Here is a 144,179-nt window from a genome sequence, read left to right as displayed (position 1 = left end):
AGAGGGGGACGAGTGGTTGACTGGGTTCAATACACCTATGGGACATTTCGAGTACCAGGTGATGCCGTTTGGACTTTCCAACACTCCAGCAGTGTTCCAAAGTTTGGTGAATGACGTGCTGAGGGATATGATCGGTCTGTTTGTGTTCGTTTACTTGGATGACATCCTGATTTTCTCCAAGGAGCTTTCCAGCCACATCCAGCATGTTAAGCAGGTCCTGCAGCGGTTATTGGAGAACCGTCTGTTTGTGAAGGCAGAGAAGTGTGATTTTCACGCCCACACTACATCCTTCCTCGGGTACATCATCTCCAGGGGTGAGATCAAGATGGACCAAGAGAAGGTTCGGGCGGTTCGGGATTGGGCCCGGCCCGGTACGAGACTGCAGCTCCAGAGATTCCTGGGATTTGCGAACTTCTACCGGAGGTTTATCCGTGATTACAGCCGGGTGGCCGCCCCTTTAACTGCTCTGACGTCTTGCACCAGAATTTTCTGTTGGACTCCTGAGGCAGACCGAGCATTTCTGAACTTGAAGAGCCGATTCACCAACGCCCCGATTCTCTCTCAACCTGACACTTCCCGTCAGTTTGTTGTTGAGGTGGACGCATCTGATGTGGGGGTGGGCGCCATCCTGTCCCAGCGTAGCTCCACTGACGGTAAACTCCATCCCTGCGCCTTCTACTCTTGTCGTCTTTCACCAGCTGAGAGAAACTACGATGTGGGTAACCGGGAGCTTCTCGCTTTGAAGCTTGCCTTGGAGGAGTGGCGTCACTGGTTGGAGGGAGCGGAGCAACCGTTTGTGGTCTGGACTGACCACAAGAATCTGGCTTACGTGCAATCGGCTAAACGTCTCAACTCCCGTCAGGCCAGGTGGGCTTTGTTTTTTGGACGCTTCAATTTTTCCCTGACGTTCCGACCTGGGTCGAAGAACGGCAAGGCGGACGCCTTGTCCCGGATGTTCTCCAAGATGGAGGAGAGTGGGGCCAAGACTGAGACGATTATTCCCCAGAACCTTGTCGTGGGAGCCGTTACATGGAGGATTGAGGATGATGTGATGGCGGCCATTCGGACGCAGCCCGGCCCCGGTAACGGTCCACCCGGTCGGTTGTTCGTGCCTGAGTCGGTCCGTTCTGATGTCCTTCAGTGGTCCCACGCCAGCAAGATAGCTTGTCACCCTGGCGTTGCCCGGACTATGGCGCTACTGCGCAGACGATTTTGGTGGCCTGCCATGGGAGAAGATACCCGGAGGTTTGTTACCGCTTGTCCTGTTTGTGCGCAGAATAAAAGTACCAATCGGTCCAGCTCTGGGCTTCTTCACCCCCTACCTATTCCCCGGCGACCTTGGTCGCATCTGGCCCTGGACTTTGTCACGGGGTTGCCCTCTTCTGTTGGGAACACGGTCATTCTGACCATTGTGGACAGATTCAGTAAGTTCGCTCACTTTGTCCCCATCTCCAAGCTTCCATCTGCCACTGAGACGTCCAAGATCCTTGTTAGGGAGGTTTTCAGGGTCCAAGATTGCCCAGTGACATTGTTTCTGACCGTGGTCCTCAGTTTACCTCTGCTGTCTGGAGATCTTTCTGTTTGGCCATTGGAGCTACAGTCAGTCTCACATCTGTTTTTCACCCCCAATCTAATGGTCAGGCGGAGAGAGCCAACCAGAAGATGGAGTCCACGCTGCGCTGTCTTGTCTCCTCTGATCCCACCTCTTGGTCCTCTCAGTTACCCTGGGTCGAGTATGCCCATAATACTCTCCCTTCATCTGCAACTGGGATGTCTCCCTTCCAGTGCCTGTATGGTTACCAACCTCCCTTGTTTCCTTCTCAGGAGAGGGATCTCTCGGTTCCCTCTGTCCAGGCCCATATTCGTCGTTGCCACCGGACCTGGCATCGGGCCAGGAAGGCCCTCCTTAGAGTTTCGGACCGGTATCAGATCCAGGCGAATCGTCGCCGTATTCCTGCCCCCGCTTATACCGTCGGAGATAAGGTTTGATTGGCTACACGGGATCTTCCTCTACGGACTGAGTCGAAGAAACTGTCACAGAAGTTCATTGGTCCGTTTGTGGTAGAGAGAATCATTAATCCTGTTGTGGTTCGACTCAAGTTGCCTGCAACGCTTAGAGTACACCCCACCTTTCATGTCTCCTGCCTCAAGCCGGTTCTCCTCAGTTCTCTGTTGCCCCCTCCTCCTCGTCCTCCTCCCCCTCGGATGATCGGAGGTGGTCCTGCCTACACGGTGCGCCGCATCATGGACTCCAGACGGCGGGGTCAAGGGTTCCAGTATCTTGTGGATTGGGAAGGATATGGTCCAGAGGAGAGGAGTTGGATTCCTCGGCGTCAGATCCTTGATGATGACCTGCTTCGTGACTTCTACCGCCTTCACCCTGGCGCTCCGGGTGGTACGCCCGGTGGCGTTCGTCGGAGGGGGGGGTACTGTCACGAATCCCGCTTCCTGAGTCTGTTTTTGCCTGTGTTCTGTCCTGGAGTGTTTTTTCCGGTGTCCTGGAACGCACCCTGTCTGGTTGCCGGGCGACGTAGCTAGTTGGAGGATCTCTGAGTACCCGCACCTGTATCCCATCAGCTATCTGCACACCTGGTCCTGATCATCACCCCTCCACTTCATAAGCGCTGACCTGACATCCATTCCCTGACGGATCGTTAGCCATGAACAGTATGTTGTGCCAGCGTATCAGCCTCCAGTTTGATAGAGTTTGTTTTGTTGTTTTATACGTCTTGCTTGCCTTGAACTTACCTTCGTTTTTTCTGTCTACAGTCATTCACCCGGAACACTCATCCCATCCCTACCTGGTCGTCGGTGACTTCAGTTACTTCCTTGGATCTGCTTACTCAATTCCATCAACTCACCTCCGCTGCCCGCTCCGCTACTTGGATTTTTCTATCACTACATTTAAACTTGTAAATAAATACTCACCTTCGTCTTACTCTCCTTGTCCTGGTCTGCTTCTGGGTTCTACTTTAGAGAACCGTGACAGTCGTTGATGGTAATCAAGCCTACCACTGTAGTGTTGTCTGCAAACTTGATGATTGAGTTGGAGGCGTGCATGGCCACGCAGTCGTGGGTGAACAGGGAGTACAGGAGAGGGCTCAAAACGCACCCTTGTGGGGCCCCAGTGTTGAGGATCAGCGCGGTGGAGATGTTGTTACCTACCCTCACCACCTGGGGGCGGCCCGTCAGGAAGTCCAGTACCCAGTTGCACAGGGCGGGGTTGAGACCCAGGGTCTCGAGCTTGATGACGAGTTTGGAGGGTACTATGGTGTTAAATGCTGAGCTGTAGTCGATGAACAGCATTCTCACATAGGTATTCCTCTTGTCCAGATGGGTTAGGGCAGTGTGCAGTGTGGTTGCGATTGCGTCGTCTGTGGACCTATTGGGTCGGTAAGCAAATTGGAGTGGGTCTAGGGTGTCAGGTAGGGTGGAGGTGATATGGTCCTTGACTAGTTTCTTAAAGCACTTCATGATGACGGAAGTGAGTGCTACGGTGCAGTAGTCGTTAGGCTCAGTTACCTTAGCTTTCTTGGGAATAGGAACAATGGTGGCCCTCTTGAAACATGTGGGAACAGCAGACTGGGATAAGGATTGATTGAATATGTCCGTAAACACACCAGCCAGCTGGTCTGCGCATGCTCTGAGGACGCGGCTGGGGATGCCGCCTGGGCCTGCAGCCTTGCGAGGGTTAACACGTTTAAATGTTTTACTCACGTCGGCTGCAGTGAAGGACAGTCCACAGGTTTTGGGAGCGGGCCGTGTCAGTGGCACTGTATTGTCCTCAAAGCGAACAAAGAAGTTGTTTAGTGTTTCTGGGAGCAAGACATCCTGGTCCGTGACGGGGCTGGTTTTCTTTTTGTAATCCGTAATTGACTGTAGACCCTGCCACATACCTCTCGTGTCTGAGCCGTTGAATTGTCTCGATACTGACGCTTAGCTTGTTTGATTGCCTTGCGGAGGGAATAGCTACACTGTTTGTATTCGGTCATGTTTCCGGTCACCTTGCCCTGATTAAAAGCAGTGGTTCGCGCTTTCAGTTTCGCGCGAATGCTGCCATCAATCCACGGTTTCTGGTGGGGGAATGTTTTAATAAACGCTGTGGGTACAACATCACCGATGCACTTGCTAATAAACTCGCTCACCGGCTCAGCGTATTCGTCAATGTTGTTGTTTGACGCAATGCGGAACATATCCCAGTCCACGTGATCGAAGCAATCTTGAAGCGTGGAATCAGATTGGTTGGACCAGCATTGAACAGACCTGAGCACGGGAGCTTCCTGTTTTAGTTTCTGTCTATAGGCTGGAAGCAACAAAATGGAGTCGTGGTCAGCTTTTCCAAAAGGAGGACGGGGGAGGGCCTTATATGCGTCGCGGAAGTTAGAATAACAATGATCCAGGGTTTTACCAGCCCTGGTTGCACAATTGATATGTTGATAGAATTTAGGGAGTCCTGTTATTTTTCACTGTCTTTTTACTGTTGTTTTTAGTTCTTTACTTACCTATTGTTCACCTAATACCTTTTTTGCACTGTTGGTGCAAAAGGTCTACTACACCTGTTGTATTCGGCGCACGTGACAAATAAACTTTGATAAACTTTGATTTGATCCCAACTATTTTGCAATCTGTATGGCACAATTGTCAACATCCTGGTCCTCAAATGAAACTGGTATACTTTGACTACATATTTTGACTACACCTGAGTTCAGCCATATTATTTGTTGTTATATTTGTTCTATCTTTTCAGGGGGATGAAATTGAAATTGTAGCCAGTTCTGCAATGCTTGTTTGAAAAAGAGAGGTACTTTGAAAAAATTTAATTAATCGAATATGAGACATGGCAATCTGCACAAAGGTAAAAAGGCAATTTTTAAACAATGGATGAGCTTTTCTTAGTAATCTACTTGAGAACCATTTACGGTTCAAGTAAAACGTTTGAATAAGTGAAGATTTTAGAGAGAGGTTTAGGGCTTTCATATTTAATCATCTCAACCCACCCAATTCATATTCATTATATAGATAGGCACGCTTTATTTTGTCTGGTTTAATAATTTTTGCTCATATGATTTGAAAAATGTATCATCAGAAGTAGGCGGCTCACTAAGTAAGTGAATAAACTGAGATATGTCTAAGGAGTTAATCAAGGCAATTTTTTTCCATAAATAGACAAGTATTTACCTCTCCATGTTTGCAGGATCTTGTCTATTTTTACAAGTTTTCTATTGAAATTCATTGTGGGGAGCTTATTTATAGCTTTTGTGATATGAATACCAAATATGTCTACTTCACCATCAGCCCATTTTATAGGAAAACTGCAGGGTAATGTGAAAAATGTATTTTTTAAAGATCCAATACGTAATATTGTACACTTATCATTATTAGGTTTTAGTCCAGAGAGTACAGAAAAGTTATCTAGATCTTCAAGAGACATTGCAGGGATCTAGCTTGTGGACTTAATATAAAACTTGAGTCATCGGCATACATGGACACCTTTGTTTTTAAGCCTTGGATTTCTAATCATCTAATGTTGTTATTGGATCTGATTTCAATAGCTAGTATTTCGATGGCTATAACGAATAGATATGGTGACAGCGGAAACCCTTGGTTAACTCCTCTTGACAATTCAAAACTCTCTGAGAAGTAGTCGTTATTTACTATTTTACACATGGGGTTGCTATGCATACTTTTTACCAATTTTATAAGAGAATTACCTCAATTGAAAAAATCCAGGCATTTATAAATAAAATCCAGTCTTACTTTATCAATGCCATTTCAAAATCCGCTATAAATACCAGGCCTGGCTTCTTAGATGTTTCATGATGTTCTATTATTTCTAGTAGTTGTCATATATTATCTCCAATGTTGTCACGCCCTGACCTTAGAGAGCCGTTTTATTTCTCTATTTGGTTAGGTCAGGGTGTGATTTGGGGTGGGAATTCTATGTTGTGTATTTCTTTGTTGTTTTTGCCTAGTGTTGTTCCCAATCAGAGGCAGCTGTCTTTCGTTGTCTCTGATTGGGGATCATATAAAAGTTGTCATTTTCCGTTTGGGTTTTGTGGGGTGTTGTTTTCCGTTTAGTATCTGTGCCTGACGGAACTGTTCGCTTTTGTTTTTGTATTCGTTATTTTTGTTTGAGTGATAATTGACAATTAAGACCATGAACACTTTCCACGCTGGGCTTTGGTCCACTCTTCCTTACACGGCGAACGTTACTAATGTATTGTCCATGTAAAAAACCTGTCTGATCAGGATGAACAATACATGGTAAAACCCTTTAAATTCTGAGTGCTCTGCATTTGGCTAGTATTTTTGCATCACAACATGGTGGCCTCTAAGGGGCCTCTAGCTTTTTAGACTGGATCTTTATATATATATATATATTTTTTTATATATATATATATATATATTATTCTTGTTTTAATAATAGTGAAATCAGACCTTCCTGCTGAGTACCTGACAGACTACCATTTCTAAAGGAGTAGTTAAAACAAGCTAACAATGGAGCTTTTAGTATATCAAAAAAGCTTGATATTAAAGTACCTCTACCGGTATGCCATCAAGCCCTGGGGTTTTTCCAGACTGAAAGGATTTAATAGCCTCAAAAAGTTATTCCTCTGTAATTTGGCCTTCACACTGATTTTTGTGTACATTTGTTAATTTTCCATTTTTTATATTATTTGGAAAGAATTCCATACCGTAATCTTCTTTCAGTGGGAAAGGATGAGACGGAAAAGAGAAAATCTGCCTAAAATAATTATATATATATCACTCGTTTAATATATCACTCGTTTTAGTGTAGAAGGGTTGTTATAACGTTTTGAAAATGTGGGTGATGATTTATGCGCCCTATTCATGATGTTACAGGCAAAAGATGTCCGAACTCCGAAGGTTTGTGCAAGCTACTGTGTGTGTGTTTGTTTATCCCGGAAGGGATGGCTAGAAACTGAAAAACAGGGGTGGTCCTATGTAAAACAATAGATCATGATTCGTTCAATTTGAAATGGGTGATGTCCAAGCAGTTTAGGGTGCGCCCTTGAAGTCTCTTAGCGCTAGGGGTCAGATTATTATTATTTTTTTTAAATAACGTACCCAACGTAAACGGACATTTTCTCTGGCCCAGATCGTAGAATATGCATATAATTTACAGATTAGGATTGAAAACAAAATATTGTCTGTGAGAAAGAGAATACTAATTCTGCAAGCGAAATCCTGAGGAAAAGTAACCCGGAAGTGATATATATATATTTTTTAATCTTTGTTTCCTGGCCTGTCTAACCTCCATTTAAAGGGGTATCAACCAGATTCTTTTTCCAATGGCTTCCTCAGGCTGTGACCATGCTTTAGACATAGTTTCAGGCTTTTATTTTGAAAAATGAGCGAGATGTTTCAAAAGAGGTCAGGTGTCCTCTGAATATTTCCTGCGCGCACGGGAGGAGCTTCCTTTTCTCTCTTAATGAATAGGTTATGCTCCGGTTGAAATATTATCGATTATGTTTGTTAAAGACAACCTGAGGTTTGATTATAAAAAACATTTTAAATGTTTCTACGACCATTTCAGATACTTTTGGGGATTTGTCGAACGGAACACGGCTTTAGTTTTCTCAGCATAACACGCAACCCAAATGGCGTTTCTTTGTGATAAAAGTAATATTTATCGAACAAAAAGAACATTTGTTGTTTAACTGGGAGTCTCGTGAGTGGAAACGTCCAAAGATTATCTAAGGTAAGCGATTCATTTTATTGCTTTTCACACTTTCGTGACCATGCTAATTTGGGGCTAGCTGATGTAGCATTGAAAGCTACACTCACAAAAGCTTGGATTTCTTTCGCTGTAAAATATATTTTCAAAGTCTGACACCATAGGTGGATTAACAACAAGCTAAGCTGTGGTTTGGTATATTTCACTTGTGATTGCATGATTATAAATATTTTTAGGAATATTTTTGAATTTGGCGCCCTGCAATTCAGCGATTGTTTAGGAAAGTGAACCCGTATTCGGTATCCGTAGATCAGAGAAGTTAAAGGTGCTGCATGGTCAATCCGGCATCTGCATTGGCCATGCAGCATTTATGGTGATATGGCCTCTGCAGAAGTTAGGGCATTCATACATCTTGCGCTTCACAGAGCAGTGCAGAGCTGTTGTGAAGAAAATTGTCAAGGAACTGAGTTTGTGTTTATACAGGACCTACCACCCTCACCTACCACCAACCAATCATGTCAATGCAGAGTTATACAGAGCCCTCAACATTGTTACAACATTTTAGAGGCAAACAGCTATGGGGTACGGAGCTCAATTTGGCCTCTGCATGCCTCCAGAGGCTTCGCGCCTCAGACCACATTTTCGGATCAAGGCTGGGCCATACCGTACATAAAAAAAAAAAAGATGTCCAATTGGCTTCAGCATCGGTGTCACATATACTCCCTCTCCGGCCTCTAGGTCATCAGGCTGCTGATTATCCCGCACACCTGTCACAATCATCTCACGCACCTGCACCTCATGACACTCACCTGGACTCCATCACCTCCTTGATTATCTTCCCTATATCTGTCACTCCCCTTGGTTCTTTCCTCAGGTGTCATTGACTCTGTTTCATGTCGGTGTGTTTGTGTTTCGTATTTATTGTTTTGTTTATTTATTAAAACACTCACTCCCTGTACTTGCTTCCTGACTCTCAGCGCACTCGTTACAATCAGTCCATGCATACTGAAATATAGCCTACAGTGTCACCTGAAATACATTTTTTGGAATGCCGATCTATGTGGTAGGTTCTACCGTTTGTAAAAAAACAAAATAGATGGCCGGTCTGGACAGGACCAAAAAAAGACGTCTGAGGTGTAGCACACCATGTCAGCTCGCAATGGAATTTCATGAATGCCCATCCATGTGGTAGGCCACATGTAAAACAGGCTGTTGCATTGGCTTTATTAGTCCTGATTCCTGTGTCTAATCAATTTGGCTATTTAAGCTCTGAAAATCAGCTACCCAACTTTATCAGGAGGTGTTATCCTGAGCCTATTTGCAATTACTTTATACAGCGGGAGTATTTTATTTTTTCGCTAGGATCATCTCATAAAAAATGAAAATGTAGGGATACAAACTTGAAACCACCAATGGCGACCCGTCATTCAAGGCAGGTACCTGTTTTGATCCCCACCTGTTAAGCAAAAGAAGAAAAAAAATGCCTGTTTGGCACGTTATTTTGGCATTAACACGTATCATATATCAGCTTGAATTTTTTTGTTTCGTTAATAAAGCCACATATAAACCTGGTCTCTTTTTTTCTTTCTTGAGTAATGCAGCTCCAAAATGCAGGTGTTTCAGCTTAGCTCAGTGCTTTCTGTGGTGGTGGGGCAGCCAGCGGAAAATACAGAGTGTAGGGGTTGGTGATGTTCCCTTGTTGCGCCGTGATTTGCTCAGTGTTCTGTCTCTCATTGGGACACTACGTCACTGCAAAATCTACAGGGAGAGCACAAAAATTCAAGCCCCTTGGGTGCCACCATAGAGTTACATTAGAAGTGCCCACCCAAGAATGTTCAAGGTCATTGGCCACAGATAAAAGGATGTAAAATCACATGATATCTACCGTAGCTTTGATTGGACTGAAGATTTTGCTAATCTTAGCTAGCAGCCCGACTCTCAGCACACTCGTTACAATCGGTCCATGCTTACTGAAGTATAGCCTACAGTGTCACCTGAAATTAAATTTTTGCAATTATTACAATGGACCATTGTAAATGTCACAGTGCTAGTTCATGTTATCTCGAAATTATCCAGCAAATAGAGGTAGTGAGCCACTACAGCCATTACCTGACTGAGTTTAGTGAGCCACATCCAAAATGGTTAGTTCGTAATAAACAATGAGCAATGATATGTGCCTATTCACTCATTCATAGATGAAGGATGTCACAGTCAAGCAATAATATTGTCTTTTAAAGAGTTTATTTTCTCTGTAAAACATTAGCTTCAAGAAGCAAGCAGTTATCTAGTCCAAACCTGGTAACTAGATGAGAAAATCTATTCTCAAATTAAAATAGCAATTATTACATGTCAACATGTAGGCTTTGGTTAATGCCAGACAAGTAGCTAGCTATTACACCTTCTGATAACCTCGAGGCATCAGCTAAGCAACATATGACAGGCTATGGAACCATTATCGGCATTGGGTAAGGAAATATTTGTGTGCTGATGTAACTACCAATCCTGTTTTATTAATTGAAAACGAGGGTTGTCTTTGCTTTATAACCTTACATGACTGACACCTGCATTAATCTATGCATACGGTTGCAACCCAGCCTGGCAGGATAACCAATGCAATGGCTAAGGCAGGGATATCTTGCTAGCTAACTACCACCCACTGGCTCAACCAAACTGACTGGTCATTCGGTGTTCAAACAAGATAGCTGAAAGATAACAAGACAATAACTGGAACTCAGCTAGGTAGTTGGGGGCAACAGATGGGCTAGCTAATGTTAGACAGCTAGCTACAGGACGTCTGTTTTTGCATACATGCATGCTGCACAGTCAGTGGCGGTGGGTGTAGATTGGATAAGTTAAAATACTGTGAGATAATTGTCACTATTTTCGTAAATGGAACAGTTTAGCTATCTATCCAACATTGCAATTAGAGCTAGCTAGCTGTATGTACTTACAAAAAAATACATACAAATGCATGGCTCTGTACTATCTCAAATCAAATCAACATTTTATTTGTCACATGCGCCGAATACAACAGGTGTAGACCTTACGGTGAAATGCTTACTTACAAATCCTTAACCCTTGTGTGCTGTTCATGTTTTTGTTATTCGCCCAATGGTTGTGGGTCTGATGGACCCACAACAGTATTGGGTTTTTAAAACAACACAGCCATAAAAATGTACATAAAAATACCTAATACTTAGTAATTAGATGTTGAATTATATCAATTACAAGAAATATAGACAGCATATATAGTTAATATTTGCCATTTACCTCTGCTAAATCACAAATGTGATTTTTCTCAACAAAAATCAACTATAATCAAGACATGGGTGTAATAAATCATGTTTATCTTGAACAAATATAAATGAAACAAGGTTTTCATCACTATTGATGTTTATTGCTTTGAAGTGAACAAATTGGAAGGACAAATTTTACATACAGTATTTTATGGAAATGATAAAAGGCTCGTCTACACACCACATGAGGGACAGAGCTTTACTGTGTGTGTGTGGTGCAAATGTATTTCCTGCACTTGATGAATGTGTACTGTGTCTTCCTCTCCTTCTTGGGTCCACACACATTGCAGTGCTTCTTCTTGTTGCTACCGGCTGCATTTTGCTAACATCTCACTCACTCACATATATAGTTACAGTAGGCCAAGGTGGGAGAGTCAGACACACACACATGCAACAACATCACTCACACATACTTCTGGTATTGGAGTTGTCCATTATGATTTCCATTATGATTTCTGTTTTTTGATGTTCCTGGCCATAGATTCTTCCTTCTCTATGCAACGTACTCATGAGTAACACATTTCTGCCATTCTTTGGCAATAGGATACTAGGGACGTGTCGCCCGTGAACACAAACTGAGAGGAATTGATAGGCTTGTTCTGTGTATTCAACAGCTGAGGTGGGAGCTCTGTCCTGTTTTTTGGTACCGTTCCTACGATCGTCAGCTTCCTCTTGAGGAGCACCTGTTGTAACGATCGTCGTCTTCTTCGGACGAGGAATAGGAAGGATCGGACCAATGCAGCGTGGTACGTGTCCATGTTAAATTTATTTATTATAACTGAACACAGAATACAAAATAACAAAAGTGAAACAACGAAAATCGAAACAGTTCTGCAAGGTGACAAAACACAAAACAGGAAACAACTACTGACAAACACAGGTGGGAACAGGCTACCTAAGTATGGTTCTCAATCAGAGACAACGATTGACAGCTGCCTCTGATTGGGAACCATACCAGGCCAAACACATAGAAATACAACACACAGAACAAAACATAGAATGAAAACATAGAATGCCCACCCCAACTCACGCCCTGACCAAACTAAAATAGAGACATAAAAAAGTAACTAAGGTCAGGACGTGACACCTGTCTCAGCTTGTGTGAAGTAAAAAAGTTAATGCATGTGATGTTGTGGCCACGGAGTCCCTGTGTCACATCCAGAACAACCTGCATCCCTTGGTTCTTCTCAGGGGCTCCTCCATCTGTCTTCCCCGTATACACTTGCAAGTTCCACGCATATGATGTAGCAGCATCACAAGCAGCACAGATCTTGATTCCATATTTAGATGGTATGTTGTGCCTGAAGGGGCAGAGGCCCCAAAATCAAAATGGCATAAGCTGCTCATCAACAGTAACGTTGGGCCCAGGGTTGTAAAACAGGGAAAGGCAGTTCACCTACTTGTCCCACACTGACCTGATTGCAGCTAGCTTGTCTCTCTGCCGCCGTTCTGGTCTGGTGTCTCAGTTATCGAAGAGGGTAATCCTGGAAATAATGTGGAAGTTTTTCAGAGACATTATTGCACGGAAAAGTTATCCCCCAATTTCTGCATCCCACAAGGATTCTGTGTATTCCCCATTGGATCTGAAAATATCAGCAAGGATAAGAACGCTAAAGTATGCATGTACAGTTGAAGTCGGAAGTTTACATAAACTTAGGTTGGAGTCATTGAAACACATTTTTCAACCACTCTACAAATGTCTTGTTAACAAACTATAGGTTTGGCAAGTCGGTTAGGACATCTACTTTGTGATGACACAAGTAATTTTTCCAACATTTGTTTACAGTTTATTTCACGTATAATTCACTGTATCACAATTCCAGTGGGTCAGAAGTTTACATACACTAAGTTGACTGTGCCTTTAAACAGCTTGGGAAATTCCATAAAATGATGTCATGGTTTTAGAAGCTTCTGATAGGCTAATTTACATCATTTGAGTCAATTGGTGGTGTACCTGTGGATGTATTTCAAGGCCTACCTTCAAACTCATTGCCTCTTTGCTTGACATCATGGGAAAATCAAAATAAATCAGCCAAGACCTCAGAAAAAAAATTGTAGACCTCCACAAGTCTGGTTCATCCCTGGGAGCAATTTCCAAGTAACTGAAGGTACCACGTTCATCTGTACAAAAAAATAGTACGCAAGTATAAACACCATGGGACCACACATACCACAGTCATACTGTCACGAATACCACCGAAGGTGGCTCCCCTTCCTGTTCGGGTGGCGCTCTGCGGTCGTCGTCGCCGGTCTACTAGCTGCCACCAATCCCTTTTCGTTTGTTTTTGTCTAATTGTTTTCACCTGTTCCTTGTTGGGGTTTTGGGATGGGTGTTATTTAAGTTCGTTTAGCCCGCTGGTGTTTGTGCGGGCTTGTTGTTATTTTGACGTGGATGGTGGTTTGCGTCCGTGTATTGGTTATAGAGGTCTAAATTCCATCACTGTGGGTTTCAGTTACCCACTACCTCTCATCGCTATGGCGATGGAATCATTTCACGGGGCGCGATTCTTCACGAAACTGGACCTCAGGAGCGCGTATAATCTGGTGCGTATTCGGGAGGGAGATGAGTGGAAAACCGCGTTTAGTACAACATCTGGCCATTATGAGAACCTCGTCATGTCGTACGGGTTAAAGAATGCTCCAGCCATCTTTCAATCCTTTGTTGATGAGATTCTCAGAGACCTGCACGGACAGGGTGTAGTGGTGTATATTGACGACATCTTGATTTACTCCGCTACACGCGCCGCGCATGTGTCTCTGGTACGCAAGGTTCTTGGGCGATTGCTGGAGCATGACCTGTACGTGAAGGCGGAGAAATGTGAGTTTTCCAAACGAGCCGTTTCCTTCCTGGGTTATCACATTTCCACCTCGGGGGTGGTAATGGATTGTGACCGCGTCAAGGCCGTGCGTAATTGGCCGAATCCGATCACGGTAAAGGAGGTGCTGCGGTTTTTAGGGTTTGCCAATTACTACCGGAGGTGTATCCGGGGCTTTGGTCAAGTAGCGGCTCCTATTACCTCACTGCTGAAGGGGGGGCCGGTGCGTTTGCAGTGGTCAGCAGAGGCGGACGGTGCTTTCCGTCGTTTGAAGGCGCTGTTCACCGACGCGCCAGTGCTTGCACATCCGGACCCTTCTTTGGCATTCATCGTAGAGGTGGACGCATCCGAGGCTGGGGTTGGAGTGGTGCTCTCACAGCGCTCGGGTACGCCACCGAAGCTCCGCTCCTGTGCTTTTTTTCAAAGAAGCACGGGCCAGCGGAGCGGAATTATGATGTGGGTGATAGGGAGCTGTTGGCCATGGTTAAGGCCCTGAAGGTGTGAAGACACTTGCTTGATGGGGCTAAGCACCCTTTCCTCATCTGGACTGACCACCGTAACCTGGAGTATATCCGATCAGCTAGGAGACTGAATCCTCGTCAGGCAAGGTGGGCCATGTATTTCACCCGATTTCGTTTTACGATCTCGTATCGACCAGGTTCCCTCGATACTAAGGCCGATGCGCTGTCCCGCCTATATGACACTGATGACCGGTCCATCGATCCTACTCCCATCATTCCGGCTGCCAAGCTGGTAGCACCGGTAGTATGGGAGGTGGACGCGGACATCGAGCGGGCACTAAGGGAGGAACCTGTGCCTCCACAGTGCCCGGAGGGTCGTAGGTACGTGCCGCTCGCTGTTCGTGATCAATTGATTCGGTGGGCTCATAGTCTACCCTCGTCAGGTCACCCGGGTATTTCGAGGACTGTGCGAGGTCTTAGAGGGAAGTACTGGTGGCCTACCTTGTTGAGAGACGTGCACTTCTATGTCTCCTCCTGTTCGGTGTGCAACCAGAGTAAGGCTCCTAGGCACTTGCCACGGGGGAAATTACAACCCCTCCCCGTTCCACAACGGCCGTGGTCCCATCTATCGGTGGATTTTCTTACGGATCTTCCCCTGTCTCAGGGGAATACGACGATCCTGGTCGTTGTGGATCGGTTCTCGAAGTCCTGCCGTCTTAAGCTAAGGTAACTGAACTAAATGACTATTGCCCTGTAGCACTCACTTCTGTCATCATGAAGTGCTTTGAGAGACTAGTCGAGGATTATATCTACCTGTTACCCTTGTCAGGACGTTGGCCTGTTAGGGGAGGTTTACGACCCCCATAAATACTTTCTCCTTTTTCCTCTCTCTACTCTACCGATGTGACTATTGAAAATCCCTTTGTTAACATGGAGAGTCTGGTAACATCAAAAGGTGGGAAACTGAAGCATATTTCGGTAATCCAACCAGTTGAAAATATGTGTTGGTACTTAATGAATATGATGTCAGATCAGTTGGCGTCGGAGACATTATTACTGATGATAGGACAACATAAACTGTATCTTGGAAAGTCTATACATTCTAGTTATCAGATTCACATGGAATTGTTTTTAAAATGTTTGCAATTTAAATGTTTAACTCATCAACCTTATTTGAAAAGATCTCATCTGTAATTTTAGCTGGTAAATGAGAGTCTTGGTTATCTTCAGCGAACCCTGGCTCAACACAGTTGAATCAGCCCATATGAACAAACATTTGGTTGTAACTTATGTTATTTAGCTACTCTCAAAATCACTACAGAATTACATCTACACAGAATGGATCATACATTGATTACAAATTATGTCATAAAGGAAAACGTCCCTACGCTGACGGAACAGATATGACAGCTGGTTACACTAAAGAAAGGGGCGTTGGGTTTGATGTGAAGGAGACTGGCGACAGACTGGGGAGCAAAAAGGTTTTGTGTCTCTATCGGGCCGTAGGCAGCATGATGCTATCGTAAATACAGTATCTTGGTATGCACTTCTAATTATCCGCCCATTTGACAAAAGGAAAATGCTATACAATATTTACTCGCTGAGCGTGTGCTTCGGTAGATTGGTCGTAGATAGAAGGCGGTGTCGGTCCTAGCATGGATCTCTGGTTCACTACTGAAGACATGTCTCAGTGGTGAACTGAGAGCCGTGGTAGAATTGCACTACCTTCTGTCTACGTCCAATCTACCGTAGCCCACGTTTAGCGGGCGGAGAGGGTATAGCATCTTCCTTTAGTCGAATAAGCAGATAATCAAAGTTCATACCAAGGTGCCATATCTATGATAGCATCATGCTATATTCTGTCTGGTATAGTCGAAATTCATCCTTTCGGTGTGTCGATAGTCACCTTCACATTGAACGCGATGCTAATTTCGTTAGGTTATTATCTGAGCCTTTTTAACGTAGGGCCGTCGTCCTCACGTCCTCGGAACAGGAAGTTACATTTTCTTAAATGGGCTTAAATAGGGTTGGGAGAGAGGGGCTGTGTTTCATAGGTTACAAAAGTGTTTGTTCACATGGGCGGGTCACTGAGTTGAGCATAGTTCACTCATGAAAACCAATTCTCTCATTTAGAAGCTAAAATTACATTTAATCTTTTCACAAATAGTTTAATAGATTGAATATTGACTGCTATTGACGTAAAAGATGACTAGGTCTTTAAGAGTTTATTCAGAAGTATGTAAGAATGCTGTTCATTGACTACAGCTCAGCATTGAACTCCATAGTACCATTCAAACTCATCATTAAGCTTGAGACCCTGGGTCTCGACCACGCCCTGTGCAACTGGGTACTGGACTTCCTGACGGGCCGCCCCCTGGTGGTGAAGGTAGGAAACAACATCTCCACACCGCTGATCCTCAACACTGGGGCCCCACAAGGGTGCGTTCTCAGCCGTCTCCTGTACTCCCTGTTCACCCACGACTGCGTGGCCATGCACGCCTCCAACTCAATCATCAAGATTGCAGACGACACAGCAGTGGTAGGCTTGATTATCAACAACGACGAGACAGCCTACAGGGAGGAGGTGAGGGCCCTCGGATTGTGGCGTCAGGAAAATAACCTCTCACTCAATGTCAGCAAAACAAAAGAGATGATCTTGGACTTCAGGAAACAGCAAAGGGAGCAACCAGTCTCCACATCGACGGAACAGCAGTGGAGATGGTGGAAAGTTTTAATTTCCTCGGTGTACATATCACCGACAAACTGAAAGGGTCCACGCACACAGTGTGGTGAAGAAGGCGCAACAGCGCCTCTTCAACCTCAGGAGGCTGAAAAAATGTGGCTTTTCATCGAAAACCCTCACTAACTTTTACAGGTGTACAATTGATAGCATCCTGTCAGGCTGTATCACCGCCTGGTACGGCAACTGCACCACCCACAACTGCAGGGCTCTCCAGAGGGTGGTGCGGTCTGCACAACACATAATCGGGGGTAAACTACCTGCCCTCTAGGACACCTACAATATCCGATGTCACAGGAAGGCAAAAAATATCAAGGACAATAACCACCCGAGTCACTACCTGTTCACCCCGCTTCCATCCAGAAGGCGAGGTCAGTACAAGTGCAATAGAGTTGGGACAGAGAGATTGAAAAACAGCTTCTATCTCAAGGCCACCAGATTGTTAAACAGCACCACTACCACAGAGAGGCGGCTGCCTACCTACAGACTTGATATCATTGGCCACTTTAATAAATGGAACACGAGTCACTTTAATAATGCCACTTTAAGAATTTTTACATATCTCGCATTACTCATCTCATATGTACGTATATACTGTATACTGTATCCTTCACTATCTATTCTTTACTATCTGTTGCATCTTAGCCGCTCTTTCGCTGCTCATCCATATATTTTATACTTATATATTCTCACCCCATTCCTTTACTAGATTGTGTGTATTAGGTTTTATTGTGGAATTGTTAGATATGACCTATTAGATACTGCTGCACTGTTGGATCTAGAAGCATAAGCATTTTGCTAGACTTGCAAAAACATCTGCTAACCATGTGTATGTGACCAATAACATTTTATTTATTTGATACAGGGGGTACTGGTATAGAGTCAATGCGCAGGGCCACAGGTTAGTCAAGGTAATTTAGGTAATATGTACAGAACCAGTAAAAGTTTGGACACACCTACTCATTCCAGGGTTTTTCTCTATTTTCTACATGGTAGAATAATAGTTGTCATGCCCTGACCGTAGAGATCCTTTTTATGTCTATTTTGGGTTGTCAGGACCCGGTTATGAACTCGGGTCTCCGGTGAGAGAAACAGTCACTTAGCCACTAATAGTCGGCAGAACCCAGAAGATGAGGCAGACACAGCAGTACTTGAGACGGTGTTTGAATAAAGTAAAAAGGAAAGTACTTCAGGCAAAAATATAAATCCACAACGTCAAAAGTAATTCCAAGAGAAAAAAGGTATATCCTCCAAGTCACAAGGTAAATCCACAAAAGTGGTAAGTACAGCAGGGAAAAAAACTCAAAAGAAAAATCAAAAATAAATAAATGAGAACAAAAACATAGTACCTCAAGAGAATCCAACTGGAGTAACAAAAGTTCACAGCATGGCTGGGGCTGGGTGCTAACATTCAAACACAGAGCAAAGAACTGAGGAAAACTAAGGGTTTAAATAGATACAAGGGAAACGAGGCACAGGTGCAAATAATAACTGGAAATAAGGGAAAACAAAAGGGTCAAAAAAGCCCAATGGGGGCATCTAGTGACCAAAACCGGAACAATCCTGGCCAAATCCTGACAGAACCCCCCCCCTAGGAATGGCTCCTGACGTTCCTACCAGCCTTCTCAGGGTGGAGGGCCCTGAACTGACGAATGAGGCTACGGTCCCGAGGAGCGCTCCTGGGTTCCTGCCAAAGACATACTGGACCCTGACCTCATTCATCAGTTCAGGGCCCTCCACCCTGAGAAGGCTGGTAGGAACGTCAGGAGCCGTTCCTAGGGGGGGGATTCTGTCAGGATTTTTGCCTGAAGTACTTTCCTTTTTACTTTATTAAAACACCGTCTCAAGTACTGCTGTGTCTGCCTCATCTTCTGAGTTCTGCCGACTATTAGTGGCTCAGTTTGTTGACTATTAGTGGCTCAGTTTGTTGACTATTAGTGGCTCAGTTTGTTGACTATTAGTGGCTCAGTTTGTTGACTATTAGTGGCTCAGTTTGCTAAGTGACTGTTTCTCTCACCGGAGACCCGAGTTCATAACCGGGTCCTGACATGGTTGGTCAGGGTGTGAGTTTGGGTGGGCATTCTATGTCTGGTGTTCTATGTTGTCCTTGTTTTGTATTTCTGTGTGTTTGGCCTGGTATGGTTCTCAATCAGAGGCAGCTGTCTATCGTTGTTTCTGATTGAGAATCATACTTAGGTAGCCTGTTCCCACCTGTGTTTGTGGGTGGTTGTTTTCTGTTAAGTGTATGTCACCTTGCAGAACTGTTCGTTTATCGTTTTTGTTTTGTTCTAGTATTCATTAAGTAATTATGAGTACTTACCACGCTGCACCTTGGTCTTCTCCTTCTCCTCTATACAACGATCGTTACAATAGTGATAACCGTCAAAACTATGAAATAACACAGAATCATGTTGTAACCAAAAAAAAGTGTTAGTTTTGATGTCTTCAATAATATTCTACAATGTAGAAAATAGTAAAAATAAACACTTGAATGAGTAGGTGTGTCCAAACTTTTGACTGGTACTATATATATATATATATATATATATATATATATATATAAAAAAATTGATATTCATTTGAGGGCCTTGAAAAGGCCGCCAGTAGCCCATCCCTGAGCTAGATGTTGATTAACCGTGTTGAGCCACAACTCTGAGGTTATACCTGGGTATGTGTCTGAGCCATTTAGGGATTGCATCCAGTTACCCACCTAGCTCTGCCCTCTTCAAGCTTTCCATGCCCATAGTCACAATCGCTGTCACTACTCTGCTGTCATTCACAGAGACCTGGCACCCACTGCTAAAGATGAGGAACACCTCTTTAAGGGGAATAAAGGCAAATGTAGAAAAAAATGCTATGTTCCTAAACCCCTGTGACTCGTTGAACTGTCTTTGAAAGTGCGCCTCTCTCTCACTCTTGGTTCTTTCAAGTCAACTGGGACCTCAGGGGGAAAAATGAGGTCAAATCATGACATCAGTGATCTTCAGGTTGGAATGTTAGAGCATATACATTTTATGTGATAAATGTGTGTCACGGGTTCACAATTGAACTTTCTCTGAGATCTCTGCCAAACAGCGAAGAAAGGTTGCCGACCTAATCCCGCCTCCCACTTTTAACTTGCAACCCCATTGAAAATAATTTTATTTGCCATTCAACATTGTCAATCTTCCCTCTCTGACTGTGTAGGCTCATTGCATGGTTTGAGCAGATCATTATGGCAAAATATATGAGTGTACAACATAACTTCCATTTCATAGGATAACACATATGGGCTTTAAGGCAAATTTATGTAACACATTTTTTATTAGATTGTAACTTTTCTACAGTAGTCAGCTGACGGCAAGCATATCCTTGTAAATTAATTGCTGTTGTAGATATAATAGATATATCCATGTATCAGTACCTAGGCTATCAAAATGTATATAAAGGGTGGGTCTTATCCTGAATGCTGACTGGCCTCATTCCAGCCGGTGTCTATTTCACAAGTTACCACCGGCTGAATCTATGATGTTAAAATGCCTACTTACCTTGTTCCATCTGACTGGCAATCCACTGTCTCATCAGCCCAGCCAGGCAATTTATAAATTTGATTTCCACTATATAAAACATCTAGACATTATCTCACATTTCTTTTAGACTAACATTTAGTTTTCAACAGCGGAGATTTGTATAAACCTTGCTGTCTGTCTCTCCGACATTTCCAACATTGTTTCAATATTCAAATTCGATCTCCAGCTATAACGTATTGAGAGTCGGGATGAGACAGACAGGCAGGCAGCTTTTCTCAGCAAGTCAAAATCATGAATCAGCATAATTGTTATGGATATACAAAGAAATATCAATAGAAAACAGGTCAAATGAAACAAAGTGCAGCTAGTTTGCAGTCTTTCCAGCTTCAGTTTGAAGTGATTGTGTTAACTGTGTTGTTGGCTATAAAATGGGAAAGTATTCTTATAACCTGTGTTTGCATCAAATACCCTACTCATTGAAATTCGTGTATTGATTATATATAGCATACAGTACATGATGAATTCTGATCACTGCAATCAACAGCTGCAGTGTTGCTGATTGGATTACCCATACCATAGAATAGGCTATGTGAAAGGTTATAAAGACAGAAGGCAGACACATGGAATTATTTGATTTGGCTGGAACATGGATGATTGGCATGACAGAAAAGTAGGCAGATATTTTCTTATCTAAAATGTGGGTGAATCTTTGCTTCAGTATAGGCTACATTTCTCGAGCTCGTTATTGTGTTGTTTCACTAACGGGACTCGAGCCTGGATGGACTCATGCTTGGTAAAAACTTTAAAGCATATTGCACACTATATTCCAAAATTCTAACAAAATACACCAGCGACATAATTTAGGAGATAAAGGTTGTGAGCACAGTGTTTCTGATCAGATTGACAATTATCTTCTAATATATTTGTATGGCAATAAGATGCTATCTTTAGAGCACATCATTTTCCGCTTGGTTTCCAGAGCGGGCAAAAGAGAAATTAAATAGGCTACTATTGGTAACAACCAAAATAAGATGGTCATACCATGTAACCCAATTGGTTCGGACGCTACAGACAAAAATGTGCACATCAGCGTTACCAATTTCACATGCGTCCACCATCAAACGGAGAAGACCATTGTGTTCGTGAGAGTCCCCCCTTTCCATAGAGTAGTCATATCGTTTTTAGGCCACACCGTTCGGACTGTACAGACATTTTCATGAGAATGGGTTTCTTTCGAGATGCCTCCTGGTGCAGATGTGGAAGGCCGATGTAGGCGATTGCGGTGTATTGAGACTCAGCCCATGCAAAAAAAAAGATATCTGTAGTTTAAACTGATGGATTTTGATGGGGATTTTTTTATTATGTTACTTAGATTTACGCATGGGTGCGTCAATAGACTCTTTAAAGTGCTTAATCCTTATAAGTACTAAACACATACTATCATTAGCAAAGCTGATGCCACGCCCACCTGTGTATTTCTATCATACTCACACATACTCACACACACAAACAAACACATACACGCATACACACACACAAAATAGGAGTAACGTTATTACACAGTAATTAACATATGATATGACAAGATAATATTGTTTCAATAACAGCATTACTACACAAGTAGAAGAGCAACGTAATGTGAAGTGTTACCGACCGGTCTTGCCAGTATCATAAGGAATCAACAGATTCTCATGACTGTGTCAATCCAAAAGGTAATGTTTGATCTTGTGTGTTCTGTATCTGTGAAAAAAATTATAAGATCTTTAAAGATTAGCATGATTAGTAAGTATCAGAGTATCTGATGTAACACTAGTCTCAATTTCTGTACATCATCAAGACAAACTCATATGTTGATACAACATAACAGCTATCATGCTGTTAGACACCAGCCTTTTTCTACTTGACAAGATTTTCACATTGCCACTAGATGGGAGCAGTGAATATGGCTTAAAAACTTGTCTTGTAAGCTATTGTTTTGGTTGTTGATTTGTACCCTCAATTGATGCCTTCTGGAGATGTATTTTGTTACATATTCCTGAATGGTTTGTAAAAATGTAAAACTGTACAAAAACAGATAAACAGATAAAATCCATACAAACTGCTTTTTTAAGTATTGAGAATACATATTGCACACTTGACTTTATGTTGCTAACAATCTATCACTTGGTTTTACTTTGGTAGCATAAAAAGCGATGGGACTATTAAAGCCACACTCCTTAATTTGTGCAAACCCTCAAAGAGTATGCAACAAAAATGTAAACAATGGAGAAAATGCATCCCATGACCTTGATATATATGATACGTTTGCAGTTCTCAATGAATGTCTTTTCAGGATAGAGCCACATACATTATTTGTAGCTAATAATTCATTATTTGAAATTATACTGTGGCTTTATTCAGATATTTCCTCTAAGAATTACATGAAAACTATAGCATGCTTGGCACCCATCAGTTACCTAAAGACTAATCAATGAATTTGTCTTGCTTAAGTTTGTAGTAAAAATGCGGTGTTCCACATCACCTATGACATTGCATTTACATTGCACTAAAGAGGGTCACATAAATACAAATCAAATACAATTTTATTGGTCACATACACATGGTTAGCAGATGTTAATGCGAGTGTAGCGAAATGCTTGTGCTTCTAGTTCCGACAGTGCAGTAATATCTAACAAGTAATCTAACAATTCCACAACAACTACCTAATACACACAAATCTTGAGGGGTGAAAAATAATGTACATAAAAATATATGGATGAGTGATGACCGAGCGGCATAGGCAAGATGCAATAGATGGTATAAAATACAGTATATAGATATGAGATGAGTAATGTAAGATATGTAAACATTATTAAAGTGCCATTATTTAAAGTGACGAGTGATCCATTCATTAAAGTGGCCAATGATTTGAGTCTGTATGTAGGCAGCAGCCTCTCTGTGTTAGTGATGGCTGTTTAACAGTCTGATGGCCTTGATAGATGTTTTTCAGTCTCTCTGTCCCAGCTTTGACGCACCTGTACTGACCTCGCCTTCTGGATGGTGACGGGGTGAACAGGCAGTGGCTCGGGTGGTTGTTGTCCTTGATGATTTTTTTGGCCTTCCTGTGTAATCGGGTGCTGTAGGTGTCCTGGAGGGCAGGTAGTTTTCCCCCAGTTATGCGTTGTGCAGACCGCACCACCCTCTGGTGAGCCTTGCGGTTGCCGTACCAGGCGGTGATACAGCCTGACAGGATGCTCTCAATTGTGCATCTGTAAAAAGTTTGTGAGGGTTTCAGGTGACAAGCCAAAATTCCTCAGCCTCCTGAGGTTGAAGAGGTGTGTACATTCGTGATGTGTACGCAGAGGAACTTAAAACGTTCCACCTTCTCCACTACTGTCCCGTCGATGTGGATAGGGGGGTGCTCCCTCTGCTGTTTCCTGAAGTTCACAATCATCTCCTTTGTTTTGTTGACATTGAGTGAGAGGTTGTTTTCCTGACACCACACTCCGAGTGCCCTCACCTCCTCCCTGTCTTGTCGTTGTTGGTAATCAAGCCCACTACTGTTGTGTCACCTGCAAACTTGATGATTGAGTTGGAGGCATGCATTGCCACGCAGTCATGGGTGAACAGGGAGTGCAGGAGGGGGCTGAGCACACACCCTTATGGGGCCCCAGTATTGAGCATCAGCGAAGTGGAGATGTTGTTTCCTATCTTCACCACCTGGAGGCAGTCCGATCAGAAAGTCCAGGACCCAATTGCACAGGGTGGGGTTGAGACCCAGGGCCTCAAGCTTAATGATGAGCTTGGAGGGTAGTATGGTGTAGAATGCTGAGCTGTAGTCAATGAACAGCATTCTTACATAGGTATTCCTCTTGTCCAGATGGGATAGGGCAGTGTGCAGTGTGATGGTGATTGCATCGTCTGTGTACATGTTGGGGTGGTATGCAAACTGAAGTGGGTCTAGGGTAGCAGGTAAGGTGGAGGTGACATGATCCTTGACTAGTCTCTCAAAGCACTTTATGATGACAGAAGTGAGCGTTACGGGGTGATAGTCATTTAGTTCAGTTATCTTTGCCTTCTTGGGTACAGGAACAATGGTGGCCATCTTGAAGCACGTGGTGACAGCAGACTGGGATAGGTAGCGATTGAATATGCTCGTAAACACACCAGCCAGCGGGTCTGCGCATGCTCTGAGTACGAAGCTAGGGACGCCGTCTGGTCCAGCAGCCTTGCGAGGGTTAACACGTTTAAATGTCTTACTCAGGTCGGCCACGGAGAAGGAGAGGGGGGACCCGCAGTCCTTGGTAGCGGGCTGTGTCGGTGGCACTGTATTATCCTAAAATACTTTCCTTATGCAAGGTTTCCCATGTCTTCATTTCTCAACAACAATTTTTTTTTCATAACTGTCTGTCATCTTGTAGGCAAATTACAAGGGATGAACTATTAGGCTTATAGTTTGTACATTATAAAAATAGGCTACAGATTTGCTGTGAATCATAGGCTACTATTGCCAGATTATGCAATTATAAATGCCAGAATCTCTTCCGTGTTTGATAAACCTTCCAGATAAACCTAGATAAGTTTAGATAAACAGTCAAAATAAACGTAATAAATGGATAAAATCAAAGTAGGTATACAATCAAGGATTTGGGGGCCTACTGTTGACGCCCATCATCGAGACGCTATACCCTACGTCAGACGCAGGTGGCGTTAGAGGGGCGTGTCATGTAGCCATATCAGCTGTAGTGTTTAGTGTCATGCTCGCGCTCCATTGATACTGGCTGCCAGTACTAGAGCGTGGAGCGGACTAGGGAAAAACATAAAGGAAAAACGAAAACAATCAAGCGGCAACATTTAATACAATAATGATAGCGACACAACTGCATGCACTGGCATCCCTTCGGTGACAGGCAAGACATCACAAGGAAGAGGAGGAAGAGCTAGGAGAAGACCGCACATCTGGGAAGACATTTAAAAGTAACTAAAGCTTACTTGACCACAGGTAGTTATCGCGCGTCAAAGAATATCAAAGTGCAGGTCATGCGGATATCTCCGGGTGGAGATCGAGCTGTGTTTCATTGCTAGTAGAGTTCTTCTTGGGAAGAAGATCACTTCTTTTCAGCTGAACAAGAACAGGGGAAAGCCATGTCCAGAAGAAAGCAGAGCAAACCCCGGCAGATCAAACGTAAGAACAAATAAGTTCACATTTATCTTTAAAGCGGCAATCAGCTGTTGAAACAATAACAAAGCGAGATACCCGCTACTGTTTCGCTAAACAACTGAGGGATGGGGCTGGATAAATGGGGTGGGTATAATTTGCGGAACGTTCCAACAGGAATATGTTCCAAAAACTTCGTAAATAACAAGGTTGCCAACAAACAACGCATACAAAGTTGTATAGCGGCCGAATAAGATAGCGGGTAGGGAGTGGGCTATTTCATTAAGTTTTCACTCACCACGTTTATTTCCCGAAAAATGTCTCTGGTAGCATATGGACAAACATTAATAATAAGCTACGGGTTGAGTTGATGCCTATTCGGCAGCTAGTTAGCTAGGTGACTTGATCATGTTACTTTGTATGCATTGTTTGTTAGCAACCTTGTGCTTTACGAAGTTTTTGGAACAGATTCCTGTTGGAACGTTCTACAAATTATACCCACCCGGATAAATGTAACCATTCTCAAAGAGCTATGGATGCAAGGAGGGATCATTATAGTTGTAACCATGTTTTGAGGCTATACAGCATTTGTTTACAAGTACTTTGTTTACAAACATTGGAATATCTCAAAACAAGCTTATATTTTGTGTTCTGATGGGGTACAGGAGTTGAACTAATCTCATGAGGCATGTATAAATTATATTCTTCAAGAATCAAAGGGTAAATATTGATTTATAAGTTAACAAAATGTATGTAGCTACTGCAGATTTTCCCTTTAAGTGTCATTGTGCAGTTGTGAGTGTGAAATATATACATTGACAGGTGTTGACAGGTTTGTGAAATTCAGCAGTGACCAAAATAATATTTCTAGCATTTACCTGCAAACCTAATTTAAAAATGTTATTATGTAACAATATATTTTTAAAGAATTTTGTGGGAATGTGCATTGTTTTTTCATTTTGTGTAGGGTAGCCAACAGTTTTAATGATAGCCTAGGCTACTGACACAAACCAATTCAAAATATAGTCAGCTAGCATAATATTGAGCACGTAGGCTAGCCTACTATTATAAATGCTAAATAGGCCCTACTATAGCATATATGATCAAAATGGTTTCAAAATAATGTCATGTTTTATTTTAAATGTGATGTAAAGCACATCTCACTCAGTGGCAAGCAACATCTGCAGGCTCTCCAGCTCAACTCACCACGGTGAGAGTGTGCAATAAATTATTAAACAATGTGATACATCATAGAGTGAAAGCTATTATTCTTTTAGATCTAGGCTAGGTTACATTTGAAAAATGGTTAATGCGGTCTATCGCAGTAGGTTTAAACATTGTGTTACCTAATTAGTTAGGGCCATTTAGCCTAACTTGCAGTCTCTCTTTACTTTATTTACAGTTGCTGTAGGCTTAATAAAAAGTTGAATTTGCTCTTTTAAAAACATTTTGTCCATTGGCAACTGAACTGAAACAGTGGTTTCCTGTTTAATTCTGTTATGGAAACGTCACTGTTCTCTGAAAAAGGCGATGTGAACGCAGATATACAGCGATCCGATCTCAGCCGAGATAAAGATTAAAATGTGATATTTTTTTTATTTGTTTTCTGTCTGAGGCTGCTCTGAGGCTGACGTTGCATTTTCCCTCGGCTTTGCTGTTCTTTTTCCAGAGATGGGGCGTCAGATAGCGCGCCTAGCTGATCTTGCCTGCTGATAGTGGGTTACAATAGGATTTTTTTTCATCTATCCTTTTAACTCCATAATGCATAGGCTTCCATTTAAAATTGTTTTTATTTTGGTCTGGTGCTTGGTCTCCTTGCTTGACAAGTTCTTCCTGTTTACAAAATGTGTGAAGGTTTGCATGATTATGCAGTTAATGAAAATATTAATCATATTTACTCTCTCTCTCACACACACCCTCACTTACTGACTACTGCTGAGAAGTTGTTTTGCTCTGGTGCCAGGCGCTGTTTCAGCTCTTCATCCAGAAGAGATGCCTTGGTCTGATAAACACAGTAGCAATATCTTGGAGGTTGAGTTTGAAAGCGACTCTTGAAAAGGAAAGAGAAATCACATAAGGTAACATTAGTAAACGTTAAGCACTGTGTGTAAAGTGCGCATAAAAAGCTTCTAGTAAAAGGCACACCATTGGGCGTTCATGCCAATGGCCCAAATCTACTCCAAATAGGATCTGCAACATGCCATCATCAAAGCAGCCACTGGAAAAGGCTACATGATAGTGAGAGGTTTTAAAGTCTTTGACTATAAGTCAAATCCTCTTCATGTTATGTTGTTGATGTTCTGTAGGCTAGCTAGTTGTAATTTCAATAATACAAAAAAACAATATTTGTTATTTCCTTTTCATAGTGGTCTATCAATAGTGTTCTATCAACTGATCACACATCAGTCTCGCGTGGAATGTGGATATAGTCCAGACCCTGGAAAGGATGTATGCGTCTCAGGGTTGTCATAGCCTTTGTCTTTATCAGTTCTTACACCATCATGCTTCCCCGGCCTCTTGACGGTGCACAGAGAAACAAGTCCCATGATTCTCTTGTGCCTTGGCAGACATTTTAATGGAGGAGGAGTGGTGATAAAGACTTGGTTGGATTACGTCCACAATATTGTTCCATAAGCATCACAAGCTTGCTTCTTCGTACCAGCCTGTATTTTATGTTATGGTTATAGCACACTTGCTGGAATGATGGTAGCTGCATTTGGAATGATGGTCCAACAACAAATGTTGTGTCCAGCATTACGGAAGCTGAAGCCTAAATTCGGGGTAGATATTTGTCTGCTTCTTTTGTGCGTCATTTTCCCAACGGTGAAGATCTCTCAAACTGATTATCCATCCATCCTTGATGGAAAGATATGCATGCAGCCCACTGCATCCGGATCCCAGGGCTTTTATTTTGGCGGTTGAGATGGGAGACAGGATAAGCAGGGCGGCGATCGCTCTCCGATATTATGAGCATGAGACAGATGGAGGCGATTGGGATGGAGCTTGCATTATAATTACATTCGGCTGCTGCATTCTCATCTTTGTCGTGTTTGTGGTGTTGTTTGGGACTAGCTGGGTGTATCTCTAGATACTTTAAAAAGTGGGAGAAGAGGATAAGACCAGAAACAGGGATGGCAGGTCTGATAAGGCAACAACAAAAAGAGCCTGGAATACAGACATGGTAGATGGATGTGTTGTAGATTTAAAAGCAGGCAGCTTCCCCTCAGATGTGCAGGGCTGATAAGGCCGCCTGCTGATCACTGGTAGATAAGCTCAGGCAGATCCACAGATACAGCTGTAGCTCTCTCTGCAGCTCTGCCCCCATGACATCACGGATAAAGCTCAGAGGTCACCATGAATAATGCACGGCCTCCTATAGAAACCATGATGTCATGTCTATAGGTTCAGCCACCTCTGAATTACCCATTGACCTTATCTCTTCAGACCATGGAAGTTTATTTATGCATCAACTTTTTAATTGAGATTTTATATTTGTAACATTTGTATGGATGATTGTAACCCTTTTCTATATTATCTGACATACTTTTAACTTTCTGGGACACATGACAGTTTCATAGTTATACAATTGAAACATTTATCCAATCTTCCCAAGCCAGTACCAAAAACAAACACTGTGTCAGACAAACACACACACTCATAAACCCATATGCCCATATATACACACAGTGCCTTGGTGGCTTTCTCTTGTGTGTTTTTCCTTATTTGTTCTGCTTTTAGCTCGATGTGAACTTTTGATAAGCCCTGGGGGCCGATCTCCGGTGCAGATAGAGATTGCCAAGTATGATTAGAGTTGTTATCAGCACAGAACAGGCAGGAGCTAAGACTCCACTGCAATAGCAAAGCGACACGTAGGAGCAGCAAGGCCTGGACCCTGGCAATCAGTTCCACCGTTAATGTGATTAATGTTGTTGTATAATTAGATGATAGGTGTGAATGCATTTCTCTCCCTCCCTCTCTTTTTCAACCTCATCTTTTTCCCCGCCCCTTTTTTTCCCTAACAAGCATTGTAGTTGATTAATTTAATTAAAACTAATACCACATATTACTCAGTGTAGATTCCATGTAAGATACCATTGAGATGCAGGGAAATGTGTGTTCATTGATGATTATCTTGAATGTGTTTTTTTTGGGCGAAAAATGAAGAGCACTATACTGATACTGCTAAAAGGAGAGAAAAGTACAGCATCAGCATAATGCTAAAAGTGGTTGATTTTTCTACCTATTAGATGATGACAGATTAAGTTGGAATTGAGATGGTTTTAAATAGTCTGTTCAGTTTGAGAATATTCTTTTTAGGGATTTGCTCATTTTGTTGGTGTTGGGTTGTGTGTATCAGTTTCTTTTGCTCTTACGTTATGGTCTATAGAGCTGATGACTGTGAACAGTGTTATTGGAATGGGTGAGTGGCCTGTTAGTGGAGGGAAGTTGGCAGGGTTACAGAGGAAATGTTGCCTGTTTGGTGTGTGGATGAGTTATTACACCTTCCTGCTATTTACTCTGGGGATCGTGTAGCGTGAATTGTAATGCTCTGCTCTTTGGCCCCCCTGGAGCCATTGTAAACGGTTTCACCTCTGACCTCTGAGGCAAGAATCGCCTATAAAGAGAGAATACTTACTTAAAGGCCCAGTGCAGTCAACCAGATTTCTGTGTTTTTATATAATATATATATATATATATATATAAAAAAAACACAGAAAAATCTCTATATATATATATATATATATACACTGCTCAAAAAAATAAAGGGAACACTTAAACAACACAATGTAACTCCAAGTCAATCACACTTCTGTGAAATCAAACTGTCCACTTAGGAAGCAACACTGATTGACAATAAATGTCACATGCTGTTGTGCAAATGGAATAGACAAAAGGTGGAAATTATAGGCAATTAGCAAGACACCCCCAATAAAGGAGTGGTTCTGCAGGTGGTGACCACAGACCACTTCTCAGTTCCTATGCTTCCTGGCTGATGTTTTGGTCACTTTTGAATGCTGGCGGTGCTTTCACTCTAGTGGTAGCATGAGACGGAGTCTACAACCCACACAAGTGGCTCAGGTAGTGCAGCTCATCCAGGATGGCACATCAATGCGAGCTGTGGCAAGAAGGTTTGCTGTGTCTGTCAGCGTAGTGTCCAGAGCATGGAGGCGCTACCAGGAGACAGGAGACGTGGAGGAGGCCGTAGGAGGGCAACAACCCAGCAGCAGGACCGCTACCTCCGCCTTTGTGCAAGGAGGAGCACTGCCAGAGCCCTGCAAAATGACCTCCAGCAGGCCACAAATGTGCATGTGTCTGCTCAAACGGTCAGAAACAGACTCCATGAGGGTGGTATGAGGGCCCGACGTCCACAGGTGGGGGTTGTGCTTACAGCCCAACACCGTGCAGGACGTTTGGCATTTGCCAGAGAACACCAAGATTGGTGTTCTCTGGCAGAAATGAAACAACTGAAGAAATGAACAATGAAACAGCACAGCAAGTAAGTGAAATAAATAGTTTTTGATTATGTTTTACTGCTAATGGGGACATACGTAAATGCCAACCAAATTTTTGGGGGGTGTGTGTGTAAACTTTATTTAACTAGGCAAGTCAGTTAAGAACAAATTCTTATTTGATGGCCTACCCCGGCCAAACCCAGACAACGCTGAGCCAATTGTGCGCCAATCACTGCCAGATGTGATACAGCCTATATTTGAACCAGGGACTGTAGTGACTCCTCTTGCACTGAGATGCGGTGCCTTAGACTGCTGCGTCCATGTGTGTTAACTATTTAACTGTACTAGAATGCTTCAAAGGCCACAAAAATTTTAAACATTGGTTATCGGTATCAGTTTTTTTGGGTCAAGGAAAATATCAAATATCGGCCAAAAATGTCATATCGGTGCATCACTAGTTGTGATGTCGAGATGTTTCTGTTACATGAACTCTGTGATGCATTTATTTGGGCCGCAATTTCTGAGGCTGGTAACTAATGAACTTATCTTCTGCAGCAGAAGGTAACTCTTTGTCTTCCTTTCCTGTGGCGGTCCTCATGAGAGCCAGTTTCATCATAGCGCTTGATGGTTTTTGCAACTGCACTTGAAGAAACTTTGAAAGTTCTTGAAATGTTCCTGATTGACTGACCTTCATGTTTTAAAGTAATGATGGACTGTTTCGCTTTGCTTATTTGAGCTGTTCTTTCCATAATATGGACTTGGTCTTTTACCATTTATTTTTTGTTTACCACCCCTACCTTGTCACAACACAATCGATTGGCTCAAATGCATTAAGAAGGAAAGAAATTCCACAAATGAACTTTTTTTTATCTCATGAAGCTGGTTGAGAGAATGCCAAGTGTGTGCAAAGCTGTCGTCAAGGAAAAGGGCTACTTTGAAGAATTTGAAATCTAAAATATATTTTGATTTGTTTAACACTTTTTTGGTTACTACATGATTCCATATGTGTTAGTTTTGATGTCTTCAGTATTATCCTACAATGTAGTAAAAATAAAGGTGTGTCCAAACCTTTGACTGGTATTACAGAGTTAAAGTTTTGAACAATTACATTTCTTACAAATTTGAGTGAGACAACCTTAGAGAGGAATGCTATTTATGTTACACTGCAGCTCTTCCAAGTTAAAGTAAGCTTTCGGTTTTATTAAATTATTGCCACCGGTGCAACTGCTAAACTTGTTGCTGTACACTGTACTGTGTGATTATACACATGGATTGTCAGTTTACTTACGCCCTTTAATTCTAGTAGATATCTTGACTATGACATTGGCTAATATGGTGTCAGCGATGTAGGCTGTGTAGTGGTTAATGTTAGCAGTTATGGTATGAAGGTTTGGGTTGGAGAGGTTATCAGGGGTGTATTAATTCTGCCGACTCTGTTGCAAAACTTTTTTTTAAACGGAATGAAACCAGGATGGACCTACCTGAATTTGTCCTATAGAAACTGTAGTTTTTGTTCCATTTGCAACTGTTTGGGCTAATAACTACACCAGAGATCACCATGATGCAGCAAGAGTGTTTAAGCCAGCAGCATACCACCCTGCATCCCACTGCTGGCTTGCTTCTGAAGCTAAGCAGGGTTGGTCCTGGTCAGTCCCTGGATGGGAGACCAGATACTGTTGGCAGTGGTGTTGGAGAGCCAGTAAGAGGCACCCTTTCATCTGGTCTAAAAAAATATATCCCAATGCTTCAGGGCAGTGATTGGAGACGTTGCCCTGTGTAGGGTGCCGTCTTTCAGATGGGATGTTAATCGGGTGTCCTGACTCTCTGTGGTCACTAAAGAGCCCATGGCACTTATCGTAAGAGTTTTGGTGTTAACTCCGGTGTCCTGGCTAAATTCCCCATCTGGACTTCATACCATCATGGCCACCTAATCATCCCCAACTTACAATTGGCTCATTCACTCCCCCTCCTGTCTCCTGTAACTATTCCCCAGGTCGCTGCTGTAAATGAGAATGTGTTCTCAGTCAATTTACCTGCTAAAATAAGGGGAAAATATAACATAAAATGCATTATTGAATGTGTTGCTATCCATGTTTCCATCCAACCATTTCATGCGGATTAATTACTTCATGCATGAAAAAAGTCAAGACCGGGTTGATGGAAACATGAAATGCCAGCAGACAATTTGTTGGTTCGACATTGTGGGATCTTTTTATGTTGGTAAAATGAATTATGTGAGAAATGGTTAGGTGATTGAAGTACTATGTACATGAAGATGGGGGCTGAAAAGCAGAATGTCCAGGTAGCTGTTTAATTAACTGTTAAGAAGTCTTATGGCTTTGGGGTAGAAGTTGGTCTCAGACTTGGCGGTTCGCTACTGCTTGCCATATGGTAGCAGAGACAATAGACTGACTTGGGTGGTTGGAGTCTGACAATTTTTAGGGCCTCCTTCTGACATGGCCTGGTATAGAGGTCCTGGATGGCAGGGAGCTTGGCCCCAGTGATGTACTGAGCCGTATGCAATATGTTCTCAATGGTGCAACTGTATAACTTTTTGAAGATCTGAGGGCCCATGCCAAATTGTTGTTGAGCCCTCTTCACGACTGTGTTGGTGTGTTTGGACCATGATAGATCCTTAGTGATTGGACACTGAGGAACTTGAACCTCCCGACCATCTCCACTAAAGCCCCCTTGATATGAATGGGGGCTTGCGCCACAATCAGCTCCTTTGTCTTGCCTACTTTGAGGGAGCGGTTGTCCTGGCAATGCACTGCCAGGTCTCTGACCTCCTCGCTGTAGGCTGTCTCGTCGTCGTCGGTGATCAGGCCTTCCACCACTGTGTTGTGCGCTAACTTAATGATGTTGTTGGAGTCGTGTGCAGCAACGCAGTCGTGGAGGAACCGGCAGTACAGGAGGTGGCTAAGCACGCACCCCTGAGTGGGCCCCTGTGTTGAGGGTCAGCGTGGCGGATGTGTTGTTGTCTACCCTCACAACCTGGGGGCGTCCCATCAAAGTCCAGTATACAGTTGCAGAGGGAGGCGTTTAATCCCAGGGTCCTTAACTTGGTGATGAGCTTGGAGGGCAGTATGGTGTTGAATGCTGAGTTGTAGTCAACAGCATTCTCACGTAGGTGTTCCTTTTGTCCAGGTGGGAAAGGGCAATGTGGTGCGCAATAGAGATTGCGTGATCTGTTGGAGTTGGTCCAGGGTGTCGGAATGATGGTGTTGATGTGAGCCATTGCGAGCCTTTCAAAGCATTTCATGGCTACAGATGTGAGTGATAAAATAGTCATTTAGAAAGGTTAACTTGTCTTTCTTGGGCACAGGGTGGTCTGCTTGAAACTTGGGTATTACAGACTGGGTCAGGAAGAGGTTAAAAATGTCAGTGAAGACACTTGCTAACTGGTAAGCGCATGCTCCGTCCTGGTATTTTGTCTGGCCCTGCGGCCTTGTGAATGTTGACCTGTTTTAAAGTTCTTACTCGCATCAGCTACCGAGAGCGTGATCACACTGTCGTCCGGTACATCTGGTGCTCTCATGCAGTTCGGTGTTGCTAGCCTCGAAGCGAGCATAGAAGGTGTTATTTAGCTTGTCTGGTAGGCTTGCGCCACTGGACAGCTCGGCTGGGTTTTCCTTTGTAATCCGTGATAGTCTGCAAGTTCTGCAACATTTGACGAGAGTCAGTGCCGGTGTAGTAGGATTAAATTTTGGTCCTGTCTTGAAACTTTGCCTGTTTGATGGTTCGTCGGAAGGCGTAGCGGTATTTCTTAAAACGTCCGTATTTGTGTCACACACACACGCATACATTTACATTCCTTCACACTCTTCACATACGCTGCTGCTACTCTGTTTATCTATGCATAGTCACTTTACCTCTACCTGCATGTTAATAATACCTCAATTACCTCGACTAACCTGTACCCCGGCACCTTGACTCGGTACCGGTAACCCTTGTATATAGCATCTTTAGTTACATTTTATTGTGTTACTGTTTTTCCTTTAGTTTATTTAGCACATTTCTTACTTACATTTGAAAAACACTGTGTTGTCGGTTAACTTCTTTGGGGTCGATGTCCCATCCAGCATCTTCACAAGGTACTTTGCTGTTGTTCTGAGATTGATTTGCACTTTTCGCACCAAAGTAAGTTCATTTCTAGGAGACAGAACGTGTCTACTTCCTGAGCGGTATGACAGCTGCGTGGTCCCATGGTGTTTACACTTGCGTACTATTGTTTGTACAGATGAACGTGGTACCTTCAGGCGTTGGGAAATTGCTCCCAAGGATGAAACAGACTTGAGGAGGTCCACAATTTTTTTCTGAGGTCTTGGCTGATTTCTTTTGATTTTACCCATGATGTCAAGCAAAGAGGCACTGAGTTTGAAGGTTGACCTTGAAATGCATCCACAGGTACACCTCCAATTGACTCAAATTATGTCAATTAGCCTATCAGAAGCTTCTAAAGCCATGACATCCTTTTCTGGAATTTTCCAAGCTGTTTAAAGGCACAGGCAACTTAGTGTATGTAAACTTCTGACCCACTGGAATTGTGATACAGTGAATTGTAAGTGAAATAATCTGTCTGTAAACAATTGTTGGAAAAATTAACAAGAAATTTGTGGAGTGGTTGAAAAACGAGTTTTAATGACTCCAACCTAAGTGTATGTAAACTTCCGACTTCAACTGTATATCCACAGTAAAACGAGTTTTATATCGACATAACCTGAAAGGCCTCTCAGCAAGGAAGAAGCCACCGCTCCAAAACTGCCATAAAAAAGCCAGACTACAGTTTGCAACTGCACATGGGGACAAAGATCGTACTTTTTGGAGAAATGTCCTCTGTTCTGATGGAACAAAATAGAATCGTTATGTTTGGAGGAAAAAGGGGGAGGCTTGCAAGCCGAAGAACACCATCCCAACCGTGAAGCACGGGGGTGGCTGCATCATGTTGTGGGGGTGCTTTGCTGCAGGAGGGACTAGTGCACTTCACAAAATAGATGGCATTATGAGGGAGGAAAATTATGAGTAATTAAAATTACATCTCAAGACATCAGTCAGGAAGTTAAAGCTTGGTCGCAAATGGGTCTTCCAAATGGGTAATGACCCCAAGAATACTTCCAAAGTTGTGGAAAAATGGGTTAAGGACAACAAAGTCAAGGTATTGGAGTGGGCATCACAAAGCCCTGACCTCATCCTATAGAACATTTGTGGGCAGAACTGAAAAAGTGTGTGCGAGCAAGGAGGCCTACAAACCTGACTCAATTACACAAGCTCTGTCAGGAGGAATGGGCCAAAATTCACCCAACTTATTGTGGGTGAATTTACCCAAAATGTTTGACCCAAGTTAAACAATTTAAAGGCAATGCTACCAAATACTAATTGAGTGTATGTAAACTTCTGACCCACTGGGAATGTGATGAAAGAAATAAAAGCTGAAATAAATAATTCTCTCTACTATTATTCTGACATTTCACATTCTTAAAATAAAGTGGTGATCCTAACTGACCTAAGACAGGGAATTTTTACTAGGATTAAATGTCAGGAATTGTGAAAAATTTGATTTTAAAAATTTATTTGGCTAAGGTGTATGTACACTTCCGACTTCAACTGTATATGCTGACTCGGTGAGCGAGTTTGTAAGGAAGTGTATAGGAGATGTTGTACCCACTGTGACTATTAAAACCTTCCCTATCCAGAAACCGTGGATTGAAGGCAGCATTCGTGCAATCGCAATTGTGAAAAACGGACTTTAAATGTATTTTGTAATGTGTATGTAAACTTACGACTTCAACTGTACATACGTTCACTGTGGGGACTACGTCGTCAATGCTCTTATTAATGAAGCCATTGACTGAAGTGGTAAACTCCTCAATGCCATCGGATGAATGCCGTTACATACAGTGCATTCGGAAAGTATTCGGAGCCCTTGACTTTTTTCACATTTTGTTACAGCCTTATTCTGAAATTGATTAATGACAAAGCAAAAAGCAGGTTTTTAGGAATTTTTGCTAATTTATAAAAAATAAAAATATCACATTTACTTAAGTATTCAGACCCTGTACTCAGTACTTTGTTGAAGCACCATTGGCAGTGGTTACAGCCTCAAGTCTGCATGGGTATGACACTACAAGCTTGGCACACGTGTATTTGGGGAGTTTCTCCCATTCTTCTCTGCAGATCCTCTCAAGCTCTGTCAGGTTGGATGGGGAGCGTCGCTGCACAGCTATTTTCAGGCCTCCAGAGATGATCGATTGGGTTCAAGTCCGGGCTCTGGCTGGGCCACTCAAGGACATTCAGAGATTTTTTTCCGAAGACACCCCTGCGTTGTCTTGGCTGTGTGTTTAGGGTCAATTGTCCTGTTGGAAGGTGAACCTTCACCCCAGTCTGAGGTTCGCTTAGCATCCGCTTCATCGCACCACATCCGTATTGAGTGCATCACCCGTACGTCCTGTTGGAGTTTTTCTTGTAAGCAGGAATTAAGAGGATGGAGTTATGGTCAGATTTGCTAAATAGAGGGCGAGCGTTGTATGCGTCTCTGTGTGTAGAGGGGATCTAGAGTTTAATTTTTTGCACAGGAGACATGCTGGTCTCCTGTGCAAACCTAGAAATTAGGTTTCCCTGCATTAAAATCCTCAGCCATTAGGAGCGCCGCATCTAGGTGAGCATTTTCTTGTTTTCTTATGGCCTTTTACAGCTTGTTGAGTGTGGTCTTAGTGCGAGCATCGGTTTGTGGTGGTAAATAGATGGCTACAAAAATGTTGATGGAAAGTCTCTTGGTAGATAGTGTGGTCTACACCAGGCCATTCTAACTCCGGTGAGCAGATCCTTGAGGCTTCCTTAATATTAGAGACTGTGCACCAATTGTTGTCGACCAAGTGACACACCACCTCTCTCCTCAGCTTACCGGACGCAGCTGTTCTGTCCTGACGATTTATAGAAAAAACAGCTAGATTTATATTGTATATTCTATGTCATTGTTCAGCCACAACTCAGTGAAACATAGTATATTTCAGTTCTTCAGATCACGTTGATAGGATAGTCTTGAAAGGAGCTCATCCAGTTTATTTTCTAGTGCTTGCATGTTTCTCAATACAACGGAGGGTAATGGCAACTTATGCACTCGCCGTTGCAGTCTCGTTACATATCTTTCATGCCGACCCCTATAGCTCCGCCTCCTCCGAGTGACCGGGCTTTGGGCCTGGTCTGGGATGAGCATTATGTCATTAGCCTTCAATTTGTTGAAGTAGAAGTCCTCATCCAAATCAAGGTCAGTAATCGCTGTTTTGATGTCCAGAAGCTCTTTTCGGTCATATGAAACAATGGCCAAAACATTATGTACAGCATTGGTTTTGGATCAGAGCACAAAAAAAACACACAATATAGCACAATTGGTCAGGAGGCCGTAAAACGGCGGCCATCCCCTCCGGCGCCACTATTTCCAATTATATCCATAATAGTCTCATGTAGGTATCTGTGAGCTGTTGGTTAGATTGCCAATGCCTAGGCCAGAGTGGGCACATTTGATGTATACCGCAACAGTTTTTGTGACAAAACCATCAGTAGGGTTGAAAACGCAATGGAAACCCATTTAACCTGTATTTTTCATTCTGTACATGGGAATTCAATGGCAAAATATATTTTTATGTGCACTACGTCATCAGGCACAGCCTTTTTATCTGCAAAAAGTCAGTTTGATGTAAACACATCTCTGGTGGGGAAAATGTGCATAATGTTTTATGCAGATTTTAGAATATTCACATGAAAATCTGTTGCAAATTGGATGGAAACCTAGCTACTGTCTGTCACCTTGATTACACCAATTAGCAACCTCATGATGGGTATAGAGCAAATATGTGTATCAGGTAGTAGCCTAAACCTATTGATGTTACATTGAGCTGAGTGAATTGAATATGAATGACAGTCATCCAATATGCTGTAATGGAAATAAAGCCATGCCCTAAACCTAAACGGCACCGACCGCCACTGATTACTACACTATGAGGTTGGAGTAATACTGTGAAATTGTGAAAATGATGATAATGCGGTTTGAAAATACCAGCTGAAAATGTTATCCTTTTTCATTGGGATGTAGTTTTGGCCTGTCTGGTGACATCACTAAGTGGTAAATTAGTTAATAGACCAATAAGAAAGAGTTCCAAACTTCTCTGCTAAAACATAGTGTCTTAATAGGGTGTTAGGCCACCATGAGCCAGAACAGCTTCAATGCATCTTGGCATAGATTCTACAAGTGTCTGGAACTCTATTGGAGGGATGCAACACCATTCTTCTAAGAGAAATTCCATAATTTGGTGTTTTGTTGAAGGTGGTGGGAAACGCTGTCTCAGACACCGCTCCCATAAGTGTTCAATTGGGTTGAGATCTGGTGACTGAGATCTGCTATAGTATATGGTTTATCGTTTTCATGCTCATCAAAGCATTCAGTGACCACTCGTGCCCTGTGGACGGGGGCATTGCCATCCTAAGGAGGTGTAGCCAAAATAAAGGCCTGCGCAGCATTTTTATACATGACCCTAATCATAATGTAATGTTAATTGCTTAATTTACTCAGGAACCACGCGGAACCACACCTGTGTGGAAGCACCTGCTTTCAATATACTTTGTATCCCTCGTTTACTCAAGTGTTTCCTTTATTTTGGCAGTTACCTGTACTTGCAGTAGCCTAATCTTTGTCAAACTATTTACTTTTGCAGTAACTGCTGCTGTGTTTTGTCTTTGGTGTGGTCATATGCCTTCCTGTAGTACAGGTGGACTTTTACCTCCACAACATTAAAGCAAAGAGCCCTTTCCTCAAGTACATAACAGCTGTGTCCCACCTTCCATTCTGAACACAGCTGGTGCTGCTGTCTGTTGTAAGGACTTTTTAATAATGTGTACCTAAACTGTAATTACACTGTACCTGCCTATGTAACAACCAAATGAATACATAGGCGTTAGGGACACATTGCAAAATGAGACCAACAATTCTTTAGTTTTGTGTCCGTTATCCAGTTGATGAGTGATATTTATGTAGGGTATGGTTTGATACGATGACACTTTTTATTCAGGATATGATTGATGGAGTAAGGTTGTGTGGGTGTTGTATGTTAGATCTTTACATTGATATATTGTCTTGATGCAGAGGTTTGGATAGAGATGGTGTTTCTATGTGTGTCCTGGGTAGCCGTTGGCCACATGGCCATGCTCAGGCTGAGTCGGCAGGCAGGCCGCTGGCTGGGGGGTAGTGTGTGACGCTGTTATGACAAGTTCCCCCTAGCGAAGACGATAATAGAGGCTATTTACTCCTACTGTGTTCAGCGCTCTGTTCGGTTCCGGGGTATAAAAATGCCTGGGCAAACAATCCAGCCTGACCTGCTTTTTATAGCTGGCAGGCAGGTGGAGGGATCGGAGTACAACGGGAACACTGCGGTCCTGCCCCCAACCGTTACTGTGATACGGGATGTACACAGAAGTGTGTCTTCTTGACCTGTAGAATATGATATATGTACAGTATGTTGCATGGACTTATGACTCTACACCCCCACTCAGATCACCCATAACGATCTATATTACACACGTACGTGTACACACACACACACACACACACACACACACACACACACACACACACACACAGTGTGTGTATGAGGAGGAAAATAGACGATAAGAACTGCAGGGCATCAGGGACAAAGGCCCAGAAAGAGGAGATGCTAGACTGCCCCAGGGACCCACCTTAACAGAGGTGGTCTAGACCAGCGGCTCCTCTCACTGTCTGCTCTCATACACTACACTCAGATAGGATGTATCCCATATGGCACCCTTTCTCTGTATAGTGCTCTAGCGGTCAAAAGTAGTGCATTATGTAGGGAAATGGATGCTGTTTGGGATGCAGAGATACACTACACTCCCTGGCCAGTAACTCTCCCTGTCCAGTTGAACTGAGGCAGAAACCAGGGATCAGTAACCCCTCTCTCATGTGTACAGTATGACTCATTCAGGCCAGCCCTGTTATTTGTGAGTGGTCTTAGTCTGGTTTGCTTTGCTCTGTGTAAACCATGTGTGTTCTTGCTCTGTGGCTGATAAGTAACCTGTCAGTCAAAGACAGTTCTCTCGGCGGAGGGGAGGGATTTAGATAGTTGCGGGGCCACAGGTAGTATATCACACGTCATGACGGTGTACTTTTCGGTGTACAGCATGAAATGGGGATGGTTAAGTAAGCTAAGATATGCTCTTGAGTACTCAGTAAAACCATAGGGGAATAGGGATCCAATCAGACCCATATATGGGTTAGGTGGTGTCTTTGTCCACCCCACCCCACTTACTACTAGCCCTCTCCAAGTCCAGTGTCTCTTCACCCCTTCACATTTAGAAGTCTGTCTGATGTGAGGAGAGATGATGTAGTCCAGACATCATGTTACTAACCACTCCCTTTGTTTTCTTCCAATGCCATGCCAAACTATATTTTATATTTTCCCTTTCTTAGTATCTTATTGATACGTGCACGTAATGAAATACCTTATTGTCCTCAGACGAGATGACGGAATAACATGGCAGATTGAGTCAGACAGTATGACCACAGCTGAAACTAATTTCCTTTATATAATGTGTAAATGAAGAAGTTGCCTTCTTGACAATCAATGAACAACAAGAGAGTAAAAATGGGGAAGAGGAAGAGCGGGGAGGGCAATCGGGTAGTTTAACGACTTCCGTTGGCAATCAGATGTCGAACATAATTTTCATCCTTTTAGTACATGAACCCACCTACAGTGTCTGTTTGTAGCCAGTGCAACCTGTGTAGACTATATTGATAATATAGGGGATTAGGAATGTGCACTTTATCTCATGGTTATGTTTCTACTTGTTTTTCCTGGTATTTACAAGGACATTTTGTGATGCCAGTGGGTACTTTCTAAAATAATTTAAAACATTTGGAAAAGGTGCCTAGTGGTTCTTTGTTTTATTAATTATTAATAGATTATTGTTGTGGAATTACCATGTAAAATACTAAGTAAATACCTGATTGCTACTGTAAATTTATTATAATTCCTGTAGTTAGTGTGACCTTGGGCTCCCGAGTGGCGCAGCGGTCTAAGGCATTGCATCTCAGTGCTAGAGGTGTCACTACAGACCCTGGTTCGATTCCAGGCTGTATCACAACCTGCCGTGATTGGGAATCTCATAGGGCGGCACAAAATTAGCCAAGTGTTGTTAGGGTTTGGCCGGGGTAGGCCGTCATTGTAAATAAGAATGTGTTCTTAACTGACTTGCCTAGTTAAATAAAGGTTAAATAAAATTTCATTTTTATTTATCTGTTTTCCAAAACCCTTTATTCTCCTCATTGCTCTCTTTTTCTTCTCTATCTACCAGTCCTACTTTTTATTCACTCTATCTTTATCCTTCATTCTCTTGCAGCAGTCTCTCTCTCTCTCTAGTCAGACCTCTAGCCTCACTGAACCAGGTCTTGGCGGTATGATAATGTGGAAAGTTGAACTGGCCCCATTACAGCTTGGCTGATGGCAGTGCCGATAAGGCTGTTGATAATGGGTGCAGATAGGGCTGACACAGCGGTCCAATAGCCAGCCCTCTCTCCCCCATTATCATTCCTGCCCACCGATGGGCTCCCAGAGCGCTATCTGCTCTCCATTTCCACTCCTGCGACAGATAAGAATGGAAATACTGACTTCATAGCTGACTGATTAAAGTGTCTGCCTTTCTTGATAATACACAGATAAATTATGATTTTTTTTCTCTTTCTCTTCCTCCCTATCACTCTCTCTCTCTCTCTCTCTCTCTCTCTCTCTCTCTCTCTTTCTCCCTCTATCTAGAAAGGGTGGGGTGCGTCAGGGTGAAAAACCTCTCTTTTTAATTTCTCTTTCTTTGTAGGCCTTTTTGAGAGGGAGCAGGGTCGGAGGGGAGGGATAGGGATAGAGTGTATGATGGTAGTATAATTGGGAAAGTTTGAGGGTAGTGTGGAGGTCTATTATAAATCTAGGTTGCGTATGTATACATAATAGCGTCGTGCTGTTTTGGTTGTCTGAGCCATCTATTAGCAGCGAGGCCAGAGGAAACAGTACAGAGCGTGGGCAGCAGCCATATCTACAGCCCAATGAACTCCCATCGGAGTTACAGGCTTTTCCAGGTTGAGTTTTTATCACTGATTGCACCAGTGAGATACCAGGATGATCAGTGATGGATAGACTCCAGCATCCAAATCCTGTAACCCATTTGCTTTTTATCCACATTCCCTATCTTTCCTCTTATTTTTCTCTCTCCCCTTACTCTCTTTCCATCGTTACTCCTGTCGTCTCTCCTCCACTCACCCCTCTCTCCTCTCCTCTGCTCTCCTTCCCTCTCATTAATAGTGTTCCATTAGGAGTGAAATTCCTCCATGCCTCTTCCCATATTGTAATATGATGTCACTCTTCCTGTCTACTGTCTCTTTGTTGTATGTCATAGTTTTGAGTCAGATGAGCTGTTCATGTAGCCTGTAGCACACATAGACACGAGCTAGACAAGAGCTGATTGCACATGGCAACAACTCACTGGCCTATCCCAGTAGTAAAATGTCCCACCCCTCTCTCTGTCAGTGGAATCTGTCCCCACAAGCTTGGGCCCTGTTAGAGCCTCAAAACAGGAAGTGAGTGGTTGTCCCCTTTAGAGGTGCAGAGGAACACCTCCCCAAAAGGCCCCCTCCTGACAGAGAGACAGACCTGTAGCCATTGGGAGAACAACAGCCTGTAATAACGTGCTGTTTGTTAGGGGCACAGTAACTGACCTTGATAGACTACAGATGTTTTTTTTCTGTGAGTGAGATAAATGATAAGTCTGTCTGAAATATTTTTCTTCTTTGAAACATGACTTTAGGATAGGGTGAGTCTGTGTCTGCTTCCAAGTGTGTGCTACTCTCCCACTGGTTCAAATGAACTGTCTTTGACTTTTTCCCATACTCCCCTGTGACCATTTCACCATAGCTAACCCTGCTGCTGAATTATACATATTAACACGCCTGTTAAAATGTGTACATAAGGTTAATTTGATACCAAAATCTGACTTCATTTTTAAGGGTAATAGTCCTTTTTTTAGGCCATAAAGAATAGAGAGTGGAAGCGGGGGGAAAAAACTGTGATTAAAAAGCCTAGATAAGGGAATGACTGTGTTGTGTAGGAGTTGATATCAATGTTATCTATCTCTCTTTTTCACTCTCCTAGCCCTTCTGTTGTTTTTTTACCCCTTATCTCGCTCCACCAAAATGCCAGGAACAAAAAGGGAGAAATAAAGAAATTACTGCATGGATTATTCATGGGGAGGCTGATAAAATGTTGACGCAAAAATTAAGAATATATGTTTTCTTCGTCTCAGTGATTTTGGTTTTTAAAACGTTTTAAAATAAAGGGTTAGTGTTGTGTGATAGCTTAGTTGGTGTGGTCGTTTTTGTGTTAGGAGATTGGACCTTGTTTAACCCTTTTCCCCCGCTATGTCTTTCTGCTCAGACCAAAGCCCCCGTCCTCATGATCCACACAGACACATAGAGCGCTGCTTGGCTTAGATAAGGCAGACCTCAATCTGACACTAATAGAGAGGCAGGAACACAGTGGACAGGCCTGTGTTGTCGTAGATGACAGCAGGTCTGGTTATTGTTAGGTTTCTGCTGAGGAGCTCTCCCCTCACAACGAAGAGGGGCAGGCCGTCCCTCTGACCCTGCTTTACATCCTAATCATTAATTGCACCTGTTCTAATACAATAGCTTTAATTCTCAGTACTGATTCTCTGGTATTTAACTAGTCTACTCTGGTTTCCCATTCTGGTCTCAAAATGGCCACCATGTAATGCTCCTCTCTGGTACTGATGCAAACCTGAAAAATCGGGTAAGATGCATCCAGAAGGGGAATAAATAAATATACTGCACAAAGATATAAACACAACATGTAAAGTGTTGGTTCCATGTTTCATGAGCTGCATAAAAGATCCCAGAAATGTTCGATAGGCACGAAAAGCTTATTTCTCTCAAATGTTGTGCACAAATTTGTTTGCATCCCTGTTAATGAGCATTTCTCCTTTGCCAAGATAATCCATCCACCTGACAGGTGTGGCACATCAAGAAGCTGATTAAACAGCATGATCATTACACAGGTGCACCTTGTGCTGGGGACAATAAATGGCCTCTCTGAAATGTGCCGTTTTGTCACACAACACAATTTTGAGGGAGCGTGCAATTGACTTGCTGACTGCAGGAATGTCAACCAGAGCTGTTGCCAAAGAATTGAATGTTAATTTCTCTACCATAAGCCACCTCCAATGTCGTTTTGGAGAATTTGGCAGTATGTCCAACCGGCCTCACAACCGCAGACCACGTGTAATGACGGCAGCCCGTGACCTCCACATCCAGCTTCTTCACCTGCAGGCTCGTCTGAGACCAGCCTCCCGGACAGCTGATGAAACTGTGGGAGTGCACAACCGAAGAATTTCTGCGCAAACTGTCAAACTGTCGTCGTAGTTTGGCGTCGTAACTGATTTCAGTGGGCAAATGCTCACCTTCTATGGGCACTGGCACGCTGGGGAAGTTTGCTCTTCACGGATTCCCAGTTTCAACTGTACGAGGTGTATGGCAGACAGCATGTATGGTGTTGTGTGGGCAAGCGATTTGCAGAAGTCAATGTTGTGAACAGAATCCCCCATGGTGACAGTGAGATTATGGTATGGGCAGGCATAAGCTACGGACAACGAACACAATTGCATTTTATCGATGGCAATTTGAATGCACAGAGATACCATGACGAGATCCTGAGGCTCATTGTCTTACCATTCATCTGTCGTCATCACCTCATGTTTCAGCATGATAATGCACGGCCCTATGTCACAAGGATCTGTACACAATTCCTTTCCAGAAGCTGAAAATGTCCCAGTTCTTCCATGGCTTGCATACTGACTAGACATGCCATCAATTGAGCATGTTTGGGTTGCTCTGGATCAACGTGTATGACTGTGTGTTCCAGTTCCTGCCAATATCCAGCAACTTCGCACAGCCATTGAAGAGGAGTGGGACAACATTCCACAGGCCACAATCAGCAGCCTGATCAACTCTATGCGAAGCAGATGTGTCGCGCTGCATGAGGCAAATGGTGGTCACACCAGATACTGACTGGTTTTCTGATCCACGCCTGTACTTAAAAAAAAAAAAAAAAAAAAGTATCTGTGACCGACCAATGCATATCTGTCATGTGAAATCCATAGATTTGGGCCAAATGAATTTATTTCAATTGACTGATTTCCTTACATGAACTCTAACTCAGTATTATTGCATGTTGCATTTTAGATTTTTGTTCAGTGTAGATTAATTTAAAATGAATTTCAACAGATAACGAAACGGATGAGAGCTGTCTCTATCTTGGTTTATCTCTCTCTGTTCTCTCTGGTTTGTTATAGATTGCTACAGTAGCGAGAAACTAGTCTTTGTGTGGTGTCCTTGTGCATTACACTTGACCCTGTTTAAACCGTAGGTCACCTGGCGCGCCATCCCCTGCAGGGTCAGGTTTCCGCTGCTCTTTGTGCCTCTGGTCCGTGTGTGTCTGTGTGTGTGCGCATCTGTGTGTGTGTCTGTGCATCAGTGTGGGTCCTGGGGTAGACGGGCTCTGTTTCAGGCCTAGTCGGGGAGGCAGGAGGTGGGGTGGAGGTGCCTTCTGTCCCTGGCATGCTAGAGATTAGCTGCAATGGACCAGGAGAACAAGGTAACAGTGGATGGATGGTTGTCGCCATCCCAGCAACGAGATCTAGCTAATGTCCTCTAGTCAACCATCCGCTCTCTACTTTCCCCTCATCCTTTCTCATCTTTTACCTCTTGTACCTATTTGTTCATAGAATGAGATATTTCAGGGTAAGATACACTTCCTTATTCCTTGCCTTTTTCTTTCTTTCTCCATCATCAATACAAAGAACGTCACACAGACACAGACACGGACGGACGGACAGACACACTTTCCCTTTCTCCAACTCATTTAGTGTCTTTTCCCTTTCCTCTTTGTGCTCTTGCCCCTCCTCCCCTCACCAGTGAGTCTTGTCAAATTATTAGTATTAGCAGCAGCAGTGTCCCCTGAAGTAAAACAATCAGCTGTAATCTATCAGTGTGTTATCAGGCCTATCTGAGAGCTGAGAAAGCCGGGGCCGTGTCCGTGGCGCCGAGCTCCGGAGCTGATAAAGTTTCAGAGTTCAGCGATGATGAATGTTAAGAAACTACGCCCTCGTTAGAGAGGATGTGGACTTGGCAGAGGGAGTAAGGGGCCTGGGCTGAAAAACAAAAAGCCTCGGCACCAGCCACGGGTCGTGGGTCAAGCCCTTGTTTTTACAGACACACTCTCTGTCCTGACCCTCTACCTCATTTACTCTGTTTTTTTACACAGGGTTCACTTTCCTCTCCCTCCCTCCTTAAATCTCTCCTTTGACCTTTGGGCCTATTGCCTAGTTATCTTATTTGGTTGCATCTGTATCAAAGTTCTCATCTCATGTGTCTCAGACTTGTTTTTACCCTCTTATCCCCTGATCCCTTTGTCCTCTCTGTCCACCTGAGCTCCTCAGAAGCTTCTATCTATCACCTGAGCCATCGCGTCATGCATCAAAGTCCCCCGATTATGATGCAATTGATAAGGAGGCTGGAGACTCAAAAGTGCACAGTACAAATTTCCGATAAAGCATTAGTTCCTTTATAGATATTAGCTTCTGGGTATTCAAATGGTTCCTATTCTTTAACTTTGAATTCCAAGAGCTGTGATATTTGATAAGGATATGGAACCAGCACAATTGGTGTCCCCTCAGTCTTCTGACATATTGTTCTCTGATGGTTTGAAGACATCTTTTTACCTTCATCTGCCTATAACAAGTGGCACAAAAAGAGAAATGGTAGGAGTTGTTAAGAGCATAAAAGAGGGAACCATTATGATTTTGACAAAGTTCATGAGTGTATAATAGCAGTTAATGCAATGCAAGGCGCAGGCAGCTTTGTTCGCCAAAGTGTTGAGCGTTTAATAGAATCTGATAGACACGAGTCCTCGGGCCCAGAGGACGAAGGGGGGACTATGTGCTCATCAAGGAACTCTGCGCTCATCAAGGGAGCCGGGTGCGCTCTAAAGGAATCATTTGTCAATAATTGGCCGTGTCAGTCTCGTTAGACGTTTGATAATGCTGCGGTTCTTTGGGGCCGGCCCGTGAATATCTCAAATGAAACCGCCAGGCAGCATGTGGCAGCAGATCTGGGCTCTCGATAGCACCATTAAGTGCTTTAGAAGTATTTTTGCTGAATTCACACAAAGCAAAAATAGATAAATAAATAATGAAAAAGAAAGTGGAACATCAACTGTCAGGGAAGTGATACAGACTATAAGAAATCATTTGTGAGGGTCTCCTCAGCCATCACTGTGGTTAATTCGCTTACTCAAGCAATCGTGTGTGTGTGTGTGTGTGTGTGTGTGTGTGTGTGTGTGTGTGTGTGTGTGTGTGTGTGTGTGTGTGTGTGTGTGTGTGTGTGTGTGTGTGTGTGTGTGTGTGTGTGTGTGTGTGTGTGTGTGTGTGTGTGTGTGTGTGTGTGTGTGTGTGTGTGTGTGTGTGTGTGTGTGTGTGTGTGTGTGTGTGTGTGTGTGTCCAACAGCCCCTTGGCCTTGTAAGTGCTACTGTAAGTGCTTATCCCAGCACTGTGTTATCCGAAAAATGGTTTTCAAAATGGTGTGTGTAGACTGTTCAGTAGGTGTGTGTCTGATCCCCTCTGTGAGCACATCACTCAGCACTATGCGATTCATTATCTCTTCCACTGAAAGGCCTGGAATGTTTCTAGAGATATTGTGGAATGGTTTATCTCAGAAATATCTCAGAATGGCTGACGTTTATCTGATTGGCTAAATCCTTCATGGCACCACATTCCACTGACCCTCCTTCCCAATTTCCCAATAGCTGCAAAATGGAGACTACACGAAATGTGCATATTCTCAAACACTACTGTATATCAAAGTACACTGTGGTGTGGACCAAGGTTACAGCACCAAGCTTACTTCTCTTGAGTTGTGCCTTACCTACGTTCTGAGTAATAAGGGCACAATATAAAAGCCCAGTAGAGATGCATGGAGATCTCCCCTTAGTTTAGGGAAAGAGTCTCTCCTTGTATCAGCGCAGCGATCTAACCGATTAACACTGTCATGGCCCAGGCTTGTTTGTCCTCATGCTGTACAAAGCCACTGTGACCTTTCAGTCAACTGGTCAGACTTTGCATGTATTCCTGCTATTTCCTTTTTATGCAAATGCAGACTGATCGGTTCCAGGGAGTGGGATTTTGGGTCTCACTGATATTAATAAAGGGAGATTTTGGGGCCCAGGTGAAGATTATGGGAGTTTGGTCTGGTTAGTGATATTAGAGGATAGGACTGGTTAATAGTTCAAATGTACTGGGCTGGCTGTGGAGGGGTCATCATATTACATCTTTGGGTTACTTTTAACCTTCAGTCCCGTTTAGATTAAATTATTCTTGACTATATGGCACATGCAGGAAGGTTCATGTATGAGAAGACTCTCCATGACTATACTCTTGGGGCTGTATCCTGGTTAAAACAGTGTAATAGCATTATGAATGTATACATTTATAATCAAGCTTCACCATCTGAATTTCCAGCAGCTTCTCTGAGTAAGGTATTTTTCCGCACTCTAAAACCACACCGTTTAAGTGAGTGTAATACTGGAATCCAGCATTTATTATTAATCTAAAGATAACACTTCCAGTGCTGAACCTGGAGAGTGGTGGGCAATGGGCTAGGCTGAGAGGAGGAGGGGGAGGTAACGTTAATATTCCCTTTCCTCTGAGAGTGCCTCTCAAAAAGGAGACATCTATCGCTCTCATCCCCCTGCTTTTATTTCCCTTTCAGCTCATCTTAAATTTCCATTATTCACCACAAAAAGCCAAGCCGAGCCTATTCATATGGCTCTGTGACACTGACGGCCCTCCTACACACTCACACACACACTTCAACCAACACTGTTATTAATCATCCCTATCAGTTTCTCACATCTCCCTGCTATTTGCTGTTTAATCACTAAAATAATATAGGGGGTAGAGTGCCTGTTGCCATGGCGACCAAAATTGAAAAGGTCAGGGTGAGTTTATCTTATCAGTGATAGAGAATGGTTACTAATTACAGATAGGTACTACCAGCTTTCAGTCCACTGGGCCCTGCCTTAAAACACTATCAGCAATCCACACCGGCCTGATATTAAAATTATCTACAGTCATCCACACAGACACACCTCGCCCTGGCACTGCACACCACGGCAGACCAGACAGGACCAGACTTTATCAGAGCTAACTAATACTCCAAACTAATGAAACAACCCTGTTTTAATGAGAGCTGTGGTATGTACTCAGCTCAGCTAGTGACTGATGAATTGTGGCTTTTATCTAGGTTATTCCCTCAGCTAAGGGTGATGAATATCCTACTAAAATGTATAAGTATATTTATGACTAATTGCAACTATAGAGGAACCATAGTGCTCATAGTTAATAATGAGACCTAGCTTTCGTGAAAGATCACCAATCATATGGCTTTATTAGGAAGTGATTTATATAGACAACAGAACACTGTAATAATATTTTTGTTACAGCTATAAACTAATAATAACCTGTCGTATTATTTTAAAATATGTAGGGCAATTCCACGGTAACGGAAATCCGCTTTGACTCAGTTTTTTCATTTCAAAATGTATGCCAAACAAACCATTGATTTCAAAGTTGAACACACAATACAACTCTATGCACAGGAACTACTTTTAACAATTTCCGCTGAAAATTTAACCAAAACATTTTTTGTTGAAGAACTGTGCAGATGCAAACTGTGGTAACACAGTTTGCGACCATGTTTTCCAAAAACTCTGTAAAATATCTGTTCCGAATTAAGGTTGGAATATGTCTGCAGAAAGAATGGAGTCAGCTGTGGCACCTTGAGATTATAAAAATCTCTTGGTTATTGAACTACAGTAAATTAAGTGGATTTACACCCGCAAACTAAATTACGGTAACGGAATTACATCATGGGTCCCTGATCTGTACTACACAGAAATGCATAATTATGGATATGAATGTCATTCTCCTCATGTTTCACAGGTTTTGGACAGCGCAGCACAGTAGAGCACAGTGCATGAACATCCAGTGTCGGTCGGTGCTCAGTGGGTGAGGATTCTGGTTAAAGTAATTGGAAAGAGAGGGGGCTCATGGGTAGGTGTCAGTAAGAGATTGACATTAACTGGAGAGCGGGAGAGAAAGGCAGAGAGGGATAGAGCAAGGGAGGGGTTGTCCAGATTTACTTTTTTAATAGTCTGTGGTTTGACCACCAGACAGAAAGGGAAAGAGAACAGTTATGAGCTGAACGTAATAGTATGCCAGTGGAAGGGAGGACAGTACAGGTGACCCAACTGTGGTTTGTGATTATTTTGAGTTGTTATTGTAGCCCATTCATTTGCAGTTATTTATTACGAGTTTTAATCACTTAATAATTCATTAACAAAATTGATATCAGTGAAATCACTATAGCTAATTGGTAGGTCTACCATTACTTGTTACTTAGAGGGAGAGATTACAAAATATGTGAATTATTTGTAACGGAATTACAAGGCAATATTTCTTAAACTTACAGAAGGTAATCAATTTCACCAAAATGAAATGTACGTTAACATTTATTGTGTTCTGATGTATTTCTGATACCTTTTAAGACTTTTTCTGGTAGATGTTCTCTAAGACCCTTTTCCATCTGTTTATCCAGAAATCAAAGCCATTACTTATGCCTAATTTTTAAGATGGAATATGGTTGAAAAATGTATCTAGGCCTTAATTTCCCCAAAATATAGGCTCTTAGGTTTCATTTGACACCCAATTTGATATGCTCACATGTTGGTGCTCATTTCTTTTTTCAATGGGAATACCCAGCATTTAGCTTTATTGCATTTTGTACCCGTAATAACTATGTTTGTAATCAAGACGTTTTTGTTTTAATGAACGTGTGTGGGAACTACAAGGTGTGAGCCTATTATACAGCTACTTTTTATAACTAGTTATCCATTGTGGTTATTTTAGTAAATCATATACCATATATTCAAATGGTATGTGTTTATGTATGTATGTGCATTCAATTGTGGGTGTGTACTGTGTATGTTCACTTGTTTCTCTACACTCTTACAGTTATCATCTTTGACATTTGGCTGTACTCCCCCATATCTTCCCATCATCTGAGAAGAACACATTTTTCCCATCAGAAATCCCGTTGTGACTTTTTGCGTTCGAGGGGTGCTGATACTTCCTTTTGCAACCAGGGAAGATGCATAGATGTGAGTGCATCTTTTCTGAGCTGCGTTCCCTCTCCCCCTTCTGGATGTTATCAGAGCAGTGAGGGCTACAGTGATGCCCTGCCTCTTGAAAATACCCCCTTTCTTTGCTGCTGCCAGCCATGCAGTGGGTTATATTTAACAAGCTAACCCCATGCTATCTCCTCTACATCCCCTCTACATGCTCCACAGAGTTATCACACTCACACTCCCAGGATCTTTATTTGTATTTTTTAAGCCATGTGACAGGAGGGATAGATAACATTTCAACTGCCATCTTCTCCTCCGCCCCTTTTTTTTACTCTCCGTGTCCCTTTTTTCCCGCTCTCTGCCCTTCTTTTTTTGGGCCTTTCAATTTATTTTTGTTGATCTCTAAATCTAAAATTTGTTGTTAGACCGATATAAACTGACATGGTCCTATGGTCATATGATCATGCAATCCCTCAGTAAGTTACAGCTGGATGTAGTGATGTGGAAGACTAGTGTTATTGTATATGCTGGCTCTATGCAGCTCCTCTATTTCCAGGGTTTCTCTTCAGGGGGTAGTAGCAGTAACCACTGTGTTGAGTGTTTTTATATTCTTTTAGGATGTATAATTAAGTCATAACAATTACTGGAGAGCCATAAAAGCGTATTGTGGTTTAACAGGTTATGTGCAGATATTACACATCTTAGAAATACACAGTTGTGACTTGCACAGGGCAGCCGGTATACTGAGTGGGTTAAAGAGCAGGTGCGTACTCACTAAACAATACTAAGAGAACAGTAGGCTATGATACTGCCGTTCTTAGTAAGCAAATACATTGTGTAGTTAACTCCATTTTAAAGGTACTCAAACACTGTAGATACAAGCCAGAACAATTTGGATATCAAAGCATAGAGAGATCACAGTGATCCAATAGCTTGCGTAAAGCAGCGTTAAGTGGATAAAAGCAGCTAGGCCGTGAGTCGAGGCCTCTAATCGTCTCCTATCAGGGCTGTATCAGTCTAGTCTAAACCCTAACCCCCAACACGTTCACTGGGGGTCACTTTCGCTCCAGCTTCCCAGCAGCCTCTGCACTTTGAGCACTGTTTTGGTGATCCAAATCTGGGCAGTTTTTTTATTCTTCTCTGGCTCTGGGATGTGTTTAGTCTCTCGCGCTAGCAGAAACATCTGTGTAAGTGTTTGTCTGTTGGAGCAGTGGCAACGGTTGTAGGCCCCTCTGGTTGGAGAGTTAAGCTAAGGCCTCAGGGTCAACGCTCGGATAAGACGGCCAACCGAAGGCCACTTCAGACAAAAAGAGAGGAGGAGATAGAACGAGGCTCAGGAGGAGGAGGTGCTTAGATCTCCTGCTGGTTTCTGTCAGAGCTTTGAGAGCGTTAGTGGAGGAGAAATGGCAGTGGGTTGAGGCTTCTCTCCTCTTCTCCTCTCCTCTGCATACCATCATAATCATTCCCCCTCCCATCTTTATTCAGGGTTAAGATCAAGGAGGAGAGCGGTGGAGGGATTGCAATCATCCTCCTCTTATGAGATCTCTCACATATTCCCTCCCACATAAGTAATTACTAAGGGGATGATTCTAACTTGACTCACTCAGATGTCTTTCTTTGTTTGCACGTCCAGTTCCATTCTTGTAGTGGTGTTGCTCTGAAAATGGATGGCACAGAGAAAAACTGGCACCAAACTAAAAGTTAGGATATGAACTACTCAGACCTGTGTAGATTTACTTAAGCGTGCGTGTAATTGGCATAAAAGGCCATGTTAGGATCCAAGCCAAGTTATGAGTTTGGCCCTAAGATCTTATACACACTTGACACAAAATGACCTAATTTCTATGAGAATGTGTGTGGAAATTGTCATCGGTGCTCAAGGACACTTCCTATATAGCATGTGAGAGTCTGATAAAGAATATGCAACAATATCACTGATATTTAGCCTTCCAGACTAGAGTGTGGAGAGATTGTTCTACTGTGGTTTCTGTTTTGGAAAATAAGAGTCAAACTTAAGATCTACTGACCTTGTGTGTGTGTGAGTGAGGGAGGGTATAGCGACCCCTTTACGACCCCCCTAGTGATGCCTATAATAATGCGCATTTTGATTCGAAAAAGTGCATCTCTTTTCAATTGGCTCAGCAAGCTATTTACTTGGTTTCAACGTACAGATCCACAGCTGGACGCTATAGTCCCCAGAATCACTACCTATTTATGGCTCCTATACTAAGGAGAAGGATATATTTTCAAACCTCTTGTACCTTATTTGTGTATGTTGGAAGTCCAGAGCATTAGATTTATGTGAAATAGGGTATGTATTAGGATCATAAGATGGCGGAAGATGTTATTGCAAAAGGTCCCTCTATCCAGTTTCCACACACACACACACACTAGTCAAAAATTTGAATTGGAGGGGTGTGTGTCTGTGTGCGTCAGTATACCCACTCAGTGGCCTTGCTGGTTGTTCAGGATAGATAGGGAGCAGTGCAATAAGTAGTTGATTCAAACCCCCCCCCCCCCCGCCCCTCTCCCCATGGATCTTGGGAACGGTGGGAAAGTTAAAATCTGCTGCTATTTTCAATCTTTTATCAGGGCGCTTATCGCCTGGCTCTTGTCTGCATGCCTGGCTTCAATAGTCCAGGGTCTCGGCTCAAGCCGCCTGGCAACTCAACTCCCCCTGGTTCTCCCCTCGTGCTCTGCTCTGGCTGTACTCTCTGCCCAAGAGCAAATATGACCATGGAGAGGGGATCGAGTAGGACAGTGTCCTTTTTTCTTATTTAGGGAAAATTGTTGTCAATGTTTTTCATGGTGGTTGTTTTTGTGTCTGTCTTGTTTTTGGAGGTTGTGTCTGTGTGTGAGTGAGACATGTATTCATAATAACCCTCCTACGTACAGGCAGCGTGATGCAAAACCTTCTCTTAAAATGAAATGAAATTTTAAACACAAGAAAACAGGTGCACATACAGTACACAATTTTCCCTTTAGACAACACAACACACACATTCTTACATACAGTACATCCTGTAATGAGTGGATCGTAGGCCCTGCCCTCCTATATAACCTCTATGGGGTAGTATCATGGTCTTGATAATAATGACCATCTTTCACCGGGAGAGTGTTTGATGAGGTGCCAAGTAGGAACCGTTGTGATGTGTGTCTAGGGAGGGAGGGGACATCATTCCACATACTGTATCCTAGAGAGGGAACATATACTACACTGGTCATATAAGAACCTCATTATGATTATGAAGTGTCATATATATATATATAATATACATTTTAAACCTGTTGAACATTACTGTTAGATGTTACTATTTTGCTAACTGTTAATGCTTTAACAGTTACTGTAATTACAAGTAGATGAACAAGGACAGTGAGGTTTATAGTCAAATAACTAAAATGGTTGAGAGGTCACCAGGTCATAGCTAGGTCACACAGCTAGATGTTGCTGTGCTCTTGAATGTTCCATACCGGAAACCTGTTGAATTTTAAGCCGTGTGAAATGTATTGACAAATGCAAATTCTCTGATAATAATCTGTATTCTGCACCCAAACAAGGGTGATAATCTTGTTAAATGTCCTTGCAATTACAGATATTGTTTTATACCTCACCATTCACCATGTACCTTGGTGCACACAATGCTGTTTTGATGCCATTGATGTGGGGAATATACTGTATCTCAAGGTGTAAGGCGTGGTTGGTATAACAAGTGTCTTAAACAACCTGCTTTCCCACCCTGCTGCCCATGAAGTGTCACACAATCTGGACTCATCTGAAAATTCTGTGTTAGTAGGTACTAGGTACTAGTGTAGCTAGTGGAGCTAGATGAAAAAGTGAGAATGCCATTGTGAATGTAATGCTGTTAGTGTGTATGAGGCTCAAAGACGCTTGGACTCTATCAGGGCTAAAAACACCATGTTCCAACATGGAAAACAAGAGGAAGATTTATTTTAGCCCAGCAGAAATGTCCTCTTGAGAGGTGGTGCTATCTGATAGATTGGTGTGAAGAGGTTTGTTGATCTCCCCTTGCAGGGGTAGTTTTTCTCTCATGGGGGCATGAAGTATACCCCTGTACTGGACAATCCATCACTGGCGATGTTGGGCAGTGGGTAACCTTGGTGCTATCTACCATCACACCTGCCCACTCAGGGCCCACAGAGTGATATCCAGGCAGAAGGAAGCTGGTTTCCCTCCATGTTACTGACTCCTTCCTGTTTTCCTTCCCTAGTCCCGTTCTCTTTCTGTGGGTTCATTCACCCCGTCGTCTCCCCTGGACCATTATCAGGGAGAGAGCTCCTGCTCATTAAGGAGTTAATTTTCTCCCTCCTATCTCTGATTTGTATAGTGAACCTAAAGCACTGTGAATTCTTTAAATGTATTTTGTGTTATCAAAAGGAGAAAAAGGGGAAATGGGGGATATTTAATCGTTTAAGTAGTCTTCCTGGGGAACTATGCTTTTTTTTCTTCTCTCTTCCCAGTAATGTAAAGAAATCCTGCTGAAGCCGCCCAGCTCAGTAATTCAGTTTTTAAAGCAATGAAGAAAAAAAAAATAGAATGACTTGATGAAATTCCATTATCAGCTCCGAACCAATATGCAAAATATCTCGCTGGAAATCAAATAGCTATTATGTTTTCATTTCCACGTCGGCGTATTTGCTTAATGAAGAGGAGACAGATCAGACCAGCAGAGAGAGTCTGCAGGAGCCGATAACCGAGAACGGCTCCCAGCTATCCGCACAGAGTGACGCTCCCAGTCATAGCGTTTTTTTTCTGAGAGCGAGGGAGGGGTGGTGGGGGGGTAGAGAGAGGGAGAGGAAGAAAGTGGGAGAGCAAGAATATAAAAGAGAGATGGCAGGGTGGAAAGGGGAGAAATGGGGGGATGATTATATACTGTAGGATGGAGTGAGGGATGTAGTAAAGGGAAAAGAGAGATTTAATTTGGGGAGATGTAAAGGAAAAGGGGGGGGTGTGTTTGTCAAAGCTTCTGTACCTCAGTGCTCTGTCCGGGGATTTAACTGTTTGATGTTTGACGTCCTGCTGTCACGTGGTCCACGTTTGGGATCAGGCGGGCCCTGTTTGAAGTGCTCCAATGCCCTGTGCACATGAATATCATTGCCACACATTATCATCATATTATAATCACACTCATTATCATAAGTATTATAATCAGTCATTCGTATGATTTCACTGATGGCGTTGACAGACATTTTATGCAGATATATTTTTCTATTTAGTTGCAGGCTATAGCTCTCATCTTTTCTGACTGTGTTTAGTCTGGCTGTGGTTTGACAGAGAGTTCTGCTCACAGGAATGCTACTTATTTATAAAGTGATGGAATGACATGACATGCAGCCACTAAAATATGGAAGACTTATTTTCTCTTCCACAACCCCAATATTCTACATACAACCTGTGTTTTATGGGAAGAAAAGTATGTAGTGTACCAACCATACTAATTTCCCATTCATCCCCATATACAGTCATTATAGAGTGTGTGACTGCCCTCTGGGCTGTGGATCCTCTCTATAGCCTCTGTGGGCCTGGGTCTTCACTGAGGGCTGGTGAGGCAGCTAGGGAGTGGTATGGTAATTCTAAACCCAGGTAGAGTGGTGTGCCGGGCCCCAGCCTGTTTCAGAGCCTCCATCTCCCTGACTCTCTACACCTGTCTGTCTGCAGTCGGTCCAGAGTGAGTCCCTGCCACTCATCTGCTGTCAGGGCAGTGAGAGCGCAGAGCAGTGTAGCCCAGAGGCCCTCGGGCTTATCTGCGACGTCAGGGATTGTGGTCACCTGTGGCGCCCATCACCCTACTGCACTCTGGTCCTTCATCTGTCTGCAGAGTACTCAATCATCATCGCATGAGATTTGAATATCACCAGGATTTCATATCAAATCAAATGTTTTTAGTCACATGCGCCGAATACAACAGGTGAAGAAGACCTTGCAGTGAAATGCTTACTTACGAGCCCTTAAACAACAATGCAGTTTAAAAAATAAATAAGAAATAAAAAGTAACAAGTAAGTAAAGAGCTGCAGTAAAATAACAATAGCGAGACTATACAGGGGGTTACCGGTATAGAGTCAATGTGCGGGGGCACCGGTTAGTCGGTAATTGAGGTAATATGTACATGTACACTACCGTTCAAAAGTTTGGGGTCACTTAGACATTTCCTTGTTTTTGAAAGAGAAGCAAAACAAAATTGTCCATTAAAATAGCATCAAATGTATCAGAAATACAGTGTAGACATTGTTAATGTTGTAAATGACTATTGTAGCTAAAAACTTCCTTTTACATTTTTTTTTAAATGGAATATCTACATAGGCGTACAGAGGCCCATTATCGCAAAACACCAGTCTCAACGTCAACAGTGAAGAGGCGACTTCGGGATGCTGGCCTTCTAGGCAGAATGGCAAAGAAAAAGCCATATCTCAGACTGACCAATAAAAATAAAAGATTAAGATGGGCAATAGAACACAGTCACTGGACAGAGGAACTCTGCCTAGAAGGCCAGCATCCCGGAGTCGCCTCTTCACTGTTGACGTTGAGACTGGTGTTTTGCGAGTACTATTTAATGAAGCTGCCAGTTGAGGACTTGTGAGGCGTTTGTTTCTCAAACTTGACACTAATGTACTTGTCCTCTTGCTCAGTTGTGCACCGGGGCCTCCCACTCCTCTTTCTATTCTGGTTAGAGCCAGTTAGCTGATGCTTCAGATACTCAACTAGTCAAAAGAAGGCCAGTTTTATTGCTTCTTTAATCAGGACAACAGTTTTCAGCTGTGCTAACATCATTGCAAAAGGGTTTTCTAATGATCAATTAGCCTTTTAAAATGATCATCTTGGGTTAGCTAACACAAAGTGCCATTGGAACACAGGAGTGATGGTTGCTGATAATGGGCCTCTGTACGCCTATGTAGATATTCCATTAAAAGTCTGATATTTCCAGCTACAATAGTCATTTACAACATTAACAATGTCTACATTGTATTTCTGATCAATTTGATGTTATTTTAGTGGCCAGATAATGTGCGTTTCTTAAAAAAAACAAGGACATTTCTAAGTGACCCCCAAAAAATGGAACAGTAGTGTAGGTAGAGTTATTTAAGTGACTTTGCATAGATGATAACAACATAGAGTAGTAGTAGTAGCAGTGTAAAAGAAGGGTGGGGTGGGGCGGTGCGGGGTAATGCAAATAGTCTGGGTAGCCATTACATGTTCAGGAGTCTTATGGCTTGGGGGTAGAAGCTGTTTAGAAGCCTCTTGGACCTAGACTTGGCGCTCCGGTACTGCTTGCCGTGCGGTAGCAGAGAGAACAATCTATGACTAGGATGGCTGGAGTCTTTGACAATTTTTAGGGCCTTCCTCTGACACGGCCTGTTATAGAGGTCCTGGATGGCAGGAAGCTTGGCCCCATTGATGTCCTGGGCTGTACGCACACCCCTCTGTAGTGCCTTGCGGTCAGAGGCCGAGCAGTTGCCATACCAGGAAGTGATGCAACCAGTCAGGGTACTTTCGATGGTGCAGCTGTAGAAACTTTTGAGGATCTGAGGACCCATGGATATTCTTTTCAGTCTCCTGAGGGGGAATAGGTTTTGTCATGCCCTCTTCATGACTGTCTTGGTGTGCTTGGACCATGTTAGTTTGTTGGTGATGTGGACAGCAAGGAACTTGACACTCTCAACCTGCTCCACTACAGCCCTGTCAATGAGAATGGGGGTGTGCTCGGTCCTCTTTTTCCTGTAGTCCACAATCATCTCCTTAGTCTTGATCACGTTGTTGTCCTGGCAACACACGGCCAGGTCTCTGACCTCCTCCCTATAGGCTGTCTCGTCATTGTCGGTATTCAGGCCTACCACTGTTGTGTCATCGGCAAACTTAATGATTGTGTTGTAGTCGTGCCTGACCGTGCAGTCATGAGTGAACAGGGAGTACAGGAGGGGACTGAGCATGCATCCCTGAGGGGCCCCTGTGTTGAGGATCAGCGTGGCAGATGTGTTGTTACCTACCCTTACCACCTGGGGGCGGTCCATCAGGAAGTCCAGGATCCAGTTGCAGAGGGAGGTGTTTAGTCCCAGAGTCCTTAGCTTAGTGATGAGCTTTGAGGGAACTATGGTGTTGAATGCTGAGCTGTAGTCAATGAATAGCATTCTCACATAGGTGTTCCTTTTGTCCAGGTGGGAAAGGGCAGTGTGGACTGCAATAGAGATTGCATCGTCTTTGGATCTGTCAGGGTGGTATGCAAATTGGGGTTGATCTAGGGTTTCTGGGATAATGGTGTTGATGTGAGCCTTGACCAGCCTTTCAAAGTACTTCATGGTTACAGACATGAGTGCTACGGGTCGGTAGTCATTTAGGCAGGTTACCTTTGTGTTCTTCGGCACAGGCACTATGGTGGTCTGTTTAAAACATGTTGGTATTACAGACTCGGACAGGGAGAGGTTGACAATGTCAGTGAAGACACTTGCCAGTTGGTTAGTGCATGCCCGTAGTACACGTCCTGGTAATCCGTCTGGCCCTGCGGCCTTGTGAATTTTGACCTATTTAAAGGTCTTACTCACATGGGCTGCGGAAAGCATGATCACACAGTCTTCCGGAACAGATAGTGCTCTCATGCATGTTTCAGTGTTATTTGCCTCGAAGCGAGCATAGAAGTAGTTTAGCTCGTCTGGTAGGCTTGTGTCAGTGGGCAGCTTGCGGTTGTGCTTCCCTTTAGTCTGTAAACGTTTGCAAGCCTTGCCACATCTGACTAGCGTCAGAGCCGGTGTAGTGCGATTTGATCTTAGTCCTGTTGATGCTTTGCCTGTTTGATGGTTTGTCGGAGAGCATAGCAGGATTTCTTATAAGCTTCCAGGTTAGAGTCCTGCTCCCTGAAAGCTGCAGCTCTAGCATTTAGCTCAGTAAGGATGTTGTCTGTAATCCATGGCTTCTGGTTGGGGAATGTACGTTCGATCACTGTGGGGATGACATCATCGATGCACTTATTGATGAACCAATGACTGTAGTGTACTCCTCAATGCCATTGGAAGAATCCTGGAACATATTCCAGTCTGTGCTAGCAAAACAATCCTGTAGCTTAGCATCTGCTTCATCTGACCACTTTTTTTATTGACCGACTCACTGGTGCTTCCTGCTTTAATTTTTGCTTGTAAGCAGGAATCAGGAGGATAGAATTATGGTCAGATTTGCCAAATGGAGGGCGAGGGAGAGTTTTGTATGCGTCTCTGGACCACATTTACTCCAAACACAGAGTTTTATTTTTTTATTTTTTTGTCTCTGGTTGCACATTTAATATGCTGATAGAAATTTGGTTATATGGATTTAAATTTCCCTGTATTAAAGTCCTCCGCCACTAGGAGCGCTGCGTCTGGCTGAGCGTTTTCCTGTTTGCTTATGGCGGAATACAGCTTATTGAGTGCCAGCATTTGTCTGTGGTGGTATGTAGACTGCTACGAAAAATACAGATAAACTCTCTAGGTTTGTAGTGTGGTCTACAGCTTATCATGAGATACTCTAACTCAGGTGAGCAAAACCTTGAGACTTCCTTAGATATCGTGCACCAGCTGTTATTTACAAAAATACATAGTTCGCCACCCCTTGTCTTACCAGACACCGCTGTTCTATCCCACCGATACAGCGTATAACCAGCCAGCTGTCGTCGTTCAGCCACGACTCCGTGAAGCATAAGATATTACAGTTTTTAATGTCCCGTTTGTAGTTTAGTCTTTCGCGTAGGTCATCGATTTTATTTTCCAAAGATTGTACATTTGCAAGCAGTACGGAAGGTACTGGGGGTTTATTCGATCGCCTACGATTTCTCAGAAGGCAGCTTGCCCTCTGACCCTTTTTCTCCGCCTTCACGCAAATGACTGGGATCTTGACCTGTTCCCGGGAAAGCCGTATGTCATTCACGTCGCGCTCGTCAGACTCGTTAAAAGAAAAATAGTATTCTGCCAGTTCGTGGTGAGCAATCACTGTTCTGATGTCCACAATTTTCGGCCATAAGAGACGGTAGCAGCAATATTATGTACAAAATAAGTTAAAAAAAGAAGTTACAAATAATGCAAAGAAACAAACAAAAAAACACAATTGGTTAGGAACACGTAAAACGTCAGCGTTCTTCTCCGGCACCGTCTTTGGTCCTTTAAATACGGTACAGGTGCTGTTACTTGGTATCACCGTCAAATTCTATAAATTTAGCTAGTTTTTTGTAATTTACGGCGTAATCAATGAAGTCATTCCTCATTACTTGCCTCGGATCAAAGGAAATATATTTTTTATTTCACCTAGATATCAAGTTAGAGAAATCAATCCGATCGCATGGACTACATTTTTTGCAAAGTATAACAAAGCTGAATTCTGATAATTGAAGTGGGCTTTAAACCCTCTTGGGGGTTCAAGCTTGAAAGACCTGATAGAACTGAAGTTAAAATAATATTTACTCAATCCTTCGTCATTCCCTTTAGTCTGATCAATAAGAGGCTCCTCTTCAGCATGTGACTCTATGTCAGGTAGCCCAGTTCCCTCTTCAAGAGGGAAGGGGCCTCTCTCACTCACTCTAAATATCCTCCTTTAAGGTTTTCTTCTTTCTCACAAGTGTCTGATTGTCTGATACAAGTAGCGCTTCTCTTCTTGTTCTGCTGTTTTGTAAGATGATTATTAGTATAAGAGCTTGCGAGGCGCGGCGACTGTTTAATCAGGCGTGTTGAGCATGCAGGTTTGATGTGTTGTCTCTGTGTTTAATCACCGCTGCTGAGCACACAGGTTTGATGTGTTGTCTCTGTGTTTAATCACCGCTGCTGAGCACACAGGTTTGATGTGGACGGCAAGTTAATAAAGCAGTATCTCCTCTGCCTTCATCAGCTCAACACTTTGTTCTGTGCTGTATTAGAGTGGCAGATGGAGTTGGAGGCTGCTCTGAGTTTCCCCCCACCCCGCTCTCTTTCTTTTTCACTCTTTATGATGAAAATTCTGTGTCACAGATGCATGCAGGTTAGTGTGTGTCTGTGTGAGTGCACGCACATGAATGACTTGAGACTTATTTCAGAATTTGGCTAATGGTATCAGTTCAGGTTATATACTACATGTTTCAATACTTGATTGACAGTCCAGACATTTGCTCCTCAAATTATACTTGGCGACATCTCTCCATTGTGTGACATATTTCTGTGTTGTTTTCAGTTACTTAATATACCTAATATGATTGGTTAACAAATTCATTTATTTTTTATTAAGTCTAATTCTGAATTGTTTAACAGTCCATTTATTCAGTGAGTTTTAAACAATTTGTGGTTATAACTTTTGAAAAGTTCAGATGATGTAGGATGGTAAAATGCTTATCAAGTAACCTGTACTATCCTTTCTTCCAACTATCCCTAGGGAAAAATATTATATTTTTTTGTGGATAAATGAGACAAAAGTTTAAACTTATTCCCCACAATTTGATGTCTGAAAGCAGTGATGCGGCGATTGATTCATTAAACCAGAACAGTAATGATGAAAGAAATCATAATTCAAACTTACATTTTTAACAAGAAATATAATTGGAATTTTATACAGAGAAGTCCCTTTGTACAATTATGATTAAAATAAAATTAATTGTATGAAAATGTCCTCACAGATACTGAAAATTTGATCTACCAAAGCTCAAGCCACATAATTCTAAAATATTGTGTTTGGGATCAATCTTTTTTCTTTCATCTTTTTTTATTTAGTATTAAGGTCCAAATCTAACTGTTAATTTTATCTGAAACAGTGAACCATGCAGGCGTGGAAGTCAAAATTAGCCTAAAGATGTTTAATTTACAAAGACAGAAACACTTTGTCAGGCAGCGATTGTTTCCAAGCATTATCTCTGCCTCGTTTTAATTGCTTGGAAGTGAAATTAACAGAATTAGAAAAATTGCCTTTCTCTTTTTCTACAAGACTCTTTATTCACGGGTATTGTTGTGTGCTTTGTATAGATTATAGGCCTTTATGTTCTAGGAGTGTAAATATATACGCCCCCAGTCATGGCTTTAGCTTGGAACAATCCCACTTCGCTCATCACAACCTCATGGGAATTAATTGACAAACTATGGGGTAAAATCCCATTTTAATATCCAGTATTAATTTGACAAAAATGTACTTGTTTAAAATTTGTGTTGTGCCCCAAGACTTAATTGCAATGCCTTTGTTTGCGTTTGTTGTTTATTTTCTCCCATGGTAATCAGTAGAATAACCATTTATACCGATTTGACGGTTCCTAATCGTCTTTATGGAATAGGGCCGGAGATGAATGAATAATCTCTGTGCTCTCCTGGGAATAGGCTGTAACGTTATGTCTACAGAGAGTTGTGGCATCCAATCCGATTTGAAATACTGGTGGGCTTTCATAATTAGAGTGGTCTCATGTAGAACCTTTTCTGTGTGTGACAGTAGAGTGAAAGCATGTGAGGAGAGAGCTGTTCCCGACCTGCACCAATAGAATGAGACGGTGATGATGGGGATTGGGTCTGATGAAAACAAGGAAAGGTTTTGTGTTCTCTTCCTTGGTTTTACTTAGTCTGGATTATAATTATTAGGAGAATGCATATCAATTAATTTTATTATTTTAAAGCATTATTATTATTAAAGCATGATATTATTATGCTTTAATTTAGGCTATCCTCACCGGTCTAAAATAGCTCAGCAACATAATCGGCAGGTAGTCAGCAGGGATTATAGAAATACAATATCAGGTGTGAGTTAATTATCTTATGACATTAGTAAAACCGCTTTAGTGTACCAAATATAAAATGTATTACAAATGGTGCATTCAGGGAATAGCACTTAATTTCTTCACACATTACTGAATCTGTTGTGCAGAATTTGATATCCTTAATTTTTTGGGGCACTCCTAATTCCATGAGATCAATTTTACAAGGGACATGAAATGAAAAATGTAATCACTTCAGAGCTTTCTGTTCAGTAATCTCTACTGAGGAGTGACAGCACAATATTCTAGTTTCACTGTATTTCATTCAAATGGCTAAATATATAGTCATGAATTGGGGTATGGATTCCTTCACCTGATGTTATTGTGCTGTGGGTTTGTGGTTAATGCCTTCATATAAAGATTTTCAATTCAATTAAATGTTCCCTCTTGTTTCTTCTGTAAGGTTCTATTGGCGACCTGGAGGGTGGTGAGGACAACGCACCTGACGACGTCAGCCTATCAGGCGATGAGGGCGGAGCCTCAGACTCAGCAGAATGTGACAGCTCCAGTACACCACCATATACCCCCCTGTACAATGAAGGTGAGCTCTCTCAGCCCGGGGCAGCACTGAGAAACATACAGCTATCCTCTTATAACCATGCAACACAACTCAGTGAGTACCTGGTGGCATCTGAGCAGATCCACTGCTTCTCACGTTTTAGCTCATGGCTGGTCCTGTAGCTTGCTGAGATGCTGTGAATGACCTGACTCTCTGCCACTATTGCCAAACGGCTCATATGCCACTCAAATACTACTGCCATTGGCAGTTCCCTGGTTTTCCTCACTGAACCATTGCATTTGATTCTGCCCCAGGGCATGAACACTTCTTGGCAAGTGCCCTGTTTCATTCTGTGGAACTATCTGTGGTGAGCTCATCGTTTCAGTTGATTCATACAATGGTTGTCTTCTGTGATGGCACCAGGATCTTGGAGATATATTGATAGCGTCGTCTCACTCCTCAGTCTTCTGTCTAGGTCTGTCATATTTTTTTCTAGTAATTATTTATCTATTCGGCTGTCTTCACTACAGTAGGTATGACTGCGGCTGTTATGTTGACTCTATTATTCAATATTTGCATTGATGATTTGATTGATTCCGCCTACTCATTATGATTTCTTTATTAAATATACGTTATGTGGTTCCTGGATAATAAGTTCTATACTCTCTCAAATCAACTGCCAGTGCTATGTAACCACTATTACCCATAAACTCATCATATCCTAAAATCCCACTACTTGTTAATTGTTAACCAAAACTATACAGAATAGGGGCATACAATCAATGAATGTTGAAAAGATAATTTCACATGTACATATAGTACCAGCCAAAAGTTTGGACACCTACTCATTCAAGGGTTTTTCTTTCTTTTACTATTTTCTGCATTGTAGAATAATAGTGAAGACAAACTATGAAATAACACATACGGAATCATGTAATAACCAAAAAAGTGTTAAACAAATCAAAATAAATTTTTGATTCTTCAAAGTATCCACCCTTTGCTTTGATGACAGCTTTGCACACTCAAGCAGCTTCACCTGGAATACTTTTCCAACAGTCTTGAAGGAGTTCCCACATATGCTGAGCACTTGTTGGCTGCTTTTCCTTCACTTTGCGGTCCAACTCATCCAAAACCATCTCAATTGGGTTGAGGTCGGGGTGATTGTGGAGGCCAGGTCATCTGATGCAGCACTCCATTACTCTCCTTCTTGGTCAAATAGCCCTTACCCAACCTGGAGATGTTTTGGGTCATTGTCCTGTTGAAAAACAAATGATAGTCGTACTAAGCGCAAACCAGATTGGATGGCATATCGCGCAGAATGCTGTGGTAGCCATGCTGGTTAAGTGTGCCTTGAATTCTAAATAAATCACAGACAGTGTCACCAGCAATCCACCATCAAACGACCTCCGCCATGCTTCACGGTGGGACCACACATGCGGAGATCATTCGTTTACCTACTCTGCATCTCACCTACTCTGCATCTCACAAAGACACGGCGGTTGGAACCAAAAATCTCAAATTTGGACACATCAGACCAAAGGACAGATTTCCACCAGTCTAATGTCCATTGCTTGTATTTCTTGGCCCACGCAAGTCTCTTCTTCTTATTGGTGTCCTTAAGTAAGCGGCAGGGTAGCCTAGTGGTCAGAGCGTTGGACTAGTAACCGAAAGGTTGAAAAATCCCCGAGCTGACAAGGTACAAATCTGTCGTTCTGCCCCTGAACAGGCAGTTAACCCACTGTTCCTAGGCTGTCATTGAAAATAAGAATTTGTTCTTAACTGACTTGCCTAGTTAAATAAAGTTTAAATAAAAAAATAAAATAGAAAGTAGTGGTTTCTTTGCAGCAATTCGACCATGAAGGCCTGATTCACACGGTCTCCTCTGAACAGTTGATGTTGAGATGTGTCTGTTACTTGAACTCTGAACTCTGTGAAGCATTTATTTGGGCTGAAATTTCTGAGGCTGGTAACTTTAATAAACTTTAATAAACGTATCCCCTGCAGCAGAGGTCTTCCTTTCCTGTGGTGGTCCTCATGAGAGCAAGTTCCATCATGGTTTTTGCAACTGCACTTGAAGAAACTTTCAAAGTTTTTGAAATGTTCCCAATTGACTGAGCTTCATGTCTTAAAGTAATGATGAACTGTTGTTTCTCTTTGCTTATTTGAGCTGTTCTGGCCATAATATGGACTTTGTCTTTTACTAAATAGGGCTATCTTCGAATCATATTCTTTTGAGTTATTACAGAGTTCTGTATTTCTTTATAAAAAAAATCCTGCTCTTGTGAAATTTTGGGATGGAGTGATAAGCTGGTTGGCTTGGTTTGAGAAACCCATGGAAATTCTGTCAGGTGTTAATCGAGACTAGATTATAGATTACCCAGGGTTGTGTGTTGGTTTCAGCTTGTGTGCTGCAGGTGAGGATGAGAGAATTAAGTGTGTGTGTGCGTGCGTGCGTGATGGAGAAGAATAGAACGTCGATTACATTTCAGAGACAAATAAAGCTTGTATTTTTGTGTTTTCTGTTGTGTCTTTGTCTCCTCCCCCAAACTGAATGGAGAAAAGCGACACGTCACCTTGTTGATTTAGCTCGCTCTCTGGTTCCTCGGTTGCCCGGTCCTGCCATTATCAGCTCTCTGTAAATCAGCCGTGTTTGACGGACCTGCTCTTTCAACCTGGGATCAATACCAGGTCTTTATCGGGCCAGCGCTGGCTAATAAAGGCAAGGTCCCTTATCCACCATCTGGGAGAGAGAGAGACACAGGCGATAAGCTCCTGATAACTTAGAGAGAAAAACACATTCTACCAGTAACAGGACCCGCTCTGTGTTCATCTTCTAGACAGAAAACAAATATATTAATTTGCAATGAACAAAGAATGCACTTTTGCACATGCACACACACATACGCTACTCATCTGCTCAATCCATCTGTCTCGTCGTGGTGTGACTGCTTCCTTTCAATGTTCCTTTATTCTCAGTGTTTGATGAGATCTATGGTCTACAGGTGAATACAGGAACTCTTACTGAAACAAGGACCCTTGTCTGAGACCTTATTAGGATAATAAAAAATATGGTTGTCAAAACTAGTGAGTAAGAGAGACCAGTGAGTTAACATGAGTTAAGAGCAGAGGTCAACAATGCAGTAGGGGGGAGGACACACAGTGAGTTGGGGATGAGAAAGAGGAGTCTGGGTTTAGAAGTTCAGGTTGTTGGGTGACTTTGCCCTGCAGGTGTGACAGGGGAAGTTCTGCTTATCAGATTGATAGAGGCTGTCTCGGTTGGGGGGTGGGGGGAGGCAGAGAAAGAGGGGAGGAGGTAGAGAGGGGGGAGGAGGGGGCGGCAGAAAAGTCTCTGTCGTCGACTCCTGATACCTGCCTCCTCGGCTCAGATGATATGGGAGATAATATTGATAATATTAAACGCAATAACTGTGGTTCCAGCTCCACTCCCCCAGCTGAGCGCTGCATGATAAAATCAATATGCCATTCAATGTGATTTATAGCTGAAAATAATGGGACTGTTTAGGCAGGGAGGGAGGGTTAGTAGTGTCGGGCTGATGTGCTGGGACAGGCTGAGTGTGTGTGTGTGTGTGGGGTACGATGGAGAGTTGGACGGGGTGGGTGGGTTTTAGGGAGGAGGGGGCGGGCAATGGTTGATTTTTATTTTTGACGACACAGATCTAATCTTCAACTGTTACATTAATAACAGCACCTCTCTGAGGGCGTCACGTGGGCGGACGTTTATGGCTGGGTATCGATCGAGAGCTATCGCTGTTTATCTGAGCAAGAATGCAATGGTAAACATGCCCTTTGTGCACAAGGCCGAGGTGTTATCGGGGTGGGTTGATGGGGAGGGATTTGGGGAAGGGGAGAAGGTGGGGGGGCAGGGGCGGGAGAGTCCCTCTGATTAAGCTAATGGCTAATAATCAGCCCATTCTGCTAGGTAGGAACACAGTGGAAGTAAAGTGTATGATACCAAAGTCAAAGAGGAGGTTCAGAGTTCTCCCTACACAGTGAACACTGATCAGAGAGAGAGATTCAGTAATCACCTTCATCAAAGACAGACAGGGATATTGATGACCGTGATTAGAGTGTATACTCCGTCTGTGTCTTTGTTGGAGGTGGTTTGCCTTTATGCGACAGAGGGAGAGATCACTAGACATCGTCTCTAATGAGGTTTTCTGTCTGTGGTGTCGCTTGGAGAATCAAAGGGTCCATCGCCGTGCTGAGGTGTTGTGTTACACAGCTATGGAGGCTTTATTCTGAGGGCTTTGATCAACAGACAGGAACCGCCAATGATGAGGAAAGTATGTGTGGAGTAGACCCATTGTACACACACATACACACTCAAGTGTGACGAATTGCGAGCGCCACACACACACACACACAGTGTCCTGTCCTCTGGATGGATGGCGCTGATAGACATGGCAGCTCTGCTTCTAGCTCCTAAACAACTTTGCAAAAAAAAAAAAAAATGGTTTGTTATTTCTTACGTTATTAGCCCAGAACGTTTTTTGTGTTATTACATACAGCTGGAAAGAAGTTTTGGATATCAGAGCGGTGGTAACTATGACACACACTCACACAGGTTGAATAAGACGAAAGTGGATAAATAGCCACTGGATGGCCATCTATCCTCTTCTGAATAGTGTTTATTTTATTCATGTCTCTGTGTAACGTCATATTATTATAATATGATACATATATAATGTATAATGCACCAGCCATGTTGTTTGAATAGATGTCTCATTGTTCTGATGCCCTCTTCTTTCAACAGAGCCAAGGACACATGAATCCCTTTGTGCACCTGATGATGAGGAGGAGGAGAAAGGTCCAACACACACTGAGGAGGAGATGGAAGAGGAGGAAGACTGTCTACATTGGAGGGGTCCAGGTGAGTCAGTTTGTCTGTCTGTCCGACTAGTCAGAGACTGTGAATCCATGTCTAGTTTGTCTTGTTTATTGTGTGGTGCGTGTGTAATGTTTGTTTTTGTGTCATAGTGGTCTTGACTGAGGGCTGTGTATTTGTTTTGTAAAGTAAGTGTGAGTGTGTTTAAGTTGCTGTGTTATTGTGTAGATGGTGTGATGTGCCCAGGCTGTTGTTTGGGAGAGGCAGCCATTTTTAATGTGACCAATGGGAATTTATTCAACTTGTAACAAAAACCCATCTGAGAGCACAAACATGGCACAGAGGATTTAACAAGCAATTGCCATCATATTTTTTTCCCTCCCTCTTGTCATAGCTGTTTTATTTTTCTTCTGTTCAGTTAAATAATGTAAGGAGATTACTATAGGATCTATCTTTCATACTTATTTTCAAACTGTGTGCGTGAGTGTGTGGCGTGAGTGTGTGTGTGCCCATCAAGTGAGTATGGCAGTGTTTTTTAATTATTTTAGTTGAGGATGTTTTCATTATCGTCATGTCCCAGCCTGTCCCTTTAACAGTAATTGGAGCGATATTAATTGCTGTGTGGTTGCTGGTTGATGGCAGCACAGTGATGTTAGTGTGATAGGCTTTTTTCCTCACAAACTAACTGCCGGGAGAGCAAGAGAGAGGGGGAACGAGCGAGAGATAGCCCTTCTATCAGTACTGGAGCAGGCGCTGTCTTTATCAGGAGCACGATTGGCAAAAGGGAAACTTTGACCGGTCTGAATTTTTCCCTTATCGTCAAGCCCCCCCCCCCCCCACAATCCCCCATCACAACTAACAACCCCCCAAACCCAGACATGCACTTCCCTCTTGTTTTTTCTTCTTCTGAATGTCAGGAATGGAGACATGGTGAACGTAGTCTTGTTCATACATTTGTTTAGTCTCCATCAGCGATTTCTCACAAGTCTCTGGGAGAGGAACATTTTCTCATATGGAAAAGGCTTTAATCTCATTCTTCTTTGTGTTAGCGTTCTGCTCATTTCTCACTGTCACTTAGTTTACCCCTGTTTTCGGATCAGACTGAAGATACAGAACTTTCTAGCAGCAAATCTGTTTTTGTCTCTACCTCCTGGCTGTATGTCTGGCTGTCCGTCTGGGTACAGGGATTTGGGGGTGGTTTACACTAGAGAGCAGGGTCTGGTCAGGTCCTCACCACAGACATCTCCCTCTCCTTCTTACTCTCTCTTTCCCCCTCCCTCTCTCCGTCTCTCTCTGTCGCTCTCACAAGCTGTCCAACTTAACTATTTTCCTCCTCACAAATGCAGACTGTCATGCTCCTGTCTGCCAGAGATTGGTGCTTGCCCTCAATTTCTGTGCTTTCTAGATGTTCATGTCATGGCAGCCACGCTTCATGTGAGAAATTTGATATATTCTGTCTCCATGACTGATGTCTTCAGGCCCTCGCAGTCTTCTCGCTCTCTCTCTATGCCATAATGAGTCAATGATGAACACAATCATGAATATTTGTCGTTCATTTACAGTGTAGAAATATTGGTAATGATTATTACGTTAGCAATTCTTTATAGAAAGGATTTTTATATTTTTTAAATCTGTTTCGTTCCTGTAAATTATATTGCATTGTGTCTGTGTCATTACCACTGCTCTGACACTACATTTCAAACGAACAGAAGGAAGACTCATATTGTAATTGCTGAAAATAAGGATTTTAATTCTTCCCATGCCTATATTAGTCGACCACATTCGTTTCCTGTTATTAGAAAATAAAATTTGACACTTCCCATCAGAAAGCCATTATATTATCTTCCTGTAAAGTGTGATTAGTGTGTTTTTTCCCTGGCAGGACCATATGATAAGTGGTTATCATATGGGTGTAGCCTACACTTTCATCCAACTGAGTGATATGACTATAGACGATAGTTATCAAGCAGTATAAAATAAAATAAATCCTGTTTAGTGTCAATAACTATCAATACATTGCCTTTGTGGCATTAATTGATAGTGAAAAGCATGAACATTAAAATATGAGTTGAAAATAAGCAATATTTAAATAAGTTGGATGCTGTAGGAAAAGGCTTACACTAGCTCAAATATTTATTTAACAAATTATATTCTTGCTATATTTTTCAGGCCACCTGGAAGATGAGGTGTGTGTCTATGGTTGTATTTCTCTGTAATGGAGATGGTGTGTGTAATATAGAGTTTGATGAGGGTGTGGTGTTGTAGAATGGAAGGCGGTGGCTGGGACCAAGTGTCTGGCAGGGATAGTATGATACGGTAAAGCTTCTTTTTAATCTAGGATGTGTCCTGCTGCATGATATGCAAAATAAATGATGAAGAGAAAAAATGTGTCTCTTAAATGACCTTGCTGGCTGGAGGGTTTGATATTTTCCTCTCTGCTTAAAATTCTTGATATGCAAATAGCCGCCACCGTAATCCCTCGCGGCTCACGGACTGTCACTCCTGGCTCTCTCTCCTCCACATACAGAACAGAACAGACTGAGTGTCACTGAGCTGCGCAATCGGACCTGGAGAAACCCAGCAGACCTGCCTTGCTAGCATTTTCCTCTATCCTTATCCTCCAGAGTTATTCAAATTACCCGCAATAATAAATTATTATGGCAACGTAATAATAATAATTATTTACCAGGCGTGGTGGATTTTTAAATAATATTTAATTATGAAGGACCATGGAGTGACATAATTTATATGCCATTGATAATATGCATATTACTATGATAATTTATTTTGGGCAGCGGTGGTGGTGGGTGAGAGGCAGGGAGGGAGTGGTCCTGATATGAAGGTGTGTATAGTGGGTTAGGTTGTCTCTCTGTCAGCAGAGAGTGACTGAATCTGCATATCCCTCTATAGGAGAGCTCCGTAGAGGGGATTAGAGGGCGTGAAGGGAGCAGGGGGATGAGCGACGAGCAGAACTAAAGTGGAAAAGGCAGAGGTAGAACTGACATGGCTCCTTACAGGTATACCAAGAAAGTATTAAAGACAAGTAGTTTTAATCATGACTATAAAAAAGTATGATTATTATGATGTCTGTTTCTAAATCTGCATATGATATATGGTTTTATGTGAATTTATAAAGCAAATTCATGTACCTAACAGCAAGGTTTTGAACATGCCTTATATTTAGCAGTTTTGGGGACTGTAATCTCCTGTGATGGAGACCTTTTTCTATCACCATGCATAATATTAAAGGCAGTAATGTTATCTGGAAAATGTTCCTTGTGTGCTTTGCTTTTTTATTATTTTGCAAGTTGCTTTATTTCTCTGTAAAGATATCCATCAAATGAGAAGTTATTAAAGTTTAGTTGTGTATCAGGTTGCGATAAAGCGGTTTTACTTTTGAGGTTTTTTTTCAGCTTATTCCTTTTTTTCAGCTTATTCCTTGTCCACGAAAGGCAGAAGGCAGTGGAGGTATCAAGTGCAGTAATAATACATTTGCATAATGTTGTGTAGCTATTTTCTGTTAGTATTAGAAATCAACAAATACCAATCACAAAATCTGTTATTTTTTTAGGACAATACTGTTACCGAAAGTATCAGTTTGTACTGACCTAGATGATGATTCTAAGGACAAGAACACTTAGTTTGCTGTGACCACCAATCAAAGTGATTCTTTCATGGTTGAAGTGTACTGATTGTGGTGGTACAGTTTTCATTTCTATGAATTTCTGCAACGGTGTGGGTGTATATCTACAGCATGTCTTGGCTGGGGGGGGGGTCCAGCGTTAAGGCTGGTTTACGGTTGGTCTATTGACATTTTTGTAGACCGTTGTCTCAGTCACATCATAAACATTTGACTGTGGTCTGACATCACTTTTGAGGGGTAGGGATTGAGGAGTAGGAGTGTGGGGATAGGGTGAGGGAGTGTGTTTCGCCCTCTGGGGTGAGGCTGAGAATGTGTGTCTAAGGGAAATATTGGTCTCTTGATATGTTCTTATAATGAGCACACAGCAGACTGGTGTATAGAAAGCCAACCACTCATTACTAGACCTTTTTCTCATGGCTTCTCTGTAACCTGTCTATTACAGCAGATTATATTTATCATTCAGAAGCTATTTCTTACTCATTCCCAGAGGTTTGTTTGCCTTTCAGATACTCTATGCCCATTGGACATGTTGATTCAGGGCATTTCCATCGAAAAGGACCCATGAGCACCTACATGCAGTAGCGGTGCATAGGTAAAATCACTGAGCAGGCCAAGCCAGTAAAAAAAGCCACCTATGTTGTGATAATTGCGTTGTTTGCTCTATAACCCATTCGTTCATACGCCAGAATAAATTCAACTACACAGATGTTTGTTTAAAAAAAAAAACGAAAGCAACATCTGTCCGGTGAAGTCCACAAAGCAAATGTTGCATAGAAACAGTTATATCACCTGCAGCAAGTTCATGTTTGACAGTTTATTTAGAACCACAGAGTTATTGCACATCAGCACAAAGACAACACTGCCTCCGCTATGCCAGCACCATTTCAACTTAAACATTTAAACATCAAATCAACAAGGCTGTATATGCTTAGTTTAATACACTGAAAACAAACGTAAATATACCAAAAACGATTTAGTCCAATCAATGTTGCTAAATGTCATGTGGCTGTCCATGGTACTGATTTCTGTGTGTGTGTGCGCGCTTAAACAAAAATGTTGACTAACCCTAGTTGTAGACTAGTTAAATGCCAATGGCATCCTCTTTTTCATGTTGGCAAACCGGTCTATGGCTCTGTCATACAGTACACTTTTATTTATTTTTTGTCATAGGCTACCTAGTTAAAATGCTTGCTAGCCTGACTTCCTCGTATGGGCAACAATTAACCAGCTAAGCTAGCTAGTCATCTAGTTAATGTGAGCCTACTAAGCTACATCTAGGCTGCATATTGAACTTGTCTCAGGCCAGTGGCACAACATATTCATTTATGGTTAGATCAGAATCGCTGTCATAATCATTGGCCTGTACAGAGAATTACGTCAAAACCACAAGTCCAACTCCTCATCTCCATCCATGGCTTAGGAAAGGGACGATTTTAGAAGCTAGCTACTACAGGACATCAACACAAGCAGACCAGAAACAGACAGGACATCAACACAAGCAGACCAGAAACAGATACGTGATTTGATTGGTCTGAAGCCAAATCCAAACTGGCCTCCCTTGGGGGGTGTTTTGCTGCACCGGAACATCCCACAGTTGAGCTCAGCTCAAAGCTGATTGGCAAAAAAAATTATCAAGGGAGGCCAAATTCTTGCTGGCATCAGTTAATCAATCAAATGCTACGTCGGCAACATGTTATACTCTTTTGGTCCAGAGAGAATCAGATACATGGGCTACACAATCATCCCTCGCTCGGATGATTTCTCCGGTGAGATTCAGCCACTTCCAAATTGCCAGAAACTTATGAAAACACAGAGACGAAATATTATTTATTTTATTTATTTATTTATTGGTCAAATATTTGTTGAAGCCTTGCTTCCCTTGGCATCCATGAATACACGCCACTGCCTACATGTGAAGTTCATAGGAGAATATCAAATTGGGTGTCAAATGAAAGCTAAGAGCCTATATTTTTGGGAAATTAAGGCATAGAGTCAATTTTCAACCATTTTCCAATTAAAAAATGTGCCATAAGTAAAGGCTTTGATTTCTGTATAAACAGATGGAAAAGGGGTCTTTGAAAACATCTGCCAGAAAATGTCTTAAAAGGTATCAGAAATACATCAGAACATAATAATGTTGACTTAAAGACCCCTGCCAACTAATATCAATACGTATATTTCATTTTGGAGAAATTGTTTACCGTCTGTAAGTTTAAGAAATATTGCCTTGTGCCTTGTAATTCTGTTACCAAAAACCCACATGTCTTTAAGATATTTTCAAATTGATCTCCCTCATGAGGAAGCAGGATAATGAAAGTTCACAGTAACAGGTAGACCTACCAATTAGTTATAGTGATTTTACTAATATCATAAAAATAAAAATAAATGAATTATTAAGTGAATAAAACTTGTAATTCGTTAGCAAATTGGTAACGGAATTACCAAGAAATCGGTCACGGAATTAGTGCAACTGAATTGACACACTGTTCAGCTCATAACTGTTTTCTTTTTGTCGTCAGGTAGTCAAACCAAGAGTTATAAAACAGTGGACAACTCCTCTCTCTCTCTCACACTCTCTCTCTCTCACTCTCCAGTTAATGTGACCTCTTCCAGCTCTTACTGACACCTACCCATTAGCCTCCTCTCTTTCCATTTACTGTAACCAGCATCCTCACACATTGAGCACCGGACGTCCATGGACGTTGAAAAGTATTTGAAATTTGGTCAGTCCACCTTGGCCTGACTGGACTGGACCAAATCTGAACCTATTGTAGATGTATGTTTCACAAGTTTGCATAGCACAGTAGAGTAAAGTAGTGAGTATAGTACAGTAAATAAAAGTAGTGTGCTGAACTCTACTCTACCCTACTCTGCTGTGCTATATTGTACTGCACTCTACTGTACTCTACTATGCTGTGTTGGGATGTCCAAACTACTTGTGAAACATGAGGAGAATGACATTCATATCCATATTTATGCATTTCTTGTGTAGTACAGATCAGGGACCCATGTTGTAATTCTGTTACCATAATTCTGTTTAAATCAACTTCACTTGCTTTAGTTCAATAACCAAAATATATATTTTGCAAACTTAAGGTGCCATGCCATAGCTGACACCCCGTTCTTTCTGCAACATGTTTGAATCTTTTTTGGAAAAAGTGGTTGCATAAAAATCTAAGGGTGACTGCACAGTTCTTCCACAAAAAAATGTTTTGTAAAATTTTCAGTAGAAATTGTCAAAAGTAGTTCACATGTATGGTTTTGTTAAACTTTGAAAGTAATGGTTTTTGTTTGGCATACATTTTAAAGTAAAAAAAAAAAATGTTGTCAAAGCATCATTCTGTTACTGTGGAATTGCCCTATAGTAACTTTGATTGGTTACTGGGCCTTCTGGAGGCCTGTGTACAGTACATACAGTAGAGGTTCCACACCTGCTCTCTCTCTACTGTAACCTCAGGGTGGTGCGATGGGCTTGTGGGACCGCTGTGGTTGAGAAGAAACTGCAACAGCAACCCAATGTGTGTCACATGAACAATTCTACTGTTTGTGTGTGGCTGACTGTCACTCTGCCGTCATAAGCAAATCTGTTCCTGTGAATAAATATGGTAGCCATTACATGTCTGTTTCACTGTGGTAAAATAATAAGCTCACTATTTAATGATGGACCTGCTTTGGTGTATTTATCTAGAATGAAGGAGCAACTGTAGTTAAGCCTTAACAACCCCCTCTATCTCCGTTCCTCTTGAACCCCACCCCTGTCCTCTCACTCTCGCTCTCTCTCAACTGGCCCTGTCTCTGTGTCACTCTGTTCCCCTCGTGATGATTGATAGGCGAGGGGTATAATCTAAAGGAACATTTCTCAGTGCTGTCCAGGCCCTATCAGCCCAGCTGCTCCCATCGCCGATGTGTTAGCGCCTGCTGCCGGGACAGAGCCATGGTGATTACAACCCTATCAGATGCCTGGCTTCTCAGCAGTGCTAGCCCACATCCTGTCCTTCCTACCCTGCGTTTCAGTTTGTTCTTTCCCCCTCCTGTCCTCTATCTCTCCACTGCCAGACTCACACCAACTTCCCACTCCAGCTCACTGCTCCACTATACTGAATGTTTTTATATGGTTTAGATCTGATGTGTGTGATGAGATTTCATGCAGGGGAAAGAGCATTGTCACATGTACTGTACTGTGGTGAACTTGGAGAGGGTGATGCATTTTCTGAAATGCATCGTTGGCTTGGTGTGCCCAAATGGAAGTATCTCTGGAATGATTGAAAGTCAATACAGTAGTTACCTCCTCCAGCTTGGTTCAATGAATTAACACCAGGAAATGGGAATTTCTGACACTTTTTCTGACACACTCCTCTAACAAAAGCTGCCGTTAATACTGTAGGAACAAAGTAGCCATTTTAGGAAGTGGAACAAGAGCAGATTCAATTCTCTCTCCTCTGTTAGCCCATTAATACTTCCCTTTTCTTACCCCTGATCAGTAATGTAGTGGTCAATAAATAGGTGGGTGACTCTGCTCACCGGTCGCAGTGACAAAAAGAACGCTTCCTATTCTTTTAATGCATTTTTCTGCGAAAGATGGGTAAACTGTTGGGAGACGGGGGGAAAAAGGTGGGTAAACTGCATTTACTTGCATTTACCCTCCACTACACCACTGCCTGTGATTTCTGTATAGATTTATTACAGGAAGCAGCATTATGTTTAAAAATGGTTTGCTCTTTTAAAGTACAGACACAAACCAGAGTGGGAGAAAAGGACTCTTATTTTACGGCACGTTGTTTCACATCCTTGTGCGCTATTATTATAGCGCCTTAGGCCTTCTAACTTCTAGCTAGTGGATCTGTACATGGCCCTGACCGTTTACAGTAGCTTCATTCTAGAACACTCACTTTCCAAGTCTACATCCTGATACAGCTATGATTGAAATGTCCTTCATGAAGCCAGAAGGAGTTGTTAAAGAAGACATGAATTAATGATTGAATTAATTATCGAAGTCACATACCGTACAATTAATTTTGTGGCTTTGCCCGAGTCTTTTTTTCCCTCCATCTATGCGGAGAGAATGTCAAGAAACATTTTCTAATTAATTTATGTGTGATTATCAGGGAGAGTTTCTGGAAGGTCTCTACTTTCAATTTCTAAAAGGGTAGCAGTGGAGGAGATGGAGGAAAATAATGAATCGAGATTGAGCTCACACGCACATATATACACACAAGCGCACGCACACACACTCTGTCTCTCTCTGTATGTGGGGGGTGGAGATCAGGGGTAGTAATGGTGTCTTGATCAGATCTAACCATTCTCCCCTGTCTGTGACCCTCCAGTCCTACTGCTGCTGCCCTTGACCCTAATGAGGCTGCTCTCTGTTTTACAGTGCCCCCTGTTGGTACAGCCTCCTGGACACTATTAATGATGACATTCAGTGCTTGTCCTTTTTGTATTTTTCTATTTTACATAACCTTGGACTCCCAGCTGGCTGTGTTTTTAGAGTGATAAAGTATACTTGAAGCATAAACTCAGACAAGGGTGTTACTAGTCATGTATCTCAATCACAGGCTCTTATTGCAAGTAAACACATTCAACCACTGGGCTTTGAACTCAAAATGAAGTTTTGCATGTGAATGTCAGCATTCTTCATTTCTGTCTGTATTCCCAGGAGTATATTTTGTCAACACTGTCTTGCCACCCTGGCTTACAGTAATGTTCCCCATTTTGTTTTAAGTTATTTTATCTTATTTCACATATTTGGAATTTGCATGTTTGGCATCTGCTCTTTCCTAGGGTATGTATTTTGCTGATAAAAGTTCAGCAGTGCAGTTAAAAGAAATTAGTTGGGTAAACAGTCGTAAATGTCAATGATAAAGTTCTGTTGAAGCTCATCTGATTAGCGTGGCAATGCAGGTGTCTTATCTTTGCTGTGCAACAGAGGGTAAAATGGAAATGATTGCGTCCTGAGCATGAGATGCATATCCCAGAAATGTGTATATTTTCAACTGAACCGCTACTGGACCCGAAGGGACTCTGGGTCTGCTTGGATGATCATGGAAATGTTTCTTGTTAGAGTGTAGGTGGAAAACCACGCCTTTTCTCTACCCTGACTGGAGGAGTGGGCTTTCTCTCTCTCGTCTCTCTCTCCCGTGTCTCTCTCTCTCTCTCTTGTCTCTCTCCCGTCTGTCTCTCTCTGTCTCTCTCTGTCTCCGCGTCTCTCTGTGTCTGTCTCATACACACAGGCAGGTATTGATACTATTAATTCTAGTGGTCTCTCCAAGCCTGCAACGTAGGCCTCCTGTGGCGCTGCAGTGGATAGCAGCTGGCAAAAGTGCAATCACTGGAGAACAAACTGGATGAGCTCCGTTCGAGACTATCCTATCAACTGGAACTGAAAAACATTGTTTTTCAGAGTCGTGGCTGAACGAGGACATGGATAAACATCGTCAAGACGTTTTTAATGCAGGGAAACTAAAATCAGTTTTTTTACATTTCTACCAGCATGTCACCAGTGCAACTGGAGGTGGCAACTCTAGATCACCTTTATTCCACACACAGAAACACTAATACACAATACAAGTCTCTCCCTCGCCCTCTGTTTGGCAAATCAGACCATAACTCTATCCTGCTGATTCCTGCTTACATGCAATAACACAAACAGGAAGTACCAGTGACGCGCTCAATACGGAAATGATCCATTGAAGTGGGTGGTAAACTACAGGACTAGCACAGATTGGAATATGTTCCGGGACACATCTGATTGAGGAGTTTACCACATCAGTCACCGGCTTAATTAAGTGCATCAATGACGTCGTCCCCACAGTGACCGTATGTTTATACCCCAACCAGAGGTCATGGATTACAGGCAACATCTGCGCTGAGCTAAAGGCTAGTGCTGCTGCTTTCAAGGAGTGGGACACTAATCCGGACACTTATAAGAAATCCTGCTTCGACCTTCGAGCCATCAAACAGGCAAAGCGTCAATACAGGACTAAGACCGAATCCTACTACACCGGCTCTGATGTTCAAAGGTTGTGGCAGGGATTGCAAACTACCACGGATTACAAAGGGAAACCCAGCTGCGAGCTGCCCAGCGACATGAGCCTAACAGATGAGATAAATGCCTTCTATGCTCACTTCCCGATAAGAAACATAGAACCATGCATGAGAGCACCAGCTGTTACGATATGAGTAAGAGTTAACATTCACAAGGCCACGGGGCCAGGACATGCGTGTGTCTTCACTGAAATGTTCATCCTATCCCTAACCCTTCGTGGCTGCGCACAACTCCAACACCATCTTTAAGTTTGCTGACGGCCAGACGGTGATAGGATTGATCACCGACGACGATGAGCCAGCCTGTAAGGAGGAGGTCAGTGACCTGGCAATGTGGTGTCAGGAATACGGCCTCCATCAACGTCAGCAAGACCAAGAAACTGTTTGTGGACTACAGGAAACGGAGCGGCCAGCACGTCCCCATCCACATCTATGAGGGCTGTAGTGGAGCGGGTCGAGAACTTCAACTTCCTCAGTGTTCACATCACTAAGGAATTACATGGTCCAGACACACCCACACAGTTGTGAAGACGGCACAACAGCGCCTCTTCCCCCTCAGGAGGCTGAAATGATTTGGCATTCCTTTGTTCCTCAGTCTATTATCTATCGTATTGCCTGGTCACTTTATACCTACCTATACAGTAGCTACCTCCAATTACCTTGTACCCCTGTTCAGCGACTCTGTACTGGTACTCCCTGTATATAGATGGCCATGTTATTTTTACTCCTTATTGTTATTTGTTATTCACTGTGTATTTATTCCTCGTGTCACCATCTATTTTTATTTTATCTTTTTATTTTAATCTTTAACTCTGCATTGTTGGAAAAGGACCCGTAAGTAAGCATTTTACTGTTAGTCAACACCTGTTGTTTGCAAAGCATGTGACAAATAACATTTGATTTTGATTTACCGATAGGGGCTCATCTTCTTTCCTCAGTTGGGAGTTACAGGGCAGAGCAGAGAGGGAGTCCCCATGCTGAGTGAGTGGGGAAGAAAGCTCTGGGATTTGTCATTCAGCAGAGGTTAAACCCCACCTATTAGCGCGGGTTGTAGTACGGCCCTGATAAAGATTTCCTGTTGTACTGTGTCAAAAAAATCAATGGCTCCGCAGCGATGTGCTCATTTGATATCAACAATTGTTTTTTAAAATCAATTAGCCTTGATAGAGGAGACTATGGTGTTTGGGAATAGGGGAGCACCTGTTACTTAGGGTTGTGTAACTGCTTTTTGTTAGTCATTGAGATCCAATCAGGTGAGTCCCTGTGAGCATGCTCGACTCCCATTGGACGGTGCAGATGGTCATGCATTTTGTTTTGCATACGTGACATCCAACAGAACGCTAGGTTAGGTTGGCTGATGTAATGTTGGTCATTGTCGTTGAGTAATGCTGGTGATGTTGTCATTCATTGCTCAATAACTCAAAGTTCTTGTCCATTAGACCATGAATTGCTGTCCAAGAGTCCCATGAATTGTTGAGAATAACTAGATAAATGTACGCTATGTATGTATGTATTTGACCTGTACCAGGAAGTGCTACTGTATGTCTGTCTCAAAACATTGTTTGGGTAATCTAGTCTGAACTCCGGTCCCCCTACAGTACTATACCATAAACTACAGTCATAGGTAGTACGTTAACATGATATAATTTATAACCCATTTGGTGGTGTTGGGTTACTCATAGGGCCATGTAACGGCAGAACATCAATGTTCACTGCGCTCATGACAATTTGACAGACTTGTCGAACTACTTTCAGGTGTCTGTTAATAAGTATGTTTTTTTTCTCAGCTTAGATGTGATGTTTCCTTTGTTCCTCTTGAAGGGTTCAGAGAGGAAGGGAATTTGCGTGAGTCTGTCTGGATACGTGCCACAACAGGTCACAAACATACAAGGTCTCTATAAAATAAAACTGGTGATTGTTATGTGATTGTTGGTTACATCCAGGTCAATGATGTAGTTGAAATATTGTACATGTATATCACAAATGTATTTTTGTTACTAATTTATGACCTCATTGTTGCATTATTCACCCTCCTGTCCTTCCTCTCCGACCTACCCTACCTCTATCCCCATCTTTCTACTCATCGGGTAATTGCATTAGTCATTTCATTAATGATAGAGTGATTGTTTGTTTTATTGTCTGCTGTTGTAAACGGACAGGGCGCCCCAGTGGCTGGTGAAGCAGCCGTATTGATGAGGCTTTGTGTGGACACTGCCAGAGTGGAGCTATATTGATAAGGCTGGCCGCTCGGTCTATGTGGACTCTGTCGTGCAAGATCCCTATTGATAAGGCCTGTGTTTTTGAGGCCACTGGTCACGCAGCAGCGTAGATAATGTCTGTGGTCCAGGCCGGGGATATTGTTGAGGGCTGTGAGGGTATAGATATGGTGTAGAGGCGAGGAGAGGGGCCAGGGTATCAGGCGGAGTGGGCAAGTGGCAGGGCATTGAACAGGGCTGTGGGGGTGTAGAGCCTCTACAGAGGGGCCAGTATCAGGCCGAAAGGCGAGCGGCAGGGCATTGAACAGTATTGATAAGAGCCCCAGGTCATTATGGGGTTTTGTGGTGGGCGGTAGTGGTAATTAGCAGTGATTAGGACTGGAGGAGGCCCTGCGTAGAGTAGCGCCATGCTAACCTGCAGAGATTACAGATGTGCGGTGATTAAATGGGCCTCATGATCACTCCCTCCGCCTCAGTGGGAGGATGAAACTGATCTCTAATTTAAAGCCTGCCGGTTGGATGGTGTGCCCAGGCGGCTGGCCGTGGGCACCTCAGAGCTGGACCCTGCCATCCAGGAGGTGACGCCGCCTTCCTGTGTTACAGATGATAGAGAGGGAGAAGACCAATAAAATAACAGTAACGAGGTTATATACAGGGTGAACTGGTACAGCGTCAATGTGCGGGGGCACAGGTTAGTCGAGGTAATTAATATGTACATGTAGGAAGAGGTAAAGTGTCTATGCATATATAATAAACAGAGTAGCAGCAGCGTAAAAAGGTGTGGGGGTGGGGGGTCAATGCTAATAGTCCGAGTAGCCATTTGATTAGCTGTTCAGGAGTATAATGGCTTGGGGGTAGAAGTTGTTAAGAAGCCTTCTGGACCTAGACTTGGCCCTCCGGTACCGCTTGCCGTGCGGAGAGAACAGTCTATGACTAGGGTGGCTGGAGTCTTTGGCAAATTTTAGGGCCTTTTCCTGAAACCACCTGGTATAAAGGTCCTGGATAGCAGGAAGCTTGGCCCCAGTGATGTAGTGTCTTGCGGTCGGAGGCCGAGCAGTTGCCATACCAGGCGGTGATGCAACCAGTCAGGATGCTCTCGATGGTGCAGCTGTAGAACTTTTTGAATATCTGGCGACCCATGCCAAATCATTTCAGTCTCCTGAGGGGGAATAGCCGTTCTAAACACTGACTCTTAGTGTGCTCTCTTTGTATTTCCTCACAAAGGTAAAATCTCAGCAGACAATTTCACAATTAGGTTAATAGTGGTGGTCACGTTGATAAGGCATCATGTGACCGAGGCCAGCCAGGGACAGGGCCGCAGACTGGACATTGATGGAGTGTTGAGATTAGGGGGTTACAGTGTGATCTGACCAGGGGGTGATGGGAGATAGGCCAAGCCTGGACACTGGACTTCAGCCTCACTGATGTGGACAGAAGACTAACACGGACTAATAGCTAATAGAGACATGGGCATATTTCCTGTATAGTCTTCAACATTTTATGGGAATCAAATACATTTTAGCTTCAGAGATTTTCAATGGAGTTTGTTTAATTATGAGTTTGTTAGCCCAGTGCAGTTTCATACAGTAGCTTACAGTGTGTTCAAATATAGTGGTATGAGCTCCATTTATGACAACCAGAGTCAAACGGTGGTCACATTAACACAGTAACACACTCAAAAACACATTCACAAGCTTGATTCGTTCCCATCTCCTTCTCACTACTGCGTCTGAATTGTTTTCTTCCTTTCCTTCACTCCTCTCTCTCCCTGCCACCCCCTCTTTCTCCATCCCTCTCTCTCCCACTCTAGGCTTGTGGGAAAGCCATTTTATCAGCGTCTGTCTGTTGTTCTCTGGTGGGGATAGATACAGAGAAGATAGATGAGTGTTTTGACATGGAGAGTGTTAGACAAACACTCTTATCGCCTCGGCACTTTAGCCCGAGCCCCGAAAGTGAAGCTGAACCATGGGGGGGGGGGGGGGGGGGGGGGCGGGGCACAGTGCAACAGAATCAACATGGAGGGAGAGGGACAGGCGGACGCTGTGTGTGGAGCACCACTGGCTGGTACACAGCAGGTTTCCAATGGGACTGCACTGTAGAGCACTATTGCTATGGGGGCTGTGTCATATGACAACTTACTGTATGTACTGGACTCAGTGAATTTCTGCAAGTCTTTCTCAATCATCCCTTTGTGAGAGACGTGTGTTTTTGTTGAAGCCTTTGAGATCCAACTTGGTTGATCCTCTGTGTTGTTGTAAGGGGTGTCAGTTTGTTAGTGAAGTGTTCTCGTCCTCAATGGCCTGAGTCACCCCCTGTTCTAGTAGTCTAGTAACCCCCCCCCAGAAAAGTGGATAGTAGCAGTCTTACCAGCTTTTTTTTAAAGCTGATCTTAACTTCTTTTGTACATAATGTCTCCTATAAACTATACAAATAAATAATAGACTCGCACATTCCATATATCAACTCCCAGTAATTTATTGGGTGATTTACCCAATAGTGTGCGACTCTCTGTATTATTTATTTTTATAGTTTATATTCGTCGTTAGTCAGCACCTCCACACAAAAAAAAAAAATTCTGGGTGTGCGCCAGCTCACATAATGTCTCCGCCATAATTTCCTATGACTGAAAAACAGCTTCTGGACATCTTAACAGTGATCACTAACCTCGATTTGGAGGGAAATTTATATTTCAACGAATTGGCAGCTCTGGACATCCTGCTTACTCCGGACCAGGCCTTAAATACCCAGGTCTCGAAAGAGGCAGCGGCGGCAAAAGAGACTCAAGCAAGGGGGCATACTGACGCGACTACGTCGGTGAACCACCGTTGCCCTCTGTTGTATTGGAGTGCAGTCCCTGGAGAACAAACTGGATGAACTCTGTACGAGCTCCGTTCGAGACTATCCTAGCAACGGGACCTGCATAACCACTTGGTTCGGCAACCGCAAGGCACCCGACCGTAAGTCGCTATAGAGGGTGGCGAGAACAGCCAGTACATCACTGGGGCGGAACTCCCTGCTATCCAGGACCTCTATACCAGGCGGTGTCAGAGGAAGGCCCAAAGAATTTTCAGACTCCAGCCACCCAAGCCATAGAATGTTCTTTCTCCTATCGCACGGAAAGCGGTACAAGTGCACTAAGTCTAGAACCAACAAGACCCTGAAGAGCTTCTACCACCAAGCCATAAGACCTCTAAACAAGCCTGCTAAATAGCTAATCAAATGGTAACCTGGGCTACCTGCATTGACCCTTTTTTGCACTAACTCTCTTGCACTGACTCCATGCACACACACTGGACTCTACCGACACACTCACACATATTTACACTGACACCCCAACACACACACACAGTACATACGCCCACACACGCGTACACATGCACACTGACAACACACACTTTCACACTCATCACATACGCTGCTGCTACTGTTTTATCTATCCTGTTACATAGTCTCTTTACCCCTACCTACAGTATATGTACATAGCTACCTCCATTACCCATCGACTCGGTACTGGTACTCCCTGTATATAGCCATGATATTTGTACTCGTTATTGTTATTCGTTATTCACTGTGCATTTATTCCTCGTGTCACTAATGACATTTTTGTTAGATGTTTTATCTTTTTTAACTCTGCATTGTTGAAGGACCTGTAAGTAAGCATTTCACTGTTAGTCTATACCGGTTGTTTACAAAAAGCCTTGACTCCCATGTCTGTTCGTCAGTTATCTCCAGGGCTCTGGCCATTACATGAATTAGATCATTGTAGTTGTGTTTTGTTTGAGACCGTATTTTTACCTGGATTTTGTTTGGCTGTGTATCTTGTTTGCTTGTGGGACCTTAGTGACTTAATATCTCTCTCCTCCCTTTCTCTTCTCTCCCTTTCTATCTGTAGATGATCTGGAGCTGAGTGATGATGCTGCTTACCCCAAGGTCCTGGCCTGCAGGGACCTCACCACCGACACATTATGGGGGCCATACGCTGGGATCGTCCAAACAGAAGATGCGGGAGATGACCAGGAGTCAGAGGTGAAGGTTCGAAGTGCATGGAGGGAGATGTTAGAGGTCAAGTAGCGGGTTGGGTTCTGTCAATGGGACAGGATAATAAAAAAATTACTTATCACCCATTAATCTGTCAGTGGTGGGAAATGGAAATATCTTTGTGTGCGCACGCTCCTATTACCCCATGGCCAATCGCTATATACATTTCCTTGGGAAATGTTAGAGACAGGATGTTCCTCTCGCTGGAGTTGTCTCTTATTCATCATGTGCTGAAAGTCCATCTAATCATGTGATTCTGAGCTGGAAGAGTTTTCCTGGCACTGACCAGATACAGATACCAGAACATTGCACACTCTCATACACAAAAACACACACACATACACACACACTTTCTCTGGACTGGATCAAATACTTTTTAAAGATTTGTAATCCATGCTCTATTTAAGCAATAAGGCTTGAGGGGGTGTGGTATATGGCCTTCGGAAAGTATTCAGACCCCTTGACTTTTTCCACATTTTGTTATGTTACAGCCTTATTCTAAAATTGGTTAAATTGTTTTTTCCCCTCATCAATCTACACACAATACCACATCCATGATGACAGGCTTTTAGAAATGTTTGCTAATTTATATAAAAACATTTTTTTAAATAATACATTTACATAAGTATTCAGACCCTTTACTCAATACTTTGTTGAAGCACTTTTGGAAGCGATTTCAGCATTGAGTCTTCTTGGGTATGACCCTACAAGCTTGGCACATCTATATTTGGGGAGTTTATCCCATTCTTCTCTGGATGGGGAGCGTCGCTGCACAGCTATTTTCAGGTCTCTCTAGAGATGTTCGATCGATTCAACTCCATGCTCAGTACTGTCTCGGAGCTCTATGGACAATTCCTTTGACCACATGGCTTGGTTTTTGCTCTGACATGCACTGTCAACTGTGGGACCTTATATAGACAGGTGTGTGCCTTTCCAAATCATGTCCAATCAATTGAATTTACCACAGGTGGACTCTAATCAAGTTGTAGAAACATCTCAAGGATGATCAATGGAAACAGGATGCACCTGAGCTCAATTTCGCATCTCATAGCAAAGGGTCTGAATACTTAAGTAAATAAGGCTTTTTTGTCAATTTTTTTTTTCAAACATTTCTAAAAACCAGTTTTTACTTTGTCATTATGGCATATTGTGTGTAGATTGCTGAGGGGAAAAAAATCTGTAATACAGTTTAGAATAAGGCTTTAACGTTACAAAATGTGGAAAAAGTCAAAGGGTCTGAATACTTTCCGAAGGCACTATACCACGGCTAAGGGCTGTTCTTATGCACGACGCAACACGGAGATCCTGGATACAGCCATTAGCCATGGTATATTGGCCATATAACACAACCCCCCAAGGTGCCTTACTGCTATTATAAACTGGTTGCCAACGGAATTAGAACAGTAAAAAGTAATTTTTTGTCATACCCGTGGTATACGGTCTGATATACTTTACCACAGCTTTCAACCAATCAGCATTCAGCCAATCTGCATTCAGGGCTCAAACCACCCAGTTTATAATCCAAAATGTGTAGCGGCCCTTTGCGATGTTGTTATTAAATGACGGTATACGCCGTATGTATTCCCCAAAGGGTTAATAAATATATGAAGACATTATATTTGAATGACCATGAATGTTTCTCTGAGAGACTGCTCCTCTAATTTGTCTCATGCTGATGCATCCATGAGCTTGACTGACTCACTGGTCCTGCAGCCTTTCCTCTCCCAGCTGCAGCCCAGCAAACCCAGACCAGCCCACCCCTCTCCTCTACCCTCTGCTCCCCAGACGTCCGCCTGTATTTTATCTCTGCGTGGCGCCATCCTCCTGGACAACAAATCCCAATGATTGATTTCTGGTTGATAGGCTCTCATTTCTAAGATTTAGTTTATTATCAGAATTTGTGAGTCCACACACCCATCACCCACCTTTCGTTTCCTCCCTTCCGCTGCTCATCTCCTTTTCTCACTCTTCCCTGTCTATCATGTTCAAGAAGACTACGTCTCAATGTAGTTTTTAGAAGATTTTCGGCGTTGACCATCTCTTTTGAATTCTCACCTCTCGAACCTCACCCTCTCCATCTCTCTCTGTCTCTCTCTCTCTCCCTCTGCTATCTGCGGGCTGAAAGAGTGAAGACTGACCCTCAGTCAGGAGGAGATAGTGGATTTAATCTCACATTCCTCCTGTGTCTCCCACTGTCACTCCGCATCCTCCTCCCACAGTTCCCCGCCCGCCAGGCCGCCAGCCCAGGGGTCAACAGGGGTCAGGGTTACCCTCAATAGAGTAGATCCACCGCTACGCAGCCCTTCATCTCTATCTCTGCTTAGTTAAGATTGCTTTCTGCTGCGTTTTCTCCCACTATAAAGAGACCAATTATTATTAATAAACTACTGGTGCTTACAATGGATGTGCAACTCATTTGGCTTTGCATGATTGTTGCCATCGTGTACTGTGTAAAGATTCAACATTGACAGCCTAAACAATTCCAAATAACCAATTTACACAGCTAACTTTTGTTTATTTTGCTGTGATTGAGTTCCACTTATTACCAACCTTTCTGCTTGATTGGCCTCAGTAGGGAATATTATGTGTAGGGGATTGGACAAAGGGTTACCTGATTCAGCTACAAGATTATGTTTTTATAACAGAAAAGAGACATTCAGTGTTGGTTTCATGGCAGTATGCCATGTGCTGTCCTGTTAGTGTGACCTCCTCTCTGTCCCTTTCCACCTCAGACCTGTCCCAGTGGTGGTGTCATGCAGCCTGCAGTTGCGTCTGGAGCCCTGGGGTTCTGCCCCTCATCACATCACATGGTGACTTGCCACCACCCGCCTGGCCTCGCCTCGCCTGGCAGACCTGCAGATCCATGCCAAACCTGCCTGCTGTGCTCTGCCTTCTCTGAGCAAATGTGCTTCTTATTTGATCTTGCCAGATAAGCTATCAGTTTAATACGGGCCTACCCTGTAACACAACAAGACAAGCGTTCACTTTGAACACCCACACACACTGCACACTAGTGCACTCTCACACAACAAACATAGATCCTAGCTAATATAAGACCTGTTCTCTTTTGATCTGATATACAGGTAACTGCCAAAATAAAGGAAACACCAACATAAAGTGTCTTAATAGGGCGTTAGGCCACCACGGGTCAGAACAGATTCAATGCACCTTGGCATAGAACCTACAAGTGTCTGGAACTCTATTGGAGGTATTGACACCATTCTTCTACGAGAAATGTGTGTTCGCTCGGGCATATGTTTGTTGCTTTGTGTGGGTGGGGATCATGAGCGGCAGTCAGTTCTAAGGAAACGGGGTGGATAGTGAGTTGATATCCATGACAGGTCTCTCTTAAAGAGATCTCGCTCATTAGATTATCAATGTCACTGGGCTGTGTGTGTGTCATATGGAAATCCTGTAATTTGCATCTCTTGAGAAAGAGGCATTAAAATCTATTTAAATATATTCTGTCTGATATGGATGTTGGACTTTGGTACACAGTGTAATAATGTTTACTGATGAGCTGATCAGGTTGCCTTAGATTGCTGGGAGTTTGTCGTTCAGTGAACATGTCCTCGTCTCATGGCAACTGAGGTGTGTATTTTCTGATTGGATCAGACTCATCTGATATAGTTCCCCTCGTTTTGATTGCATCACAAATTGATCAAATGATGATTATATTTCTCGGTCAAAAGAGTCTTAAGATTAGTAGGTTACACCTGATATGTAGTGATGATTTGGTGGTATCAAACAAGTTAGAATAACTTCATAATGACAATGCTTCAACAAGGAAAAGAGCATTATGCTTTATAATTTGACCTTAGTTTGAGTGATACTCCTCCAAACCATCTTCTGCCGAGCACACACCACTGCAGAAGCAACTCAACTTACGCATCACTTTTGTTCCCTCTCTTCACCCTCCTGTCTTTCGCGGAAACGAAGCCTAGAGGCATGATCCTAGAAGGAGCGGAGTGTGGAGTTCAAAGCGTTATCACGTGCGGAACGTCTTTTCATCATGTTTTAGAAACAAGCGTTAGCACTAATCCCCCAATAATCTCTCCAGGAGAACTCAAATGATAAGGCCCGCCACCCACGGCTTGCAAACACACTTTTGGGGAGTCTCTCCCCCTCACTGCTCTGTCGTTCCCTACGAAGGACGAGTGAAGGTGAGAACCTTGTCACTCTCTCTCATTCTCTATCTAGCAGTGTTTGTTTACCTCCTGGTAAATCTCTCCAGTTGATCTGAATTTATCAACAGAGACGGTCTTTGGCAGCCTTCTGCACCCTGCCCTCTCAAATTAGATCTTAATTTAAACAGTCGCTCCAGAAGACCCCAAGTCTGTAATTTAGCACTTGTCACCCTCTTGATCGCTCCTGAATGTCTATGATAATAAAGTGCACTAAACTAGCTTAATCTTGATGGCAGATATGTTGAGAGCACGTCCATGTATACGTTCATTGGCAACAAGGACCTGAGGTTGTGCTACAGAGCTTAGAGCTCACAGGAGGACAGAGGCCTACATTCTTCATCAGACACTTCCACTATGGCATCTCACCCTCTTCCTGCCCCTGCCAGACACTGAGAAGATGTTGACTAGCGAAAGGGAATGGACCAAGTAGGTGGACTATGGTAGGGGCAAGTAGAGAGGCAAAAGGGAGAAAAATAGAAATGATAGGAAAGAGCAATGGCAAAAGCCAGCAAAAGGATGAAGGTAGTGCCAGAGAGGAAGGGAGATGGAATGGAAAGAGGTGGGAATGGAGAGATGGGAGTTGATGGGGAGGGGGTGCTTATTCTCATCACTCAGTCCCTGTGACTGGGCTGGTATCTGCAGCTCGCTGTCATCTGCACTGGCTTCTGCGGGGCGGAGAGTAAAGGAGAGAGGGAAAACCTATCTCCGAGGCTCATCTCCGGCAGTTCTGGAGCCCGCTTTCCAAGAGTGCCTCATTTTCAAATCTCTTATCTTGCCTGTTTTAAGTATCGCAGTTTTATATTTTTACATGTCATTTGCATGCAGCTCATCAAACCTGGATTATTTTTTCTTGGAGGCACACTACATGACCAAAAGTATGTGGACACTTGCTCGTTGAACATCTCATTTCAAAATCATGGGCATTAATATGGAGTTGGTCCCCCTTTGCTGCTATAACAGCCTCTACTCTTCTGGGAAGGCTTTCCACTAGATGTTGTAACATTGCTGTGGGGACTTGCTTCCATTAAGCCACGAGCATTAGTGAGGCCAGGCACTGATGTTGGGCAATTAGGCCTAGCTCACAGTCGGCATTCCAATTAATCCCAAAGGTGTTCAATGGGGTTGAGGTCAGGGCTCTGTGCAGGCCAGTCAAGTTCTTCCACACTGATCTCGACAAACCATTTCTGTCTGAACCTCGGTTTGTGCACGGGGGGGCATTGTCATGCTGAAACAAGAAAAGGGCCTTCCCGAAACTGTTGCCAGAAAGTTGGAGGCACATAATTGTTTAGAATGTCATTTGTACAGTGTATTCTGAAAATATTCAGACCCCTTTATTTTTTCCACATCAATCTACACACAATACCCCATAATGACAAAGCAAACAGGTTTTTAGAAATGTTTGCACATTTAGAAAACATGTACTGAAACTATAACATTTACATAAGTATTCAGACCCTTTACTCAGTACTTTGTTGAAGCACCTTTGGCATAGATTACAGCCTCGAATCTTCTTGGATATGACACTACAAACTTGGCACAGCTGTATTTGGGGAGTTTCTCACATTCCTCTCTGCAGATCCTCTCAAGCTCTTTTTCAGGTCTCTCTAGATATGTTTGATCGAGTTCAAGTCTGGGCGATGGCTGGGCCACTCAATGACATTCAGAGACTTGTTCCGAAGCCTCTCCTGCCTTGTCTTGGCTGTGTGCTTAGGGTTGTTGTCCTGTTGGAAGGTGAACCTTCACCCCAGTCTGAGATCCTTAGCGCTCAGGGATTTTTCATCAAGGATCTCTCTGTACTTTGCTCCGTTCATCTTTCCCTCGATCCTGACCAGTCTCCCAGTCCCCGCCGCTGAAAAATATCCCCACAGCATGATGCTGCCACCACCATGCTTCACCGTAGGGATGGTGCCAGATTTCCTCCAGACCTGACACTTGGCATTCAGGCCAAATAGTTCAATCTTGGTTTCATCAGACCAGATATTCATGTTTTTCATGGTCTGAGTGTCTTTAGGTGACTTTTGGCCAACTCCAAGCGGGCATTCATGTGCCTTTTACTGAGGAGTGGCTTCCATCTGGCCTGATTGGTGGAGTGCTGCGGAGATGGTTGTCCTTCTGGAAGGTTCTCCCATTTCCACAGAGGAACTCTGGAGCTCTGTCAGAGTGACCATGGGGTTCTTGGTCACCTCCCTGTCCAAGGCCCATTTCCCCGATTGCTCAGTTTGGCCGGGCCGAGTCTTGGTGGTTCCAAACTTCTTCCATTTAAGAATGATGGAGGCCACTGTGTTCTTGGGGACCTTCAATGCTGCAGACATTTTTTGTTCCCCTTCCCCAGATCTGTGCCTCGACACAATCCTGTCTTGGAGCTATACGGACAATTCCTTCGACCTCATGGCTTGGTTTTTGCTCTGACATGCATTGTCAACTGTTGGACCTTGTATAGACAGGTGTGTGCCTTTCCAAATCATGTCTAATCAATTGATGCACCTTAGCTCAATTTCGAATCTCATCGCAAAGGGTCTGAATACTTATCTAAATGAGTTATTTCTGTTTTTATTTTCAATAAATGTGCAAAAAAAAATGAAAAACCTGCTTTCGCTTTGTCGTTATGGGGTATTGTGTAGATTGAGGATTTTTAAAAATGTAATCAATTTCAGAATAAGGCTGTAACGTAACAAAATGTGGAAAAAGTCAAGGGGTCTTAATACTTCCTGAATGCGCTGTATGCTGTAGCATTATGATTTCCCTTCACTGGAACTAAGGGGCCTAGCCCGAACCATGAAAAACAGTCCCAGGCCATTATTCCTCCTCCACCAAACTTTGCAGTTGGCACTATGCATTCGGCAGGTAGCGTTCTCCTAACATCCACCAAACCCAGATTTGTCTGTTGGACTGCCAGTTGGTGAAGAGTGATTCATCACTCCAGAGAGCGCGTTTCCACTGATCGAGAGTCCAATGGCGGCGAGCTTTACACCACTCCAGCCGACGCTTGGCATTGCGCATGGTGATCTTAGGCTTGTGTGCGGCTGCTTGGCCATGGAAACAGTTATTGTGTTGACGTTGCTTCCAGAGGAAGTTTGGAACTCGGTAGTGAGTGTTGCAACTGAAGACAGGCGATTTTTACGAGCTTCAGGACTCGGCAGTCCCGTTCTGTGAGCGTGTGTGGCCTACCACTTCACATCTGATCCTAGACGTTTCCACTTCACAATAAAAGCACTCACAGTTGACTGGGACAGCTCTAGCAGGGCAGAAACTTGATGAACTGACTTGTTGGATAGGTGGCGTCCTATGACGGTGCCACAGTTGAAAGTAACTGAGCTCTTCAGTAAGGCCATTCCACTGCCATGTTTGTTTATGGAGAATGCATGGCTGTGTGCTCGATTGTATACACCTGTCAGCAACGGGGCTGAAGTAGAAAAATCCACTATTTTGAAGGAGTGTCTACATACTTTTGTATATATAGTGTATATGCAGATGTGTGGCTGTGCATGAGCAGACCAGTATAAGGGAATGGGTTTCAGTGTGTTTGTACAGTAAGCACATGTATTAATGTGCGTATTTATTTGTGTTAAAGAAATGTTTTTTGCGTTCGTGTGTGTGTGTGTGTGTGTGTGTGTGTTGAGAGAGAATGTGTGTGTGTGAGAGGCGGATGTTGAGTAGGTTTCTGATGTTTATCTTCCTTCCTTTTCTTCTCTGTATTTTTGGAGGATTCACACAGTGACCTCTTTGTTTGGGACAGTGAGTACCCCCTTCATTCCCCTTTTGGGAAAGAAACCATTTCCTGAAGGGGAGAGATAGAGATAGAAGGGCAGACAGAGGGGTAGGAATGAGAGAGGGAGGTTGAGGAATGGGAAAGAGAGAGGGATGAGAGAGGGCATGATTAGCCATACAGTACTGTAGAGCGGGAGGGATGGGAAGATTAAGCGAAGGGGAAGAGGTAAATGGTAGGAGGGGGTGAAAGAGAGAGTGAGAGGGAAAACGAGTATGAATAAAGACCAGGCCAGCCGCAATAGTCAGGAGGTCTATGGTGGAATTCAGTGGAAGTCAGCTGAACTGGCCAGGAAAGGAGAGACTATTCTACCTTCCTGTTCTTTTCTTCTCCGTCTGTCCAGCTGTGTCCGCTTCATAGAGTACATTCAAACACACTTGGATGATATCATTTTCCAGGATGCACACATTGAAATAGAAGTTCATTATTGACCAATCATTCCATTGTGTTTCTCATGGTCCCACAGAGAACAGGATTCTATAATTGCTTTAATCACCAGGGAATATTCAGCAAATTATGGTAGCAATGATGTGTATGCAAATTAAAATCTATGTGGATAGTTGACAGTGGTATGATCTTCTAATCTACTGGAGGATGGGGGAGGCGTACTCTTATTTCCTCTGCTTTAATTGAACCGTATATTAAGCTGAATTGATCTGAGTCGAGGTTAGACTTGGGTTTAGTTCAGGGAAAGGTTTCTCCCTTCATTTCCAACCCCCAGACAAGAGCATCTGGGGAGAATTCTATATTCCTTTTTAACTCTGCAACGACAGGGCTACAAAATGAACGAATAGAGAAATGAAATCAGCCGAGCATCATTTGCATTCAAGTTTTATCGGTGCGAGAAGAGGGCGTTTTTGGGAGTGATAAGGAGAGGGCGTCGTGGGCTGCGGTGAGGTGCGTGCGCACTGAGGCTGTGTGTGTGCGTGTTTGGGAGTTGAAGGTGGCTATGGTGAGGCTGTGTGGGGAGGGGGCTGGTGGTGGTTAATATCAGACCAAATAATTAGATTTGCTATCGTCACGGCGGCAGCAGTGCGGGGATCAGGCAGATTAAAGCCCGGCTGAGCTGATTAATATTCATGAGAGACGAGGGTCCAGAAGAGGGGGCTTAGACTGCACCTCAAAGACTCCCTCACTGAGGGACTTGAAGCGCTCTCAAAGTGCCTGGATCCTAGGGAGACCACCAGGGTGAACGCAGGCAGCGCTGAGCAACATTCACTTCTCCTCTTAGTCTTTTAGTCCTCCTCTAGCTCCCCCTTCCTTGTTCTCTCCCTCCTCCTTAGAAAGTGTTTCAGTTAGGGATGTTGGACACTGCATTATGGGATAGTTTACATCACTAGTGTGTGTGTGTGTGTGTGTGTGTGTGTGTGTGTGTGTGTGTGTGTGTGTGTGTGTGTGTGTGTGTGTGTGTGTGTGTGTGTGTGTGTGTGTGTGTGTGTGTGTGTGTGTGTGTGTGTGTGTGTGTGTGTGTGTGTGTGTGTGTGTGTGTGTGTGTGTGTGTGTTCAGAGGCAGGGACTTGCCATTTGATTATATGTTTAATTTGATACTGTGATTGTTGATTATGTCCTCTAGGCTAGGGAGATGTGATACTAGAGGCTTCTCTGCTCCTCTTAACTCAACAATCTTTGGCGGCCACAGCCTCTGTTGGCTTTGTTAATTACACATCCTATCAAACTGCAATCTTGCCCCATGTCTTTTAGTTCATATTATCTCACTGTGTGTTGGTTCCAGCCATCATTCAAGCCCCAGTGCAGTCAGGGCCCAAAGCCAGATCAGAGCCAGCTAAACCACCATATCCACCTCATCTTCTCTCTGCTAGTCTCAGAGAGTCTCTGAGAGCATTTTGCATTTGTTCAAACTGTCCAAAACTCCCAACTGATTCTGTTGTAAGGTTTTATTTTTCTGTCCTATATACAGTAGTCTTGTGTGAAATGTTCCTGTGAAATTTCCTCAAGTCGGACCACACTGGCCTTTTCTTCAGTGAATACCAAAGCATCGTGATAGATTTATGATAAATTAGTCTGAAACAAATTAGCAGCACTTATAGCTCAGACGGCTCCAGCATTGGGTTACTAACTAAAACAAAAGAAGCCATATCTCTACATCAGCGCAAGTTCCCCATGAAATACAATACGCAGCGTCTTCAGGCTAGAACAGACCGATTCAGAAATAAATCCTTCCACTGTCCTCCCTTGCCTCCCAACTCACCCCATATACCCCCAGTCCTTGTACACACGTCAGTTTAAACTCATACCTCATATTCTCTCAAAAAGTTTCAGTCCATGTGGTGCCATGTTGGAATATATGTACCAAGGTATCCCCTGTAGCAAGCAGACTGACTGACTGACTGTGGTTCCCCTGAAGCGGTGTCTGTCAGAGCTGTTGCTGCTGAATGACTGCTGCCACCTAGTGGAGACAGTGTTCTAGAATCTATATGTCCTCAGGCCTCCATACAGGAGTAGAGCTGCTATAGGCGTTGTGCAACTATACTATACGGTAGTTGTGGAGCTCAACCTAATGCTACTGTGTTTATGGTTTTACTACACACTCATGAATGTATCATTGAACCTCACAAAGAAGACAACATTTTACTGGGACTGCTATAAGATATTTGGTTACGAACGCACTCTGCTTAACTGTGCCGTAACACACAGAGGTACGTAGATGAGTGTGTGTCTCATGCAGACACACGATAAGCCTGTGGGAGTGATTGTCAGGTGGAATGCTCTGTGAGCCTCCACTGAACAAAGACAAGATTGTGCTGAGGACGGCACAGGTGTGTGTTTCTCTCTGGTCTGCCCTGGCTTCAGCAGCACTCACACATGTGCAGACACTGACACACATTCATCAACACACACAGCTAGATTATGACTCCCCTCCAATCACACACCTTTTGTCCCAACGTGTATTGAGAAAAGCTCCTGAGATGGCTTCCGGGTGAATAGGAGCACTACAACGTCATCGGATCTCCTTTCTTACCTTCTCCTCTCTCCTGGGGTCTCTGTTCCTTCCCTCTCTTTCTCCATGCCCTGTCTATAGCTCTTTTCTGTGAGTCTTTGTTCAGCCTGTTCCCTCTTCCTCTCCCTCTATGCTTCTGATTGCCCATGTTACGGGCCTGCCCCTTACTGCTGGAAAAGATTAGTCCCTTTTATTGTAGTGTATATTCGATGTGCTTTAATTATTGAACAGTTTATTCAGAGGACATTGTCAGGATTAATTCATTGTTAAACCTCACTTTTCAGTAGGTTCAGTAGGTAATGTTCTGTATCAAAATTGGTTTGTCAGAAAAGACTTAAAGTGTGTGAGAATCAGAGTATACTTGATGGCTTATGATAATTATTTGCCGCACCTCATTCTGTATTAAAAACGTGACCATGTGTTTCCAGAGCAAGTCTGACGGTCTCTGTTTGTTTATTTGTGTCTACAGATCTCTAGGTTGAGTCTGGTGTGTGAGGACACAGACTGCTGGCTCCGTAGAGTCCTGTTAACCTCTGATGCAACAGATACCAACTGTACCATCTACAGCCAAGGTTCTACAAACTGCCCAAACAATCAACACAGCACTCATGCAGATATTGCACCATTTGCATTGTTACATTTTTAGTTCTGGTGCTCTTATCCAGGTTTACAATCAGAGGTCTCTTATTAGAGTGAGACCAGAACGGAGATCTTTTGACCTACTATAGATTACTATACATTCCATAGATAACATACTGTACAATACCATCTATGTTTCAGTTAATGCCCCCGGTGTGACGTGTGTGTGTGTGACTCTATCTCTTCTCCCTAGGTGAGGAGCTGTATTGTAAGGTAACCCAGGACATCTCCACAGGGGACGGTCTGCTGGCTACGCTGTCTACACCGTCTATGGAGCAGCGGTCCCCCTCTAAGACCCAGGGTGTAGCGGTGAAGGAGGAGCCTACAGGTGTTTACCCAGCATCCCTCCACTCTGAGATACAGCTCCTCCCCCAGCAGGCTGGGATGGCAGCCATCTTGGCCACGGCAGTTGTCAACAGTGAGTTTCAGATTGCTCAGGATAAAAATGTGTTCTTTTTATAAGTGTGTCTTGTGTGCTTTCGTACATGTGTCTGTGTAAGCACCCAAGACCCCAGTGTCCGGTCTGGAGAGGGAAGTCACGAGCTCTGCTGGTCGGCTACTGTGTAGAAACCTAGAGGGGGCCGAAAGGCCTGTTCTGCCCTAAAAAGCCTATGTCAATTACAATCGACAGAACGGCCAAACATTATTTGAAAGTTCGCTACAAATTGAGATATTTAATTAAATAGTGACCCATTCTGACTACTACAGTTGTCGTCACACAGGACCACGTTCTGACACAGACCAATCACAGGCCGGCATGCTACAAGGAGGCTCGCGCCCTCACACCATTGACATTAAGGTTGACTGTCAGGCAGGTTGACGCTCTCAGGCAGGATGAAAACAAGTACAATGTAACCTTTAATTAACTAGGCAAGTCAGTTAAGAACAAATTTGTATTTACATTGACCATGATCCTTTGCTAGTTAAGGCCACTTTCACTATGATCTTTAGCTATTTTCTGGTGCTATTCAGCCCCATTCAGCAATATGGCGCTAAAAATTCAAATACTTCATGCGCCATCGGGAGTTTTCCATAGGAATGTCAGCGCTAACACCATCTACTGGTTTTAATGTCTATGGTGACCACATGCATAGCACAAAGCATTGGCAGTTACTGTACTGTGTATATAATGTCAATGTGAACAACAGATGCTGAGGGACTCAATGTTGGAACCTAGATAAATGAAAGTGCAACAGTTCACCGTGCCACATTTTCTCATTCACCCAGTACACCACAAGGTGGCAATGTAACTCCTCTGTACCGCCTGGTCTCAGAGGTAGACTGCATTGTAATTGCCTTCACGCTTTTTCATAAAGTCCCCTATTGGCAGTGTAGTCAGCAGCGGGAGCAGGCATGGACATGCTGTGATGAGTGCATGATTAATCACCACAAATCAAGCTAAAGGGTAAAACATGATCAGCCGTATCCCCGGTTCCTGCTGTAGAAGCTCTGTGCTGAGCACTGTGGGTAATTACGGACGTTATCAAAAATAGCCTGTTTAACATGAGCCCTGACACCAGATCAGTACGATTACCCCGCGCGGGCGGGCGCTCGCTCCCACAACCTCTGTGCTCTTGTTGCCTTGGAGACCCCGGAGCAATATCAAGTGTTTTTTCTCGGCTCCGCAATTGAATCGATCATGTGACGCAGCTGAATGCGTGTGTGGTGATGTGTGTACACATCAATGAACATGATGTATACATGAAAGTGTCTATGTAACGTTTTAATGTGTAAGCGGATCACATGGAATCAGTTTCACTGCTCTCGTGCATTGTTTATGTACCACTCATTTGATAAGTGATTGGTTGTTGCCGGGATAGAGTTAACAGTTGTTTGTTTGCTTGGTCCAGAGGACATCTTCCCGTGTAAGGACTGTGGGATCTGGTACCGCAGTGAGAGGAACCTCCAGGCCCACCTCATGTACTACTGTGCCAGCCGGCAGAAGCAGCAGTCCTCCTGCTCCCCTCCACAGGACAAGCCCAAGGACTCCTACCCCAATGAGCGTGTCTGCCCCTTCCCACAATGCAACAAGAGCTGCCCCAGCGCCAGCTCCCTGGAGATCCACATGCGGACACACAGTGGTGAGAACTGTCACCTCTCTAACAAAACATTACTTTAGCTCTCTCTCTCAAAGCAGATTCCATAAGTGTGAATATTTGTGTAAGTATTGCACTTTTAATAGCCAGTTATAACAGTAGGACCTTTTCTCTATTTTTGTATTATTAGGGTAAGCAAGTCTACTGGTGGTCATTGTGTGTTAAAAGACCTACACTGAATGTTCCAAACATGATCTATCCATGGCATAGACTGATCAGGTGAATCCAGGTGAAAGCTATGATCCCATCAGACTGCTAAACAGCAATCATTAACTCAGAGAGGCTGCTGCCTACATTGAGACTCAATCACAGGCCGCTTTAATAAATGGATCACTAGTCACTTTATACAATGCCACTCTAAATAATGCCACTTTAAGAATGTTTACATATCTTACATTACTCATATCACATATATATATATATATACTGTATTTTATACCATCTATTGCACCTTGCCTATGCCCCTCGGCCATTGCTCATCCATACACTTACATCTACATATTCCCATTCACCCCTTTACATTTGTGTGTATTAGGTAGTTGTTGGGGAATTGTAAGATTACTTGTTAGACATTACTGCACTGTCGGAACTAGAAGCACAAGCATTTCGCTACACTCGCATTTATCATCTGCTAACCATGTGTACGTGACAAATAAAATGTTATTTGATTTATTGATGTCACTTGTTAAATCCATTTCAGTCAGTGTAGATGAAGGGGAGGAGATGAGTTAAAGAAGGATTTTTAAGCCTTGAGACAATTGAGACACGGATTGTGTATGTGTGCCATTCAGAGGGTGAATGGGCAAGACAAAATATTTAAGTGCCTTTGAACAGGGTATGGTAGTAGGTGCCAGCCACACAGGTTTGACTGTGTCAAGAACTGCAACGCTGCTGGGTTTTTCACGCCTAACAGTTTCCCCTGTGAATCAAGAATGGTCCACCACCCAAAGGACATCCAGCCGACTTGACACAACTGTGGGAAGTATTGCAGTCAACACGGGCCAGCATCCCTGTGGAACGCTTTCGACACCTTGTAGAGCATGCCCTGAGGCTGTTCTGAGGGCAAAGGGGGGTGCAACTCCATATTAGGAAGGTGTTCCTAATGTTTTGTACACTCAGTGTATGTTAGCGTTAGACACTTTTGTTGACCTGTCTCTCTTGTGTTGTATCCTGTGTGTCTGTAGGTGAGCGTCCCTTTGTGTGTCTGATCTGCCTGTCGGCCTTCACCACTAAAGCCAACTGTGAGCGTCACCTGAAGGTGCACACGGACACGCAGAACGGAGTCTGTCACGGCTGTGGCTTCATCTCCACCACGAGGGACATTCTCTACAGCCACCTGGTCACCAGTCACATGGTTTGTCAGCCTGGCTCACGCAGTGAAGTGTACTCCCCAGGTCCTGGCCTGCCCAAACTGCCTCTGTCCACAGGTAAATACATGAACAGACTGACATTGTTTGTTTACAATTGCAGTGAGAGGATAACAGCATTGCCTCTACTTCAGAACAGCAACTATGCAGAGATACCATGTTTTCTATGGGTATATTAATATAGGTTAACCCAGAACTAAAATATTGTGAAATTTGGTCAGATGGTTGATTAAGTTCTGGGGGAGACGTGTTAGAAATTAGAAAACGTGATTTGTAAAGTCTCCACCCTCGCAAACAGAAACTCTCAGCCAAAGCCCCCCCCCCCCCCTTTCGTATTTATCATCCATGTTGACACACGAAAGCAGTGTAAGACTCACCATGGATATGTGAGGCTGTTTTCAACACTATTTTGAATTAGCAGTGTCCATTTCATCCCTTCGTTTTAAGCCACTGCAACAGTTGTGCTTAAAAATGCTAACAGGGAAAAGAGACGTTTTGCATACTTGGCAACGGTAAAAATGTGATATATCAAGCATGGCCAGGTTCTCGTAGTCTGCAATCGGAGGAATAAGCTCGCAGTGTATCCCCGCCCCAAGTTTAAGCACCTCCCTCGCCCTGGTACACCCAAATAACCAGTGACGAAAAACTCAAGCCCCGGAACTACTGCTGCTGCTGTCCGATGCTTCCCATTGTCTCTAGACCGATTCTACAGTACCCTTTATGTTTACATAGTGTAAGGGCGGCAGGTAGCCTTGCGGTTAGAGCGTTGGTCCAGTAACCGAAAGCTCGCTGGTTCGAAGAGCCGACAAGATGAAAAATCTGTCAATGTGCCCTTGAGCAAGACACTTAACCCTACTTTGCTCCAGGGGTGCTGTTCTACTATGGCTGAAACTGTAAAAGAACACATTTCACAGCACCTATTCAGGGTATGTGACAATATAACGTGTGTTTTTTGGAGGGTCTGTCCATGAGAGATTATGGGTATATTGATTATGATTCAATCCTATAGGCGATGAAGCATAATCACCAGTGATAATGTTATGTTTAATAGTAAGAAACCAATTTCTAATAGTGTGTGTCTCTGTCTCTGTGGCAGGTCTAAGTCCAGGAGACTCTGGTGTTGTGTTGAAATGTCAGATATGTGGCCACATCACAGACTCACCCGGCCAGCTCCAGCAGCACGTTCGCACACACCTGGAGGTGAGGGTCCCGGCAGAGAAGAGCCCCTCACCCCGCCAGAGCACCCCCTCCTCAGCTGACCACCCGGAGCCCCCTGCCTGCGTACCCCAACCTGACTCCTCCAGCCCTGGGGCCAATGGGAGCTCAGCCACCCCGCGAGGCTGCAGCCCACCTGACCACCTCCCCACAGACATGAGGATCAAAGAGGAGCTGCGCTCGGACTCTGAGAATGAGGGGCAGGAGGAGGAGGACCGGGAGGGGAAGAGCCGTGGACACACAGGGGTAGGGTGCTCTCAGACCTCCACCTCCCCCAGGAGTCCCTTTGCTGTGGCCGTGAAGGCAGAGCCAACCAGCCCCACCCCTGGCTCCAGCCCTGCCCACCTGGGAGGAGCTGGCTCAGTGCTGCCTGGAGGAGCAGTGTTCCTGCCACAGTACATCTTTAGCCCAGAGGCAGCCATCCTGCCCCAGGCCTCAGAGATCCTGGCCAAGATGTCTGAGATGGTCCACAGCCGGCTGAAGCAGGGCCAGGTGTCCCCTGGGGCAGCACCAGCCTTCTATCCCGCAGGCACTACTGCCACTGTCCACAAGGGGGCCACCTGCTTAGAGTGTGACATCACCTTCAACAACATCAACAACTTCTACGTTCACAAGAAGCTCTACTGCTCCAGCAGGCACCAGCAGGGAGACGTGGCTTGCCCAGTGAAGGAGGGGGCCTCAGGGGTCATCGTCCCCTCTGTCGGACACGGTTCATCCCCTCAGGCTGCCACAGCCTCCCACAGTGACTCAGACCCTGTTCCAGGCAGCACCGGCACAGAGGGCAAGCTGGTGGAGGTGAAAAGTGAGAACCCTGGGGTGAAGGAGGCTGTGTCCTCCTCTTCCTCTGAGGGGGAAGGTGGTGGAGGAGGACGAGGCCTGGCCAGTGAGGGCAGCCAGAGCCCCAGCGGCTCAGCAGAGGACCAGGAAGAAGACCCCACCAGGACCTTCTGTCAGGCCTGCAACATTCACTTCAGTCGCCATGAGAACTACACGGTCCACAAGCGCTTCTATTGTGCCTCGCGCCACGATCCGTCCAACCAGCGGTCAAGCGCTGGCAAAGCCACCTTCCTGCCTCAGCCCATCCGCACGCGCAAGAGGAAGAAGATGTATGAGATCCACATGGCTCGGACTGAGGCCCTAGCCAATGCTGCTGCTATTGCCTTTCCCTCTGCTCCAGGGCTGGGCCTGGCTGTGAAGCAGGAGGCTGCTGCCTCAGTGGGGAAGGTCCTGGAGGCCCCTGTTCCAGCCATGGCCTTGGGCCTGTGTCCAGCCACTTCCAGTAGCACCAGCCCTGATGGAGATGGCCCAATCGACCTGAGTAAGAGGCCCCGTCTGAGGGACTCCCCACGGGGCAGCAGCATCTCTGCTCTGCCCCTCACTGACTACCACAAGTGCACCGCCTGCAGCATCAGCTTCAACAGCATTGAAAACTACCTGGCACACAAGACCTACTACTGCCCAGCCACCACCCTGCAGCCCCACACCCTGAAGACGCTCCACAGGCTGAAGAGACCAGCCTCCACTTCCCCCGAGGCCAATGGGCTCCCCACAGAGAATGCTCCTCAGGGGGCCTCGCCCAGCCCTCACCCCTCAGCTTTGCCTGGCTCTGAGGCAACATCCCTTCACAGCGGCCCTGCAGCCAAATGCCCAGGCTCTCCTCCTGTGGTCTGCCCCTACTGCCCTCCCAATAGGGCGGTGACCTGTGACCTGGTGGAGCACTTCAGATCCATGCATGGCCTGGTCTTGAACCTGGAGGGCCAGCCAGCTGTCATCAGCCCCAGCCTGAGCCCCAGGGATGAGACCCCAGCCACCCCGCCCAAACTGGGCCTCCAGACCCGCAAGGACAGCATCAACATTCGGGTCAGAATGGACACTGTCTCCTCCTCCTCTCCCCTGGTGAACATTAGCCCCCTGGGTCCCCATGCTGGGGGTGGCAGCTCCCCCAAAGCAGCCCCTCCTGCTGTGTCTCCCACCAGGTCCCTCCCCCTGACTGTGTCCCCTGTGCCTGAGGTCCTGAGGGAGGTTGGGGTTATGACCCACCAGGCTGCTGTTGCTCTGCTTCCAGACAGGGCAGCCGTCACCCTGGGTCTCCCACTCCCTGTTGCTGTCCCGGCACCTACCACACCCAAGACCCTCCTGGTCTCCCCTTTGCAGAACGGTAACATCCGCTTCTGCCGGCTGTGCAATATCAAGTTCAGCAGCCTGTCCACGTTCATTGCCCACAAAAAGTACTACTGTTCCTCCCACAGCGCTGAGCACGTCAAGTGAACATGCCTGTCTCTGCACAGTGTCCCCTCACAGCCCAGCCCCAGCTATTCACCTGTGTCAGTGCCACCATGGCATAGCACCATGTCTGGACTGTCTGAAGTAAATGTGACTGTTACTCACCAGGCACTGGTTAGCTGTTCGGACGCTGACGTTCCCGGTATTGTTACTATGGTAACTTATTTCTTCTTATGGGTCAAAGTTCGTATTACACTAAGAGCGGAGATACGCTACCTGCACACACATTTGTGCCCACCTTCCCTTCCCCACCACCTCAATACCTGTCCCCTAGCCCTCTCCCTCCCCTCTCACCTCCAGGGTTCATAGAATGTTGAAAATGGGACTTTTAGATCCAACATTTAATCTCCTGAGCAAGCTTAATTTAACTGTTTATATTACTATTATCTTGATTTGATTGTGATTGTTTGAAGCATTTCTTGCTCATGACGAAACTTGCTTTTCCTGAGCCGTTGATGCTCATGACCTGTCAGTGAGTGGGGACAACTGTTGTCCCTCAGGGCCCTCTTGTGGAGCTGACCATCTCCACCTTTTTATTTCTGCCTACCTGTGCATAGTGTATGATGTTTTAAAATAATTATATGGTTTTGTTTGAACACTGGCTCTTTTGTTAACTAGAAAGCATTTTAGCTGAATTACAGGAATGGGTGTCACAAGGTTATCAATTACAGATGAAATATTTGCAAATGGATAGATTCGTTTTTCCAAAACCACAATTGTATTTTTATTAATGCAAGGGAAAGCATGGGAAATATTTATCTCTGATTTCATGTCAACAGAAAACTACCTAGCGTCTGAAAATATTAGTATTTTTTTATTTGTATTGTTTTCATACTTTTCGAAGGAACTGTTTCAATCTTGGTGTGTAAAGATGTAGATATATATATAATATCTTTCACAGTAATCACTGGGATGACACTGAATCTTATTTTCATTATTGTCAGCATTTTTCTTTAATGCTGGTGTTTTAAATTTTGGTAGAACGAAGATGACTGGACCTGAGTATCAGGATGAAGACACTTCACTTCCTGTTCCTATAATGCCCTAAACAACACCGCCCATCTCCCCATTAAACCTGACCTTTAACCCACAATCCTACTGTATCAACATATTACATCCGCCAATCTGCAGCTGCTGATACACCACCATCTTGCTTGAATTAGACATGGGATCCGTTTAAATCTATGTTGATTAATTGACACCTGTTAGTGTGTGCTTGTTCTATTGTGTTTTTCCGGTAATGAAGTAAAAGAAGAAGAAAAAATGTGAGAAGGTGTAAGAGACAGGCAAGGACAGTAGATGTATTTCACAGATTGTAGAGAGACACACGGTAGATACTGTAGCTCCTAAAACTGTCATGTTTAAAACACAAACACACATACAGTTGAAGTTGTACGTTTAAATACACTTAGGTTGGAGTCATTAAAACTAGTTTTTCAACCACTCCACAAATTTCTTGTTAACAAACTATAGTTTTGGCAAGTCGGTTAGGACATCTAATTTGTGCATGACAAGTAATTTTACCAACAATTGTTTACAGACAGATTATTTCACTGTATCACAATTCCAGTGGGTCAGAAGTTTACATACACTAAGTTGACTGCGCCTTTAAACAGTTTGGAAAATTCCAGAAAATGATGTCATGGCTTTAGAAGCTTCTGATAGGCTAATTGACATCATTTGAGTCAATTGGAGGTGTACCTGTGGATGTATTTCAAGGCCTACCTTCAAACTCATCGCCTCTTTGCTTGACATACTGGGAAAATCAAAAGAAATCAGCCAAGACCTCAGAAAAAGAATTGTAGACCTCCACAAGTCTGGTTCATCCTTGGGAGCAATTTCCAAACGCCTGAAGGTACCACGCTCATCTGTACAAACAATAGTACGCAAGTATAAACACCATGGGACCACGCAGCCATCATACCGCTCAGGAAGGAGATGCGTTTTGTCTCCTAGAGATGAACATACTTTGGTGGGAAAAGTGCACATCAATCTCAGAACAACTGCAAAGGACCTTGTGAAGATGCTGGAGGAAACGGGTACAAAAGTATCTATATCCACAGTAAAACGAGTCCTAACCTGAAAGGCCGCTCGGCATTAAGAAGCCACTGCTCCAAAACCGCCATAAAAAAGCCAGACTACGGTTTGCAACTGCACATGGGGACAAAGATTGTACATTTTGGAGAAATGTCCTCTGGTCTGATGAAACAAAAATGTTTGGAGGAAAAAGGGGGATGCTTGCAAGCCGAAGAACACCATCCCAACCGTGAAGCACGGGGGTGGCAGCATCATGTTGTGGGGGTGCTTTGCTGCAGGACGGACTGGTGCACTTCACAAAATAGATGGCATCATGAGGCAGGAAAACTATGTAGATATATATATATTGAAGCAACATCTCAAGACATCAGTCAGGAAGTTAAAGCTTGGTCGCAAATGGGTCTTACAAATGGACAATGACCCCAAGCATACTTCCAAAGTTGTGGCAAAAAGGACAACAAAGTCAAGGTATTGGAGTGGCCTTCACAAAGCCCTGACCTCAATCCTATGGAACATTTGTGAGCAGAACTGAAAGCGTGTGCGAGCAAGGAGGCCTACAAACCTGACTCCGTTACAGCAGCTCTGTCAGGAGGAATGGGCCAGAATTCACCCAACTTATTGTGGGAAGCTTGTGGAAGTCTACCCAAAACGTTTGACCCAAGTTCAACAATTTAAAGGCAATGCTACCAAATACTAATTGAGTGTATGTAAACTTCTGTCCCACTGGGATTGTGATGAAAGAAATAGAAGCTGAAATAAATCATTCTCTCTACTATTATTCTGACATTTCGCATTCTTAAAATAGTGGTGATCCTAACTGACCTAAGACAGGGAGTTTAAATGTATTTGGCTAAGGTGTATGTAAACTTCCGACTTCAACTGTACAACCCTGGTTTACGGAGTGTTGTTGAATAGACCTGCGAAATGCAATCTTTCCTCAGTCAGAACTGGCTACACTGGCACAGCCTTACCGTAGAGTTGAGTTAGCTGGTCCTGTGCTCCACTATCCTTACCTCTCATGATGATCTACATGGATCGGTTTGTTACTTGTGCTGTTCTCTTCTCTTCTCTGTGTTACACAGGCAGATGTTTCTCTGCTCTAAAAACTGGAAAACAAAATGGCAGTGAAAAGTTGAGGATTTTTGCTCTGTTGTGGTTTTGAACAGTGCTGTATCAGTCATATCTTACTCAATAATGTTTACAATTGCATTGCTTTCTCTTTTCTCAAAGAGATTAGCATTTTCAACAAGTGACAAATCGAGGATCTCAGTGCTGAGAACCATTTCGAATTTCCCCATTTATATTGCACTGTGTTGTACAAATGTGCTGAATGTTTTAGTTTTAGAGGCTATTTTGTAATGTATTTGTTTTTACAGCACTTTTCCTCGTCCAAACTCATCCCTTGAAAGAGTTGCTGATCAATTTCAACCTTTTCACATTAATTGAAAACATTTTGTGAATGATTACTAATGGAAAAGGAATAATGAATGTCAGATCTTTTCTTTTTTTTATTTCAATCTCAAATTCCACTACACACTTGTCCAAACTATGCATGGGAAATAAACGTCCTGAGAGACATTAAAGAGTGTCAAACGTCTATCTTCTTTCAAATTCGATTGACCTGGTCCACCCACACATTAGACCTGCCATTTTACCTCTTCTCCTAATTCTATCTCTCTTGGCTTTTATTATGCTTGCCACAATAAATTTCAGGTCACACATCATTTCTCTTTTCATATAACTTATTTCAGTGAATGTGTGAGCCTCCATACGTAAGAGAACTGAAGGAGTCATCTCCACAGTGCCGACATGCTTTTTATAAATATTTCCTGTTAAAGAAAAGCATTAACCCCAAAGTCTCAAGCCTATGCTGATTTAGTACTAACAGTACAGTCAGTCCTACACTTCTTATTTTGTAACCAATATGATGGATGTTGTGGACATACTGAATTCTTTCGTTTCAGTTACCTCATAATTTCCCATAATACAGAAAGTTTGAATTGTGTTGACCACTGCTTAGCGTAGCTAATTAGGGAAAAAATTATATTAACATCCTGAGCGGCATCTATATAATTTTTCAGAGAGCTTGTCGATTCCTATGGTCAGGACTCGGGAGTACTACAGTCAGTATTTATAGCCAAGCTCCAAAGCATCAAGATGGACAATTATTTTCTAAACATAGTCAAATCAGATGTATAGATTATGCAATTCAATTGTTAGCAGCATGAATAAACCATTGTTATTAGCTGAGTGGTACTCTTTGTGTAAATTCAATGCTGTCTTAATTACTTTTTAAAGCCAAATTCTACATTCAGTGCCTGTATTATCATAATAGCATGGAGGGAAGAAAAAAGTACTTATCACAGCACATCAAAGCAATTGTATTGCTATCAAGCAGAGCATCAAGTGGTTCTATTTCTCTGAAATGGTCTATAACTAGGATCCCCAACTAGATTTTAACTGACCTCACGACGCCAGGTCAGCGGAGTCAATCACCACCTTCCGGAGACACCTGAAACCCCACCTCTTTAAGGAATACCTAGGATAGGATAAAGTAATCCTTCTAACCCCCCCCCCCCCTTAAAAGAGTTAGATGCACTATTGTAAAGTGGTTGTTCCACTGGATATCATAAGGTGAATGCACCAATTTGTAAGTCGCTCTGGATAAGAGCGTCTGCTAAATGACTTAAATGTAAATGTAAATGTAGATTCATCTTGTGGCTGATTTTGTTCTTGAGTGGATGGTCAGGGGCTGGAACATATACAGTAGTACCAGTTAAAAGTTTGGACACAACTACTTATTACAGGGTTTTTCTTTATTTTTACTATTTTCTACATTGTAGAATAAGATTTTAGATTCTTCAAAGTAGCCACCCTTTGCCTTGATAACAGCTTTGCGCACTCTTGGCGTTCTCTCAACCACCTGGAATGCTTTTCCAACAGTCTTGAAGTAGTTCCCACATATGCTGAGCACTTGTTGGCTGCTTCTCCTTCACTTTACAGTCCATCTCATCCCAAATCATCTCAATTGGGTTGAGGTCGGGTGATTTTGGAGGCCAGGTCATCTAATGCAGCACTCCATCACTCTCCTTGGTCAAATAGCCCTTACACAGCCTGGAGGTGTGTTGGATCATTGTCCTGTTGAAAAACATGATAGTCCAACCATATGCAAACCAGATGGGAATGCATATCGCTGAAGAATAATGTAGTAGCCATGCTGGTTAAGTGTGCCTTGAATACTAAATAAATCACTGACAGTGTCACCAGCAAAGCACCCCCACACCATCACGCCTCCTCCTCTATGATTCACGGTGGGAACCACACATGCAGAGATGATCTGTTCACCTACTCTGCGTCTCACAAAGACACGGTTGTTGGAACCAAAAATCTCAAGTTTGGACTCATTAGACCAAAGGACAGATTTCCACCGGTCTAATGTCCATTGCTTGTATTTCTTGGCTCAAGCAAGTCTCTTCTTATTATTGGTGTCCTTTAGTAGTGGTTTCTTTGCAGAAATTTGACCATGAAGGCCTGATTCATACAGTTTCTTCTGAAAAGTTGATGTTGAGATGTGTCTGTTACTTGAACTCTGAAGCATTTATTTGGGCTGCAATCTGAAGGGCAGTTAACTCTAATGAACTTATCCTCTGCAGCAGAGGTAACTCTGGGTCTTACTTTCCTGTGGCGGTCCTCATGAGAGACAGTTTCATCATCGCGCTTGATGGTTTTTGTGACTGCGTTTGAAGAAACTTTCAAAGTTCTTGACATTTTCTGAATTGACTGACCTTCATGTCTTAAAGTAATGATGGACTGTCGTTTCTCTGCTTATTTGAGCTGTTTTTGCCATAATATGGATTTGGTATTTTACCAAATAGGGCTATCTTCTGTATACCAGCCCTACCTTGTCACAACACAATTGATTGGCTCAAAAGCATTAAGAAGGGAAGAATTCCACAAATTAACCTTTAACAAGTCACACCTGTTAATTTGGTTACTACATGATTCCATATGTGTTATTTCATAGTTTTGATGTCTTCACTATTATTCTACATTGTTCTAAATATTGTGTGTGTGTGTGTGTGTGTGTGTGTGTGTGTGTGTGTGTGTGTGTGTGTGTATATATACAGTGCCTTCAGAAAGTAATTCAGACCCCTTCACTTTTTCAAAATGTTGTTACGTTACAACCTTATTCTAAAATTGATTTAAAAAACTATAATTTAATCCATCTACACACAATATCGGCCCTGGTCTATAATCAAGCTCTTAGACAAAGCAATAATGACAAAGCAAAAACAGGTTTTAAGATTTTTTTTGCAAAAATATAAAATAAACAAAATATATATATCAGATTTACATAAGTATTCAGACCCTTTATTATACTTTGTTGAAGCTCCTTTGGCAGCGATTACAGCCTCGAGTCTTCTTGTGTATGACGCAACAAGCTTGGCACACATGTATTTGGGGAGTTTCTCCCATTCTGCACTGCAGATCCTCTCGAGCTCTATCAGGTTGGACGGGGAGCGTCGCTGCACAGCTATTTTCAGGTCTCTCCAGACATGTTCGATTGTGTTCAAGTCTGGCTCTGGCTGGGCCTCTCAAGGACATTCAGAGACTTGTCCCGAAGCCACTCTTGCGTTGTCTTGGCTGTGTGCTTAGGGTCGTTGTCCTGTTGGAAGGTGAAGGTTTTCATCAAGGATCTCTCTGTACTTTGCTCTGTTCATCTTTCCCTCTGACCAGTCTCCCAGTCCCTGCCGCTGAAAAACATCCCCACAGCATGATGCTTCACCACAATTCTTCACCGTAGGGATGGTGCCAGGATTCCTCCAGACGTGACGCTTGGCATTCAGGCCAAGGAGTTCAATCTTGATTTCATCAAACCAGAGAATCTTGTTTCTCATGGTCTGAGAGTCCTTTAGGTGCCTTTTGGCAAACTCCAAGCGGACCGTCATGTGCCTTTTACTGAGGAGTGGCTTCCGTCTGTCCCCTGAACCATAAAGGCCTGATTGGTGGAGCACTGCAGAGATGGTTGTCCTTCTGGAAGGTTTCCCCATCTCCACATACAAACTCTGGAGCTCTGTCTGAGTGATCATTGGGTTCTTGGTCACGTCCCTGACCAAGGCCCTTCTCCCCCGATTGCTGAGTTTGGCCGGGTGGCCAGCTCTAGGAAGTGTCTTGGTGGTTCCAAAATTCTTCCATTTAAGAATGATTGAGGCCACTATGTTCTTGGGGACCTTTAATGCTGCAGACATTTTTTGTTACCCTTCCCCAGATCTGTGCCGTGACGCAATCCTTTCTCGGAGCGCTACGGACAATTCCCTCAACCTCTTGACTTGGTTTTTGCTCTGACATGCCAAATGTCAAATGTGGTACCTTTTATACAAACAGATGTGTGCATTTCCAGATCATGTCCAATCAATTGAATTTACCACTGGTGGACTCCTATCAAGTTGTAGAAACATCTCAAGGATGACCAATGGAAACAGGATGCACCTGAGCTCAATTTCGAGTCTCATAGCAAAGGGTCTGAATACTTACATAAATAAGGTATTTCTGTTTTTATAAATTAGCAAGCATTTCTGAAAACCTGTTTTTGCTTTGTCATTATAGGATATTGTGTGTACATTAATGAGGAAATGTTTAAATTTAATCAATTTTAGAATAAAGCTGTAACGTAACAGAATGTGGGAAAGTGAAGGGCTCTGAATACTTTCCGAATGCATTGTGTGTGTTATATAAAAAAACTTTTTTGGGGTAGCCAAATAAAATCGTCCCTGGTCTATAATCAAGCTCTTAGACTGAATGGTTACATATGTGCTCAATCCTTTGACAGTTCTTAACACACTATCATGACTTTTGCCATGGTAATTTCTGCATTTGGACGACTTGTTCTATTTTTGTTTGCATGGTGATGATAGATGACATTGTTCATTATCAGGAACAAATGTTTTGTGTGTCTATACATGTGTTTGTGTGAATACCTGTCCATTACTGTGTGCGTGATGTTGTTTGTGGAAGGTGATTGTGTGTGTGTCTGTGTTTTGGAACTCAATGAAGGACAGTTGCCCTCTTCTCCTCCCTGTTGGCTTTTATCATCCTGGGTGAGTGGTTTGGTGATGGGGTTACTGACCTCTATTTCCCAGAACACGCCACAGTACACACCTCAATGTGTTTCAACCAGTGTTTACATGTCACCTCCCCACAGCCCTGTTCTACATCCTTACCTCGCTGTCTGACTAGCTCCACATCAAGATAGGACACGTAAAAGAAAAACTGCTTGGTTGGGTCTGTTATGTGACTCATAAATTCTATACTGCCTCCTTCTGGGGATAGATGACAGATATTAGACACCCATTGTGGAGGTTTCTGTCGATGGATAGTTCTCCTCGTCTCTAGCCAGCTTTCTCTCTGTCGGGCCCCTCTCTCTGTCTATATGCAGTAACAATTGAGCCTGGGGACAAAGTTATGTAGGCGTCAGAGTGGAGTCCAGGTGAAATTATTTGGTCAATATGTGCTTTTGCGTGTTTGATAGACCCACAAGCTCAATCATGCTAAATCTGTTTTACATTTCATGACAGAATGTTGTGTTAATGTGGAGAAATGGTGTCATGACTCATGAGGAATGTACCTACTAGCTACCTCTGCTTTTGGCTCTTGCTGTAACTGAGGTTTCTCATCATTCAGCCTGTAGCTATAGTTCATCATTAAACACATAGAGATGGGCTGTATCTGGACTCTATCATTTCCTAAGGATGTTCCCACTGTGCTTTCAGTCCCAGGAAAGGATGGAGGGCGAATGAAAGCCCAGTGGAAAGACTGAGCTCTAGAGGAAAATTATGAACCTGTGTCTGATGGGAGGATTTTCACATTGCCTCTATAAAGTCCTTTCTCTCATTGCTATGTTTGGCTCCTGTTATCTCCCATGTGACAAACAGTGGACACAATGTTCTGTGTATATACAGTGGGGAGAACAAGTATTTGATACACTGATGATTTTGCAGGTTTTCCTACTTACAAAGCATGTAGAGGTGTGTAATTTTTATCATAGGTACAGTTCAACTGTGAGAGACGGAATCTAAAACAAAAATCCAGAAAATCACATTGTATGATTTTTAAGTAATTAATTTGCATTTTATTGCATGACATAAGTATTTGATCACCTACCAACCAGTAAGAATTCCGGCTCTCACAGACCTGTTAGTTTTTCTTTAAGAAGCCCTCCTGTTCTCCACTCATTACCTGTATTAACTGCACCTGTTTGAACTCGTTACCTGTATAAAAGACACCTGTCCACACACTCAATCAAACAGACTCCAACCTCTCCACAATGGCCAAGACCAGAGAGCTGTGTAAGGACATCAGGGATAAAATTGTAGACCTGCACAAGGCTGGGATGGGCTACAGGACAATAGGCAAGCAGCTTGGTGAGAAGGCAACAACTGTTGGCGCAATTATTAGAAGATGGAAGAAGTTCAAGATGACGGTCAATCACCCTCGGTCTGGGGCTCCACGCAAGATCTCACCTCGTGGGGCATCAATGATCATGAGGAAGGTGAGGGATCAGCCCAGAACTACACGGCAGGACCTGGTCAATGACCTGAAGAGAGCTGGGACCACAGTCTCAAAGAAAACCATTAGTAACACACTACGCCGTCATGGATTAAAATCCTGCAGCGCATGCAAGGTCCCCCTGCTCAAGCCAGCGCATGTCCAGGCCCGTCTGAAGTTTGCCAATGACCATCTGGATGATCCAGAGGAGGAATGGGAGAAGGTCATGTGGTCTGATGAGACAAAAATAGAGCTTTTTGGTCTAAACTCTACTCGCCCTGTTTGGAGGAAGATGACGGATGAGTACAACCCCAAGAACACCATCCCAACCGTGAAGCATGGAGGTAGAAACATCATTCTCTGGGGATGCTTTTCTCTAAAGGGGACAGGACGACTGCACCGTATTGAGGGGAGGATGGATGGGGCCATGTATCGCGAGATCTTGGCCAACAACCTCCTTCCCTCAGTAAGAGCATTGAAGATGGGTCGTGACTGGGTCTTCCAGCATGACAACGACCCGAAACATACAGCCAGGGCAACTAAGGAGTGGCTCCGTAAGAAGCATCTCAAGGTCCTGGAGTGGCCTAGCCAGTCTCCAGACCTGAACCCAATAGAAAATCTTTGGAGGGAGCTGAAAGGCCGTATTGCCCAGCGACAGCCCCGAAACCTAAAGGAGCTGGAGAAGGTCTGTATGGAGGAGTGGGCCAAAAAACCCTGCTGCAGTGTGTGCAAACCTGGTCAAGAACTACAGGAAACGTATGATCTCTGTAATTGCAAACAAAGGTTTCTGTACCAAATATGAAGTTCTGCTTTTCTGATGTATCAAATACTTATGTCATGCAATAAAATGCAAATTAATTACTTAAAAATCATACAATGTGATTTTCTGGATTTTTGTTTTAGATTCCGTCTCTCACAGTTGAAGTATACCTATGATAAAAAATTACAGACCTCTACATGCTTTGTAAGTAGTAAAACCTGCAAAATCGGCAGTGTATCAAATACTTGTTCTCCCCACTGTATCTCTAAAGAAAACCCTTTCTGAGGTCAAGGTTGTAATGGCCATTGAACAACTCGTTATATAACTGAGCGTCTTGCAATCCAATCATAGTGAAAGTAAAAACACAGCAACCCTCTGGTGCCACCTCTGAGCATCCCCAGTAATGACCAGACTAGATTACAGCGTGTTCCTCGTTGCTGGAGGGGGCAGAGCAGACCCACTGGTAACAAACGTCAATTCAACGTCTGTTCCACGTTGGTTCAATGTCATTTAATCAAAATGACATGGAAACAACGTTGTTTCAACCAGTGTGTGCCCAGTGGGGAGAGACTGAGAGACGGAGACATGAGACCAGTGGAACGTTACATTAAAAGCCAAGGAGAGATCATTTGGTTCACATATGGAGTCGTAAGGTTCACTGAGAAGAAAACTCAAATAATTTAAAATCATGATTGCTGCTGTTAGGGTGGGGATGCAGAGGAGAGGAGGAGGCTGAAGGGGTTGAAACTTGCATTATTCAATATGCCTTCTCACTATGGGCCCGATCTTGATTTAGGTATGTATGCTATTGTTACACACGCCTTTCCTATGCACTTCTCAGTATTTGGTATTCAGACTTACCTTTTTCAATCGCGTAACGCGCTCTGCAGGTGTGGCTACCTTGCGCGCACTGAATAAATGTCATTCAACAGTTGAAAACCATTCTACCTGCTGGCCAATAGATTTATTTCGTGGAGTTTTCATGCAATGGAGTTTTCAGTACATTTATCTTAAGCCTTCCCTTTAAACACGGTCTACTTATAATTTTGTTGACAGACTCAACAGAACAAATCAAGAGAATGGGTTCAGATTATATGAATCAATTAAAGAATGCTTCGGTATTTTTTCAACTTCGTCTCTGTTTCAGCACCAACTGGTAGATTTACTATGATCTTGTAAAGTATGTATGAATTATAAAAAAAACGGTTTGGACAGCCTTTATGCAGAACATATATTCATGAATAGAAAATAGTGCTTTGATTCATCCTGAAAGTTGTCATATTCAAGTTCAATCGATAAAATATTGGAAGGTGGAAAAAAGTTTACAATAGGGGTTGAACAATAATGCTATAAATCTACTCTAATTCGCACTAATCATGGAACTGTATGACAACCTTCCAGTGGTCCTGAACCATGCGCTTGGCTCCAGGTCTAAGCTGCTACGGTGGTCTGAGTTCCATGCGCTTGGCTCCAGGTCTAAGCTGCTACGGTGGTCTGAGTTCCATAATGATTCAAATTGGGTATTTGTCCCAAACTATTGCACAAAATGTGCCTAATATGATCCAATAACGCTAGCTACCCTCAGGAACAACTTACATGAACGTGACAGAGGAAAGAAAAGTAAACAGAATGGAATGATGCAAAAATAAATGTATGTGGGTATTACTGATGGTGGCTCCTGATCATTGGCGTTCTATGCCATTTAAGATGAAGGAGGATGATAATTTTTTTATGAGCATGGCCTTATTTCTATTACATCATATTGGATGACTGTCATTCATATTTCATTCACCCAGCTCAGTGTAACATCAATAGATTTAGGCTACTACATGGTAAAAAAATGTCCCCCATACCCATCATGAGGTTGCTACAACCTAGCCTGTGATTGAAAGTTTACAATGTAAACAGGTAATAGGTCGAGAGAAATTTGAATAATCAAGGTGACAGACATTGACACATTTTAATACCGCCTTGCACACTCTTATCTACATCTAGCTGATCTAGGGATTAATCATTAGTCCAACAGTTGCAAAAAATAGTTTCTATTGGACAAATTCAGGTATGTTTATCCCCGTTTTGTTATTTTTTCTTCTGTTTAAGAAACTTTTTCAATAGAATCGGCAGAATGAATACACCCCTAATCACAAACAAACACAGTTCACTTTCATAGCAGCCACAAACGAACAGCATGATCGCTTTGACCGCTGTATAATTCCTTCTCGCATCTACACACACTCCTCTCACCTTTTCCCTTCGCTTCTGGACTTCAGTGCACAACACATTAGCTGTCTGTGACCAGGTGAAAAAACATTTCCAAGCCAACCTTCATATCATAACTGCTAACTGCTACACACAGCCTATATCGTTGTCACCATATTAGCTAATGTCAAGTCAACATATCTACCAGAACTAAAGCATTAGTAAACGTAGCAGTACAGTGTACAGTTAGCAAGCAGTTTAGCAGACACACCTGCCGGCCCCGGTAGTAAAAGAATTATAAAACCAAAAGCTTACCTTGACTTGGAAGAGTTCCAGTGTTGAATAGCCAGCTAGGTAACATAGTACCCCTCTATTTGAGCTGGGTGTTTGAGTAGGCTAAACTAGCTAGCTGCATTCCCTAGCTAAGTAAGTGAAAGTGGAAAATATATTAAATATAGCTACCTCTCTCTCTCTCCTCTTTCATTTTTGAAGAAATGTATTTGTTCCAAACTGTTCAACTGATCTTTCTCTCTATTTGAGTCAACTACTCACCACATTTTATGCACTGCAGTGCTATATAGCTGTAGCTTAGGTGGAAAAAATATCAGTATATGCTGCAAGAGTTCTAATAGGTTGGAGGATGTCCTGCGGAAGTTGTCATAATTACTATGATCCTCCTAGGTTTTGGATTGAAGTCAATGTACACAGAGGAGGAGGGAAACTAGCTGTCCTCGGGCTACACAATGTTACAATTGGCATTCGGAATAATGGCACAGCTATTTATATCCTATTTCACTGTGGATAAAGGGCCACAATATATGCAATGTTGATATGAATTCAGTTTGCTTCCATATGGATGGTTTCACGTTCCTCTCCAGGGGTCAAATTGAAAAATAATTTAAAACATTTGCTATGTGTATTTACAATCCTCTTCTCCAAATGGATTACTCATTTACCTAGCTCAATAGATCTTATCAATTTATAAAATTACAGTGCAATGAGAATGCTGCTGTCTATCAGGAAAAAATTAAGTAGATGCTTTTTCCACTTGGAACGGGAAGGTTTGCTTGACCTTATTCATGGTTTCCTCGCTGGTAAAGGTGGTGGAAGTGGGAGAAAATTAAGTCAAGGTCATAATACGGCGTATCTGTAGACACACCTCCACCACACCTTCATTTTTTTCGAGCTCCACCTCAAACGAATAGTGGGTGAATAGCATGCTATTCTCAAGGTCAGAATATGCATAGAAAGAAAAGTGCAGTAAAAGGGAATTGCAATTAATTTACACAAGCTTGCGTCAGAATCGGACCGATGTTATTTATAATGATGATGCTTTTCACTCCTGTAAGTGCTCCTCCTGTGTGGCTTAGCGAAGCTGATGGGTAGAGCCCTTTTTAGAACTGAAGTGAATAGTAACTATACTCAGCAAAAAAAGAAACGTACTCTCACTGTCAACTGCGTTTATTTTCAGCAAACTTAACATGTGTAAATATTTGGATGAACATAACAAGATTCAACAACTGAGACATAAACTGAACATGTTCCACAGACATGTGACTAACAGAAATTGAAGAATGTGTCCCTGAACAAAGGGAGGGGGGTCGAAATCAAAAGTAACAGTCAGTATCTGGTGTGGCCACCAGCTGCATTAAGTACTGCAGTGCATCTCCTCCTCATGGACTGCACCGGATTTGCCAGTTCTTGCTGAGATGTTACTCCACTCTTCCACCGAGGCACCTGCAAGTTCCCAGATATTTCTGGGGGGAATGGCCCTAGCCGTCACCCTCCGATCCAACAGGTCCCAGACGTACTCAATGGAATTGAGATCTGGGCTCTTTGCTGTCCATGGCAGAACACTGACATTCCTGTCTTGCAGGAAATCACGCACAGAAAGAGCAGTATGGCTGGTGGCATTGTCATGCTGGAGGGTCATGTCAGGGTGAGCCTGCAGGAAGGGTACCACATGAGGGAGGAGGATGTCTTCCCTGTAACGCACAGCGTTGAGATTGCCTGCAATGACAACAAGCTCAGTTCGATGATGCTGTGACACACCGCCCCAGACCATGACGGACCCTCCACCTCCAAATCGATCCCGCTCCAGTCTACAGGCCTCGGTGTACGCTCATTCCTTCGACGATAAACGTGAATTCGACCATCACCCCTGGTGAGAGAAAACCGCGACTCGTCAGTGAAGAGCACTTTTTGCCAGTCCTGTCTGGTCCAGCGACGGTGGGTTTGTGCCCATAGGCGACGTTGTTGCCGGTGATGTCTGGTAAGGACCTGCCTTACAACAGGCCTACAAGCCCTCAGTCCAGCCTCTCTCAGCCTATTGCGGACAGTCTGAGCACTGATGGAGGGATTGTGCATTCCTGGTGTAACTCTGGCAGTTGTTGTTGCCATCCTGTACCTGTCCCCCTGGTGTGATGTTCAGATGTACAGATCCTGTGCACGTGTTGTTACACGTGGTCTGCCACTGCGAGGACGATCAGCTGTCCGTCCTGTCTCCCTATAGCGCCGTCTTATGCGTCTCACAGTACGGACATCGCAATTTATTGCCCTGGTGTCACGCCCTGACCTTAGAGAGACGTTTTATTTCTCTATTTGGTTAGGTCAGGGTGTGATTTGGGATGGGCATTCTATGTTGTTTGTTTCTATGTTTTGGCCGGGTATGGTTCTCAATCAGGGACAGCTGTCTATCGTTGTCTCTGATTGGGAATCATACTTAGGCAGCCTTTTTCCCTTTGTATTTTGTGGGTAGTTATCTTTGTTAGTGGCACTATAGCCCTAGTAAGCTTCACGGTCGTTTCTTTGTTTCTTGTTTTGTTGGCGACATTTACATAAATAAAGGAAAATGTACGCTAACCACGCTGCACCTTGGTCCGGTCATTTCCACCTAGACGACGAGCGTGACACCTGGCCACATCTGCAGTCCTCATGCCTCCTTGCAGCATCCCTAAGGCACATTCACACAGATGAGCAGGAACCCTGGGCATCTTTCTTTTTGTGTTTTTCAGAGTCAGTAGAAAGGCCTCTTTAGTGTCCTAAGTTTTCATAACTGTGACCGTAATTGCCTACCGTCTGTAAGCTGTTCGTGTCTTAACGGCTGTTCCACAGGTCCATGTTCATTAATTGTTTATGGTTCATTGAACAAGCATGGGAAACAGTGTTAAAACCCTTTACAATGAAGATCTGTGAAGTTATTTGGATTTTTACGAATTATCTTTGAAAGACAGGGTCCTGAAAAAGGGATGTTTCTTTTTTTGCTGAGTTTAGGTTCATTCAGTAGATTCAGCCCTGAAACAATAAGAGTGGGGTAACAGAATGAAATATACCGAGAACACATTCACATATATCTGTAACCTTCACAGAACTCATCGCCCCCTTGTGTGAGTAACCCACTGTGACGCATTTATGGTTTGAATCATTTTCTCTGTCTCGACAGTGCTAGACATCTTCATTAGTCTCCAAGGACAAGAGGAAGAGAAATTTCTATATATTGTAAAAACATTGTGCCATTTGCATGTGTGTACAGCTGTGATTCATAGTCTTCCTTGTTTGTGTCATACTGTCGTTTTGGCCCTGAACAGAAAGTCATTAGAGCTAGTGAGTGAGAGAGAGATTCGAGAGATGAGGAGAGAGAGAGAAATAAGCACGAGAGAGAGAGAGTGATGAGGAGCGAGAGGGTTTTCTGCCAAATAAATGTGCTCTTCTACCTGTGTTCACTGACCTTTGACTCCCCCTCCAGGCAGCTGTGATTCATAGTCTTCCTTGTTTGTGTAGCCCTGTGCATCGTCATACTGTATTTTTGGCCCTGAACAGAAAGTCATTAGAGCTAGCGAATGAGAGAGAGATGAGGAGTGAGTGAAATCACCAAGATCACAGGACAGAGGAATAAAGAGTGTCTCCTGAAAAAATAATGTGCTCTTCTACCTGTGTTCACTGATCTTTGACCCCCCCCTCCAGGCAGACAGAGAGGAGGGGCATGTTTGGACATGCTATGGCCCTCTTGGCCCATGTGACATGTGACACACTCCTAATGAATAATAATGAATGATAGCATGGTATCCGAGAGGTTCTCCACACATGTAATGAAAGAGTGCTGGTGGAATGCTGAGGGAACATGCATGCATAATGAAACAGAATTGCAGACTGATATAGCTCTAGCCCAGACCAACAGGGGAGGGGATGACCAAGGACTTACATTGTGTCTTGTGTGCTTTTATGAAGGTAAAATGTGTTGGTAGTGGAGTGTGTGTGTGTATTGTGAAAGCTCTTTAGGGAGTATGTAGCTCCTTAGAATAAAATACACCCAACTAGGGAATAGGAGTCTGTATTTTCATCTGTGTGAGAGGGAGTGAGCATGCATATTTGTGTGGCACATTGAAACATGAAAACAAGGCTTATTCGTATTGCGGGTTTGTGTTAGCAATTGGCATTCACAGCAGAGTACAGTTGTGAAGTAAGCAGAGTAATAGCAGTGAATCCTGTGGATTGCTGAGACTGGAGCAGAGAAGGGAGGTGAGCTCAGGGGATCAGTGCAACAGTGTACCCTACCCACCCAGAGATCAGACAATGATCACAGGGCAGGGGAATAAAGTGAACGGCTCATTTGGCAAGGCCTCGTTAAGCAAGACCTCATTATGCTCCATGGATGCGCCTCTCAAATGATGGAGTAATTAAAAATGGGTCGTCGCCAGAGAATGGCTAACTGATCGTGGACTTCAGGAAACAGCAGAGGGTCCACCACCCTATCTACATCGACAGGACCACAGTGGAGAAGGTGGAAAGCTTCAAGTTACTTGGTGTACACATCACTGACAAACTGAAATGAACCACCCACACAGACAGTGTGGTGAAGAAGGCTCAACAGAGCCTCTTCAACCTCAGGAGGCCAAAGAAATTTGGCTTGTCACCTATAACCTTCACAAACTTTTACAGAATCACAATTGAAAGCATCCTGTCGGGCTGTATCATCGCCTGGTATGACAACTGTACCGCCCACAACCGCAAGGCTCTCCAAAGGGTGTTTTATTTTTATTTTTTTTATTTATTTCACCTTTATTTAACCAGGTAGGCTAGTTGAGAACAAGTTCTCATTTGCAACTGCGACCTGGCCAAGATAAAGCATAGCAGTGTGAACAGACAACAACACAGAGTTACACATGGAGTAAACAATAAACAAGTCAATAACATGGTAGAAAAAAAGAGAAACTATATACAATGTGTGCAAAAGGCATGAGGAGGTAGGCAATAAATCGAATAATTACAATTTAGCAGATTAACACTGGAGTGATAAATCATCAGATGATCATGTGCAAGTAGAGATACTGGTGTGCAAAAGAGCAGAAAAGTAAATAAATAAAAGCAGTATGGGGGTGAGGTAGGTAAATTGGGTGGGCTATATACCGATGGACTATGTACAGCTGCAGCGATCGGTTAGCTGCTCGGATAGCAGATGTTTAAAGTTGTTGAGGGAGATAAAAGTCTCCAACTTCAGAGATTTTTGCAATTCGTTCCAGTCGCAGGCAGCAGAGAACTGGAAGGAAAGGCGTCCAAATGAGGTTTTGGCTTTAGGGATGATCAGTGAGATACACCTGCTAGAGCGCGTGCTACGGGTGGATGTAGCCATCGTGACCAGTGAACTGAGATAAGGCGGCACTTTACCTTGCATAGCCTTGTAGATGACCTGGAGCCAGTGGGTCTGACGACGAACATGTAGCGAGGGCCAGCCGACTAGGGCATACAGGTCGCAGTGGTGGGTCGTATAAGGTGCTTTAGTAACAAAACGGATGGCACTGTGATAAACTGCATCCAGTTTGCTGAGTAGAGTATTGGAAGCTATTTTGTAGATGACATCGCCGAAGTCGAGGATCGGTAGGATAGTCAGTTTTACTAGGGTAAGTTTGGCGGCGTGAGTGAAGGAGGCTTTGTTGCGAAATAGAAAGCCGACTCTAGATTTGATTTTGGATTGGAGATGTTTGATATGAGTCTGGAAGGAGAGTTTGCAGTCTAGCCAGACACCTAGGTACTTATAGATGTCCACATATTCTAGGTCGGAACCGTCCAGGGTGGTGATGCTAGTCGGGCGTGCGGGTGCAGGCAGCGAACGGTTGAAAAGCATGCATTTGGTTTTACTAGCGTTTAAGAGCAGTTAGAGGCCACGGAAGGAGTGTTGTATGGCATTGAAGCTCGTTTGGAGGTTAGATAGCACAGTGTCCAAGGAAGGGCCAGAAGTATACAGAATGGTGTCGTCTGCGTAGAGGTGGATCAGGGAATCGCCCGCAGCAAGAGCAACATCATTGATATATACAGAGAAAAGAGTCGGCCCGAGAATTGAACCCTGTGGTACCCCCATAGAGACTGCCAGAGGACTGGACAACATGCCCTCCGATTTGACACACTGAACTCTGTCTACAAAGTAGTTGGTGAACCAGGCAAGGCAGTCATTAGAAAAACCGAGGCTACTGAGTCTGCCGATAAGAATATGGTGATTGACAGAGTCGAAAGCCTTGGCCAGGTCGATGAAGACGGCTGCACAGTAATGTCTTTTATCGATGGCGGTTATGATATCGTTTAGTACCTTGAGCCTGGCTGAGGTGCACCCGTGACCGGCTCGGAAACCGGATTGCACAGCGGAGAAGGTACAGTGGGATTCGAGATGGTCAGTGATCTGTTTGTTGACTTGGCTTTCGAAGACCTTAGATAGGCAGGGCAGGATGGATATCGGTCTGTAACAGTTTGGGTCCAGGGTGTCTCCCCCTTTGAAGAGGGGGATGACCGCGGCAGCTTTCCAATCCTTGGGGATCTCAGATGATACGAAGGAGAGGTTGAACAGGCTGGTAATAGGGGGTGCGACAATGGCGGAGGACAGTATCAGAAATAGGGGGTCCAGATTGTCAAGCCCAGCTGATTTGTATGGGTCCAGGTTTTCCAGCTCTTTCAGAACATCTGCTATCTGGATATGGGTAAAGGAGAAGCTGGGGAGGCTTGGGCGAGTAGCAGCGGGGGGGGGCGGGGCTGTTGGCCAAGGTTGGAGTCGCCTGGAGGAAGGCATGCCCAGCCATTGAGAAATGCTTGTTGAAGTTTTCGATTATCACGGATTTATCGGTGGTGACCGTGTTACCTAGCCTCAGTGCAGTGGGCAGCTGGGAGGAGGTGCTCTTGTTCTCCATGGACTTTACAGTATCCCAGAACTTTTTGGAGTTAGAGCTACAGGATGCAAATTTCTGCTTGAAAAAGCTGGCCTTTGCTTTCCTGACTGACTGCGTGTATTGGTTCCTGACTTCCCTGAACAGTTGCATATCGCGGGGGCTCTTCGATGCTATTGCAGTTCGCCACAGGATGTTTTTGTGCTGGTCGAGGGCAGTCAGGTCTGGAGTGAACCAAGGGCTATATCTGTTCTTAGTTCTGCATTTTTTGAACGGAGCATGCTTGTCTAATATGGTGAGGAAGTAACTTTTAAAGAATGACCAGGCATCCTCAACTGACGGGATGAGGTCAATATCCTTCCAGGGTACCCGGGCCAGGTCGATTAGAAAGGCCTGCTCGCAGAAGTGTTTTAGGGAGCGTTTGACAGTGATGAGGGGTGGTCGTTTGACCGCGGACCCGTAGCGGATACAGGCAATGAGGCAGTGATCGCTGAGATCTTGATTGAAGACAGCAGAGGTGTATTTGGAGGGCAAGTTGGTCAGGATAATGTCTATTAGGGTGCCCATGTTTACGGATTTAGGGTTGTACCTGGTGGGTTCCTTGATGATTTGTGTGAGATTGAGGGCATCAAGCTTAGATTGTAGGACTGCCGGGGTGTTAAGCATATCCCAGTTTAGGTCACCTAAAAGAAACAAACTCTGAAGCTAGATGGGGAGCGATCAATTCACAGATGGTGTCCAGGGCACAGCTGGGAGCTGAGGGGGGTCGGTAGCAGGCGGCAACAGTGAGAGACTTATTTCTGGAGAGATTAATTTTTAAAATTAGAAGTTCGAACTGTTTGGGCATAGACCTGGAAAGTATGACAGAACTTTGCAGGCTATCTCTGCAGTAGATTGCAACTCCTCCCCCTTTGGCAGTTCTATCTTGACGGAAAGTGTTATAGTTGGGTATGGAAATCTCAGAGGGTGGTGCATCCTGTCAGGCTGTATCATCGCCTGGTACGGAACTGTACCGCCCGCAATCAAGTTGCCTGGAACCGCAAGGCTCTCCAGAGGGTGGTGCAGTCTGCCCAACGCATTACCGGGGTCAAACTACCCACCTTCCAGGACACCTACAGCACCTGATATCACAGGAAGGCCAAAAAGATCATCAAGGACATCAAGCACCCGAGCCACTGCCTGTTCACCTTGCTATCATCCAGAAGGAGAGGTCAGTACAGATGCATCAAAGCTGGGACTGAGAGACTGAAAAACAGCTTCTATATCAAGGCCATCAGTGGCACATTAGAGGCTGCTGCCTATAGGCATAGAGTAAAAATAACTGGCCACTTTAAGGAATGGAACACTAGTCACTTTAATAATGTTTACATATCTGTCATTACTCATCTCATATGTACAGTTGAAGTCGGAAGTTTACATACACCTTAGCCAAATACGTTTAAAGTCAGTTTTTCACTATTCCTGACATTTAATCCTAGTAAAAATTCCCTGTCTTAAGTCAGTTACGACTACCACTTTATTTTAAGAATGTGAAATGTCAGAATAATCGTAGAGTGATTTATTTCAGCATTTATTTCACATCACATTCCCAGTGGGTCAGAAGTCAGAAGTTTACATCCACTTAGGTTGAAGTCATTAAAACTAGTTTTTCAACCACTCCACAAATTTCTTGTTAACAAACTATAGTTTTGGCAAGTAGGTTAGGACATCTACTTTGTGCATGACACAAGTAATTTTTCCAACAATTGTTTACAGGCAGATTATCTCACTTATAATTCACTGTATCACAATTCCAGTGGGTCAGAAGTTTACATACACTAAGTTGACTGTGCCTTTAAACAGCTTGGGAAATGATGTCATGGCTTTAGAAGCTTCTGATAATTGACATAATTTGAGTCAATTGGAGGTGTACCTCTGCATGTATTTCAAGGCCTACCTTCAAACTCAGTGCCTCTTTGCTTGACATACTGGGAAAATCAAATGAAATCAGCCAAGACCTCAGAAAAGAAATTGTAGACCTCAACAAGTCTGGTTCATCCTTGGGAGCAATTTCCAAACTCCTGAAGGTACCACGTTCATCTGTACAAACAATAGTATGCAAGTATAAACACCATGGGACCACGAGGACGTCATACCGCTCAGGAAGGAGACACGTTCTGTCTCCTAGAGATGAACATACTTTGGTGGGAAAAGTGCACATCAATCCCAGAACAACAGCAAAGGACCTTGTGAAGATGCTGTAGGAAACAGGTACAAAAGTACCTATATTCACAGTAAAATGAGTCCTATATCGACATAACCTGAAAGGCCGCTCAGCAAGGAAGAAGCCACTGCTCCAAAACCGCCATAAAAAAGCCAGACTACGGTTTGCAACTGCACATGGGGACAAAGATCGTACTTTTTGGAGAAATGTCCTCTGGTCTGATGAAACAAAAATAGAACTGTTTGGCAATAATGACCATCATTATGTTTGGAGAAAAAAGGGGGATGCTTGCAAGCCGAAGAACACCGTCCCAACCGTGAAGCACGGAGGTTGGCAGCATCATGTTGTGGGGGTGCTTTGTTGCAAGAGGGACTGGTGCACTTCACAAAATAGATAGCATCATGAGGTAGGAATATTATGTGGATCGTTTGAAGTGACATCAGTGAGGAAGTTAAAGCTTGGTCGCAAATGGTTCTTCCAAATGGACAATGACCCCAAGAATACTTTCAAAGTTGTGGCAAAAAGGACAACAAAGTCAAGGTATTGGAGTGGCCATCTATCCTATAGAAAATGTGTGGGCAGAACTGAAAAAGCGTGTGCGAGCAAGGAGGCCTACAAACCTGACTCAGTTACACCAGCTCTGTCAGGAGGAATGGGCCAAAATTCACCCAACTTATTGTGGGAAGCTTGTGGAAGGCTACTTGAAACGTTTGACCCAAGTTCAACAATTTAAAGGCAATACTACCAAATACTAATTGAGTGTATGTAAACTTCTGACCCACTGGGAATGTGATGAAAGAAATATAATTATTTCAAAGAATTCACACATTTTAACCTTAAAATTATTACACAGCGCTGTTTAGATTGGTAGTAATTAGCACTGTAACAAACTACCCGTGAGACAACCAACCTCGGTCTCCCCTACTATGAACCCTTTGATTGGAAAATTATCACTATTAACCATACTGCTAGGCTCTCTCTCTGGGCTCTGAGAGGTCTGGCTGGAACACTATTCCCAGTGTGCTCTCCAGCCTTCGCCATCATCAACCGACATCAATCTGTAGCCTACTGTAGCCTTCTCTAAGTGGAGATGGAGAGATGTTCCCCCATGTGGTGTGTGCTGTTTGTTCTATACAAGACCAAGGTAATGTTGATTAGAAAGTCATTACTTAAGCATCACTCGGTAGCATGCATACAGCTCCATTCAGTGCATAGTAAGTAATGCCTAAATTGGCTCGCTAGTACTATATAGTATCACACTCAGATACACATAACAGCAGCGCCGTCTATTGGCTTGGTGACATCTCGTAACACCCCATATCCTTGATATTTTTTTCTCATTTCTGTATTGACTATAGATTTCTTATGTATTTGTAATAAATGTATCTCCTGTGTTTGTTCAGAAAATGATATATAAATTGAATGAAACAGTTAAGAAAATGAAGTGGGTGGCCTTCATGTTGAATCTGTGAGTCAATGAGAGGAGTCATTTCGAGACAAGATGTGCAGTAAAAAGCACATCCCAGAAGATTGGATACATATGAGGACTAAGCTAGCTCGTTGTTCTGAATCACTGTCATATTGGCAGCTGAATGCACTCTCCCATTCAATTTACCCCAGCAGTTAAAGAGGTACTGCCAATTTCTTGGAAACTGACAAGTGGTGCTTAGGCTTAGGCTGGACAGTTTGTAAGAGAAGAGGAGCAGTGACTAACACTGCTGTAAAAAAATGGTAGTTTGGTGGTTTGCTTGACCATATGGTGGTATAGTTGCCATAAAGCCCACTGTTCTGATACAGTGACATGTTTTGCCAGCTACAGTTGGTGCGTGGGGAGGGGGGACACAGGTGTGGCCGTGGTGGTATTTTTTAAGTGGTGGAAGGAAAATGGGACAGTTTAACCATTCAACAAGCAGCTTTTAAGCAGCCAAGTTTAATTTATTTGTATTTATTTATTTCACCTTTATTTAACCAGGTAGGCCAGTTGAGAACAAGTTCTCATTTACAACTGCGACCTGGCCAAGATAAACCATAGCAGTGCAACAAAAACAACAACACAGAGTTACACACGAACAAACGTACAGTCAATAACACAAAAGAAAAGAAAAATAGAAAGATCTATGTACAGTGTGTGTAAATGTAGAAGATTAGGGAGGTAGGCAATAAATAGGCCATGGAGGTGAAAATAATACAAATGTAGCATTAATACTGGAGTGATATTTGTGCGGATGATGATGTGCAAGTAGAGATACTGGGGTGCAAAAGAGCAAGAGGGTAAGTAATAATATGGTGATGAGGTATTCGGGTGTGCTATTTACAGCTGACAGCTAATGCTTAAAGTTAGAGAGGGAGATATAAGACTCCAGCTTCAGAGATTTTTGCAATTCGTTCCAGTCAATGGCAGCAGAGAACTGGAAGGAAAGGCTGCCAAAGGAAGTGTTGCCTTTGGGGATGACCAGTGCAATATACCTGCTGGAGCGCGTGCTACTGATGGGTGTTGCTATGGTGACCAGTGAGCTGAGATAAGGCAGGGCTTTACCTAGCAAATACTTGTAGATGACCTGGAGCCAGTGGGTTTGGCGACGAGTATGAAGCAAGGGCCAGCCAACGAGAGCGTACAGGTCGCAGTGGTGGGTAGTATATGGGGCTTTGGTGACAAAACAGATGGCACTGTGTGAGTCCAATTTGTTGAGTAGAGTGTTGGAGGCTATATTGTAAATGACATCGACAAAGTCGAGGATCGGTAGGATAGTCAGTTTTACGAGGGTATGTTTGGCAGCATGAGTGAAGGATGCTTTGTTGCAAAATAGGAAGCCAATTCTAGATTTAATTTTGGATTGGAGATGCTTAATGTGAGTCTGGAAGGAGAGTTTACAGTCTTACCAGACACCTAGGTATTTGTAGTTGTCCACATATTCTAGGTCAGAACCGTCCAAATTAGTGATGCTGGATGGTCGGTCAGGTGCGGGCAGCGATTGGTTGAAGAGCATGCATTTAGTTTTACTTGCATTTAAGAGCAGTTGGAGGCCACGGGGGGAGAGTTGTATGGCATTGAAGCTCGTCTGGAGGTTAGTTAGCACAGTGTCCAAAGAAGGGGCAGAAGTATACAGAATGGTGTCGTCTGCATAGAGGTGGATCAGAGAATCACCAGCAGCAAGAGCGACATCATTGATGTATACAGAGAAGAGAGTCGGCCCGAGAATTGAACCCTCTGGCACCCCCATAGAGACTGCCAGAGGTCCAGACAACAGGCCCTCCGATTTGACACACTGAACTCTATCAGAGAAGTAGTTGGTGAACCAGGCGAGACAGTCATTTGTGAAACCAAAGCTGTTGAGTCTGCCGATAAGAATGTGGTGATTGACAGAGTCGAAAGCCTTGGCCAGGACGATGAATACGGCTGCACAGTATTGTCTCTTATCAATGGCAGTTATGATATCGTTTAGGACCTTGAGCGTGGCTGAGGTGCACCCATGACCAGCTCGGAAGCCAGATTGCATAGCGGAGAAGGTACGGTGGGATTCAGAATGGTCAGTGATCTGTTTGTTAACTTGGCTTTTGAAGACCTAAGAAAGGCAGGGTAGGATAGATATAGGTCTGTAGCAGTTTGGGTCTAGAGTGTCTCCCCCTTTGAAGAGGGGGATGACCGCGGCAGCTTTCCAATCTTCGGGGATCTCAAACGATACGAAAGAGAGGTTGAACAGGCTAGTAATAGGGGTTGCAACAATTTCGGCAGATAATTTTAGAAAGAGGGATATGGGCAGAAAGCTTAAATTCTTGTTAATCTAACGGCACTGTCCAATTTACAGTAGCTATTACAGTGAAAGAATACCATGCTATTGTTTGAGGAGAGTGCACAGTTAATAACTTGAAAATGTTTTAATAAACCAATTAGGCACATTTTGGTGGTCTTGATACAACATTTTTAACAGAAATGGAATGGTTTTTTGGACCAGTCTAAAACTTTGCACATAAACGGTTGCCATCTAGTGGCCAAAATCAAAATTGCGCCTCAGCTGGAATAATACAGTGTGGCCTTTCTCTTGCATTTCAAAGATGATAAAACAAAACAAAAAAACGCATGTTTTTTCTTTGTATTATCTTTTACCAGATCTAATGTGTTATATTCTCCTACATTAATTTCACATTTCCACAAACTTAAAAGTGTTACCTTTCAAATGGTATCAAGAATATGCATATCCTTGCATCAGGTCCTGAGCTACAGGTAGTTAGATTTGGGTATGTCATTTTAGATTAATTTTTTTTTTAAAGGGTCCGATCCTTAAGAGGTGTTAAACAGCTTTGATGGAGGTCATGCATCTGGGTTGAGGCTGCAGTGTTCCTGAGGGTTTTCACTCATATCTCTCTGTGGAAGTGAGTTGACTGCTGGTAGCAAGACTGGCTCAGGTAGAATTTAATTATTTCATTACTTTTGAAATCCCAGACAGTTTCAATAGCACACACTTTTCTGGCTCATAAGTTTTCATCATTCATATGACAGACTTCTCTGACAATATTAATTTCATATTTTAATTGTGCATTAGGGTTTTTATGCATGTCTTTTGTCACCCATTCTTTGAGCCATTCTATAAACTCAAGTTTCAAATGTGCTTACATGATTTAAATCAGTTAAACAGTACAGTGGCTTGCGAAAGTATTCACCCCCCTTGGCATTTTCCCTATTTTGTTGCCTTACAACCTGGATTTAAAATATACTTTTGGGGGGGGGCTTGTATCATTTGATTTACACAACATGCCTATCACTTTGAAGATGCAAAATAGTTTTTATTGCGAAACAAACAAGAAATAACACCAACAAAAAAAACTGAAAACTTGAGCGTGCATAACCATTCAGCCCTCCAAAGTCAATACTTTGTAGAGCCTCCTTTTGCAGCAATTACAGCTGCAAGTCTCTTGGGGTATGTCTCTATCAGCTTGGCACATCTAGCCACTGGGATTTTTGACCATTCTTCAAGGCAAAACTGCTTTAACTAGGCCATTCCAAGACATTTTAAATGTTAACCCTTTAACCACGCGAGTGTTGCTTTAACAGTATGCTTAGGGTCATTGTCCTGCTGGAAGGTGAACCTCCGTCCCAGTCTCAAATCTCTGGAAGACTGAAACAGGTTTCCCTCAAGAATTTCCCTGTATTTAGCGCCATCCAGCATTCCTTCAATTCTGACCAGTTTCCCAGTCCCTGCCGATGGAAAAACATCCCCACAGCATGATGCTGCCACCACCATGCTTCACTGTGGGGATGGTGTTCACAGGGTGATGAGAGGTGTTGGGTTTGACATAGCGTTTTATGTGACAGATCATGTGACACTTAGATTGCACACAGGTGGACTTCATTTTTATTTATTTTTTTATTTTTTTTATTTACCCCCTTTTCTCCCCAATTTTCGTGGTATCCAATCGCTAGTAATTACTATCTTGTCTCATCGCTACCCCCGTACGGGCTCGGGAGAGACGAAGGTCGAAAGCCATGCGTCCTCCGAAGCACAACCCAACCAAGCCGCACTGCTTCTTAACACAGCGCGCACCAATGTGCCAGCCGCACCAATGTGTCGGAGGAAACACCGTGCACCTGGCCCCCTCGGTTAGCGCGCACTGCGCCCGGCCCGCCACAGGAGTCGCTGGAGCGCGATGAGACAAGGATATCCCTACCGGCCAAACCCTCCCTAACCCGGACGATGCTAGGCCAATTGTGCGTCGCCCCACGGACCTCCCGGTCGCGGCCGGCTGCGACAGAGCCTGGGCGCGAACCCAGAGACTCTGGTGGCGCAGCTAGCGCTGCGATGCGATGCAGTGCCCTAGACCACTGCGCCACCCGGGAGGCCCCAGGTGGACTTTATTTAACTAATTATGTGACTTCTGAAGGTAATTGGTTGCACCAGATCTTATTTAGGGGCTTCATAGCAAAGGGGATAAATACATATGCACGCACCACTTTTCAGTTTTTTATTTTTTTAGAATGTTTTTAAACAAGTTACTTTTTTAATTTCACTTCACCAATTTGGACTATTTTGTGTATGTCCATTACATGAAATCCAAATAAAAATCAATTTCAATTACAAGCTGTTATGCAACAAAATAGAAAAAATGCCAAGGGGAATGAATACTTTTGCAAGGCACTGTAATCTATACTGTCCAGATAATGATGGTCCACACTTCCTCGAAAATATATAGAATAATCTATCTAACTCACAAGTGAAATGTGTGTATTGGAGTGATGCTAAAAAAAACGTGTGGCTGTTAAATTGGAAAGCTGAGCATCAGCAATTGTATGGCAGCAGAAATTGCTGAGGATCACCCGTTTTTTATCTCTCCTGCAGTGATCATTCTCTTAGGATGTGTCCGCAGCAGTCCATTGTGGTCAGTGGAGCGATCCATTCACAGGGAGTGTCCCTTTGAGTTGGATATCAGTTATTGACTGAGGTCTGCCAAGTCCTCGCAATACAGTCACACAACTTTCAATTGACTTTTTCAGAGGTGAAAAACTTGCATTACTCATACTTTATTCTTTGTTCCTTTTTTCGTCATGATGAGACTAAAGCCTTTTCATTCAGTGCAATAGGGGCAAGGACATCTTTCCAAGAATCAAGCCCACTTTTTCTCCCTGAAACCAGATAATGTGAAAAGCACTTTGGAACATTGCTGAGATTCTTATTGAATATATTTCTCATTACAAGGCCATATCAGACAGTGACGGAGATTATCTCACTCTCCTTTCCATTCCATTCCACAAACTTTTAGTGAGGTTGTATTAATTAGGCCACAATCATGGGTAATATCTCACCCTCATTTTACACAGAAAATTAGGAAAGACATTGCGGCAGCAGCCTGTCTTCGGAATGTCTAATTAAGGTTGTAGAGAGGGAAAAAGAAGAATGAAGAGAGCCACATAGCAGATAAAACCCTTTTTCATTAACTGGTATGTGAGGGCTATCGAGGGAATGCAGGAGCGAAATACAGACGTTCACCCTTCTCCTCTACCTCAACTCCTCTAGCCATTCCTTTCTCAAATTCAAACCAACTGCCGTTCCCCAGTGATTTGTAAGTAAAATGCCTGATCCCTGTGAAATATAAGGGATTATGATGTTGCTCATAATTACAGGATGACACCCATGTGCTGCTTTTTATCTCATTTATCCAGTCACTGAATAGCTTTAATCCACAGGAATATGGTAGTAATGCAGGTGTATCTCTCCATCCCTTTCCACCACTTGTTTTATGCAATGCAATACTTATCAAATGTTTGAGGAGGAGAAATATCTAACCTGTTTTTAGGTCAGACAACAGCTGCCTGTCACAATGTTCCTAAAATGTTTAAAACGAATCTGAAAGGTCCAATCTGTCAACTCAAGACTCCTCTGTGGATAACTGCTGTTTTTTTTGTGGCATGGAATTAGTTTTTTCCTCAGCTTCAAGCATTCAATCCTGTTATGCCTCATAGCCTCTTTAGGCAGTGCCATTGGCAGGGAACCTTGTGTGTGCGTGCATTCATGTGTGAAAGCATTTGTGTTTTTGTGTAAGAGTGTGTGTGAGTGAGTGTTCTGTTCCACTTGTGAGCCTCTGTCTGTTATCTTACATATTGTTGCCTAGAGAGAATTCAGTCCCTGGGCTCTTGTCTTGCTCTGTCTACAGAAGGGTGAGTGTGTCAGAGGAGGCCAACTTCTCGGTGGTTCACCCCCACCAGCCTCAAAGTTTTCCTGTTTTACAATAGCTTCTCTGCGTAAAGCAAGAAAAGCTCACACAGGCCAGAGATACTTTGAATGTCCCCTGGGATAGAGGGCATTAGTCTTGTCTGTTATGTGGCTTGTTTATTGGACAAATTCATACAGCTCTCAGTTAACATCATCAGACAAGACATTCATAGATTTTTACAAGGACTACTTTTCAGTTAATGGCATTCAATATGGAAATATGTCATTTGAGGTCAAGGCTTCTAAACAAATCAAATGTTTCTTTAATTTAATATTGAATTCATATAACACTTGTGCACTGTCGTGGGGACACATTTTATTTGGATTGTTTTTTTTCCCTCTAGTTTAGTTTTTTTTAAGGGTCCAATGCAGCCATTTTATCTCAATATCAAATCATTTTTGAGTAAGAATGAAGTACCTTATTGTGATTGTTTTCAATTAAAATAGTCAAAAATAAACAAGAATAGCTTTTTAGCAAAGGGCAATTTCTCAAGCAAGAATTTTGCTAGGACTGTCTGTGAATGGTCTGAGTTGGGAAGGGAAAACTGAAAATGTACTCTTATTGGCAGAGAGATTTTAAACTCTTTTTTCTATTGGTCTAATTTACCGCATGGTGATGTCACCACGGAAAGCCAAAACTCCATCCCACAAAAACAGGCAGAAATTTCAAGCAGTCTTTTAAAACAACTCTTACACTAAAAGGGCATTATGATAATTTTCACAGTATTATTCCAACTTCATCATGTGGAAATATGTACATAACACTGTAAATCACATTTTTGACTGCACTGAGACTTTAATAAAAGGCTAATGAGACCAGCACATTATAACATCTAATTGTGATATGACTGTCAGTTTAATTGCACAGCCAGCCAGACTTGCTGATGAAGCATGTGGGCAAACTAAGGCCCTTCAATCTGGCCCGCAGGAGGTTTGACATTTTTTGGGTTAATTATTATTTTGACAAAAAAAAACCTCTGACCACTCTTGAACATCTTAAACTAGATAAAATGTATGTAGAAATGATAATGGACATACAGTCACAACCCAAATTATTGGCACCCTTGATAAAGATGAGTAAAAAAGACCATCAAATAAATAATACAAATACTGACCTATATTGTATGCAAAACAAAATAGGAAAACAATGTTATTTTATACTAATACAATTTCTCATAAAAAAAATATTTAGTTTAACAATAATTTAAAAAATCAAAAAAAGATACGCGTCAAAATGATTGGCACTACTAACGATTCTTATTAAATAAAATAATGCAAAATTCAATCTGCATTGACATTCTACTTTTTTAAGTTACTGTTTTTCTCCATCGCATACCAGCATTTTTTGGAACTGTGGTTAAACTATAGCAGAACAACGGTCAAACGCATAAATAAATGTTCAGAATGTCTGATTGTTTTCTTGCCACCTCCATGTCAATTAATTCTTAAAAGTCTAACCCGTTGGAGGGTGGAGGAAACTGACATATGGAATTGTTTTATGAAGGTCACACAATGGATAATTTAGTTATTTGATTTGGAATTTTAGGACCCCTTTAGGTTTAAAAAAATATATATACAAAAATAATTTGACAATATTGCATTTTCCCTTTACTAATATAGTCTATAGAAACGAAAAACACATTCAGAAATGTCAAAACAAGACAGTCAAAAAAATGAACATAAGGAATAGGGTTTTGAAGTATTTGTCCTATATCTAAGAGATATAAGAAAGCTCAGGAAATGATGTCGTTTTTTACACATATTTAACCTCTTATTTTTGTTGGCACAAAACTACCGCCATACTTCTATTAATTTGTATGGGTTACCTTTAGACGAGTCCCATGACACTTCTGGGGGTCGTAGAGCAAAACAGAGATTATCGTGTTTGTGAGAGTCTCCCCTTTCTACAGTGGGGTCATATCAGTGGTGATTTTAGCACGTAAATCTTTGTGGGGCAAAGCCCCCCAAAAATGTTATAGATGCATGCCAGCAAAGCCAATACACAACACTAAACAATACATGAATTGCACTATAATGGTGATACATGGTGCCCACAAACTGTTAGGGCCTACATAAAGCTGTCCCAACAGAAGAGTCCCAACAGCAGTCCCAACACCTTACCACTGCTAGACCTCAGCGGAGCCTTGTCTGGCAGCGAAACAGTTCATTCAGCCTCCTTTTCTGCCTTTAAAAAAACATTGCTTATGTGGCCACCCTAATTAAACAAATGTGGAATCTAGTAACAATTGATATGTACAAACTAAGACATAAGGGGACGACGAGCAGATAAGAGGCCATCTGTCATTTTGATTAAGAGTGAGCTAGGACGGGCGTAGACAATATAACTATTTGTTCAGCACTTTTGAAATGTACAGCGACAGAATTCAGAACATGGGCCGTTCTGACAGTATTCTCCCAGTACACCAAGTCAGAACCGTATGAAAAATAATGGGGGCATATAAGCAGATAATGAAAGCTCTTACTATATTTGATGATGACATTTCTCTAAAACCGGCTATAGGCTAAAGGTGCACCACTAAATCAGAACAGTAGGGTAAGTTATGAGGGGAAAGGGAGCAAATTATTAGGGTGAGGCACATGGGCTACTAACAACTTACTACACAACACACTTAGTATTACTTTTTTAGCTACAGTATACATACAGTTGAAGTCGGAAGTTTACATACACCTTAGCCAAATACATTTAAACTCAGTTTTTCATAATTCCTGACATTTAATCCTAGTAAAAATTCCCTGTCTTAGGTCAGTTAGGATCACCACTTTATTTTAAGAATGTGAAATATCAGAATAATAGTAGAGAGAATGATTTATTTCAGCTTCTATTTCTTTCATCACATTTCCAGTGGGTCAGAAGTTTACATACACTCAATTAGTATTTGTTAGCATTGCCTTTAAATTGTTTAACTTGGGTCAAACGTTTCGGGTAGCCTTCCACAAGCTTCCCAAAGTAAGTTGGGTGAATTTTGGCCCATTCCTCCTGACAGAGCTGGTGTAACTGAGTCAGGTTTGTAGGCCTCCTTGCTCGCACACGCTTTTTCAGTTCTGCCCACACATTTTCTATGGGATTGAGGTCAGGGCTATGTGATGGCCACTCCAATACATTGACTTTGTTGTCCTTAAGTCATTTTGCCACAACTTTGGAAGTATGCTTGGGGTCATTGTCCATTTGGAAGACCCATTTGCAACCAAGCTTTAACTTCCTGAATGATCTTGAGATGTTGCTTCAATATATCCACAGAATTTTACTCCCTCATGATGCCATCTATTTTGTGAAGTGCACCAGTCCCTCCTGCAGCAAAGCACCCCCACAACATGATGCTGCCACCCCGTGCTTCACTGTTGGGATGGTGTTCTTCGGCTTGCAAGCCTCCCCCTTCTTCCTCCAAGTATAACGATGGTCATTATTGCCAAACAGTTCTATTTTTGTTTCATCAGACCAGAGGACATTTCTCCAAAAAGTACGTTCTTTGTCCCCGTGTGCAGTTGCAAACCGTAGTCTGGCTTTTTTATGGCGGTTTTGGAGCAGTGGCTTCTTCCTTGCTGAGTGGCCTTTCAGGTTATGTCGATATAGGACTCGTTTTACTGTGGATATAGAAACTTTTGCACCTGTTTCCTCCAGCATCTTCACAAGGTCCTTTGCTGTTGTTCTGGGATTGATTTGCACTTTTCGCACCAAAGTATGTTAATCTCTAGGAGACAGAACGCGTCTCCTTCCTGAGCGCTATGACAGCTGTGTGGTTCCTTGGTGTTTATACTTGCATACTATTGTTTGTACAGATGAACATGGTACCTTCAGGCGTTTGGAAATTGCTCCCAAGGATGAACCAGACTTGTGGAGGTCTACAATTTTTTTTCTGAGGTCTTGGCTAAGTTCTTTTGATTTTCCCATGATGTCAAACAAAGAGGCACTGAGTTTGAAGGTAGGCCTTGAAATACATCCACAAGTACACCTCCTATTGACTCAAATGATGTCAATAAGCCTATCAGAAGCTTTTAAAGCCATGACATCATTTTCCAAGCTGTTTAAAGGTGCAGTCAATTGAGTATACGTAAACTTCTGACCCACTGGAATTGTGATACAGTGAATTATAAGTGAAATAATCTGAAATAATCTGTAAACAATTGTTGGAAACATTACTTGTGTCATGCACAAAGTAGATGTCCTAACCGACTTGCCAAAACTATAGTTTGTTAACAAGACATTTGTGGCGTGGTTAAAAAACGAGTTTTAATGACTTCAACCTAAGTGTATGTAAACTTCCGACTGTATGTCCCTGGCTTATTACATCATATATGTGTCAGCATACAAGAGAATTTTGGACTCACCTTGTTGTGCTGTGCTCACTTGAACAGTTCCTTCTTGTGGGCTCTAGAAAGAGGCCCGAAATCCCGACTTGTAAATCCGAGTTGGATGACCGTTCAAAATAATTTTCCGTATTTTCCCAGTCGGAGCTAGTTTTATCCGAGTTCCCAGTTGTCTTGAACTCACTGAAGTCTGAGATTTCCCAGTTGTTTTGAATACGGCAGAAGTCATGCTGAATTGACAGCATGGACAATGTATTCAAACATTTCTGGCCCATTGCGTTACCCCCTTTTTTGGGAAATCCAATTGGTAGTTGCAATCTTGTCTCATCACTGCAACTCCCCAATGGACTCGGAGAAGGTTGAGAGCCAAGCCGCATTGCTTCTTGACACACTGCTTGCTTAACCCGGAAGCCAGCCTTACCAATGTGTTGGAGAAAACACTGTCGAACTGACGACTGAAGTCAGCTTGCATGCGCCCGGCCCGCCAAAAGGAGTCGCTAGAGCACGATGAGACAAGGACATCCCGGCCGGCCAAACCCCCCCCTAAACAGGACGACGCTGGGCCAATGGTGCACCGTTCCATGGGTCTCTCGGTCACGGCCGGCTGTCCTTAGCCCTCATTGTTGAATTTGCGATTTCCAACTTGCTGTGTAATATTTATGTCAAATGGCTGATGAGCAAATCTATAATTTCTCTTCATATGACAAGGATTGAAAATGATTTGCCAGTAGATCTGCACGACGATGACTGCTTGTTTAGCTTGCTAGCTAAGATTTTGAAAGTATGATGTTGACATGATCAGTCCAATCAAAGCTACTGTTGATATAAAGTGATTTTATGTAATTTTATCTGTGGCCTATGACCTTGAGCCTTCTTGGATGGACACTGCTAATGTAAGTATATGGCAGCATCCAAGGGGATTGAATTTTCGAGCTCTACCTGTAGATTTTGTGGTGACGTAGTGTCCCCATGAGTGACATAACACTGAGCCAATCACTGCGTAACTAGAGAACATTACCAACCCCTACGTTCTATATTTTCCGCTGGCTGCCCTACCACCACTGAAAGCACTGAGCTAGGCTGAAACACTTGCCCTGAATGACACGTTGCCACTGGGTCATATTAATTTGTAGCCCAAACGGTTCGGACTCTAAAGACAAAAGTTGGTACATCAGGGTTACCGACTTCATATGCTGTTGCTACTGTTGTTCACGAGCGCAGAAATATAGTATGGCTTTGATTTATCAATGAAAACTTGTAAATGGTGTGTCCTAAAATCCTAGAATCTCAACATACGGCAGAATTAAATAAGACATCTATGCATGGTTGATAAATGAGGACCCAGTAGTTTGCTAAACGGCATTGGCACTTGATTGGAACTGGGTGCTATAGTCAGATTAGATGAAAATAGAGCACACCAATGGTAGGTTTGGCCTCAAAAGATGTCAATGGCATCATGAACTCTACCAAGTCTTAGGACATTTTAGCCAAGAGGCTAAAACTTGGCTGCAAGTGGATCATCCAGCTAGACAATGACCCCAAGTTCACAGAAATGGTTAATTGACCACAAACAACACATCTACCACTCTCAAAACGGTGGACCCTCAGGTGTTGATTAGTTCCCTCTTGGACTCCCTGTTCACCCACGACAAGGCGCTACAGAAGGTAGTGCGTGCGGCCCAGTACAACACTGGGGCCGAGCTCTTTGCCATCCAAGACCTCTATACCAGGCAGTGTCAGAGGAAGGCGCAAAATATTGTCAAAGACTCCAGCCACCCAAGCCACAGATTGTTATTTCTGCTACCGCACGGCAAGTGGTACCAATGCACCAGGTCTGGAACCAACCGGACCCGAAGAGCTTCTACCACCAAGCCATAAGACCTCTAAACAAGACTGCTAAATAGCTAATCAAATGGCTAAAAAGTTTTTTATGACGTGTTCATATGCTATCAAATCAAATCAAATGTATTTGTCACATGTGTTATAGACAACAGGTGTAGACTAACAGTGGAATGCTTACTTACGGGTCCATTTCCAGCAATGCAGAGTAAAATATAAGAAAGACATGGTTAATTGACCACAAACAACACATCTACCACTCTCAAAAGAGAAATTCGCTGTAAAACTGGAACGTTTTCTCTTATGTAAAAAAAAAATGTATGGAATTGCAGGAAATTGGCTTTACAAATGCTAAATTATCTCACCCTCACTGCAAAATGTGTGGAATAGCTATAACATGTTTGTCTCGCCACATGAAAATGTGTAGAATTGCAGGAAAAGTGCCAATCATTTTGGTCTTGACTGTATACAGTATATATTAAAATAAATGCCCCTTTTCCGGCCTGCAAATTGCTTTCCATATACAAATCGGTCCGGGAAAAAAAACTTATGTGGCCCTCGAGCCAACATTATTTCCCACCCCTAATCTAAAGTAATGTTTTATCATTCTCACAGGCCTCTCTCAGGGACACAAACTCCGTAACTTTCCAACTCTTGCAGTAGGCTTCCTTCACCCACTGAAGCCTAGCAGGCAAGCCAGGGACCATAAACTGGCACGTCAGACCTAGGGCCCTGACCACTGGTTGGTTTCTATGGCGGTTGCCAGTGCAGTTACTGGGCTGGTTGTTAGGGGGCCGAACATCTGCCCATCCTCCTGACTCTGCAGGTCACACATTTTCACGCGATCAGCAAGCTCACCTCTGTCCTGCACAGCAATATCTGGACATATCTCTGGACTAGTGAGACAGTGTGTGTGTTAAAAAAACACTACCATTCCATTACCTTTCCATGTCCATTTCATTCCTGTTTATGTCGATAAAGTTTCCTTGTGTGTAAATCTGAGGTTGCCTTATTCTACTCTAACTGGGGGAGGTGCTAGGGGGTCACAGATCAGCCCAAATGAAGAATCACTCTCTTTCAAGGGGTGTCATCTGAGGTGCTTAGGGGAGACTTTTTAACAATCCGTTCCATTTCTGGCCATCAAGTGTCTCGTATTCCTACTACTGTATACAGCATGAATACTGTATGTCAAATGATCTGGGTATATAGGACAAACAGTGGTTTACAAGTGAGTTGAGTACTGTATATATAGCAGGCTTAAGGTGGCAGACTTATTGATCCAGAGATCCTCTGTTGCGTGTAAGTTCAGGATGTGATGTATTTCGACCACATTGTAATGTCTCTAGCTGAAACAATCTTGGCAGGGACATGATCGATGAGAAGTGTCATTGAATGACTAAATATAAGAATGAAATGGGATGAAAATGATAGGTGTTGCATATTTTCTGATTCACTGGAATTCATGATTAGCCACATTAACCCTGGCTGCTACACATGTTTATTGAGAATGATTTGGAAGAGGCTCATGTAAATGAACAAGCCAGGAGGTGAGGAAGTGTTGCAGTTTCATTAATGTATCTGAGTCTGTATGTATTGTTCAGCTCCTATGTTAGGTATTACTTTGTTTCCCCACAGACAAAAGGATTGAGTAGGAGGAAGGATTTCTCTGTTTCAGTTGGGTTTGGGAGTTTAATGAGGCACACATTTTTGTTTTTCTATACTCTTTGGGGCCGATTCAGACTTAGGAAAGTTACACCTTTCCTATACCTGCTTTTCCTATGCACTTGTCAGTTGTAGGTATTCAGACTTACCTTATGGAGGTGCATAACAAGGTTTGCGAGTGTGGCTCCCTTGCATGCAGTGAATAAATTTAATTAAATCCCAGAAAACACACCTCGCCTACCAATTTGATCTTTGAGTTTTTGTTCAATTTGTTTTTCTGTTCATTTATCTAAAGCAATCCCTTTAAATACTGTGTACCTTAAATTTGATTGGTTCAAGACTAGAATGTAGACTATGGAGAATGCATTCAGAATATGGAAAGATATATGCATATGCATATTTGTGATCGATATGCATATTTGTGATCGACTGGCTCGATTTGGTCCTATGTAGCAAAATGTATTTATTTAATTTTATTTTTTACATTGGATCAAAATAGAGACTCAGAGCTAGGAAATGGTATATCATACACTACAGTTGAGGAACAATGGGAATGTAACGTGGTCACTGGGAGTTGGGAAGCAGCCGCAGGACGACACCGGCCAGAGGGATGGCCCCGAGGACGAGGAGCGGGCTGGTCGGCAAAGATGGAAATCACGGATGATGTTGGGGTCCAGAATGTCCTCCCCTGGAACCCAAAACTGCTCCTCTGGGCCGTACCAATCCCAGTCCACCAGGTGCTGGAGTCAACCCCCACGACCTCGGGAGTCCAGAAGGGATCTAACGGCATAGGTGGGACTTCCCTCAACATCG

General features: G+C 43.2%; 1 protein-coding gene across 2 annotated transcripts; it reads left to right on the top strand.

Annotated features, from left to right (window-relative positions):
- The first annotated feature begins 25,242 nt into the window (after positions 1-25,242).
- LOC139530054 (zinc finger protein ZFPM1-like) lies at positions 25,243-109,564 on the top strand. Of its 2 annotated transcripts, XM_071326103.1 has the most exons (10): positions 25,243-25,685; positions 65,550-65,687; positions 70,420-70,536; positions 87,287-87,420; positions 90,165-90,242; positions 98,814-98,916; positions 99,177-99,401; positions 100,834-101,064; positions 102,264-102,506; positions 103,543-109,564. In XM_071326103.1, exons 1-10 carry the CDS (start codon positions 25,646-25,648, stop codon positions 105,927-105,929), a joined length of 3,696 nt encoding a protein of 1,231 aa, XP_071182204.1. In that variant the 5' UTR covers positions 25,243-25,645; the 3' UTR covers positions 105,930-109,564. The 2 variants fall into 2 exon arrangements, with proteins under 2 accessions (XP_071182204.1, XP_071182205.1); XM_071326104.1 differs by lacking the exon at positions 90,165-90,242 and having other exon boundaries at positions 25,249-25,685.
- Positions 109,565-144,179: the final 34,615 nt, after the last annotated feature.

This window comes from Salvelinus alpinus, chromosome 9 (assembly GCF_045679555.1).
Source record: "Salvelinus alpinus chromosome 9, SLU_Salpinus.1, whole genome shotgun sequence".
Classification (NCBI taxonomy): domain Eukaryota; kingdom Metazoa; phylum Chordata; class Actinopteri; order Salmoniformes; family Salmonidae; genus Salvelinus; species Salvelinus alpinus.
Note: the sequence above shows the minus strand (reverse complement) of the source record. Positions and strands in the feature narration are given on the sequence as shown.

Excerpts from the sequence above, each read along its gene's own strand:
- LOC139530054 (XM_071326103.1), top strand. The coding sequence starts at position 25,646 with ATGTCCAGAAGAAAGCAGAGCAAACCCCGGCAGATCAAAC. Across the intron at positions 70,537-87,286 it reads TCTACATTGGAGGGGTCCAG|ATGATCTGGAGCTGAGTGAT; the intron begins GTGAGTCAGTTT and ends TTCTATCTGTAG. Across the intron at positions 101,065-102,263 it reads CCACATGCGGACACACAGTG|GTGAGCGTCCCTTTGTGTGT; the intron begins GTGAGAACTGTC and ends GTGTGTCTGTAG.